The following is a 122,915-nucleotide window of genomic DNA, read 5'->3' on the forward strand; positions in this document are numbered from 1 at the left end:
TGAGGATTTCTAAGCAGATTTATGGAGTCATCATCTCCTCCCTACATGCTGCTGATTGTCAGGTGAAGTCTCGTAGTCCACCAAACATTTCTGGAGCTTCACAGTAAAACAGAGTTGCAGCATTCTGCTAAACAGCTGAAGCAGCTGGAGACTTGATTTAAAACAGAAAAACAACCAAAAAAACATCAAATGTCACCAAAGAGAGAGAGGCAGGGAGGAGATAATGACTGGATTTTCATTTTTTGGGTGAACTAATCCTTCAAACACTGGCAGCAATTCAGTTCAAGTTAAAAACCTAATTAACAGTAATTTTTCATTTTAAGAAATGGTCGTAAAAGCAGAAACAACATGTAAGAGGGACGAGATCAGTGTGTGAGACGAGGACAGAAAAGGAAACGTTGAACTTGCATACATTATCTTAATTTTCTCATGACTGCAGCAGTGAACCAAAAATATTCCAAAATATTCCAAAATATTCCAAAATATGTCTTAAACATCACCAGAGTCTGATTTATTTTAAAGCACTTAATGCAAAAATGTCTGAAGAAGATCTACGAGGCCTAGAAGGTAAAACTGATCCTTATCATTCACACACGCTCCCCTATACGCATAATTTGCATGTGATTTTGTTGCGATATATCTGACTCACTAAACTGAAGCAAATATCGAGTGCATGAAATCGTAATTTTAGGGAATTGCTTGCAAAAATGTGTTCACAAACTACTGATTTTAGGCTGTGAGAATGTATTCAGTGCGTTAAATAAGCAATTTCCAAACCTGAAATCAGCCACAGCCTTCCTCCCAATTCTTATCTAAGCAGCATGAAAACCTCTAATAACCATCTGAACAGATCTGTCTGTAGCTGTTTGTAGAGTCTGGCTCCATCTTAATGCATGAAAGCACACGTTCTGCATTTCAAACAGCCGATACATGACAGTTTGAGCGGGAACGAGGCGATGCGTCGGCTTTTCAGCACCACAAAGGGTTAAACCGAGCACTGAAGCTGAGTGTTTGTGTGTGAATGCGACGGGTGAGGAGTCCATGTTGAAAGCAGGAAGGTGTGAAGAGGAGGGCTATTATCACAGCGTGAAGAGGGAAACGTTGATTGGCCACTCGGCCTCCTCCCCATTGACCCCCCCATTAAATCTGCATTAACTGTGTGGGATCAGATCGTCATCACAAAGTGTAAAAACAAGGCCCCTCGCATAATGACTCAAGTTGTCTGCTTCAGAAGCTGCTCGAAAGCGTCTAATGTGTGACGACAGGTGACTGACACGATGTTATTGGCTGTTTGATGTAGTGGAATATTAGATTGTGGAGGGAAGATTGGTCGTGCATGATTCAAGGGTTCAGATGTGCTCGTGAACTAGATGGTAACTCATTTATCAAGCTGCAGAGTCGCTGTCTGGTCTCTGCACATGCAAACCGACGACAGCAGCAGAAGAAGTCAGTTGTGATGTCGCCACCTACAGGCAAAGATTAATACTGCTGTGATTTTAACTCTGTCGCCACCTACAGGCGATAGAGTGCTGCAGGAATAACGCATAAAACACAGAAATAAGTCAGCATTTTTAAAACATAGGTGTACATTTAGATGCCTGAGATGAGATCTGTGCTCACAGCAAGCTTAAGATATTCTCACGTTTTGTTTTACGATATAAAATACGTCAGAATTTGAATTGAGAATGATTTACGTGTCATTAAAACGAGACTACAGAGGTTGTCGGGGACATTAAACGTCATCACGGCGAACATGGATTGGTTTGTCACAGATTATTTTCTGCAATAATCCAAAAATTTTATGGAAAAATTCAAAAGTTCATCATCCCGACAACGCTCCATTTCTTACCTGCGGGTTTTCTTTGTGTGTTTTTTAAGGTTTTGCATTCACGACGTGTTGCCACCTGCAGGCTAAGATAAAGTAAATTGTTCCTGGAAATGATGTTTACATGCTGCTAAATGGTTTTTGTGCAAATGCAGTTTTTTCCAGAACATGAGGTGTTACATTCTGGTCACGTACAGGAGTCGTACAGGAACGTGATCAGGGTGATTAGTTGATATTGTGTTGGATAAACGTCGTATTTGCTGCTGCTGTTGTTAGTTGATCATTTCCTGGAGACAGAGCTGAATATTGCGTGTTGTAGCTGTGATGGTGACGTTACACACAAACACAAAGAGGCAGACTCGTCCTCTCTCGCTCTGTATCTTCATGCATCGACTACGGTATTTACATATGAAGCTCTGATTGGTCAGCTGTCACCTGCTGTGCTTCTGCTCTGTGGGACTGAACGACTTCACGTTCACCTGAGGTGAACCCAGTGAGCTGCAGGTCATTAGCATGAAGTGAGCTTTTCTCACCTCCCGGTCGTCGCAGTGCTCGTTGAAGATTTGCATCTGACTCCATCCTGCTGCTCCTCGCCTGCATGTGTGAACACGGGGGTCAAACGTCACATCTTTTATTTTCATCATGTTAGCAGCTATGTAAAATATTTTCAGTATCTCTAAGATCAAATCTAAGTTTTTGATAATACATCTAAAAGAGTTTCCTATCAGAAGAGACTGGATAATTTGTTTTGCACTAAATATCTGTTTTAGACACAAACAAATGAAACGCTGCACTGACTCTGGTTCAGCAGCCGCCCCGACGTGGGCCGACACTGAGCGTCTGTGAGCCGAGTTTTTGCGGCCGAGACACAATCCGGCTTCGTTGCAGCCAGTTCCAGTGTGGGTTTGGTCTGTCTGAGTTTGTAGATCGTATATCCAGGAACAAAGACAGGAGTTAGTATCCAGCTGGTGTTTGAACAAATAAAATCTCCCAGAGGACACACGATGACTCATTCTCTATACTTTATTCAACGGCAAGTATTCTCCAGTTAACAAGCCTGATACTTTACAGGTTTAACTGGTAAAATATTGAAGGTGTCATTGACGGAGGAATATCTGCTGAGGACGCTGCAGCACCTCTGAAACCAGACAATATAATAAAGGCTGTATTTGTGTCGGGATTAGCAGCAGGTCAGAGCTTTTCTATCGTGTGAAGAGAAGTTTTTCAAGAAACCTGTCGAGCTGCAGATGAATTCAGTGTTGCTGCTTTGTCATTCAGGTGTTACTACAACTATAAGATCTAAATTATTCTGCCCTTTCAAATTGCAGCAAAAATGTCGCCCAGCATTTAGTATGACATCATTATACAGACTGAGTTTCTATCAGCACCCCCGACTGCCCTAAAACTGCAGCAGCTGTTACTTCCCCGCCTGTAGGTGCAGCAGGTTGGACCAACTGCAGGACTGCAGATCGATTATTTTTTCGACTGAACATGGTTTCAACCATCAATGACGCCGTGTGTCCTTGGCTTTCTTTTTTAAAATTTGACTTTAAAATGAGGTTATTGGAGTGTGTTCTCCGTGTTACGATGATTTTTAAAAAGAAATGGGAGAGAGAGTCAGAGGGAGTCAGACGGAGGAGGAAGGTGAATGAGAGAAAAATGCAAAACAGAAGACAACGTGAAAAATACGAAGAGAAACAAGAAGATGAGAGAGACGGATGGAGATAATGAAAAGGGAGACAGAAAACGAGACAGAGACAGATATGGAAGGAGAGAGAGGACGGTGAAGGGGAGAATAAAAGTGACAAAAGAGACAGAAAGATTAAAGAGAGGCAGAGACAAACAGGTGGAAAGGAAATAGAGACACGGAGGAATAAACAGAAAGTTAAAGGAGGGGGAGAGACAGAAGAGCGAGGCAAAATGAGCCGGAGGACGACAAGACTAAAAACAGAAGGAGACAGAAAACAGACGTGAAGAGAAGAGACAGAAAAAACCAGACAGTGACACAGATAGAAAGACAGACGGACGGAGGTGAAGACTGAAAAGCAGACGAATCGGAGCAGAGACGATTCGCAATCAGCCCATGTCTGCACCACTCCTGCTCCTCTTCCTCCCATCCTGCACCCCCTCCTCCTCCTCTTCCTCCTCCTCCTCTTCCTCCCTCCCTCCCTCCATTTTGTCGTCCTCCTCTGTCTGATGCTGTTCCAACACCTCGGGGCTTCAGCCTCACATCCACCATCCAACACACTAATGCTCCTCTGCTGCTGCAGCGTAATCACCCGCCAAGGAAAAAGAAAAGAAAAAAAGAAACCCAAAATAAAGAGAAACTGAAACAAAGACGGCCGCGGCGGAGCTGCGTCTCGTGTGGCTGAACGTGCCTCTCAAACAGCTGGGTGGGATCCAGCAGAAACTCACATTTATTAATACTATAACGCCGGTTTAAAGAGGCGATGTTGAGGATTTTTTATTCCTCAGTGTGCTGCTGTTTGAGTAAATCCTTAAAGGAGCATTTCACAGCTGGAAACACGATCTTCTCATAAAACTGTTTGTGCAGCAGAGAGACGCAAATACTTTTGAAAATGGTGTGAGTGAGCAGAGAAAACAGGAAAATGGCTGCGGTGTTCCCGTTCTGCTCAAATCTACAACAACCACAATGCACTGGGCCACATCGGACCGACACACTGAGATTCCTGGTCACAAAATGTCTCGTCAGTCAGTGTTGTTAGTTACTTCCAAAATGTAATCTATTACATCTTACTTGCTACTTTCATTCAAAAGTAATAAGCTACTTGTGCGTGTACAGTAATGTGTCACTGATTACACTACTTTTGTGTCACCTTCGATGAAATGACCGCAGAAGTACGACCCGGCGTTATAAAATCACAGAGGGTGATACTGTTTCGCTGCCATCGCCTCGGCTTAACCTCGTCGCTATGGCAACGCTAGCTTACTTTGTGATTGGTTTCGACGCAAACGATGGTGACGAGCTTTTTGGGAGCTGGCTGACGATGTACTCTGCCGCGAGCCCCCGGACTTCTCGGGGTTCGAGCGTCTTCACGGCAGAACCAGAGCGTGAACCCTCTCCAGGTTTTACTTTGCGATACTTGAGCTACTCTTAACAAACACACTTTGTTGGTAACAAGCTATTTGACACAGTTACTATAATAATATAACAGAAATCCTTTTAGAAACGAGTTGCTTTTGACAGTGAGACAGTCTGTGAGCTGGACGTGATGTTTGCCGTCAAATGAGCAGCGACCTCTGTGTGCAGGCAACATGGAGGGAAGTTGAAGGTGCAGTGTGTATGATTTAGGAGGATCTACTGGCAGAAATGGGATATAATATTCATAGTTGTGTCTTCATTATTGTTTAATCCCCTGAAACAAAGACTCGTGTTTGTTACCTCAGAAGGAGCCTTTTATATCAGAGGCAGCGGCTCTCTTCCATGTTGCACCGTCATGTTTCTACACTCGCCCCAAAATGGACGAAACTGAACACTGACTGTACTCACTGGACCTTTAAGCATTGTTCATTTGCATATACTATATTAAATATTATTCAAGGTCCTGCAGACACTCTGAATAAGAAAGGAAGTGCTGGAGAAGGTCAAAGAAGAGAGGAATAAAACAGAGCAGAGCAGAAATGTAGCGCAGAGGAGGTTTTTACTGTTGCATGCAAAGTGTTTGGATGAATTCAGCTATCAAAGGCTGAATTATTGATTAGCAGAACATTGGACCAAGAGCTTCATAATCTCTGTACAAATTCAGCTGCTAATGTGCAAACGTGTTGTGTTGTAACTGCAAACACAAGCAGAAGAGCCAAAATGTCCGGCGTCAAGCGGCTCTAATGATGCACACTGGGAGAAATCACTCACTGATGGAGTCCAATGAACTCTGAGAGTTAAATTATTCAGCCCCATGAAAAAAAGAGACAAACTGGCATTTGTAGGTAACCAAATGTGTGAGGGCGTGCACGGTGATGCTGCGTCAGTGTCACTGAGACTAATTTGTGAAGGTTTTTTTTGCACCTGCTGAATAATACTGCCTGATAGTACGAGGATGTTTTTGTGTGCGAGGTGGAGGTGTCCATTTCTGTCCTCAGGCTACCGGCAGGCAGAATAAATGAGCTGTGCGTCAGAGCTAACGGGCTAGCAGCAATTTGAAGCTCAGAATAGTAAACAAGAGACGGAGCAGTGCTGAGGCTGGAGGGCGGAGGACGCTCGTGAACAGGATAGTTGGGAGCTCATCAGGTCCTGTTTTCTCGCAGGTGTTTCTGTTGCATAGGTTGATTTTTAAAGTGCCTGAATTATGCAAATGTGCATTTAAACATGGCATTTAAAGTCATCACATGTTCCAAACTATTTCCATGCCATATTAACCAATGTGTCGGCAAAAACCTCGGTTCCCGTGGTGAGTCTGACCTTGCAGCAGCTTGACAAACAATCAGCCAGAGAGCGGTGAAGTCAATAATCCAGATAGTTCATCAGATTGAGAGTTTTACCAGGCGTCTAGACCATAAACAAGTCAGGAGTCGTGCACTGGTGTGGATGAGTTGTTGCAGGTACCAGTGAGCTCGATGTCAAGATCATCAGGTCGTTGATTTTCTGTCCTGATAACTTACATTTACATTTCAAACTCTTCTTTAAAAAGATCGGGTTTATTTTACAACAGCGGGACTTTATCCTGGGGAAGTTTTTGCAGGTTATACTTAGACAAAACCAAAGAGTTCAACAACAACAGGATAGAAAATTGTTTTGTAACAAAGTTCTGTTTCTCAAATCTGTCCTGAGTAAACCCTCTTCACAAACAAAACAATAAAGGATCTCTGAAAGAAGAATATAAGCCCAAACATCTCCAGTCCCAGTTAGCTGATTGTCTCCCTGCACAGGATAAGCGTCAGCAGCTGCAGGCTAACGCTAAGCTAGCTGTGTCGTCTTTGAAGTGTTTTTCTTTTGTCTTGGGACGTGCAGAAGTAGGCGTGGGTGGAGAGCAAACAGACTGAATCACCGATCTGGAGTTTGAAGTCTCATTTTGATAGATTTTGTACTTCTCGTGTGCAACTCTGGAGAAGCATCAGAGCGATGATCAGTCAGAAGAAATGCACCGTTGACGCGACCAGGAGAGAGTGATGGTGTGTATATCATGTTTCCCTGCGTCAACACACCTGATTCAGATGAAGGGGTCGTTATCAGGTGTCAGCAGAGCTCGATGATGAAAAACACTGGTGTATGTTGGCCAGTGCACCTTGCAGGATGACATTTACAAGTTGGGCCATGTGCAACTTTTTTGAAGGACTTTTGAGACACTTTTACACACGAGGCTGTTGTCTGTCTAAACATGATTAAACAATCACTGAGTGAACTAACCAGCCTGCCAGTCAGTCGGTCTGTCGGTGTATCAATCAGTCAATCAGCTGTCAGGGGGTAATGGCAGCAAGCCATCCAACCAGTCAGTAATTCAGTCAGCCATCCCATCTCCCTGCAGGCGGTGAGGCAGCCAGTACAGCCAGCGAGCCAATATGGCAGCCAGTCAACCAGTGAGCCATCCAGTTGGTCAGTCAGTCAGTCAGTTGTGGCAACAACATAGTGAGATTATCTGGAGCATGTGATGTATGAGTTTACACCTCGCTCTCTCTCCGTCTGTCCGACTGTGTTTTCCTCCCTCGCTCGCCCCTCGGTCTCCCCTGTGTGATTGTTTCTCCACCTGAGTGCCTCTCAGCCTCTCAGCCTCCGTCAGCCTCCGTCAGCCTCCATCAGCCTGACTCACTCCTTCTCCTCTGAGAGTGTGTGACTGTGTTCACCAAACGTCTGGACTCTTCCACACTTTCTCGCAGTTACTCCACATCAGCGTGTGACTCACAGACTCATTGATCTGCAGATTCATTCACTGAATTTCTCCAAAAGGTGTTACAACCGAGCAGAGGAAGTGTGGCGGCGTTTCATATTTTCTCTTATTGTGAACCTGTTGCACTGGTTGACATGTTCCTTCATCACCATGAACACACACTGTAGTTTATTTTTGACTCAGTCCCACACACACCGTCACAAAACAAAACAGTCCCTTCCTTTCTGCAGCAGTGTGAGCACTCACACACTCACACTGACTTTTAGGCGTTTAGTGTAGAAAATACCTGAACTATACATTTTTCCACAAACACAGACATTTGATAAAGTATTTGAGGAGCAACTCCAAGTTTACTTGTCACAAATAGCACCACTCAGCCTTTAATCACTAAATTATTACTCTACTGTGTTTATATTTTTTGTTTTGAAGAAATTTCTGGCACAAGAATTTCCTCCAGATAGAATAACTTCTGTCTTATTTCAACCCAGAAAAATGTTCGCTAAGGACGTTTCTGCAAAACCACATTAACTTTAAACTGAACATTTCTTGATGTTGCAACAGAGTCTTTGTGCTACCTCACCTGACTTCCTCCTTTGCGTCCGTCATTATCACTATGGCCTTCAGAGGTCGCCGCCTGATAAGAAACATAAATATGGGTCGTAATAAGTTGCTTGCACAGTCGACCTATATGGTTGTTTTTCTGATGAGAGGGCCGTCAAAAACTCTGGAGTGCAAAATAGAAAAATATGTTTGAGGAAAATCCAATTATAATGTAGATATCTGCCGTTGCAGAGTATGATCCATAGGGAGTAAAAGTCAGGATTATCTCAAGTTTGCCTGTTCTGTTTTTAATTTGTGTCTCGTAAGACGTGCAAAAACTAAATCCCTGGATTACATTTTAAATTCTGTTGATAGTTCTTAATTTAAATTTCTGGCATTTGAAACATTTGGTATGCATCACCACGTCGCTTAAATACCACGTCTAAGCTGGGTGGGACCGTCAAACAGAAAAACTATTTTAAATATTTGGACAACTACCAGCTGAGAGCTGTTGGAAGGAAATCGTATGCCTTTTTTTTGAAACACCAGCTGATGAAAGTCAAGCAGCGAACTCTCGACAGAACAAACATGCAGCGTTTTAGGAGCCAAGGCCTTTTTTATTGCTGCAAGTAATGCATCACAGCCTTTTTCATTGAAAAATAAATAGTAGGAGTGTGTGTCCCTCATCGAATCACGCAGGGTGTGAATTTTGCAAGTGTGACTGATGAGGAAACATCATAATTGCATTGCATTTCCCGCTGAGATTCTCTATTTTGTTACACTTCATTCCCCATTCAATGCACAGTCTAGACCAGACTAATTGAGTGTCTATGGTGTTGATTCAGACTATTAACCATCTGTGCCTCCTCCTCTCTCTCCCTCTCTCTGCCCTTCACTTCATCCCTCTTTCCTCACCCTCTCCTTCCTGTCTCTCTTTCCTCTGCAGGAGTTTGGAGGACTAGTAGGATGCTGAGTATCTTTCCTCCTCGCAACTGTTCTCCACCCTGCTCTCCATGACCTGAGAGCACCAACACAGCGGGAGGAAAGTAACACCAGAGAGAGAGAGGAAGAGGAGGGCAGAAGGCCAGGGAAGGAAGGAAGGAGCACACTTTTTTTTGTTGTTGTTGTTTGTTTTCCCCTTTCCGAAATGGCGGCGACGGAGGCCAACGCGGCGCCGGTGGTCCAGGAAGATGGGAAAACCCCCGAGAGCAAGCCAACAGAGGCAGAGCAACCGGCTAAAAATGCCAACGCAAACTCAGAGACTGTCAACAACGAGATTGTCGATAAAGATGGCACCGCTGTCAACAATGAGGTTGTCGATAACAAAGAGACTGTGAATAACGACACAGCGGCGGCAGCAGGAGCTGAGGAGGGAGAAGCAGCAGCGAGCGGGGAGGCGGCAGCTCCTCAGAGCTCGGAAAACGCATCCACTGCTGAGCCCAAGACCTCGTTCCTGGACTCCTTCCTCAACAAGAGTGGCCTGGGGAAGGTGATGGGAGGAAGGAAGAAGAAGGAGCAGAGCACAGCTGCCGGAGAGGAGAACGCAGCCGAAGGAGGCGAGAAAGAGGGAGAGAAAGGTGAGGAGGCGGCTGCAGGTGAGGGAGGAGCAGAGGGAGGTGCAGAAGGAGAAGCAGCGATAGAGAAAGCTCCAGAAAACGGAGAGAAGGAGGAGGAGAAGAAGGGCAAACCTGCGGAGTCCAAATCCACAGTTCGAGATCTGATCAGGAAGCCGGTGGCGAGGATCTTCTCCCATCGCAGCACCGAGAAGAAAGATGGCACCGCCGCAGAACCCCAGAAACAAGTAAAGGTCCGGTCCAAGTCCTTGGACCGGCTGGAAGATCCTGAAGCACTTAACACCACCGCAGACTCCACCGTAGAGGAGGGAGGAGCAGCAGCAGGAGGAGCAGAGGGAGGCGCAGAGGGAGGCGCAGAGGAAGAACAGAAAGCCGCATCCTCCTCGGCAGCCACCAAGCACATGAAGCGTTGGCACTCCTTCAAGAAGCTCATGGCTCAGAAGGCGCACAAAAAGAGCGGAGGAGGAGGAGGAGGAGAGGACAGCAAGGAGGAGGATGGAGAAGGAGGCGGCAGAGACTCCTCCACGCTGGACTCCAAGGACTCGGGGCAGAAGAGGTGGAAGCTGAAACGCTCCTGGACCTTCCAGGGCCTGAAGAGGGACCCGTCCATCGTCGGCATCAGCGGCAAGGCCAAGGGCTCCGACAAAGACTCTGCTGACAAGCCAGAGGAGGCAGCAGGAGCTGAGGGAGGAGAGGAGGCGAAGGCGGAGGGAGGAGCTGAGGAGGCCAAGACGGAGGGAGGGGAGGAGAAGGAGAAAGCTGAGGAAGGAGAGGAGGAGAAGGCAGCAGCAGCGGCGGGAGGTGGAACCGTGACGCAACACGCCAACGAGATCTGGACTTCCTTCAAGAAGCGTGTCATCCCCAAGTCCAAACGCGCCAACACAGAGTGCGCCCCCAGCGCGGAGGATGATGCAACTGCAGCTGCCGCCTCAGGTGAGAGGACACACGTATACTGACAAATAAACCGCAGAGCCGAAGCTTCTGCAGGTTTGTCCCAGATATATAAGGCTGATACTGACAAGGTACAAATCCTGTCATTTGTAGTTGTGAGGTAAAGCCAACTGTTCGAGGCCCAAAGATGTTAAATCATATTTCGTTGCAAAATGAAAACAACACTGAGCAGCAGAATCTTCTTCTCTACACCATCAAACATCTCATCAACCCTCCAGATTGATCTCATTTTATAAGAAGTAGTCTTAAACTCGTGCAGAAGAAAAACCTTACATGTATAATCAAGAGTTTTAAAATAGCAAGCTTTCTGTTCACAGTTCAACGTGGTCACCATTAAAACACTCAGACTCAGCAGCTGACATCGTGTTCACACTCATTTTTGCGTTGGTCCCTGTCCGGGGGAGTACAGACAGGAGTTAGTGGCTTGCTAACTCTGAGGGAGGTAATGTAATTGAACATTCTCCCAAATAAAATATTCAACATCTGATGTGAAATTCAAATCACACTGTAGCTCCAGTCAACAGTGAGGACTAAATTTAGCTTGCGTTCTGCTCCTGGCTGCATGAAGAATGTGGTACAAAAACACAGAAGCCCCCGGCTCATTGTATTTGGGTTTTTTAACTGATTTTCCAGCGAGGATATCCTAATCGTTTTAAACAGAGGAGATTGGTTTAAACTCACTCTGTTTCCACCTAAATTCCTCTTTAACACAGCTCCTCCTCAGATAGAAGAAAGTGAAGTGAAAAACACAAATGATACATCAGAGTCACTTAAAAGTAAATAAAAATAGAGTTGTTGCATTGCAAATGTTTTTTTTAAATAGAAAGCAATTTCTTTAAACCATCTTTAAATCTGTTTGTTACTGTCTGATTTCAAAGCAAACAAAGACATACCATTTTTGATTACCACGTGGTAATGTGTGCAGATCATAGTTTTATGGAAACAAGACAATCCACGGATTGGGCGGTCGAGGTCATAAAAGTTTACATTCAGATTAATAGCAGATGGGTAACTGGTGCGTGAAATAACATAATTAATAAGAAAAATGCTACATTACCTGCAGTGATCTCCCAGCAGTAGAATAAGGCACAGCAGCTTCACTTCAATGATTATTTAAATCTCCAGACATGTTAACAGGATCAATGAGGATCTAATGTTAATAAATGCTCTGTGTTCCTTTACAGGTCCAAAAGGTCAAACACACAGTTCAGGTTTATACAGTAAAATAATGTAGTTTGGAGTAAAGCAGCTGTCCTCCTGATGAATCCTGAGCTCCATCAGAGCTGTTTAAAAATAGTTACTTCACAAGATAAAAGTTGAATTTTGTTCCCTCTGTCATAGTCACATATTAGTTTACCCTTGATTATTATAAACCAAGGCATTGCAATAAATTATTAGTTGTGTGTTACCAGCCACTGGGGGGTTCAGTGAGCCGGCTGAACCAAACCCAGCTGTGCCTGTTCCCCAGTGGAGCTAATCATAGAGTAAATACTGGACTTACTGGTCACAAACTACTCCAGTGGGATGATCAGCTGTTAAATCTTCCATATAATGCCAATTAAAGAAGTCAGTGATACAGAAAATGAATTGAGGCAGTCTGACATGTAGTAATCTTCATCGTTGTGCTTGTTAAATTTATAAAAACACCTATAAGTTAATTTATATTAATCCTTTGTACTCAATCATTCTGCAGGACGAAGTGTCATTTCTCTTAAATGGCAGATTTTTTCTGAGGCAGTCAATGAGAAATGTCATCATTCATAAAAAAAGCTTCAACTCTGACCTCTCTTCTTCCCTCCAGGTGAGGAGGGAGCAGCAGAGGAGGGCAAGTCAGCCAAGGCCAAGCGCTCACATTTTGGCCGTGCAGTTTCCCTGAAGAACTTCATCATGCGAAAGGGCAAGTCCACCAGTGTGGACATGGGTGAGGGCGCCAAGGAAGAGGAGGAGGCAGCAGAGGGAGCAGAGGCAGCAGAGGAAGCAGGCGCCGATGGTGAAGCTGCCACAGCGACCGAGGAGACCAATGACAAAGATGCAGCCACGGGCGAGAAGACGGAGGCGGTGGCGGAGAGCGGAGGGGAGGTGGCGAAGGAGGCGGAGAAGGAGGCGGTGAAGGAGGCGGAGAAGACGCCGGCCGACGCTCCGGTGACCAACGGGGAGAACAACGGCTGCTCCAACGGCACGGCGGAGGAGCACGACACACACAATCACCAGGAGGAGGAGAAGACGACGGGGGGCAGCCCCGTGAAGAAGACCAAGGAGGCAGGAGCGAAAGAGGAGGCCAACGCCAAGATCATCAACGCCACGGCAGCTGTGAACAGCGGTGAGTTAGAGCGCGCCGAGCGGGACTCTGATGAGCCTCAAAACAGCAGCAGCAGCAACAAAGAAGGAGATACTAACAACAGACAACAACAACAAGCACCAGCATTAACAAACGATAGCAGTAAACAAACTAAAACCAGCTGTCAACATCCTCAGATAGTTATAGTGGTTAGTGGGGTGGAGGAGGAGGAGGAGGGGGAGGAGGGAGGGGAGGCAGAGTCTCCACAAAATGGAGGTGGTCATGATGCTGCAGAGTCATGTGACCAGGGAGAGAGGGAGAAGGAGGAGGAGGAGGATGAGGAGGAGGAGATGAGGAAGAGGGATCTTCGAGATGCGGCGGTGGCCATCGTTCAGAACGTGATGTCAGCCGCGACTGACCAATTAGAGAGAGAGCTGTGCGTCGACAACGGTCTAAATGGTTGTTACGATGGCGACATTTAGTACCAAGGACACACACACACGTTCGCACATACAAGACAAACACACACTTATGCACAGGTGAACACTGATACACTCAATGTGCCAAATGTAAAGTTACACATATTAGCACAGGCTAGCACACAGATAGCATGCAAACATATGTGTTAAAGGAGTCGTTCAACAGTTTGGGAAATATTTGGCTTTCTTTCGATATCAGTCTCATTTCTGTGTTCAATATGGAGCTGGACTCAGGACGTGGTTAGTGTAGCTTAGCATAAAGACTTAAAACAGTTATCTTTGCTCTGCCTAAAGTTAAAAAACACATTTCAGCACCTCCAGAACTCACTTATTGACATGTAAGTACAGTGAACTGCTTCATTATTCCTTGATGAACAATAGGTAGGCACAGTGTGACTCCCACTGAGTCATTTAAAATGAAAATTAACCAGCGACAAAGTTATTTTATGGAGGCTAAACCAAAACAGCAAAAACTTTGAACTCCTTAAAACTGTGACATTTTTTTGCCATATTTTAAAGACCAGACAATCACTTGGTTCATTCAGCGAGCTTTAGAGGTGCCGATAGCTCTTTGATCTTTGGACATAGCCAAGCTAGCTGATTCCCCCTGCCTTCAGGCTAACCACATACTGACTCCACCTCCGTACTTAAAGGAACAGCTCACCCAGGGAATCAAAAATTCAGTGTGATGGAAAGTCAGGTGCAGTCTCGTAGTCCACAGAACATTTCTGGAGCTTCACAGTAAAACAGAGTTGCAGCATTCTGCTAAACACCTGAAGCAGCTGGAGACTTGTGTCCGGTGTAATCCAAGTGTCCAGAAGCCCAGAAAAGACGTTATTTACACCCTCAACGCTCCGTCGGGCTTGCGCGCCCCACTTCAAATGGGTTTGTGTGCTAACGCTTTTAGCTTAGAAGCTACAGTGAAGATTTCTGAGGGTGTAAATGACGTCTTTTCCGATCAGTTGTGGACACTTGGATTACAACGGCCGAGTCTCCAGCTCCTTCAGTTGTTTAGCAGAACGCTGCAACTCCGTTTTACTGTGAAGCTCCAGAAATGTTCTGTGGACTACGAGACTTCACCTGACTTTCCATCAGCATGCAGTTGAGCGGATAATGACTGGATTATCATTCTTGAGTGAACCGTTCCTCCTCTCCGAAACTAGAAAACTCCTTTTTCCCCAAAATGTTGAACTATATATTTTTAAGGTGCACACACACACACACACACACACACAAGTGACGCCCCTGTATATGCAGAAGCACATATACATAGGCATGCCAACATTCCTGGGTGATTGCATGATAAACAGCAGCAGTTATTCCCGAATCCCTTTAAACAAATTGTAGTGTAGTTGTTTAATAAGTGTTTTTGTGAAAAACCAGCGAGTAGAGAGAAAGAGAGGTGGAGAGAGAGAGAAGCATCTCTTTCGTTTTAATTTCATTATAATGTCGAGTTCATGCACAGCCAGACAAAAACCATTCAACAGTAACAGGGACTCAGGTGGCGAGCGTGGGCTCCCAGGGCAGCTACGGTCTACAGCTGACTGTTTATGAACTTGAGTACAAATATAATTTTCAGATGAACTGCTTCATGACACACCTGCCACAGTGCAAAATAACGACCCTGCAGTCCTTTAAAAAGTAGAGCAGCAACATGTTTGATTTTAGTTTGTTAAACATGAATGGAAAGAGCAGCGATGAGAGGAAATACAATGATGGAGATTAAATTTGACATCTCTGGACGTTTTTTTTATCGTCCAGGGTCACGTTTACTTTTCGGAGCTTCGCCTTTCGTTCGTACCGTTTCACACCGTCCCACCTGGGAGCCGCTTGCTGGACACTCAGCATCAGGAGGTGAACCAGAAGGTGCTCTGTTCCCTCCTCCATTATTTATCAGTCCCAGCCTCCTCTCTCCATGTGAGTGCAGCGTGAGGCTCGGTGTCCAGCAACCGACTCGCTTTGATCTGGTACAGCCCAGCAGATGTTTGCAGAGAGCAGCGCGGCTGCTGCGGCCGCCGTGCGGTTTACTGCGAGCCTCTTTGAAGCTCAAACTGTTTTGCTAAACCTGAACTCTGTTTAACACCTCGTGTTCGGCTCACCGAGGCCTGAAACTGTGCCAGGCTCTCCGCATTGTCACAGCTGCTTTTTACTGAATTTAATACAAACTGAAAAGCACAACAGATACATCACATGTCTAAAGACAAATGACATGACAAGGCCACACTTAATTTTTAGTTTCAGACATGTACTTTTTTGTTTACAGAGTCGTAAAACTGGGTCACAACCATGGCTGCAGTGTTCAGCTCATATTGGATGTTAGCTCTGAGGAGATCTTCCAATTTCAGCACGTTCTCACTTCCAACTCGTCAAATACAGCAGCCGGGTCAACTGTGACACGCTACACACCCCTCTAGTGTAGTGCAGCGTCCGCAGGAAAGTTAGCAATAACTAATGTGCAACGTCCGGTTAGACTTTCAAGATAAAGCACATATTTCACATATACGTAACTTAGAAACAAGTCAGCCTTGATACTTGGTCAAATGCGGGATGCTGTTTCTTCGGGGAAAGTCCTGTCCTGTGCGCGACCCATCCAAACACCAAACTCTTGTCATCCTTTTTTTTATTATTATTATTTTTCGGTCTTTTCATGGCTTTATTCTTGCAGGACAGCTTAGAGAGATGGCATGAGATGGGGTGACATGCAGCAAAGGGCCACGGGTCGGGTTCGAAACCTGTCGCCTCCAGAAATGACGCTAGAGGAGTTGCTGCAGCCGCTGACCCCACGCTGCCATATTTTACATATTGGGAGTGAGAACGAGCCATCATTTGAAAATTCAAGACAACTGTAGTCACATGATGGTTGAAAATACTGAGCGATTACGTGGTTAATACGTTTATGTCAAACATTTTTCAACGTTGTACCTGCCAGCACATACGCAGAGCACAAAAGCTGTAAAACTGGTGCCCTCCTCTGCTTTTTTAGCATGTTGACAGACTGAAAATGCAGTTTTCACCGTCGCTACACCTGCAAGACTTCAAACTTAAAGATGCTCGTTCAATGAGAGCTGATACACTGCTGGTGTAATTTGCTCTGTTGATTAAAATAGAAGAGACACAAACTGCAGCCTCATCACGGGTGTTGTCTATCAAATTTGACAACATTATCTGATGTTGTCCCCTCACATCTTTTACTTTTTGCACATCTGATTCTCTTCCCTACATCGGCAAGTCTTCCAGTACAACACTCTTTGAGTTACAATAAGGGAGGTCCCGTCTTATTCGGACCGGGAAAGCCTCCTTTCTTTCTCGTCATCTTCCATGCCTGCGCTGCATGAGCCGAGCTGCAGTGACACCAAAATGATAATTAACTCAGGAAAATTTTGTAAGATGAACTTGTTATCGCGGACGAGTTCACTACAAATGTTCAAATCGAGCGCGTTCGCACATTCACGCCCTTAAACGAGTTCGACACAAGACACCTTCTTCTGTAAACGTTTTTTTTTCCATTTCGATGCGAAGAGGAATATTTTAACAGCTGATATCAGTTAAAACACACTGACCCGAGAAACATTAACCGTAAGCGCACTAATACGAGACGGATTAAAACCACCAAAGCTTGCGGACCCTCGACCTTCCCCTCCTCGAACCCTCGGGCCGCCGGCGCTGCGCAGACAGCTGGCCGCTAGCTCTAACTAGCTGTAGCTTTGGATAGTTAGCTCTCTGTTTGCTGTGGAAGAGAAAAGCGGGTTTAGCAGACATCAATAGAGTTGAGTCCATCAACGGATTAGCAGCCAAAATCAAAGTGTCACGGAGCCTCTTCAACAAGCCAGATTAACCAGCCTTCTCTCTCTCTCTGCTGCTGGGAAGCAAACAGACAGTCAGAAACACTGTAGGCCCGCAGCCGACCGTCAGGTGGTTTCACTTCGGGGGGGGAAATTAAAAATCTTCTTTAAGGTCTGTGAGCACAAACACAGGTAGAGGACATGAAGGGAAGTGATGAGAGACAGACAGGCAGAGAGACAGACAGACTTCCTGTTGGTTGTCACGGTGATGACGACCCTCCCAACACTTATTTTCCCTCATGAAACTGTTGTGTTGTTGTTGTTTGCTTTTTGTACGTCCTTAACACAATAATAACTTTTAAACTAACCCAAGAGAGCGACATCTGTACTAAACCACTAAACACACATACGACATATAACCCTTTTTTTATATGACTGTTTATTATTATTATTATTATTATTATTATTATTATTTTGTAATACATTTTTTCAATCTCTTCTGTTCTGATCATTTACCAGACAAAAAGGCGGGAAACGTGTGAGGCCACACAAAGAGGATTAGAACTGCCCGGGATTCGCTGAGCAAGGAGCTCTGAGCCCCTCCTCACCCCCTAACTCCTCCTCCTTCCTCCCCTTCCTCCTCCTCCTCTATCCCTCCATCCCTCCTCCTCCTCCTCCTTCCTCCCGAATAAACAGAGTAATCACGTGTTAACAGATCACCATGGTGAGAAAGAGAGAGAGCGAGAGAGCGAGAGAGAGATTGAGAGAATGAGAAAGATGCAATTCATGTAGATGAGAAGTGAAAAATAATAATCACTCAGAAAGCAATAATTCAAGCCCTTCTTTTCCATCCATCATCCCTTCATCCGTCCATCGTCCATCCATCCATCATCCCTTCATCCCCTCCGTCCGATTACATGCATACATACAAAAAACATCCAGTGTTTTTATTTTTTCTTTGCTTGTCTGTGAGATTTTATATTGTCTACGAGAGAAAAGAAAAATGCAGAAATGTTAAAAAAAAAAAAAGAAAATCGAGACATTTTCCACCTCCCCCCTTTATTTCCTCCCTCCCCCGTCACCCCCGCCCGCCTCTCGCCGCCGCCGTCCTATTTTCCTCCTCGTCGAGCTACTTAACTCTGCTCTCTGTCTCTGCCGACTCCTGATTGGTGGATTTAAAGAACAAAAAAAAGAAAAAAAAAAAAAAGACTGTTAGTTTTATATCGACGGCCATTTTGGTTTGTAGTCTTCCCCCCTCGACCCCCCTTTCAGCCCCCCCTCCCCATCCGTCCCCAGTAGATATTTGACAGTACAGCAGGACCATGTTGCTACAGTATATAAACTGCCCTGAGGACTGCCACTTCCCAACCAACACTGTAATGTCTTCAGCTCTGTGTGTTAATGTTTTTAGACTGTTATATTGTGTACATGAATTAAAAAAAAAAACAAGAAAAAACCACCATCGAAATATTAAAGTCAAAATGTTTTTTGTTTTTTTTTCTTCTTCTTCCTGTTTGGTTTGGATTCTCTTTTTGTCTTTCTTTGTTTTTATTTTCTAAAAACACATCTTCTCACTGTTACCGCAGTCTGACGATATGCTGTAATTAAAAAAAAAATAAAAATAATAATGATGATGTTTTGTTGGTCCAAGTTTTCACATGTCCGCTAGCAAATTGTCAAGAAAAAAAAATAGTACAATAAAGACTAAAATCTAACAACTAAACTGCAAGTCATTGTGGGGTTTTCTATTTTTATCTGGATGACTGAAGTGTGTGTGCGGGCGGGTGGAGGCTGCAGGGTGGAGGGTGGAGGGTGCAGTGTGCAGGGTGGAGGGTGAGGGTGGAGGCTGAGGGTGGAGGGTGCAGGGTGGCGGGTGGAGGCTGCAGGGTGGAGGGTGCAGGGTGGAGGCTGCAGGGTGGAGGGTGCAGGGTGGAGGGTGGAGGCTGCAGGGTGGAGGCTGCAGGGTGGAGGCTGCAGGGTGCAGGCTGCAGTGTGGAGGGTGAGGATGGAGGGTGAGGGTGAGGGTGGAGGCTGCAGGGTGGAGGCTGCAGTGTGGAGGGTGAGGGTGGAGGCAGCAGGGTGAGGCAGCAGGGTGAGGGTGGCGGGGCGGAGGATGTCGGGGCGGGGCTTCATGCTGGAACACCATTGGATGCTCATTAATCTGCGTATCGATAATCTCATCCTTTTACGTAATGGACAGAATAATACGAGATTTCTTTGTATTAGAGCAGATCTGTATGTATTATCTGGCAGCAGGCTGCGGCTGTTTCGTGTAGACAGGTGGAGACGTCCATATGCCAGCCGCTGTCCCTTCACACCACCGCTGTCACAGGAGATTTACGTTTCACACGTTCAGATAAAACTCTGAAAGGACAGCGTGACCTTTGTATTAGAAAGAAAAAACACCATTCATGTTATAAGTTGTTGTCATGGATATTTAATATTTAATCCAAATTTAGAAGGAATGGGACGGAAAACGTGAGACAGCTGAGAGGAAGACAATGAACAGTGTGGTCAAAAGTATGTGGACACCCTTGCCTTTAGTGTCATGGCTTGGTAAAGGTCAGTGATGGAATGTAACTAAGTAAATTTACTCGAGTACTGTTTGAGTTTGATTTTTGTCGTCCAATAATGACGCTCTGGGATTGAAGGACGGGTCGGGTTCTTGTACTTCAATTTTCTGCTACATTATATTTCCACTTCACGAGAATTTGGAGGAAAATATTGTACTTATCAGTTGACCCATATTGTACAGTATCTATAAGGGAAATTATAATATTAAATCATACAGTTTTATTTCTGAACATTGATTTCCAGCCTGGGATGTACTGACTGTGATCAGGAGGTCCACACAAAGACAGACATCGTAAAGAAAAGCTATTAAATTAAAGAAGTAAAGAAGAAGCAGAAGTAAAGCTAAATGAACGTGAACACCACCAAACTAAAGAGCACAGGAGACAGACGGGAGACATCCAGGTGTCACAATCAGGAGAAGTTAACTCAGGTGTGGCTCGTTCTCCTGACTCTCCTGCAGCTCTGCCTCAGAACAGGAGCAGCTAAAAACACAAGTCACCACAAACAGAGTGAAAAAAAACAAACTAGGACAACTTCCTCAGGACAAAACCACAAATAATCAAAACCACCAAACCAGGTTTCCCTCTCTGTGCCAGACAAGAGAAAGTGGCAGTGGTGGAAGAAAGTACTCAGACTAAAAGTTTTCTTAACCCACTTCAGTCTGTTTAAATTTGGAAATGTGGCTTTGTATTTAAATATGCGTTAATATCCAGAAGAGAAATCTGAACTACAATAAACACCTGAACACCCGTCTGACAGAAGACATGTCTGAAGTACTGCAGTAAATTATATTTAGTTACTTTCCTACACTTGAATCTGTGAATCCTAAAGTTTAATATCATCAAAGATAAAAGTTTAATCAGCACCGAGGTGGAGAAAAGGTGAGCCAGTGTGTCAGAGCAGAAACAAACAGCTGAAACAGACAGAAAAATGTTGATTTCCAGAACATGCTACCGTCCTTCTGTCTCCAGTTCCTCTTCACACTTCTTCACAATAATTCTCCATTTCTAATTAAAAGGACAGTTTTTTTTTCCTTCATCATCTCAGCTTCTTAGTTGTATCTTTTTCTGGGAGGCTTGATGTCCTCGGAGCTGCTGCGTGGGCTTCTTCTCTCCTCTGGAAGGTGTTGATGAGAATCATTCGTAGCAGAGTCGGTACGGCGCTTTTAATGAACTGCTTTATTTTCTGTATCTTCAGCAGCATCTTTTAAAAAGGTAAATATTCCCCAGTTCTTCAAAAGGAAGTGGAAGATTTCTGCTGAGGAGGTCTGGTATTTACGGCTGCTTCTGCAGTTTGTGAACAAGAACGTTCTGCTCAGACTAACAGATCCTGGGCAGCCCAGGAGCCCGAAGCATCATTATTGAGATCATGTCGAGAGCTCGGTGGGGGAGCGTCCTGTCAGAGTTGTCCTTGAACTACACACTGCACCTGCTCGGCCGGTGTAAGCACATCCTGAATGTGAGCTGCTGACACACCTTTAAAGTGAACAAAGGAAACTGCAAGACATGTCAGGGAAACGTTAGATGTTCAAACACAATGTGAGCACGTCAGGAGGACGGAGAGAGACCAGACAGAGGTCAAACGTCAGGATCATTTCTTTTTACATACAATCTGTGAGGGTAGAAGACGCAGAGGACCTTCAGCTGTCACAACGTGAAGGTTTCTGATGATTCAGACCATCCCAGTGAATTTGCAGACAATCTGATCTCATCAGTCATGAGATGAAGATCTGCAGACCACAGATACGTTAAAACTTGAACGTGTTATTAACATAGAGACAACTGTACAATACGCGTATGACCCGACGTTCATAGCGGGAGGTGAAGGAGGGGATGGTGGTGCAGTTACAGCGAGAGAGGAGCAACGGCTTGAGGCTGCGTTTCAACATTTGTAAGTGTGAAACCACTGAATATTTTGGAGGTGTGACGATGGCATTTCAACATTTGTAAGCATGACGGAACTGGAAAACACTTTTTTAAGTCAAAACATGATCTTTTCTTCACCCTAACCAAGTGGTTTTTGTGCCTAAACCTAACGAGACCATAAGCACAGCGAAGTTCAACATATCTGTGGTTTGTAGAAACGTACATTTCCAACATTTTACCTGACTTTCCATCAGCATGGAGGGAGGAGATGATGACTCCATAAATCTGCTTTAATCTCCTTACATGTGCAGAACCTGCCTTAGAAACATCATGTTTTTAAGTTTTCTTCAGTATCTCAGTGATCCAGTGATAGTTGTCTGTACATCCACAGGTTCACTGCAAACAGGAAGTGCTAACAGCTGATTCGGCAAAGTTTTAATGGTGTTTGGGGTTTTGTTTTTCTGTTTTAAAACAAGTCCCCAACTACTTCAGGTGTTTAGGAGAATGCTGCAACGCTATTTTGCCGTGATGCTCCAGGAATGTTTTGTGGACAACGAAACTTCACCTGACTTGATGATGATGATGGTTGAATTTTCATTTTTGGGTGAACTGTTCCTTTAACAGCACAGTGAATGCGGCAAGCAACAGGTCTTTGTTGTCCAACCAATTTAAGAAACAAGTGGCACCCATTAAACAAACATAAACTAATATAATTCATATATTTTGAAGAGTTTCTATGAACCTGATGAACTTTAAGATAACTGTCTCCGTCCACGTCAATCTAAACTTCACTCTTCCTCAAACTGCTGCTGTCAGCGTCCCTCCGAGGGTCGGCGGGCCACATGTTGAGCCTCGCAGCAGGAGTATAACACATGTCTAGCCGTCTGTAAAGTGCGTGGTGACGATAATTCCCTACTGTCAGTTGAAATCGGCAGCATACTGTCTTGCTGTCAGGCCAAATCTCTGGGATTATGTTATTACAGCCGTAATGCCAGAGTACAGTAGCTGCACACACACACACACACACACACACACACACACTGAAACAACCTCAGGAGAGCTGATGCTTTGTGGTTTAAAGACGTTTTAATGGACAAAGTGTGGTAATAATCAAGTCAGTCTTGATGATGTGTTCGGGAGTAAATGCACAGCGATGAGATCTGAGCCTCCTCCTCCTGCTCCTCCTCACCGCCGTGGAAACAGCTTCGAACAGCAGATGGAGAATATGTCGGGATAATGATCATGTCTGAGTTGTTACGGTCGTCTTCAGATTTGTCTTTAATTGGGTTACACTTAAGGTCAAAGACATGGAAAGAGGCAGAACAGATGGATTACATGTCAGGATTATAACACCAGCTGCTAAATATAGACCATACTCCTACATGTATGGGCTGACATACCGCGCTGCTGTCTTTACGCTTAGATCACATTAGCAGATTTGAATACATGAGGAGTTCAGTAAAGGAGCGACAGCAGCAGCTAAGTGACTCCGGCTGACATTGAGGCTACAGCTGCTATCATTAGATCAAATTAGCTGCAGATGGAGGCTTTGGGGTCAAGTTTAAAGACATTTTAAGGACACCGAGGATGTTAGGATTGTGAGAGAGAAAGAGAATTAACACTAGCTGCTTCATCCTGCATGTGTCAGTGCATCCAAAACCCCTGCTAGTGTCCCCTAGAGGCCGTGACATTCATTACACTGCACAACATACTGATGACTGGATGTAGCTACTCTTTTTTTTTTATCCAAGGCAAATTACAAACAAGGTATAAACAAAAACACAAGGAAAAAAATAAGTGCATCTGGCGGTGAGGTCTTGAGGTGTTTGAGGCCTTGAAGCCAGTTTCCCTAGTGGCCAAACTGTGTAATTACATCGTCGCGTGATGCACTGGAAAAAGGCTTTTTCCTAGAAGCTAATATTGTGAAAGAAGCATCTCAATGGGAATGGGACTCCGCCTCCAACGCTGTGTCCAGATTTAATATAACGTCCCTGAAGAGGACCCACAGATATAAATGTTCATTCTAAGGTGACACAAGTTTCAGGCGATTATGCACCAATGACAACATAATATGACTGAAGACCATCTCGCAGTGCAGACTATAAAAACACTTGATGGTCCGTAGAAACCAGGAGCCTCCATGGAGTTAAACATAATGCAGATCACATGTTTGTTGTTGTGCTTCACTGCAGTCTGTGTTCAGTTAATCTGCAAAATAACAATGTTTTCACTAAAAAGAATAAACACCAGCAGAACAAAGCTTTTACTTTACTTTCCAAGTTTTTATTAATAACCTTTGATTTCTTTACAAACCCAACAGCACAGTACTTCACATCAGCAGTCTTTTTTTGGACGACAACAAACAGATGCTGCTATATGACGTTGAAGCGCAGAGAGACAAAACAACATCCAACTGAAGAGTTTCTCTCCACCGATGATACAAAATCCACTCTTAGTGTTTCGAATTGATTAACAGCAACAATACAAAAGGCTTTTAAAGAAAGTGTAATCACTTTAAACGACTCGTTTCAGACTAGAAACTGAACAATTCAGAAGGAACAGATGTTTAATTCGTTTTCATCTAAATGTAACAGCCCCATAAACAAAAACACTGTTCGGTGCTCTCTCCTGGTGCAATGAGTAGAAAAACTCAAACACTTGCATTACTTGGATCGGCTGTATTGGCTCTGTGCTCCTGAATAACATGAATTTGCTTTACCGTCGCATGAAGGTCTATATTATGTAAGAAAACATAAACACTGACTCGTACCTGCAGATATTCACTCAGATTAGGATCAAGGGAGAAAAACTTTATCACAACATCCATAATTTCAGTGTCAAACTCTGCAGAAACAGAAAACAGCTTAAAAAAACCCCACATTTAATGTGATGTTCCTGATAAGAGCGAGCAGAGAGCGAGCTGCTGCAGGCTGATGGGAGCAGACAGCAGAGAGCCAGGCAGGACTTTTTCCCTGCGGCTCATCTGGATGATGTATGGAGTGTTTAGTCCGTTCAGACAAGTCATTGTCGACGCTTAAAAGGCTCCAACACACACACACACACACACACACACACACACACACACACACACGCAGAGTAGTCTATATGTTCACACACACACAGGCTGGCTGCTGGCTGCACAGACACATGAGGCTGAGACAGAGGTAATATCAGTGAGTCAGTGTGTGTGAGATGATACTGTAAGAGGTGGTGATCAAGGAAAATAAAATTCAGTGGACATGTTTTGTGTCTGTGTATGTGGACGACAGATGCTTGTGCATTGATGTGCTTGTTCTGTGGTTTTGTTCGGCAACGTTCCTATTTTAAGTTTCAAGCAAGACTCCAGACTAACTTCTTCACCACCTTCCCCACCAGAACCGTCCTAAAAAACAATACCAAGCATCCCAAAGTGAACATAAACCGACCCAGAATCAAAAAAATAGTTTCTTCACTTATTGTTAATAATGTAATGTTATTATTACCTCAAAGCTGTACTCAGCTGAAGTACTACAGATGTATTTCTTTTTAATGCTTCATCTTCTTCTGAACAGAAACTCTCAGTCCTTCTGTGTCATAGTAAAATGCAGACAGGAATGTATTTACCAATTTCCATGACAATCCATCCAACAGCTGCTGACCCATTTCACTCAAAACCACAAATGCCAATGATTGTGCTCGAGGAAAAGTCAGAGGATGTCCAGAGTCACAAGGGTTCATCCACTGCTTATCAGTCTCAATCAGCAGCAGACGATCAATACCAGCGTCACGGCGTCCAGTGGCTCGGTGTGTCAGGGTCTTAAGCTTGTTTTATTACACTACAGTGACACCTGCGATATGCACGACAGGGATAGTGTGTGTGTTTACTGCTAAAACTGTGAGGAGACCACACACGTCATCATCAGAGAGGATGTAAATGATTGTACCGGCCCGTCACCCATCACCACACACTTCAAGTACTCTGACACTGCAATAATAACTCTGTTCCAGCAATCAGAAGTTATCGCTTCACACAATGGTGCACTGATAACTACCTTCAGCTGTGCACAGGCAATATGGCTGCAGACTAATGATTAGTGTCACGATTAATCCTTCAGTCTAAAAACTGTTTCCCAAGAGCCCAAACGGACTCTTCAAAAGGCTTCTTTCGACCACGAGTCCAAAAACCCAAAGACTCCTCATTTACTGTCATAAATGACAAAGAAAAGCAGCAAATCTTCACATTGAAGAAGCCGGAACGAGCTGATGTTTGATTGAAACATGACTGAAACCATTAATTGATTAATAAAACAGGTTGGCAGCTAATTCTCTGTCGATCGACTGATCCATTAATCAAACTAATCGCTGCAGCTTGGACAAAACAAGAGAACAGGTGATTAGCAAGTCAAACAATCCATCCATGTCCAGAGACATATCATTTTCATCCATAAACAATCCCAGCAGAGACTCCATGATACCCATAAACTCAGAGCGCCGTCTGCTGCAGGATCAACCCATCCTGTCCATCTCTAAAATCATCCGTCATCCACACTCAAACTCTCAGACATGAACGACAGAGCGAGTGACACAGATCCTTCCCCTCATTCATCACTTCACATGGGACCTTAAAATGGAGGAGAGCTTTGTCCTCTCTGCCTCTGCAGCATCGAGCAAACTGCCTCACTGATACTGTGTGCGGGGATGTACGAGTTACGGAGAGAGCATTGTCTTTATCTGCATGCTGCTGTGTTTATCTGTGTGTTTCTGTGTTTATCTGTGTTTCTGTGCTGAACTGGCTGTGGAAACTAAAGATGTCTGAATCTAAAGTGACGTGAAAGACAAAGAATAAAACCAGGATAGTATTTCACCAACGATGCTCTAAATCATAACTGACTTTAATTTTTCAGATGAAGCAAAACTGTAGTTTCTCTTGCAATGATTTCTTTACAGACACAAACAAAAAGTAAAACAAAGAAGTTAAATTAAAACACACACAGTCTGCGTAAAATCATCTGCGTGTGAACAGCTTTAATGATCCAAAGCTGGAAACGAGACGGATCCAAAACCAAAAACTACCTTCAACAACAAACCTCACAGCTCCAAAAAGTAATAAAGTACATTTTTTATCCACATCCATGATTTTATCTTTCAGATTCACAACTTTGGTCTTTACAGGTTGAAAGGATCCAAATAAAAACCCGCTCAGTCAGCAGGTTCGTGGTTAATCAGCCGATGTAGAAAAAAAACAAAACAGCGACAGGAAGAGCTGAAACAGTGAAAACACAAACTGTCTGAGGAGGCTGGAAATCACACCTCACATGTAAACGGTGAAAAGGCAAAACGAGCAGCTCTGTAGCAGAGAAACCTCATCAACATCAAATTTGTCAAAATATACTGTAAATATATAGAATATAAATACAAACAGGCAATAAAAATAAAAAGGCTCCGTGTGCCGCTGTGATCGATATTACTCCCAGTGTATATACAATCAAGGCTTACGAAGCTCATAAATCCAGGGATTGAATCACAAGCCGACACCACCACCTCGTAAAGCAAACACTCGCTCCGCTCTGCGTTCCCTCTTTCATCCATCAGTCCGTCTTTCCCTCCTCACATGTGCATTTAAATCAGTCCTCCTTCTCTTTTACTCCACCTTTTTTAAACTGATATTAATCTGTATTATTCATCCGTACGAGTCCTCAACCTCCTCCACGCCGCCTCCACTCATCCGTCCTTCCTTCCTCTTCAGCTTTACTCCATCTTGGACATCTCAAACTTAGTCGTCATCGTTTCCTGCAACAAGAAAACAAACAATCATACTGAGTCACTTTCTGTCTTAACTGATCATTTCATCATTTTGATTTTGGTTGTTTGTAAGAAACGTGACAGAAATAATCTCAGAAATGAAGAAAGAGGCTCCTTTCTCGTCTCCACACAGCCGACCAATCAGTGAGACATGATCTTTGTAAACACGATCATGATAAATAATCTAAACTGTGATCTTTATTCTCAGTTCTGTAGACTTTAGCCAGACTTGAAATTGCAAATGGATTTCTCATTTTCCACCTTTTAAACACAATATTTTCTCACCCACCATGTTGCTAGCTACGACTCAAGTTGCATTGTTTACAATATATATGATAGAATATAATTTTCCTGTCAGCATAGCCATGTAGTTGTAGTTGGCTATGCCGCTCTATCGGTTTGTTCACGTAGCTCAGATCTGCTGGTCGATGAGGTTATGTGAGGTTTGAAAACAGAAGAGGACATTAAAAACTGCGACCTCTGTGTGAGTAAACTGGCCCCTTAATGTCAGGAGAGTTCAGGAGTTAAGATGTTTATAGGGAGGATACAACTATCAGTGAATTATCTGTAATCTGTTTTGCCAGGGGAATCTGTTTAGAGCGCCTTCACGTCAATAAGATTATCAATATTTGGCACCAGTGCATTGAAAATCCTTTTGCAAGAGGAAGCTACACTATATATTGCTGTGTGGAGATCTGGCCTCATAGTCACGGCCCGTCTGCCCCTCAGATTTTAAACCGGACCAACACTGCAGCCTGTTTGGATTCACACTGTAATGTCATAGAAATTGTTCACTGAAATGTATTTCGTGAGGAGAGGAGGACTGTTCACTGTCCTCAGACGGTTTCATGCATCGTCTCAGTATTTTTTCTGACTTTCTTCATCTCCTCCCCTCCATCTCCTCCTCTCAGTGAGGAGGCCAGCATTGTTAGGATGATTCCTTTTGTTGCAGACATGACGGATGAAAATCACAAACGGACGAGTGCCAGAAGAGATCACAGCTGACATGAAGAGGCCAATTTGTCCAGTTTTAACAAGAAGCCTGGTCAATAGGAAAAGCTACAGAAGAAAGCTGAACCATTTTTAAAATGTCGAGGAGCGCTTTCTTTTCTTTCCTCATGTGCGTCATTTCTGGTTATTTAATTACATGAAAGTCCGGCTAACAAAGTGCAGGACGAGGGGACGGTACACGGAGGAAAAGCACTGAGTGGCGCAGGGAGGAGGTTTTTTTCGGGCCAAACTGGAAGTTGGCTTTGTCGTGGTTGACTCGACAAAAAGCCAACCGCCTTTTTAGAAATGTGAACGCTGTCAGATTTTATGTCACAGAAGAAAACACTAGAAAATCTCTTAGTTTGCGTTCACCACAGACCTCATTTCATGCACCAGAAAACTCATTGACTTTGAGACGTGGGAACTGGAAGTGTTTGGATCGTACCTCCTTAAAAACTAACTTGACACTAATTCCTTTTTTAAATCATGAATGTTTAATATCAGCTGGTTCTGGTCCTGGTCCATCATGTTTATTGTAACCACAGTTCTTTGAATTTCACGGAGAAAATTAAATTAGTTTTTTTTTTTATTCCTCTTGGCCAAAAAATATCTGTGAAAAATTGGTGGTCTTGTCTCGTAGTCCAAGTACAAACCAACATGTTTTTCAGTCCATACTCCCCCACAGATGCACTATTTCCTCCCGCTTGAGCAACAGTTGCTAAAAAACTGAGCCAGAATAAATGTTAGCCAAGTATATTTCTGCAAAAACCACAGATAAGTTCACACTGAACATTTCTTTATGTCGCTACTTTACGTTTATTTAGTTTGAATTTTCTATTTCTCACAACGCTGTGCTCCTGCTCTGCTTCGGTTTAGACACAAAATCACTTGTTTAGAGAGAAAACGATCATAGTTTGGCCGATATAATGGCAGGTTTTGGCTGGAAATGTCTCCAAGTGTCCTTAAAAATATCTAGTGGTGTGACTCCAACTCCGGTCGTCCGTTTGGCAAACTTCTTGACTTGTAATAACCTCCACCATCACCTGCACCTCCTGATGTGAAAGGTAGCTAATAATCATACAATGTGAACGTGATATGCCACCAAGTCAACCTCGGACGTATCTGTGGTTTGCAGAAACGTTCTGTTAAGGAGACCGGGCTGTAAAAACTACAGTGTCCAGCTGTTTTGGTCGAAATAACTGAGCTTTTCAAAAACCACCCGATGTGCAGAGTGACTGAGAGAAGGGCAGGGAAAGTCAGAAAGTACTGAGAGATGGTCTGTCTTGGTCTTTTCTATTCCCTGACTGCACAGAGCCGGCGCAGAGAGGCCATGTGTGAGAGTGGAGGGCATCTAAAGTTCAATGAATCAAAAAAAAAGTACTTTCAGCCTGCAATACAACGCATAAAGTACATGCGAGGGGATTTAACAAACCCTCCTTGATCATTAGGAATTACATAATTTGTCATAATCAGGATAATTGGCAGGTTAACATTTCTGCACGATTTGCCTCCTAAATAACAAGAGGCCATTACATAATCTGCCGTGAGGACGTGAACAGTGAGGAGTTAAAGCTATTAATTCCCCTTAATTTCCTCCTCTAATAAGGCAGATTCATTACATTGTTAGTATTCGCTGCAAACAGCCTGCAGTTTAAAACATGAAACCATCGATGTGACAGACAAATTAAATGTGCTGCAGCCTTTAATTACTACGAGTTCACCTGAAGGAAGCAGCATTTTAATCTCAGCCAATCAAAACATTTATCTATTCCTTCCTTCCTTCCTCACCAGAGAGACTATAAAGGACACTCCAGGGTGCAAGTACTTAATATTTTCTATGTATTTTAATATCTCTCAGTGTGCATACAGCAGCTTACATAAGACATTGATTTTTACATAAGAGGCACTTTGTTGATTGCTGGGTCACTTTAAGAGGTTCAGGCTGGAGATCAAACAGTAAATAATCTGGAAAATGTTGGTGACCGTCACAAAAACTGGTCCAGAAAAACAACAATAATATGATAAATGACACGATTATGATGAATAATAAACACATAATGTCTGATGAAACAGCTCTTTATGCTTCACGTCAGATAAATGATCAACGTTTTACTGTTTTTGTTTATTTTTGTGTTTATTAATGATCGTCATTAGTGGCTGTAACACACACACACACACACACACACACACACACACACACACACACACACACCACCTCACACACGTCACTGTCACATTGTTCTGCTCGCCATGACAACGGAGAAGAGGATAAACAACGGTGTGATGTAACCCTGGCAACAGCTGCTCTCAGCAGATTATCTGCTGCCCTCTGCTGATCAGAGTCAGAACAACAAATATGATGAACAAGTGTGTGTGTGTGTGTGTGTTTGTGTGTGTGTGTGTGTGTGTCTCCTGCAGACATATAGAAATCCTGTGTGAAGAGATTGTGTTTGTCTTAGTAGAACAAAAAAATGATTAAAAATTCTCTTTTTAGCTTTTAAAGTGCCGAATATTTAGGTTAACCACAAGTTCTTATGTGTTGAGGGTTCGTACAGCTTGTTACGTTTACAGGTGGATCTCCTGTCTGCAGGTTGTGCACTACACCTTCAGCTCTCCGAAGCCATTTTTTAACTGACTGTAATTAAAATCACCACCCGTCATGTTGCTATAAGGATAACATCCACCTGTTCCCTCGTAGCTAACGAGCAGGTACAACACTTAGCTCTCTACCTTCAGTATGCATGCACACACTATGTCACAGCTCAGAGAGCACTCAGTGGGATAAAGTGGAAAAAACGCTCTCTTTTCATCTCGGCACCTGTGTAAGTCGATCCAGCTCTGGTGAGATGTCAGGAGCCGAAAACCAAATATGATGACAGGACCGTTTTATTTAAAATCTTCGAAAATTGGTTTTAATGATCAAATTAAATTCAAATTCAAGCATCTTGCTAACCTTGAAAATAAAATGGTTAAAATAACTGTACGAGAACTCTGAACGAACTTTGCTTTTATTTAAGTCTGCTAGTTTTCTTTTAGTTTAAAGGAGATTATTTTAGTCAAAACACAAAAAAGTCTCGTAAGAATCAGAAACTTTGTTCTTCTGCACATCTGAACTGCTTTTACTTGTCTTCAGCTGCTATTATTTTCAGGATAGATAATTAAGGAGATATTTTTAGATATAATATGTGATGTAATGTATGAATCCGTCGACAGTTGAGGCCATGTTGTCCTGCACGACTGATACGTTCAAAACTAATTGACATTAATCTTTTTCCTCGGGTGCTGTAAATCTACTCGACCCTGAAATAATCTAAATTCTGAACGAGGATCTGTGAAGTTTAATCTCGTCTTACTGTCTGAATCAATTACATCATAGTTTAGTGATGAAGTGAGGAAACCGATGACTCACCTCATCAGAGTCCAGCAGGGGGGGCAGGGCGCTGCGAGGAGGAGAAGAAGACTTTCAGCATCAGATTTTAAATAATATTAATTTATGATCAGCTCTGATACGTGACATCATCAGTCAACGTGACGACTTCATGCCGATGATGACTTACACGTCTGCCATCGATGACGGGATGTTCTCTTCGACCCATTTCAGATCTTCATCCTGGAAAATCAACACAGCTGAGTTTAGATGATATTATGTATTTATTCTTTCGTATTTCCACAAGTTTAAAGACATTATTGAACCATTTAAATGACATGAAAGGTCATTTTGTTGCGTTCAGTGTGGATAAAACCGACTGCTGGATATCTGAACTCTACCTGTTGATGCTGACAGAGAAAACTGTGAACACAGTTGAGATCTGTCGTCACAATTAAGTTTAAGTTTTTTGAGCCAAAATCACTGACAAGTCCAAGTCCAAGTCCAATCGAGTCGTCCTGACTGACTGTTTCGATAACTTGCAACATGACTTGACAGAAAAGACAACATGATGACTCAAATGTCTTGTCTGTGTTTATTTTATAAAATAAAATAAACACTTTTTCTTCTTTAAAAAAAAAAAATAGAAAACAAAAAAAACATGAGCTTTAATAAATGTGTTTGTTTTTGTTTGACTATATTGAAATATCATTAACTATAATACAAATTCAATTAATTGTCATACTTTTTGAACAGGCTCAATACATTTGCTGATATTATAATTATTAGACAGATACTAATACTTTTCTCTTTCTCTGTATAAAGACTGGATAGTGAAACTAAGACTGCAGGATCTCGGGGGGTAAAAGTGACTCGACTCGGGACTTAATTTGACTTATCTTCTCTTGTAAACTTGAAGTATGGAAATCTGGAGCTTCGTTCTCTGGAACAATCTTCAGACTGATCTTAACCTCCAGAAGATTGTACCACTGAAAGATTTAAAAGCTACGGTGAAATCTATCGAGTCCATGACGTCTGTGTGCAAATATTTCATCTGATTATTTTTTTAAAATGTCTTTTTCTGTACTTTCCCATCTTCTGAATCTTATTAGCATAACATTAGCTGTCAGGCTAGTAGCTGAGCCAAAGGGTTCAACGAACTGAGAGACGACTTTATCTCCAGTCGTATCTGAAGTTTGTCTTATTTACAGAGCAGTTTCCATCACATAGAAATCTAATGGTATCTAATGATTAAAGCAATAACAGGAAACAGAGTTTGTGAAAAACCTCAAATACATTAAAATATAAATTAATGGTCTTAATGTTTTTTTTTCTTTGTTTCCTTTTCATTTTTCCATGCGAGGTGTCTACAATCAGAAATGAATGGACTCTAGTGGAACGACCGCTGACAGATAACATGTCATCAAAGTTGTTTTCTAAGAACACGTGAAAAACATTTTGGTTTTTATTTGTCTGACAGCTGAAGTGAGAACATTTCACCATCACTCACCACTTTGTTGGCTTTTGCTGAACCGTTGGTCTCGTTCTTCATGCCCCTCATCTTCATCCCCTCTGCAGACACACGAGATGAAAAACATACGGAGGTGAGGACGTCATAAACACAACTCGACGCGTGTTTCACTGAAAGCTGATCATTTAGGTCGACCACGCACATCGCTTCAACACGCTATGCTCCATTCTCCTGTTGGCTATAACATGGTTTAACATCTTCTAGTCTAAATTTATCAGAATAAAGTACAAACACATGCAGAAGTAACTAAATAATGTATGTTGCAGGTAAGAATCCATCTTACACTAAGTGGCATTTTTAACAGATGAAGGAAGCAAAGTTTTTATGTTTAATTTATAATCCCCTCAATATTTTAACAACTGGCTGAGAGGCAGCTGTTAGAAATAAGCCAGTGATGGTGAGGAGGGTGTCTCTAACTAACTAACTAACTAACTAACCAACTCACTGAGAAGTTAAATAAAGACATAAATAAATAGGAGGCACTGAGGACGATAGAGAGATGAGACAGGAAGGGAACGAAGAAGGCAACAAGTAGAAAGAGAAGAGCGAGGAAGGGAAGGAGGGAGTGAAGGTTTCTGACCGAAAGCCTCGTTCATCATCGGCTCCTTCTCCTCCTCCTCACTTTCTTCATCCAACAGAGGACTGAAGGCGTATCTGACAAACACACAGAGATAAACTGCATTCATGTTACAGTTACAAAGAGACAAACTGTCAAAGACAAACAGCCCTGACATCCCCCCCTCCCCTTACCTCTGGTTATTGGCTGACGGTCGCCATAGGAACATGATGACCAATAGGATGGTGGAGAACAAGAAGCGCCAGAACGCGTCATCTATCCACAGCTCCCTCCAGTCCTACAGAGAGAGAGACATTTTTAATGAAAACACTTCAAAAGCACTCAAACGTCTTCATTTACTGGAAGAAAAAAAAAAAAGACAGAAGATGAAAAAACGCTCTATCTTCTCCTCCGCTGGACTGAAAATCCTCCTGACAGGATTTAGAGAATAAACCAGAACACTCAGTTAAAAATGTAGAAGTAGATGGGAGTCATTGAAATACCCCGACCAAAGGTGATAGAGTATTATGAGCAGATCATAAATATAACACTTCACTTTATCCTCGAGTCCAAGTGGACGTTTGTGGCAAGTTTGAAGAAATTTCCTCAAAGTCTTCCTGAGATATCGAGTGTGACACGAGACACGAATCAATAAAACTAAAACAAATAAAACTATTAAATGCAGGAGGAGTTGGGACATGAGGTGAGATGAGTTCTGCTCGCAGTTTAAACTAAACCATCTGAAACCTGCAGCACTCACCGACTGACATTTGGACATCTTGAAGGTCTTGGTGGTCCAAATGATGAAGATGACCGACGCTGAAACACAAACATGTACGAAGCTTTAATGACTTGAAATGTGCTTCGAGCAAAACGTTAAACACAAGCAGGACTTTTTCTTCGTACCTATGACGGCGAAGATGAGCGTGTTGGTGAAGTGTCTGTAGAGAGAGAGCTTCACCACGTTCCTCCTCAGCCTCAGCAGCTTCATCGTCTGAGCCAGACTCACGAAGATGTGACGGCACGGTCAAGGAAACGTCAACAAAAGCAAACAGTCTGTCCAGTTTAAGATCAATGTATCAGATCCTGACTGATTTATGTACAAGGCCACATATTTACTGTCCCACACAAGTTTGTGTTTGCACAACAGGTGTGACGGATCCAAGACGGATCATTTCAAATGTTCTCGGTCTGGTTGTTGATGATTTGAGGTGAACGAGCTCCATCAGTCTGAATGTTCAGTGGCAGATCTATTTTAAATTAGGGATGTCCCGACGAGCCTCAGAGGATCACGGCGAGAAATATTTTAGGTTTTTAGGTTTTGTACGTCGTAATGCTTTTTTCCCTTTCGTTCCCTCTGAGACGCGTTATCATGGATCCAACCCAAGTTTCCACAAGAGCCCGGTTGTGTTCTTCATGCGAGACTCACACTGTGAAGTCACACAGCAGCTCTGGTCCGTCCTCTCAGAGGGTTTTGAGTTTTTTCATTGATTTAACAAGAGCAGCATCTTCACTCTCAAACTGTAGGTGGCAGCAGACACCTCTAAAGTCAGGTTGCGATCTGACTTTACACAAGATGAGGAGGAAGAAGAAGAAGAGGAAGAAGAAGGAGAAGGAGGAGGAGGAGAAGAAGGAGAAGGAGGAAAAGAAGAAGAAGAAGAAGAAGAAGGAGGAGAAGGAGGAGGAGATGCAGAAGGAGGAGGAGAAGGAGGAGGAGAAGAAGAAGAAGAAGAAGAAGAAGAAGAAGAAGGAGGAGGAGAAGGAGGGGAAGAAGAAGGAGGAGGAGGAGAAGGAGAAGGAGAGGAGAAGAAGAAGAAGAAGGAGGAGGAGAAGGAGAAGAAGAAGAAGAAGAAGAAGGAGGAGGAGAAGAAGAATTAGAAGACAAAGAAGAAGAAGAAGAAGAAGAAGAAGAAGAAGAAGAAGGAGGAGGAGAAGAAGAAGAAGAAGGAGGAGGAGAAGAAGAAGAAGAATTAGAAGAAGAAGAAGAAGAATTAGAAGAAGAAGAAGAAGAAGAAGAAGAAGAAGAAGAAGAAGAAGGAGGAGGAAGAACCGATTCTTTGGTACTTCAAGTGTTTCTGTTTTATACGAAATTATACGATATCTGCGTTCGATAGTTCTGACGGCACGAAGCTGTTAAAAAAAGAGTTTTTTTACTTTTTGATGTGTTCAGTGACTTTTTCTGTACCAACGATGTGATTCTCAACCTTTTTCCTCCACGTTATTGTAAAAGTTATTGGTACATCTTTGCTCATTACGTCGTACCTTTCTAACCCTCAGGTTATTAAACATGCGTCCCTAATTACACTGTTTATAGATAAACTGAATCACATACACTGAGTGCACGGGGTTTCTGTCGGACGCTGACTACACGTGTGGACGAACAAAGCAGAAAAAGAGAAAAAGTGAGAGAGAAAACACATTTTCTGCAGTACTAAAAAGGGGGGGAGATGCAGTAGCGGATATCCACCAGCAGAGGGTAGAGTCGAGCACAGCCAGAGGAATAGCAGCCAGGAGAACTACATCATCTTCAGCCTAGAGACAAAGAAAAGGATAACAGAAGAAGAAAGGGTGAAAGATAAACAGGAGGACGTGGGAGGGAAGAGGGTGAAGGAAACGATAGAGAGGACGAAGAGGAGGAAGAAGAAGAAGAAGAAGAAGAAGTGTGGGGAGCAACCAGAGGGAGGAAGAGAAGGAGAGGAGAACAGAAATGCTGACACAGCGTAACCACTCAGGTCAGTCAGCAGCTGCAGGTAACACTAGCAAGTTTGTTTTACACAGCTGGGTGCACCAGGTGGGCGGGGTTTACCCGTCTGTCAAACAGGGTTAGTTAGTCTGATGTGGTGAAACCCTCAGAACCAACAAACACAGACAGACACAACACAACCAGAACCAGAACCAGAACCAGACAGACAGACAGACAGACAGACAGACAGACAGACCCTATTTGGCTTAGCTCAGCACTAACAGCCGGCTCTGTCAGCTGGTGTGTGTGTGTGTGTGTGTGTGTGTGTGTGTGTGTGTGTGTGTACATGTTAAAGGATATCCACCAGACAACACAGGAGTCAGTGAAGGCCAGAACTATGTCACACAAAAGTCTACTGCTGGTGTTGTCGCCTCGATCCTGGAGAGAGAGACACGTTAGACAGACACACACACACACACACACACACACGCAGATGCAGACGCACACTCAAAGATACACTGTGTGTGTGTGAGTGTGACTCACAGTGTTGACTCGTAGGATCCCCTCGACGATGGAGAAGATCAAGTAAAGCAGACCGACACCAACGACTCTGTGGAGCAGCGCACCGAGTCTGGGCCTGACGGACGGACGGACACGACATCACGTCGACTGAATTACTGCCATCGACACAGTTTGTGTAAAACTGAGAAGTAGAGGAGGACTTACTTGACGATGCCGTATCCCAGACTGGCGATGATCACCAGCACCCGGGCCAGAGTCCTCTTCACGGCAGAGAGCACCTCAGCGAACACCACCGCCCCCTGGACTGCAGGAGGACACATGACAACGTATCATCACCTGACCTTCATCTCGGTCACAGCAGGAGAATCACCTGTGCGTCTTCAGCTACCTGACAGGCCTTCGTATCTGATGCTCTGGAACTCGGCGTAGTAAACAGCTTTCTCCAACATGCCCAGGAAGATGACGCCTCCGATCCAGAACTGGATCCTGAGCAGATCCCTCCAGTAACACGCGGACAGAACCAACCACAGCACCGCCAGCAGCACGTACACGATGCACATCACCATGTAGAACTGGAGACAGACAGGAAGTCGGACGGATCAACATGTTGTTGTTTGTTCTTTTCTTTACATTTGTTGACAACGACAGAAATATAAAGTTACACCAGAGGTCAGAAACTGTGTGTGTGTGTGTGTGTGTGTGTGTGTGTGTGTGTGTTCTTACCACCATCAGAGGCCATTCAGAGGCTGAGATGAAGTCGTGCGGACCGTTCATGCTGATCTGCACTGGAAACACAAACAGACGCCGTCAGGTCGACTGCAACACGAACGTAGCTGCTGAGGCCACATCATTATGAGTTTGTCTTCAGGAGGTCCAGAGCCGATTCTTAGGATCAGGACCGGGCTGATCCAGACACCGTTTACCAGTTCTAGAAGTACATTTTTGTGTGTTTGCTCCAGGTTCTGCATGTCACTTTTTAAAACCGCCCTGCTGTGACCCAACACATATTTTTAGGGTCTGAAATGTCTGGAAACATATTTTCATACAAAGGTTTTTCCAGGAACTCCTAAATGATCTGACCGCTGTATCTTTTGTTCTGTGTCGTTTAAACTTTAACCGTTATTTAATGGTTTTAATCATTTCACTCTCACACTCTCCACGCACTCATCAGTCTAACACATTAAAACGTACCGACTGAGTTTAATAAAGGCTTATTGTGCACTGAGCGGCTGTATCTTGTCGTAAAAGTTGGATAATAATCATTTTAAAAAAACAAGCTGGGGTGAACCAACAAGGATTAACTGTGTGTGTGTGTGTGTGTGTGTGTGTGTGTGTGTGTGACTGTGTGGTGGTTAATGTGTGAGTGTGACTGACGCTGTAGACTCCAGGGTTGAGGAGGGGTCGCCGGGTCGCTGGCTCGGCCCTTGTCTTTGATTTCTCTGATGTTCAGGATGAACATGTACGGTCCGTCCTCCCAGCTCTCCGCCACGGCGTCGAAGTACGGATGAGCCGCCTTCTGAGAGAACAAGGAGAAGAGTGCGGACATCGTTAGTCACATTCAGGGTTTATTGTGGTTTTGAAACGTTGCTGACGAGGAGGAAATGGAGTGAAGTTCTGCTGCTTCAGGTTGAACGGGGCCAGACACGAGGACGAGCAGAGAAGTGAAAATGTCCCCTGACATGAAATTGCCGGCTCGGCGTATATCTATAATCCCAGACCTGTCTGTATCCTGGGATTCAAACCTCCCGGTCACGAGCTCATCTCGCCTCTCAGCCTGCTGTCATAAGCACGTTTAACTAATCCAAACAGACGGACCGACTGGACCCGACCCGACTGACCTCTTTAGCTGCAGCGTCTCTTGTTTCTGCTGAAGCTCCGTCCTTCGGTGGCGCAGCAGCCTGAAACACAAGAGGAGAAAATCATGTTCAGATATCTAATAATGTAACATCCAACTCCACCTCATTGATCCAATGACTTCAGCTACTGCTTCGTGTTCTGCTTCGTGTTCTGCTTCGTGTTCTGCTTCGTGTTCTGCTTCATGCTGTGTGAGTGGGTCGATGTTCACACCTTTGGTTTGGGAGGCGCCACCTCTCTCCTCCTCCTCGTCCCGTGGTCTGACGTCTTCACTGTAGTCGGCTGAAAAACAAACGGTTGATTTTAAGACATTTATAAGAGATAAAGAATAAAAACATTTTAACTGTAAACAAACGTCTTCATTAAACTAATAAACACGGCGGTTCTTTCACTGAATCCTGCTGCTGTGATGAGAACAGATAGAAAAATTCTTCAGAGTTCAAGAACCGTTTTCATCCGAGCTGCAGAATCCGGTCGAACCCGACGAGCCAGAATGTGAGAGAACAAAAGACCGGAGCCTCAGTGAGATCACAGAACGGGCCTGAGGGCCTGAAAGAATACCTGTGGTCTGGAGGTTTAACACCTGCTGGATTTATTACAGTTCACCTGTGAGACACTTCAGGTGGAGCTGCAGCAGTCACAAGTGTTTCTTCAAAAACATGGCGACTTGTCGGTGCTACGTGGGGAGCAACATGAGCTGTGATTGGTCAGTCTGGGCTGGACAACAGGAAGTTGTTTCTCACCTGCAGCTGCGGCAGTTCTGTCAGTCGTGTCTTCAAGACGTCCAGTCCGAACTGTGTCGTAAAACAAACGCACCCACTTTAGACATACAGTCAGCAACATACACTCACTTCATTACTCATGTGTTTGCACTGTGTGTTAATGTATACACTGTGTGTGTGTGTGTGTGTGTGTGTGTGTGAGTCACCATGTCCGGCTTCATCTGTGGCGTGCAGACGAAGTCAGGATACTGATGGAAGACGTAGTGTCCACTCCCTCCTCCTGGTCTGACCTTCATGGAGTTGAAGTAACTGGCAGCCCTCGACGCCTGAAGACGAACAGACAGATAATAAAACAACGTGAGAATCCAGAACCCAAAGGTACCGACCGACCCAGAGAGCGCTTGGGTCGAGGATCTGAACGGTTACAGAACTGAGGCGAGAGGAAAAGGAGTTTGTCTCACGTCGAGGCCGAAGACTTCATCGTAGCAGTGCGAGTTCCTCAGATACCAGGACACGCTGAGCTGGACAGGTGACGAGGCGTTACAGGTGTCTGAAGCCCCTGAGACACACACACACACACACACACACACACACACACACACACACACACACACACACACACACACACACACACACACACACACACACACACAGATCAGATTAACGACCCTGCAGCAGGACTGTCGGGTGTGACGTGGCAGCAGAAGGGCGTCGCTGACTGACCTTTGAGGTGGATGGAGCTGCCGTTGAACAAAGTTTTGGCGAAGTAGAAAAAGTTCTGCTTCTTCAGAATCTCCTGAAACAAACAGAAACAAAAACAGCTGATCAAACTGAAAAGAAAACAACTTTTAGATGCTCGAAATGCATCATGACACCTGAGAGACGGAGCTGTTTGTGTTCTGAACCTGCTGGTTTACTGATTATTACATGAAATAAGAAGGAAATCAGTTTGTTTTAACCTTCATGCTTCATTTTCACAGATTTCTTGTATTTTCTTTTGTCCGTATTCTGAACTACATCAGAATTAATGAAGGAGCTTCATGGTTTTGTGCAGGAAGCTGAACACTAATAAAGTAATTAATCTTCTACGCATGTTACGATGACGAGATGTTTAAAATGTCCGGTCCAGTTCAGTCAGAGCGGCGCCTCCTTGGTGAAATCTCTGCTTTGTGTGGCTTAATGGAGATTGTTGATGTATTGTTGACACACGAGCAACGAGTCAGAGAACCAACAGAGCCGAGCTTCCTCTTCAACTGCAAACCCACAAACCCCGAACTGTTTCTGAGAAGAACGATGGTCCGAGTGTTTCAGCGGACGGAGTCCTGTCTGCTGGTTTATTGATTCATTTGTTATCCGAACAGAAATAATTAGTTTCAGGTCCTGATGAAGATCCAGCCGCCTGAAATTAAAGTTAAGTACAAGAAGATAAATATGTAGTCTGGAAAATGTTATATTTTCTCATTTCTAAATTGGAGGACGGGGAAATAAATCTGCACGTCGTCTCTAGATTAAATAAAAATGGGCTCCGAGGCCGCCGCTCTCTCTCTGTGGGCCTGTTGAGATCAATCAGTTTCTCCAGCAGGCGAGAACACGTCACACACAGACCTTTTCACTTTCACCCTCCACGACTGCAAACTACTGACAAAAACCTAAAACCTGACAGACAATTATATCTCATGACATGTTTGAATATCTCTCTTTGTTTTGGCGGATAAGTAACAAGAAACATCAGTGCAAAGTCCCAAAAGAGTCTCAGTATATAAAGGATGACATTAAAAGTGAGATATGAAAAAAAAGAAATGATTTCCTGTTGATGATTCAGTTTCGCCCACGTCACAACCACCACATACAACTTCTGTTAGTGTCTATCACAATTCAGACTTCAGCCCAAAAGCTTATTTTTGTAATAATTGATAAAAATGTCTGTTATAGTCCATATGAAGCATTTTAAAGTCCTTTAGTTTAATTAGATTTTCACTGTTGTGACCGAGGAGAAGATAATGATCAAAATAACTGCTGATTGATATTCTGTCAATCAAGTTATCGATTAAAGGTTCAATATGGAAGAATTTTAGTTGAAAACGATTAAAAAGAAATGACATAAATTATCCACAGAAACATGGAGAAATAACAGTTGTGAGTTTATGATGTTCATGTTTTATACCACAGGGATATTTACTGAAGTTAGCATGCTAACCAGCTAGCAGTGGAGCTTTGGCTCGCCAACACTTCCCCGGTGTTTTAAGCTAACTAGCTAACATCGGCTAGTTAGCAGTAACTATGTTGACCCTGGTGATACGCTGCCCCCTGTTGGTTCTGGTGGCCACTTCTTACATATTGCACCTTTAACGGACAGATCTTTTCATGCGATGATGACAAACATTCAGAATTAATCTGTTATGAATATAAAAATGAAACATAAAGACAACTGTGCTACTTCTAGATCAAAAACTAGTGTTTAGCCACAGAGCAGAACAGAACAGAGCAGAACAGAACAGGTGTTCCCAGGTTAGTTTTCCATTCAGCAGCATGAGTGGTTCAGTGTGATGAACAGCTCATCACTGGACTCGTTCCTGCGGGATCTCATTTGTTTTTCGGTCCGCTGATTTCACTGAGCTGTGTGTCACTTGTGTGATTAGCTAGCTAACGTTGTTTACATGTTTCTGACGCAGCTCAGTGAGCGACCAGCCGCAGTGTGTCAGAGCCGCAGTCAGTTCAGCACGTAAACCTCATCAAACCCACACAAGACCTCCTGCAGCTTCCAGTCTGACCCGTTTAGCAAGTGAAACTATCAGCTAACCCACAAACACGACATCCAATCTGTCAGCTCGCTGCTACAATCAGGAAACTCACACTGTCCACGTTCAGGATCCATTTTCCCGGTTCTGATACGGCACTGACCGGCCCACTCAGCCCCATCAGTACCAGCAGGAGCAGCGCCGAGGACCAGAGTCCCTTCCCGGTCCGACCCAGACCCGCGGTGCTCGCCATTAGAGCCAGGAGGAAAAAGAAACCTGCAACTGCAAAGCATCCGCGACAACTCACAACAAGCTGGACACTTCCTGCTTCCGGGTGACGTTACAGGGCAGCGGTGATGCCTTCAGGGAGCGTCGGAAGTTTAACAATTAATTGTGAATGTGTTGCTTTTTCATTAAAAAAACAAAACAAAACACAACACATATGTGTTATTATTAACACTGAAGAATATGGAGTTGTAGTTTCTAACTATGACCACGAGAGATCAGCTGTTAGGTCATCGGTTATTGCTTCAGTTTGGTCACTTTGATTTATTTTGAAAGCATTGACAGGAAGTGGTACTATTCTACCACGTCTAGCTTGACGTAGATGAATGTAGTTCCGCATTGTGGCCACTAGAGGGCAGTGAACAACCTGTCAGCTCGCGGTCTGTAGCTACTTTATCTTTTTACTTTGCCTCGTGTTTCTGTTTATGATCCACTTTATATCGCGTGCTAAGCTTTGAATTGTCTTATTACAAGGTACCATACAAATACAGTCGCCCTGCATTTCCCCCAGAAACTAAAGAAGAAGAAACAGCTGTTTAAGGTGAGAGAGTTCGCACATTAGTTGCGTGTTTATGTCTTTTGAATGAAGTTTGTGCGGCAGGTGTTTGCTGATGACTTTGACTTGTGTTTGTTCTGCAGTGTTGGACCTGGTGACAGATGATTGAGGACACTGGAGGCTTTGTGTGGAAAATGCATCTAATTTTAAGCTTTTGAAAACACCTGTTGTATTTTGGTTGTAAACAGCTAGCGAGCTATACAAGCTAACGTTACGTTTTCATGCTAACGGTTCCTAACAGATGCTACCTCCCTGTTGGTTAAGGAATAGACAGTTAATATCTTAATTTCTCGCTCGTTAAAGTTCCCTGTAGAGGCAACTTTTTGGCTAGCTGCTAGCTAAGTTAGGATTTCACCCTATGATTACCTAGCTATATTGTCATGTTAGCTAGCTAGCGCGGGATGTCTAGTAGTGTGTGGTTTGCAGTAATAACGCTTTAGAAAATGGAGTATTGCTGAATATAAGTTTGTCTCCATGAAGTTATTTATTTTCCAGCAAGTACCTTTACTTCATTATTTCTGACTTATTTTGAAAGTATTGACCGGAAGTTTTACGATGCTATCATGTCTGACTTGACACGTCCTGTCCTGGTGTAGTTCTGGTGTGTGACCACTAGAGGGCAGTAAACGACCCAGTTCATGTGGCTTCGATGGTGCCAAACTATCCAGAAAGCATCAGAAAACATAAACAAACAGAATAAATATAACAATAATATAAATAAACAAAATGAATATTAAAAAGTAAACACTCTCTATATGGAAGACAGACATGATGTACAGATAAGAAAACTGTTGATATATAAACTCTTAATAATTCACATTTTACTAAAACAACAACATGTTTAACTCGGTTACACTTTCAAAAACTTTCAAAACGAAACTTTAGATTTAAGATTAAGACATTTTTCTGCTCTGTGGGTTAAAAACTTCACTTGTTATTTTTCTCCTTTATATTTGATATCTTGTGTTTTTGATCATATAGAAATAATACTTATATTACTTATGTAAAGTCATATTTTATATCATGTTTGTTTTAATTAAAGTTCTTAAAACAGGCTGTTCAGGTGTCTACGTTTAGCTTTTTAAAGGCGTTTTTGGCTAAATTAAAAAATAAGAAAGAAAGAAAACCCTTGAAGTGTGTCAACAAGTTGATTTCTGTTTGTTTGTTGGCTTCTGGCACAAAGGGGGATCAGATGATATTTTATTGGGAAAAGCAATGATTAATTTATAACTAATAAAAAAGATAAACTCTGATTTACTTTCCACACGGATGTTGGAGCTTTTGCAGCTGGAGGCTGGTGGAGGATCTGTGTCAGTCGCTCTCTACGACACGCCCGACATAACAACAAAGGTCAGGTGCATATTTTGAATATTTCTGTGTTTTGTAATCTGCAGGTGGAGTGATTGAACTCTATTCCAACAATAAAGCTTAAACAGTTGGTCGATAAACAGACGAGTCGATCAAGAGAAAACAAAGCAGAAACACTTATTGTAAGAAATTAATTGTTTTCGTCATCAAACGATCACATGACACAGTCCATCATGAGGATTATATGATATTAAACATAACGTTTAGTTGCAGCTGTTGGAGTCTCTCTTTAAAAAAATGTTGCTTCTTTCTTTTAATCGTATTTGATCTGGCTGTTTTTCTTTTTATAAAATGATTATTTTCTGTGTCGAGGTTGGAATTTCCAACTAAAACAGACTTAAACATCTGAACGTTCCTGCCGACCCCTGAACGCACCATCAACTCTGTTTGTTGTTCTCTCCACCTCAGGTACCTGGTGGACTTTAGGACCTGGATCCCTCCCGGTCTGCCCTGGGGGTGTGTGTGTGTGTGTGTGTGTGTGTGTGTGTGTGTGTGTGTGTGTGTGTGTGTGGGGCGGGTCTGATGATGCATTGAGAAAGAACTTGGTTTCTTTGGCTCAGCTGGTTTTGTTGGACTCTGGCTGTGGGAGCGCCCTCCTGTCTGAGTCTCTCTCTCTCTCTCTCTCTGTGTGTCACTGTGTCTTCAGCTCTCTCGCCCGCTCCCTGTCGCTCTCTCCTCTCAGTCCTCTGCAGCAGAAGTCACAGTAAGTCGCACAAAACCTGCTGTTAAACCTGTTTTGTTAAGTTTTTACAGTTTCATTCAGGTCCGAGCTGAGTTCAGTGAGCTGGTAGACGTGTGTGAGTTGTGTGTTTGTGTGTGTCTGTGTGAAACCTGACACTGGATGGATTGTGTAAAGTTTTGCATCTTGTTCAGTCGCGTCTGCTGGAAAAGTACAGAAAGTGATCCGGTCCTCCAGAAAAGTTTGACTTAAAGCAAACAGGGAGCGGCTGTTTCCAGGTGCTGCAGTCAGTCAGTCTGATTATTAATGAATGTGTAGGAAGCAGCTGAAGACCGACGGCGTCATTAAACCGGAGGAAGTAATGAGATCCTGTAATTAAGTCAAAGTATTTAACACCGAAGTAAAAACACTGCAGAAATACTTCAATACACGGAAAAGTCCTGTAATTCAGTGAAGTAGTGAAGTTTTCAAAATAAAAGCATTTATTAGTCCATGCAAAGACTTTTAATTTGATCACCGGATCAATATTAGTGAAGAATGAACAGCATGTGATGTTAATTTTATTATTATTATTATTATTATTATTGTTGTTGTTATTGTTGTTTAAGTTTTTAAAAGTACCCAAAAGTCGTACTGGAGTAAAAGTAAAGAGATCATGTTAAAATATTACTTTGCTAAGAGTAAAAGTCTTTAAGTATCTGATATTAAATGTACTTAAGTATCAAAAGTACAAGTAAAAGTAACTGATAAATATATTTACATGTATGTTTATACTGTCGACTGATTATCAGATCTGATATTCAGTGTTTTTCTGATTATTTGATAATAAATACATTAAAAAATGAGTTACTTTGGCTCTGATGCATCATGTCATCTGCAAAGTAACTGGATTACAAAAGTAAAAAAGTACAATATTTGTCTCCAGAACCTTAAAAATTGTACTTAAGTCGAGTACTCGAGTACATTTACTGTTCATGTAAATGACGTCTGATTGATTGATATCAGGCTGACCCACAACACAACGTAGCCACCTAGTGGACAGTTTGTGTCCAACACACACCACACATTGACATGGCTCTTACAGTGGCCAAGCATTGAAAGTTCAGACTGTCATGCCCACCAGGAATAACGTAGGCGAAAGCTTTTTACAACTTTTCATCGTCAAGGTATGAGGATGAGTCTTAGTGACTGTGAAGTCTGTGGCGTTAAATCTGTAGGGCAAGTTAATTAAAGTTCGAGCCGTGGAAATGGGTGGAAATGGTGGCAACATCTCAACTTTGAACCAAAATGGCCAACTTCCCGTTGGACTGAGGTTGTGGGTCCAAGAGGCTTTTTTGTGCGTTTGGTCACGATACTTATGCGTGCCGAAATTCGTTAGTGTATGTGCATGTAGGAGGCGGGGCTTCAAGTTTGACAAAATGGCCGCTGTGAACCAAAGTGGCCGACTTCCTGTTGGACTGAGGGTTTCGGTGCTGAGGGGTATTTTGTGCGTCTGGTCATGATACATATGTATATCGCAGGCAAAAGCTTTTGACAAGGTGTCATCATCAAGGTCTGAAGATGATATTTAGTGAGTGTGAAGTCTGTGGCGTTAAATCTGGAGGACTAGTGAAATAAAGTACGAGGCGTAGAAATGAAAAAAACTTAATGGGAAAAGCCATAAGGGGGCGTTAGGGGGCGCTACTGAGCTATCGTGCTGCACATGAGGGCAGTTGTGGTATCGAATTAACGTCCTCATGTGTAACGAGCTACGGGCCAAATCTGGTGACCCATGACTCATGCAGCCAGTGTAGTTACATGATCCCAACATGATTTTGAGTTAATTGATCACATGACCTGGAAGCTATTGAGCTAACATGCTAATATTTACATACAAAAATTAAGTTTTAAGATGTTATAGTCACGTTATAGTAAATTTATAATAAAAGTTCTTATTATATTTTAATAAGTTTAATATTTTATGACACAACAAACATTTGATACCATCAGTTTGTGTTCTGTGAGATTCTGACGGACTATAAACAGATTTCAGAACTATAAACACGACTTGTTGTGCGTCTGTGATGAATTTAGGTTTTTGTTGTTATTTTTTATTATTAATTGTAATTATGATCGTTCCTCTCTCATGTTTTCACTGTGTTTCTGTTTCAGACAGACGCCAAGATGTTTATGGCAAAGGCGTTCATCAAAGGCCTCATCAATGTCGTGAGGTGAGCACACACAACATGGAATAAGCTAGGCTAACAGTTTCCCTCCGCTTCCAGTCTTTGTGCTAAGCTAGGCTAACTGTCTTCTGTTTTGTTTCTCCTCCGACAGCGACATCGACCCGTCACAGTTTTGTCCTTCAGACCCAGTAAGTAAACCGTCAGGAGAAAACACCTCGTCTTCACGTTTTCTCTGCATTATTTATTCAGGCATATTTACTGTAACGTCCCAAATGTCATATATTTAATTTACTGTTTGTTCTTAACGAGGACTCAACGTCCACTAGCGGCGGGTTAAACCACCGTTAACTTTATTTATTTATTGCATTTGACTGAGTTGTATTTAATTTCCCTTCTCATTTTCTTTTTATGTCCATTTTTTGAGCCAACTTCCTTTAATTTCATCCCTGTTTGTACATGTATATGTCATGTAAACACTTTTTTATGAACCCTTTTTGTTTTATTATTTAGTTTTGTTGACAGTGTCGTAGACGCAGGATAAAACCTCGTCTCTCTCTTTTTTTAATCTTTTCTCTCTTAAATGTTTAACTTTCACGTCGCTATTAGTAGAAATGAGTACGTGTCTTCCTGATGCTGATGTGGATGAAGTATTTCACGATAACTTCACTCCTGAACTGTGAAACTTCATGAAATCTAACTTCATCACTGTGATTGAAGCTCAGAGATTTCTCAGTGGAAGATTTCATAAGCAAACAAACACTGAATGTGGAAATCGAGTTAGACTGAGGAATCTGTTTAGGAGTGTGTCCTAACAGTGGCTCTTTGTGTGTGTGTGTGTGTGTGTGTGTGTGTGTGTGTGTGTGTGTGTGTGTGTGTGTGTGTGTGTGTGTGTGTGTGCGCAGCCTCCTCCTCGCAGACCTCTGAACTTCGCCGAGTCTCATGAAAGCGACGAGGAGAAACAGTTTCGGAGGGTTTTCCAGCAGCTGGCCGGAGATGTGAGTCCATAATATTCATCTTTAAACCCAGTTTGATCCTCCAGGTTCTGTACGCTCACTGTTTCTGTACTTCGTTAATAATATATCTATAAATATATAAAGTTTAATCATCAAGATGTTGTTGTTGTCCTGAATAACTCTGGACTTTTTAAATTACAAACATTTCTTTCAGTATATTTAAGTGAACTCGTCCTTTAACAGCGTCACACATCTGCAGCTGGTTTACAGTCGGACGCTCACATGACTTCAGGCCTCACAACAAACCACAGAGACTTAAATCTCGTCTGTAATTACAGCAGATGAGTTGTTTACATCAGTTTTATCTTCATGGAGGAAGTCAACAGGAACCAAGAGGAGAGAGAGGTTGGAGCAGGAACACTTCCTGTAATATAGTGACAGTCTGTCTCCTCTTTAATCTGTCACCACATTTACAACTAGATTAGGACGTATATATATATGTATATACGCAGGTTTTTTAGACGCAGCTAAACCAGCTAATAATCTGCTATTAACTCGTATTTTCCTTTCTGTTTTGTTTCCTTCCGTCCTCGCCAGAAAACCAGTGAACGGTAGAAAACAGCAGGTCATAAACCTCGTCAGACGACATCCAGAAGACGTTTTAAAAAGTCTTAATCCATAATATTCTGATTTCGATTTACCCGAGTTGATAACGGACATTTGTCTTCTCTCTCATCTCTGTTGAGAGTTGCACACGCTCGGTACCGATCCAGCAGCTGACGGCTCAGATCTCAGGGAAGCCACCGACAACAGATACTTTTTAAATATCTTTAACTTCGGTCTCTCTTTTAAACTCGGCGCCGACTGAACGATGTTCAAGCTGCTTTACGGAGACGGATGGAAAGATATTAACAAGCCAGCGGCCTGAACGTCACAGCGTCTCGCCTGAGAGGGAGAGTAAATTAGCTGGTGGCCGATGTGAAAGGAGTGTCGGTGTTATTTACACTTCGCTCCACCCTGTTAGAGGAAAACAGGAAGTGTTCAGTGTCCATATGGAGGCTGATTCCTGTTTTATTACTCTGATTACTCACCTGAAACATCCCAAACATCTCCTCACAGATTTGATTCATGTTTTTAAAGATGCGTCTCTGTCAGTCGGTCTTCCTCTCTGCTTTTTTTTTTTCTACCTGACTCGTCTCCCTCTCGCCACACCTGTCTGTCTGCTGTCGGCTGCATTCCTGACTCCACCCTCCACTGTCCCATCGTCTCTGTTTGTCTGGTTCACCGTCAGGATTCAGGTTCTGTGGCTTCAAACGGTCTTTAACTACAGCTGTTGTCAAATATCCACGAGATGAATCAGAAGCAGAGGAAGAGAAATGTTTCATTTAACACAAAATCTACATCATCCTGCAGGAATTTAATCTTTTGACAGTCCTCCAGTCTTCTTTATATCAACACAGTGAAACTGAACGTAGCTTCTCTTTTAACCTGATTGTAGTGTGATTGAACTGGAGTGTTTCCTCCTCGTCATGTCAGCAGGTTACAGCTCTGCGCTGCTGTTTCATTGCAGCTGAGTGTGATATCCAGCTGTTTTCCTTCTCTCTCTGCCGTCAGCATGAAATAGACAAATACTTTCCAGCCACATCAAACAGGTCCTTCCTGTGTGAGTGTCAACTCCTGTATTACGTGATTGGCTGCTGCACCTCCACTGAGCGTGTCCTCTCCAGATGGTTCAGTGTAACAAACCATCCGGCATATCGAGTTTTTGAAACGTGAAAATGGAGAAGAAAGTGTGTGTTTTCCTGTCGGAGACGACTGTTTGTTTACTCGTTGTTTCCTGACGTTCTGATGACTCAGATGCTGGTTTCTGGTTTCTTCTTCCTTTTCAGTGCAAAACAATCCTGATCCCACGTGTGTCATCGTGAACAATCTCTTATTGTATGTTAAAATCAATAAGCAGTGTTTTTTTCTTGTTCGTTTACAGCTCGATCTTTACTGTTTCCCAGTGTAACAGTGCAGCCAGACTCTAGAAGGCAGATACAGACAGGTGACAGGTGACTGTGGAGGATAAAACGCGTGCGTAGACTTATCTCTATGCATCAGCTGGACTTTAAAGACGTTGTGCCGTCGTCTCTCCTGCAGAGATAAACAGCGAATCCATTTATTGTGCAGCAGAGTCGACTTCAGGGTGTGTTAGACCGAGAGAACAGAGAATCTCTCTCTGCATTCCTGCCATTGTCTAACAGGGAGGCACTCATGACTGCAGGGCGTTGTGTATTTATATGTGTGTATATAAGTGTGGTTTTCTCTGACTCATCAGAGGGGTGTGTGCACCAGTTGGACTGGCTGTCAGTGGGTGGATTTTCTAAGTCAACAGCAAGTAATGACAAGGAGGATGATGATGATGAAGGTGTTTGTAGTAGAGTATCCTCCACCCACCTGGCTGTGCTCCAGGTGGGTGGAGGTCAGGCGGCCGGTAAAGTCTGGATGCTGGTTGTTCCTGTTGCTTTTTTAAAGGTCCAAACCCGCGGTTCTGTCACAAGAGCGCCGTCACATCGAGGACGAGCGGCGTGTTTAGAGGGGAAGCAGGATAAATATCAGCCTGATGTCGGGAAGTTTATATTATGCGCCTGTAATTATGGAGAAGTGCAGCACGCTGTTGTTGTGGGTTTGAGCCACACGGTGTCGAATATGTTGTTGCTGGTTTGGATGTTTTTTGTGGTTTCAGACGAGGACAACATGATGGTGATTTACAACACAAGTCATCGAGCTTTAACGACCGGTTATAAACTTTTTATTAAACTATAAACCTGTAAAATAATTGATTATCTTATTGGTGTCAGCTGAAAAAAATCTATTATCATCAATAACATCCATCTAGAACCGTGTTTCTCAAGCGTGTCCCACCCAAAACATCAGGCTCTCCAAGTACATGAGGACCAACGTTAACACACATTAAAGGTTCATGCTTTTAATTTGAACTTACTTTTTGCTCCTTTTGCTGCTAATGTCAGCCGGAGAGAAACGTCTTCACTGAAGAGTTTGAATTTCTTCTCTAAAGCAACGTAATGCCCCTTTAAGTAGCTTTAAGCACCTGAGCTCAGTTCGCTGTCATCAGCTTCAGTTTCAGCAGCGCTGCTTTAAAAATATTCTCCTCCTACTTCCTGTTTTGAGTCACAGTCGTACTTTCAGTTTACCTCCGCTCCGTTTGAGTTTAGCTCGTAACTCGTCCTGGATGACAAAGACAAAACGGATTTTTGATTGAACCTCTGCAGTTTGTTGATAAAATGAAATGTATGTTTTCAAAAGACATCTGGGATTCCTCCACAGTCCACTAGAGGGAGCTTGAGTACCACCAGTGAAGTCGTACCAGAGAAGAATAAAACATCCAGAAATAATAAGCAACGATTTGACATTGACTTTAAAACACAAGCTCAGAGTGGACGTGTGTGTGTGTGTGTGTGAACCTGAACAACTTTCTCCTGATCATGTGAAACAAATTACCACACTCGTGTTTTATCAGATTCCCTTCTGGCCTTTAGATGTCGGCTGTATTCATCTTTGTTCACACAGTCACACCACGAAAATGTCTCTAGAACTGAGTTAAGAAACTGAAACCAGTCCAGGAATAAGATCTGGTGGTGATGAAACAGCTCGGCTCATGTGTCGTTGTTTTACTGTGTTTTGGCAACAGGGAGGAAATGTGAGAGTTGTTATGAATCTGGCTGATCTTTTTTCTTCAGCAGTGAGTCAGAATCTGGACAGAAATCAATGTGAATAAAAGGAAACAGCTTCGGTTTGAGTCACACTGAGATCAGCCGGGACTCACTTTGTTTGTGGGGCTTCCTCTGTGGAAAAACACAATCACAACGTGTGTGTGTGTGTGTGTGTGTGTGTGTGTGTGTGTGTGTGTGTGTGTGTGTGTGTGTGTGTGTGTGTGTGTGTGTTTTCAGGACATGGAGGTGAGTCCGAAAGAGCTGATGAACATCCTCAACAAAATCGTTTCCAAACGTGAGCGTGCTGCATGTTTTTTTCCAACACATCAAGTTATTTCTGTACATTTTCTGTTGAATCAAGATGCAAAATAACTGAACTGAACGTTTCTGATCTCTTTTCAGATGGAAGTCTGACGACTGACGGCTTCAGCATCGAGTCCTGTCGGAGCATGGTGGCTGTCATGGATGTATCCTTTCACACTGTAGTGATTCTCAGCTGCTGGATGTCTTTGTTAGCGGTAGCTTCAGCAACAGCTGTACTTCCCCCGGCTCTGGCTGCATGTCGATGTGTCACTGGGCAAGATGCTGAACCCTCATTTCCACACACACACACTATTCTCACTGACTTTACAACTTGTACATTGATCAGTTTATAGAAAACCTGCATAGTAATTGTGCAGTAAGACGCTCAGTGGTGGTGACGTTTAAGTCATGTGACCGTGATGTCGTCGGTTTGTAGCCTAACATTAGCTTTTAGCATTTTTCTCTGGTTTCTGAGTTTGACCTTTGACCCGACTCCCTTCAGAGCGACAGCACAGGGAAACTGGGCTTCCACGAGTTCAAGTACCTCTGGAACAACATCAAGAGATGGCAGGTGAGTCTCTGTGAAGAGAGAGTCGTTGATTGTTGATGGTTCAAGGCGTAAACGCTGTAAAAAAATACCTTTGTGTCGTTTGTCCGCGTCGTCTCTCTGATGCATTTTTGTGTTGTTTATTTGTTTGTTGTTTATTGTCTCCAGGGTATTTATATGTCCCATGATGCCGATCATTCAGGTGTGATCTGCGATAGAGAGCTGCCCAGAGCCTTCAAGGCTGCAGGTTAGAAACACTGTGTGTGTGTGTGTGTGTGTGTGTGTGTGTGTGTGTGTGTGTGTGTGTGTGTGTGTGTGTGTGCTTAAATGACCAACGACATCATTAGGAGTGTGAACAGTGTTTAAAACTAACTGTGTGTGTGTGTGTGCAGGTTTCCCTCTGAACGACCAGCTCTTCAAGCTGATTATCCGTCGCTATAGCGATGAGCACGGCAACATGGACTTTGACAACTTCATTGGCTGCCTGGTGCGACTGGACGCCATGTGCAGTGAGTCTCTCCTTCCTGACAGAATATCAGCGACACAATAATCAGTATTGACTTGTTTAAATATTAATACGACTGTACTGAGTCGTGATGTGTGTGTGTAATGTGTGTGTGTGTGTGTGTGTGTGTGTGTGCTCTGCAGGAGCCTTTAAGACCCTGGACAAGGACAACAGTGGCACCGTAGACCTGGACATCAAGGAGGTAAAACACAGTGTAGTTCAGTGTTTTACCGACTGACAGGCGTGTGTTCAGAATGATCCTACTCTCTGTAATAGTGGTTGTAATAACAAACAAAAAGATGTATTGTAATGCAGCTTATAAACAGTGTTTCCTTCATAAATACCTGATACTTCAGTTCCATGCCAAAGTAAAGTCAGGTGAAGTTTAGTCGTCCATAAAACATTTCTGGAGCTCCATTAAAACTTTGCAGAATCCGCTGTTAGCACTTCCTGTTTGCAGTGAACCTGTTGATGTACAGACGACTATCACTGGATCACTGTGATACTGTAGAAAACTTAAAAACATGATGTTTCACAGGCAGGTTCTGCACATGTGATGAAAGACTTTATTTAAGGATTTCTAGGAACTCTTCTGAAATAAGTTATCTGGTGTTTCTGTGTCTCTTTCTGTCTCAGTGGCTTCAGCTGACGATGTATTCATGAAGCGACGAAGGGAAACATCCTCTCTCCTTCATCTCATCCCTCGCTCCCTCTCATTCTACTTCTGTGTGCTAACGAATGTGCAATACTGTTTAATAAACCCACCGTCTCCACGTTAACGGGACCAAAATGCCAGCGGAGCAGAGCTGAAGTCAGAAAACTCTTCACCGGGACCAAAAGTTGAGCTGAAGCTGCTGCTGTAGCGTCCTGCTGCTGCCAGGCGGCGGCGCTACAACATCCTAATGTTACAGATTTATATGTTTTATGTTTTTTAGGGCACATTTGAAGACTTCTTGATTTTTATTGGCTGAAAATGTTAAAGACAATAAAGTGACCCAACTGACATTTTAAGGTTGTTGAGTAACTGTGTGTTTCTTTTTTCCCCCAAATTAATTAAATAATTATGATTAAAACTGCTCAAACTGATCTGTGAACTGCTGATGTTTTACTTTCAGTGTGGCAGAAAATTAGACGAGAATAAAAGACAGAAATATAGTTTTAAACTGACGTCGCCATGACAACGTGTACAAGACTTTGTATTGGATAAATCCACAGATTAAACATTTTTAATGAGGATATTAAATCAATAAAACATGTTTAGCTGCGACTCATAAGATTGAGACCTGATGTTGAATTTATCGTGATACTTAACGTCGTTGTTGTCGCAGACTTTACCTCTAAAACACGTCCTGACTGCAGTTTGTTGTTTTATTATATTTTATTTAAAGATAAACATTAATAACTGGAGCGCTCGGGTCCATCGTGTGAATGTATCAGATTCAACCATACAGACTCTTTTTCATCTGCAACGCTGGTAATGTAAAGAAAACCAGAGTTTGGTAGTAATTAGTTACATTTACTCTGTTACATGTACTTAAGCACAAAGTACAATTTACTAAAAAAAGTTACTTAGGTACTATGTTGAGGTACTTGTACTTTACTTGAGTATCTGCATTTTCTGCTACTTTATTCTTCCACTCCACCACATTTAGGAGGCAAATATTGTACTTTTTACTCCACTACATTTATTCTATAACTAGTTATTAGTTACTTGGATCCACCACAGTATACAGTAAATACATACATGTAAATATATGTATAAATTACTTTTACGTGTACTTTTGATACTTGAGTATATTTATTGCCATGACATTACTTTCAGGGTTCGGAGAGTAACTTTAAAAATGTATTCTAATACAGTTACTAATTACCTGCTAATCCAAGTATCACAGTATTAGAGTAATGTAACTGGATTACTTCCTGTTACTTCTAGATTACTTCATTTCCAAACGTGCAAATAAAAACATGAGAAGAGAAACATCAGTGTGATGATTTTTACTTAATCTGAGTGTGTAATCTGTAAAAATACTTTTATTTTGAAATTGTAATCCTGTCGATATTTCCTGTATCTGTAATCTAATTACATATTTTTTCTGCAACTGTAACCGAATACAGTTACCTTTGTGTATCCTAACCTAGTTACATCTAGTCTGTTACTCCCCAAGACAGATTACTTTTGATACTTAAGTACTTTTACTCGAGTACTTTTTGTATGAGTGACTTACACTTTCACTAAAGTACTTTTTTAACACGATATCTTTACTTTTTAATCCATATTATTACTTTAATACTTTCTACAGGAGCTTGTGTTGACAGTGTGGTGTGTTTGTTGATGGGCGGGGCGGGCCGGTGTGCAGCAGAGAGGGGCGGTGCAGAGGAGAGAGGAGAGTCAGAGATGCTGAGGAGGAACCGCAGGTTGTTCCGCACACTGCGGGGGATTTAACGCGTTAAATCTGGACAGTAACTGACAGAGAGTCTGAGGAGGAGCTGATGAAAAGGTAGGACAGCTGATTCTTTATGTTGTTAAACTAATATCATATTAAACAGAAACAGATGGAGATTTCTTTAAAGTAGCTCAACTATCCGCCTGCAAAGACTGAAAACTAAAAGTAGTTTAATGATTTATACGAGATGAAAACATTTAACAATAATAATTTATTTAATTTACTTTGTGAAGCGTTTTTCTGTTGAACCAAAACGCTTTAAGGCGCACATGAGATAATTATAGGTCTGTATAAACCCTGCAGCTGTCATGTAAAGTAAAAGCAAACTGAATATTAGCATACATTTATTATAAACTGTCCTGATGTACAAGCTGCTAATTAGAGTATTTTTGGATCATTATCAACTTTCACAAATCATCTTTCATTTACATTCAGTATCTGCAAATATATATATATTTATTTTTAACAAAGAAGAATATTTGCAGAATGTAAGTTAATATACAAAGTGTAAAATAAACAGTAAAACACCTTTGACACCTTGTATTTGACTTCTACAGACTGCAGGCTCAGAGCCCTGCAGAGACACAGGTAGGTCGTGAACAGGTGACGTCACAGTGTGCAGCAGGTGGCAGGAAGGACTCATTGTTTACTACAGATGTCCTGACATGCTGCAGTCTCACTGTGATTTCTATGTACAGGTTTGGGATCTCTGACACTCAGCTGGACTGAGAGTCTAATAAGTCGATGAAATAAACTCACAAAATGTCGAGAGAGGAAATATTTTTTACACCTTTCATCCTGAACTAAACTGAAAATACAACCGTGCACGTGCTCGGAGGTCGTAGTCCAGACAGACTCCCCCCAGCTAATTCGGGCCACTTAGCTCCACTGCTAACTGAGCTACTTCAGCTAGTTGCTAAAGCAAAAAAACTGAGTATAGTTAGCAGCAGTTAGCGGTCATGGTGCCCTCTGTAGTTTTGGAGCTATCTTTGAAGTCTGGCCATTTCTTTAAAGTAACACCTGTAAGTCCAGATGTTTCTGGATGCATCACACTCAGTCCTGCTGTTTGTTTGTGACTTAGTTTCTCCACATTTGCCCTCATCTGAACAATGTGTAAGAAAGATAATTAAATCAAATTAAACTGGATTATTACACCTGCAACTGTGTAACTTAATGAAATTGCCGTCTTTACACACAAGAACCACAGCGCTGCAGTTCTGTGTCTGTTTCTGTGGCTGAGGTAAAGCATGTAAACGTCTTCATGAGCGCTTAAACAATTTAATTACATGATTAGTTCTGCAGGTTTCTGTCTCCTATAACTGATTAACTGATTAACTGTTAACGCCAGTCAGCCAGAAAAAATCCCAAACACTTGCTGGTTACAGTTTATGTCAGACATAATCAATTCATCAATTAGTTCAGCACCTTCTCGGTTCTGTGTGATTCCACTTTGCACCAAACAACAAAGAGTCTTTCTTCTTTTCTTTCCCTCTCTGCTGCACCTCCTTCCTCTCTTTTATTCCAGCAGGTGCTGATTAGTGGTTACGGCCTAATTATGATGCTCCAGCATGATAACATCATGTGTGAAAAGAAAAGCGTGTGTGTGTAAATCTGGAAATAATGCAGCATTTCAGGCATCAAATGTGCCCACATGTCCAGGAAAATATTGCATGTCCTTCAAGAGTTATGAATTAGATACAGTGAGGTGATGTTGTGAACATTTGGTTTAGTTACTCTAAATCTTGTTATCCAAATCCAACAGATCTACGTAACGAGTGACACTATCCTGCTGATCCTGGTCAGTGTTACACGTTTCAAGAGTTCAGGAACTTCAAAATAAACAGAAACAGTTAAATAAGTGGAACCAGGTATGGAAACGTTTCGATGCTCAGATGAGACTAAAGAGGACAGTTGTAATAATTAGCAGCTAACTGGCGTGCCTGGTCTCAACTGGCTGGTTGTCAGGAGAACAGCTCTACAGTTTACTGGTTTCTTCTTCTGCAGCTACAGCAAACACTCAGGATATTGTTATATTGAGCTAAGCGTCTGTCAGTCTGTCAGCTCGTCTCTGTGGCCGATTCTATTGTCAGTCATTATAAATAATGATGGTGCCACTCTGCTCTCCAGGTGTCAAAACCACCTGATGCTGCAGCCTAATCCGGTCACCTGGGACTGAGCACACACACACACACACGCAGACACACACACACACACATACACATACACACACACACACAAGGACAGCAAACATGGCGTCAGACCCGCCCATCTTGACGGAGCAGGAGGAGCTGCAGAGGAGAGCCAATCAGGTCACAGATGAGGTAAGAACTTAACTCTACTGTAACCTTTTAGCATTTCTGATCTTTTTGATCATCACCTCACTAGCGAGGTTAGCCTAGCTTAGCTGGCTGCTAACATGAAGAAAATCACTGTTTAGTCTATAAGCCACGAGGTTGGAGCTTTGCTGTGCACGTCAGTCAGACGTTGTTATGGATCCCACTGGTTTTCTTGCAGTGTGTCTTTTTTGTACGTGTTTTTCTCGGAGCTGATGCAGCGGATTGTGAGCTGTAGTTCCCCCGGTAAACACGCCAACCTCTTTGGCTGTCTTATCTGCAGTGTGCTGGACCAGCGGCAGGGCGGCCTGTCCCGTGTCCGTGTGGTGGGTTTGCCGCCGGGCTGCCCTTGCTGCTGGTCCTTCACCCGGCCTGTTTGCTCTTTCTAAACCAGCCCAGAAACACTCTTGCAGCAAAAAGTGGTTTTGGAGGATGAGTGACACCGAGAGGAGCTGCAGCTGGGAGAACGGCCGAAGAGGTCGTGTGTTTACCGGGCTAACGGTTATCTTAGACGCTGTCATGATATTACTTTCACTCAGCCCAATTCATAAAGATTCAAAATTATACGGGTGACAAGACGAACAACACACACAGGAGAAGAGATCAGAGTTTCTGATGTGAGCTACAGAGGAGGGGAGGCGGCCCTTTAAGGACACCTGGCTCACCTGGTTACCATAGAGACAACTGGTCTCCTGGTGCAACAATCTGTAGGGAAACATCAGGCATGGATGAGCTCATACACTCAGTGTGTGGGGGCGGTGCTTAACACACACACACACACACACACACACACACTCACGCACACACAGACACGCACACACAGACACACACACACACACACAGACTCTGTGGGGTTTAAAGGCTACTGCAGGTCAAAGCCATTTGTAACCTCATCAACCCCTCTGTGGGGAAGTCCCAGAGGATTGACATGATATTTACACAACACACACACACACACACACACACACACACACACACACACACACACACACACCACACAGCGAGGGGTGAACAGACTGGAGGAGAGTATCCATGTGTGACTGTCAGTACAGTGTAAACGCAGATCGTTACGTCTGCTGTGTGTTGACTTTTATAAAGGTTCAGGGCAAAACAGCAGTTAAAGGTCCAATCTAAAAACTGACTCCAAGACGAGGAAACCCAGAAATGCTAACTCATTTCTGGGTTTCCTCGTCTTGGACGAAAAAACTGAGAATAAATTATGAGGCATTTAAAATACAATTTAGGCTGAGGAAATTATATTATTTTTTACGAAATTTGGGGCAAGTTGTGGAAATTTGAAGCAATTTCACTGCAGCAAACATGATAAAACCTCAAGAAACAATTATTAATGTAACTTGTTGAATGTTTTATCACTATGAATCTGACTGTAGTTTGTTGTGTTTCAGTCCCTGGAGAGCACGAGAAGGATGATGCAGCTGGTGGAGGAGGTACGCACACACACACACACACACACACACACACAAACTTATATATGTGTGTATATAGCCAGAGAACGAGTGAGAGAGAGAGAGTTCATCCTCATTATCACGTCAGCGTCATCGTCTTTAAACAAGCTCTCTGTGTTTCCACTGTTGTTTCCACCAGAGGAAATGACCAAACATGTCTCAACCAAATTACACTTTAAACAAGATGGATGCTGATTAACTCTGAGTTACTGGAAAACGATTGTGGGCTTTGACATATTGAAAACAACAGTGGACGAGAGCAGAGACAACACAGCAGCGCACAGAGAGGAAAGGACAGTATCTGAATCAGTGAAGCCGAATATTACAAATGGATTATTTTTACATTCACCATTTTCAAAACACAAGATGAGTGTTTATACTGTCTGTCATCCAGGCAGCCTTTGGTTTCAGTTTATTTCTATAAAAACTAATGTACATGCGGCAGATAGACGATCTCTATCATTGTGTTCGAGGACACTTGACCATCATAGAGTTGATCTGAAACAGACGGCTGCCTGGAAGAAGTAAAATCAGCTTACTTGCAGATGGCTAACAGTAATGAATCGTGCATCTGTGTGGTTTATGTGCTCCTTTCTCCAGAGTAAAGATGCTGGCATCAGAGCTTTGGTCATGCTGGATGAGCAAGGAGGTAAACAGCTCTAGTTGATCTTTCCTCAAATACAACTTTTTTAGCCTTTTTCAATTACTTTAAAATAGAAAAGTCTGTTTCCAAGGAGGAAGGTAGGGAGCTCCAGGATATCTGCCCGTCGTTCTGCAGGACAAAGAACAAACATGCGGGTCACACAGGCCCAGTTAAACACAAAGACAGGATACAGGACAAGCTGCTTTCAAAGCTGTCCGGTTTGAAAGCAGCTTTTAGTGGTTTAACATGGCTGTTCCTGTTCTGCAGTGTTATACTTCAAAGAAGAAAATGTGTCTGCTTAAAGGTGTCATTTGTAAAATATGACCAGAATTTATCGGTAGCTCCAAAAACATAGGGAGCAGCATGTCACCTGAGTAACTGACAACTGCTGCTCTTTGCTAGTTATGCTTAGCTGTAACTAGCCACCGTTAGCAAATTGGCTCATGGCTCAGTTAGCCGTGGATTGGCCCAGGAGTTGGCGTGGACCAGGAGTGGTACATTTTCAGATTCATTACCGGCAGCTGGTAAAGTTAGCTTCTCAATGCTTTTACCGTCAGTCCACTGAGAGATGTATAAGCTTCAGTTAATCCACACTGAGAGGTAGCTGTATCAACACAATGTCTAAAAGGTGTTTGAGACCTATATGAGCTTTGATTTATGGATTTATTATTGATTGTCAGCACTGTCTGAACATGTTGGTCTGAACATGCACTCGACCAATCAGATCAGTGGGTTTGTTGCACGCTGTCCGTCTCTGCTGTTTGTTACAACACCATAAAACCCAGCACCATAAAACTCCTGTTCCTAACAGAGCAGTTGGAGCGTATTGAGGAAGGCATGGACTCCATCAACAGGGACATGAGGGAGGCAGAGAAGAACCTGACAGACATGGCTCAGTGCTGTGGTCTGTGTATCTGGCCAATCAGGAAGTAGGTCTGGTTTCCATCCAGGATCCGTGCCTTCACACAACCTCAGAAACCCAGTTCCATTAAATAAATATGGTGTTTATTGGGGTTTGGTTCCACAATAAGACCACTATTTAGGGCATTTACACCATCCGTCCATGCACCTGTTCATCATTGTCCAATAAGACGGATGGTTCATGACGCTTCAGTGTCTCCAACTGCTGTTCATTTGATCAGCACATTAGATAAGTTACGTGCCGAAGTGTTGTTTGCAAACATGTTGTGCTCTCAGTCATTTCTGCACGACTTTACGACACTTTCCTTTATTCCACAACGGCCCCTCGAGCAGGTGTTTGGACGTAGTTACACAAAATCTAAGGACAGCGGTAGATGTTGCCCAATAATTAAAATAAAACTCTGGACAAATATAAATAAAATAAAGATGTGAGAGAAGTAAATAAACACATAACACATTCCAGGAGATACTTATGATGATATGTAACTGTACTTAAGTACAATTTTGAGATATTTGTACTTTTTTTTGTCTAAAAAACATGTTTGAAAACTTTAGTTACTTCTTACTCTGCAGATAACGTGCTGCATCAGAGTCACATTTTTAAATAATTTATTTTATCAGCAACCATATTTAAAACAAACACTGATTCTGATAATCAGAAAAATGATTTAAGATCCAATAATTAAAGCCTAAAGCCTAAAGTATACACATGTAAATATATGTATAATGTACTTTTACTTGTTTTCTTGATACTTGAGTACATTTATTGCCAGAAAAATTATGTTTGATACTTACAGTAGGCAACTTTTAATATCAGATACTTTCAGACTTTTACAACAGTTTTTCACAGACTTTCACTTTTTTAACAAAATAATATTTTAGCACGATATCTTTACTTTTCCTCAAGTATGACTTCCAGGTACTTTTTACAGCACTGAGGCTTAAAAGCAACTTAAATTTAACATAACAAAACATAATGGAACTGGGCACTGAGGCCAGAGTTGCAGAGAGCTGGCCCAGCTCGGCATGGCACGGCCCTGTTAGCACAGCTATAGTTAGCGCTGAGTGATGTTATTTATGATTTGAGAGGGAGTTTTTTATTTCAGTTGCTGGTGGCTGGTTTTTCAGTTCAGCTGTGAGGCTTTTAGGAATAATTTGGTGATTTTTTTTTCTGTGTTTGGATTTTGTTTCGCTCTCCTCCTCTGCTCCTCTCCAACACCCTCTCCCTTCATTCTTTCCATGCTCACTCTTCTTCTCTTCACCGCCCTCCATCCATCATCCTCCTACCTCTGTCATCCATACTGCCACATCATCTCCCCCTTATACTTCACCCCCTCTGTCATCCTTCTTCTCCATGTCCTCCTTTCTTCTTCCTCTCCTCCTGCCTGCACCTCCATCCTCCTTCTCCTCTCATAGAGCAGTTGGAGCGAATAGAGGAGGGTTTGGATCAGATCAACTCTGATATGAAGGAGGCCGAGAAAAACCTGACTGACCTGGGCAAGTGCTGTGGCCTCTGCTCCTGTGATAAGTAGGTGGAGGGGTGTGTGTGTGTGTGTGTGTGTGTGTGTGTGTGTGTGCATGACTGGTACATTATTCTGAGGTAAGTATGTGATGATCAGCCTCTCTATCATGCAACGCTATCAAACAGTAATGTTAGCGAGGAAGTGCTTTAATGCCAATGTCAGTTCCAATCATCGGTTATCAAATATGTAGTTTTACCTTGAAATAGGGACCGAAATTCTTCTGGATTTCACTGTTCAATGTGTCTTCAGTTGATCAATCAGGAAGCGGTGAATTAATAACGACATTCGAAGAGGTTGGTGTGTTTACCGGGGAAACTACAGCTCACAATCCGCTGCTGTCCATTTGTTTTACAAACCAACCGCAAGAAAAACACAGACACAACCCGTTAACATCAGACAACCAGCTCCATGAAAATCTCTGTCAGTTTTAAGACGCCTATCAGTTGAACTCTGGAAAACTTGTTGGATGTATTTAGCACAGAGTACCAGGGCCAGGAAACAAAGAACAATCGACGCAAGCCAATCAGAGGCGGTGTAGCACAACAAAGTCGGAAATATTAACCATAAACACACATAACGACATGACTCAACTACAGTAGCAGCACAAAAACCAAGGAGAAACGTTGTTATAAACACAAAACAGCGGACATGCTTATGTGGAATCAAGGGGTTAGCATGGCTCCAGAGGAAAATGGCCGCCATGTGGATCTAGTCCATGCACATGAATAAAATACTTTGAGAAATACTTTCATGATTATGTCAGATTTGGCCAGAAACAATTGTTTCGTTCCATTAGTTGCTTCAGCTTGTCTTTTGTTGCCTGCTCGCTTTGCTGCTGTAAAGATTTACGCCTGCTCAGATCATCTTACAAAATGTTTTTGTCATCTCTAAGATATAAATACACCACTGCTGCATCCACACTGAACTGTACCTAACAGACACCAACAGACGTGCAGATTAGAGAAAGAAGTACAAAGCATATATTCCAATAAAAAGCACGTACTGTAGTGTGGCTGTCAGACCAGTATGGGTACAATGTGGGTCTGCATCACATTTCAGTCATGAGGTCATCCTCTCTCTTTGTCTTTCAGACTGAAGGCCTTTGAGGAGAGCGGTGCGTACAAAGCAGTCTGGGGAGGAGCCTCGGGTCAGGACGGCGTTGTTTCCAATCAGCCGCCGTCATCTCATGTGGTCGACGAGAGGGAGATAATGATCATGAGCGGAGGACACATACGGAGGTAGAGAGTAATAGAGTATAATGATGTGTGTTGTTGCTGGTTGGTGTGTCAAGTGAGGCAGCTGTGGTGTGTTGTGAGTGTGTGTTTGCTCTCCTTTAGTACAGACTGACATGTAATACCACCAGTCATCAGTCATACAGGCAGCTGGCCAAACACTTTCACAAAGACAGTTTACTCTGCTCTGTCTCAGAGTGACTAACGATGCCCGAGAGGATGAGATGGAGGAGAACCTGTCTCATGTCGGCAGCATCATCGGAAATCTGAAGAGTATGGCCCTGGACATGGGGAACGAGATCGATACGCAGAACGTGCAGATCGAAAGCATAGGGGGAAAGGTACTGCTGTCACATCACAACACGTTACAGCACCGTGTGTCCTCATGACGTCTCACAGTTTTATGTCACCGAGTATCACCGAATACGCGAACAAACACCACGCAGCTTTGGACAACAGCAAATATGACCAGAATCCTTGTAAGTCCTGACTGATGCAGGAGGGAACATTTGTCTGCAGCCCGGCGTTAAATATCTGACACAATCAGATAAGAAACACTTCCTATCACAGTGTGATGATCAGACAAGAGGTATCACCTTAAATAATTAAGAAAATGCAAAAACAAACATGAGAATGGCACTCAGTAGAGTGCATACCTCAGACAGGAGGCTCAGAGAGGTGCAGAGCTCATGGCGGGCTGCTACATTTACTCCCTTTCTCCCAGTAGACCTGGGAGTCTCTGAGTCACTCAGATGGAGTAACTCTGGGAATTATTGTGCAACTCCTGGCAGCAAAGGGGTTTGTAGATAAGGGACAGTGGGTCACGTTTTCTTTTCTTCTTTCTTCAAGACATTTAGGGTTGTTTTTGGATATGTAAGGGTCGAGGATATCCGCGTAATTCAGCTCTGAATGCAGAGTTTGGAGCTTTTCTCTGCACCCGGAGGAAACAAACAGGAGATGTTTGTGCCATTTTGTCCAGTATTGTTTATTGGGGCTCAATAATGGATTTAAATATTTTGAGCCTGGTTCTAGTTGGTAGCTCCGTGTTGATTGAATCTATATCTTGTCTTATATCCATATATCTATATCTTATCTATGCACAGGACTAAGACATACAGAACAAATGAAGGATTTCAACTGGTGCTCTGAAGCTCTGAGACTGAACAGTCTGTTTAATCTTCTTCAAACTGTGTGAGCGAGTCTCTTGCACAACCAACTTTAGGAAAAACTGTATTTGATTAGCTACTGCAATAAAGCCTGAATCTGGAAGACAGCTCCAGTGGTTCTTATTAACATGTCTGCTTTCTGTCTTTTTCTCTTTCTGCAGGCCATCCTCAACATGTCCCGCATCGACGCCGCCAACCAGAAAGCCAACAACCTCATGAAACGATAGACGCGGCGCTCGTCCTTCTCACTCTTATTCTACTTCATCCTACTTGCAGTCGCTGTGTTTTTGCGTGCCGTCGAAACTCTCTGCTTTACATAGGTCACTTTTCAATCTAATATGCTAATTATATACTTGCTCTGGTCTTCTACGAGGTGTTCAGTATCTCTTTTCGCATGTTATAGTATTCCTATTTATTCTCATTATACTCTGATAGGGGAGTGATGTGATCCTAATATGACATAACCCCTTTGAAATGAGTCACAGAATTATTATAAGTCTATTTCTGTGGGGGGGTTTCACAGCGAGCGCTCTGTCACTGTGCATTTCACACTGCGTATTTCCCCCCCAGGTGGCCTCTGCCGTCACTCAGCAGCCAGTTAGAGGGTAGAGGGCTTTAATGATCCCTGCGGGGAAACTGGGTCACCGTCACCACCGCCAGCAGTAGCGGCAGAGAGCAGAACCACACTAATATATGAATCAAGAAATTATCTCAGAAAAGGTGAACATGTGGAGACAAACACAGCGAAGAGCCAAAATGTGGCCTTTTATCTCCATAACCGGACAACAGGGAAAAGACAGAATGACCCTGTATGTGCAGATAATATGAGAAAAATTAATAAAGAGAGAAAAATATATACATACACAACTATAAACAGGCAATGTAAACACACCTCTGTGTAACACACACCCATCCCCCCCTCCTCCAGTCTGAAACGCTCCACAGAAGGTGAAACACGTGCATGAAGCGCCCCCTGCAGGCGCCCCCGGGTATTGCCCAGAAGAAGGAAACACGTATATTGTCCCCAGAGGAAGATCTCTGGCGACACCAAGCGGACAAACGTGGAATCTGCTGCTCCTGGCCTCTCCATCTTCTCTCTTCTCCATGTTCATATAAAATGGTGGTGAAAATGACGATGGATCTGGTTGTTTGTCTGTCTGATGTCGTCCCCTCATCTGAAGGGGGGGATTCTGGTCTCATGAAGGTTTTTATTGCTGACACTGTCACGACTCAACATGAAATGCAGTTATCCTGTGCTTTTTGTGACGTTTTTTTTTTCAATAATAGCCAGTTACATAATGTTTTGGTTCATGGCTGCTGTGGACGTGTTGGTTCTCCAGGTGTCATTACTGAGCTGCATGGCGGTGCGCAGTACGGGAGGTCGGTTCCTGTGGCTGGTTCTGAATGGTGTGGGGGGATTAGTGGAACAATGCAGCTCATGACCTTTGCTGAACTAAAGGCCTCCATGCTCGTCACACAGCAGGTTTGCCAGAGAGCACGGTTATTGGTGTTTTTGTCATGAAATATGAACGTTATGAATAAAAACAGTGCCCACAGTAAATATTGCGTACACGGTTTTGGCCTAATTAATGACGTGTAAGGCGGGGGGCGTGGTCGTGTGAGGGACTTGAGCCTCGTGAGGAGCTTTACTCTCCAGTTTCCTCGTGAACAAACTCAAATATGAGCGCATTGTGCAGAATTTAGTGAGTTTTGTGTGTTTTGCTGCGTTTGGGCTGGTTGGTGCACGCAGCCGTGCGGGGCAGCTGGGGGGCGCGCGGCAGGATGAAAATGTTGCGCGTTCAAGGGAGGGAAAAAAAAAATCTCTCGCGCTGCGGAGTCTGCGCAGTGGCGTTCTTCTCGTCACTCCGAACTTTCGGGAGAATCACACGGAGGAAGGAGGGGAGGGAGAGGACAACGCCATTTTCCTGGTAATCACTCTCTACATACATTGAAACACTTTCCTAACGTGTACTTTTAACGCTGCAAACCGCGATTTATTCTCGCTAACGGGACCGCACGCGGGGCGGTTTAACGTTAAAAAGCTGCTTTAGCTACAATGCGAAAAAAACAAAAAACAGCGTAGCGACGAAGCTAGCAGGCATCTCGTCCTCTGTCTGGGCCACCGTTAGCTCCAGCTTAGCGCAGAAATACAACTCTGATTCGCGAAACGCGCGTTTTAAATCCACGATAACTCCTCGCCTCGCCGCTGAAGCTCGCACTCGGCCGTGTTTCGCCATTTTATTTTTTAACGCAGCGGCGTCTCGGCGTTACGAATCGGGCAGCGATGGCGGAACCAGTGGGCAGCTCCGTGTGTGAGCCGCCAGGCACGAGCAGCAGGGAAGAGGCAGGCACGAGCTCAACAAAGACACGAGGAGAGCGCAGCTGATTGGCTCAGACGGGCCACGTGGTCAGAACCAACGCAATGTTCGTTTGAATCATTTCATATGCAGAAGTGGTTCTGGACGGTTCGTATGAAACACGTGTTTTAACTCTGTACAGGCGTGTTGTGCTGAAATCACTGTTTTACTATTATTAAAGACAATTACGGGGAAACTGTGGACTCAGACCACTTTTATTAATCCTCTTGGGAGGTTCCCTCAGGGAAATTGAAGTTTGTTTTTTTCAGACTGTAGTTTTGGAGAAAAGATTCAAACTGAGAATTTTAATATTTACATTATTAATGAGATAACAATACAAACTCGGATTTATCTATTTTTTTCCATAAGTGAATAAACAAGCTGTTCTCAGAGGGAAATAAGGTCCCAGAACACTGCATGATGCTAGAAAGGTGGCAGGGTCCGCCACATATAAACAATGTAACACAGTATAAAACCGTGTTGTCCTTTAAGGTCAGTTTGTATATTCAGTCATGAAAACAACGAGAGTTTATGTATTGAGTTTGTTTAGGCAGAAAGAAATCAGTCGGTGAAGATATTTATCTTCTCATTATCATTTCTTCCCCAAAACTACAGAATGCTCCTTTAAAACAAACTGAAAAGAGAAGGGAAAATACACAAGTTTAATAATGTGGGACTCTTTTTGTTATAAATATTTAGATTTTTTGAGTATGTGTCACATTATCTTAATAAAGGGCTCTTGTGTAAACCTTTTAGGATATAGTTTTAACTCTATAAAGTGGGATAATGACACGGATTTTGGTTATTAAGTCAAAATGGACTCCCAGTCGCAGCACAACAACACCTCTCATCATTGGGTGCAAAGCATATTTCCTTTATCTTACAATCCAACCAGAAGGGGGCGGTGTAGCAACACAGGCTGAAGAAAAAACAAGATGTTCTCGGTCAATGCCCGTGAAAACACCTACAGCCCAACCCTGCAAGGTTCAGTCATGTGCTTACTTACTGTACTTCCTGTTATTTTCAATTATCAGTATTTGTGTTGTTTTTTGTAGATGTTCTGCTACAGTGATGGCGTTCTCTCTCCTTTCTTGTGATTACAGTTTCTTTCCAGTGGAAACTACTTTGTTTTTAAAGTCAGCTGTCTCAAACGAGCAGCTGTAATGTTAGTTACATGTTAAGACTCACAGGACACAAGTGCTAAAATTGTTGTGCTGCTTCATATAGAGGATGAGTGGTGATATGTGACAGCTGAAAAGATATCAAATCTGCAAATCTGTACCTGTAATCACACCTGTATATTGAATTGTTACCTGAAGTCGACAGTGGCACACGATATGTGTGAAATGAGCACAGCAGTCATCGTGGGCCGATGTAGTAATGTTTGTGTTAATGTGTTGGACCAAGTCCGGAGAGGAGTTTTTGAGACCATCACTTTGTGACATCATTAAAACGCGAGTTGCAGGCAAAGTCAACGTGCGGTTGTAAAAGTGCAGCTGCTGCCTGTGTAGTTGAGCAATAATCTTGGGAAGAAGAAAAATGTCTGTCACACAATTTTGTACTTGGGTTCTGTTGTATACTGCCACCAAGTGTCGGACAGGATGACCTACATGACAGAAACCACCATTTTATTCAGCGTTGCCAAGTCATGAAAATTAGTAACATCTTTGAAAGTTTTTGAAAAGTCATGGAAGTGTCTTGGGTGAAACGATATTAACTGATTCTAGGCAGGGTTCCCACGTGTCCTGGAAAATCTTGTGTTGTCCTGGAACATTATTTAAACTCGTAGTGTAAAAAATGTGGATTTTTCTCAAAAGGAAACCAGTGAGTTGTTCGTTTTAAGACACTTGTCCAGCAACCCTTGGTTATCGGTGTTCAGGCAGCCATGGGTAATGCACTGTAATTCACAGGAGAAAAAGGAAATAGGGTTATAAATGAATTGATCAAGGAACATATTACTGTATGCGTGCACTCCCTGTTTGTCGTACCAGCTAGATCATCGCTGAAAATGTCCTGGAAAATGATCTGTAGAAGAGAGTGGGAACCCTGCCAGGGCTGCAACTGAAGATTATTTTCACTGTCAGTTAATCTTCTTGGTTAATCGATCTGTTGTTTGGTCGATAAAATGGTGAAAAATGTTGGATCAGTGTTTCCCAAAGCCCAGGATGACATTGTCAAATTTCTTCATTTGTCCACGACCCAAAGATATTCAGTTTACTGTCATAGAGGAGGAAAGAAATCTGAAGATATTCACATTAAGAAACTGGAATCCGAGAATTCAAGGCAGATTTGAGAAAAAGTGAAGTGCCAAGGGGCTTTTACATGTCTGACCTGTAAAGCTCTGAATTTAAAACCAGTGCACATACTTTTTTTCTCTGCTTTGTTTATGAGCTTTCACAATAGAAAAATAAACTATAAAATGAACTTTATATACACAAGAAGAAGGAAAAAACGGTGCACCTTTTAAATCTTAGAGGTGGTCATTTGATTTTCATGAACTCCCTTACAGCCGCGGTTAAACCTTTTTAACAAAGAGCATTTTTGTGCTCACCAACAGACATAACTAATGAAAGGACTTGTTTGAAATGTCCATAAAAATGTCATTAAATGTAATGTGTTTAGGTGGAGCTGTTAATGCCACTAGTAATCAGAAAAACAGCGCAAAGAATGAATAACTCAGTAAATCAGACATTGACATTTATTTACACGTAGCCTATTCATTGTGACACTTTTGTCCGAAGCAACATATCGACTAATATGTCAAGAAACACCCTAAACCCGTCCCTACTTTCAAACAAACTGTTTCTGTGTGAAGTAGATTTGCAAATCTACTAGAACGTGTCACATAAAAACCTTGTTAATTATAACATTTTCCAAGTGGACTATTCTTCTGAGGAAAATGAGACTTTTATTTTTCTGTTTAAATAAATGCTATGATATCAGTTTATTCTCATAAAACTCTTGCTGGGTAAAAAGCAAACAATACTCGTGCAACTCTCATGATGCTGGTTCATTTTTATACGCTTGTCTGTAGGTAATTTAATATTTAATATATTGTGCATTTCATAAACAGAGCTCTGATTTCTGTTGATTTAAAGTTAATTAATCTTTTTATGCATTCTCTCCCCCCTGTTCTGTCTCTTTCCTGCCTCTCTCCATAATCTTTATCTACTCCCTTTCCTCTGTCCTTTCTTGCAGGCCCTCTGCAGGTGTCTTTGGTCCAGACTGGCAGGTGGATCAGGGCGAGACGGTCCTGGAGGGAGGTGAAATTGGCCTCAGTTTCACACTGAGTTGTATTGGGCCGTCAGTAGAAGAGGTGGAGGAGGCGGAGGTGCAGCCATGTCGGCCCCGTGGCGTGATGACGATGACGAGTTAAGGACGGGAGGAGTGAAAGGAGGGTTGAAGGCCAAACCGAGGTTCTCCTTCACTGAGGTCAAAATGCTGCTGGAGGCCGTGAAGAGGAACAGATACATCATCCTCAGTGAGTATGAAAGACTGTGTGTGTTTGTTGGCTTTGTTCAGTTCGATCTTTGGCAGCCGCTCATCCAAACCTCGTAGAGAGCAGTGTGATTTATTTTATACACTAAGCTTATGGTCTTCCGTCTTGCGGGATAAGAGGAGTGAACTTTTGTTATTGTTTATTTCTTTACTTGGATCAGATCCAGCTAAGAACACGTGACACAGATTTGGTTCTGATATCAGACTTGTGAAGTGAAAAGAGTCGCTGGTTCTGGGAATGCTTTTTGTTGCTCTTTCTTTTGTTTGTTGTGTTTTATATCCTCAATGTTGCTGAACACAGAAACATGGGAGTCTCCTGGATAGTGTAATGATCCTAAACGTTTGTTATGAACACCACTGTAAGGTTTTAACTTTTGTTCCTTAGTAATTATGGTTGATCTGTTGCTGAATTCATCCATGATTGGATGGTTTTCAGAGAGACGCTGCTCTGGAGTCAAAGTTGATTTTAATGTCCTCAGCCTTGTTGTTGCTTTAATGTCTTATCAGAGAAACAGATATTTTATAACTCGAGCTGCATAATTTATTGAAATATTATCGAACTCGCAAGTACATGATCGAAATTGTAAAAAACAGATGTTTGATAATTTGAAAGGTGTGACAAAACAGCATTATAATGAGGTACTGCAGAGATGCCCCGGCCTACAAATCTTGTTTTCCATACAGTATGTACGACCATGTTAGTGTGGTACTGACTCGAACGGGGCTGCGTGATATTGATATAAACTGACTTGGTGATATTTTGGTTTTCTGCGACTATGAAATAAAAAAAAAAACTGGTGTTCACAAGATTAATTTGGAAAGCTCTGTGGGAATAACTGTTCTAGAGTGATCAGGGTTATTTTGTAGGGAAGTGCTTTTTATTAAACAACCAAAACATGCCCTGCTTTGTTTCATAAACTGGTCAAGAATGATTGTGACTGGTGGTTTGCTGAGGATGAAGAGCCCGCATGTCAACAAATCTTCTCAAGACCCCTTAAATCAGACTAAATTGTGTTTTATCAGACAGACTTCTGTAGTAGATTAATCATGGACAATGAGAAGTGTTTGTATCAAGCTGCAAAAATTTTGTCTGTGGTTGCTGCTTTTGGTGAGCTGAGACTGAAGTTTTGTTTATCTGGTTGCAGTTCAGATGTCAGATGTTGGCAGTTTGGGTTTTTTGGGTCTAACACATCTTCTGTCCCTTGTAGGGAAGTTTAACCAGGGAGTGTCGGCTGAAACCAAGAAACAGACGTGGGCTGAGATCACGAATCAGATCAACGGTCTGGGAGAGAATCACAGAGAGGTTTGTTGTTGTCTTACTGATACAATATGTGAGAACTGACAGCCTTGTTCACTGTATAAATGTGAGGTATACAGTTTGTATTTAAATTTGTCTTAACATGCAATCCTTTAAACAAGGATGTGTCTTTGTGGAACATTTGTCAGCAGGTTGTGACGAAATTTTATTTGAATAATTTCTGAAGGCCTTTCAAGGAAAAATTGTGCATTGACACAGAAGAGAAAATAAAATACAGTTTATTAAAGTAATATTTTATTTTTATTTTCTATGCTGAAGGATTAGTACTTCAGTTCATAATTTTCACCGAGTAAAAAATGTTTTTCGTCCAACCAACCATTTAAAACCACAAAGATGTTTGTGTGTTTGTTGTGAGTCCTCGATAAATGACTAATTTATCAGCGAAATTACTGGCAATCATTTTTCTGTTCATAGACTAATGCACTCATAGTAGTAGTGGCAGTAGTAGGAGCAGGGTCTTATATGTAAAGGATGTCAGTCATCACAGCAGTATACTTTAAAGGAGGTTTTATTTTCTCAGGTGCGTCAGATCATGAAGAAGTGGGCGGACCTCAAATGTGATGGAAAGCGACGCATCGTGGCCCTCAGGGGGCCCAATGGCAGCAACCTGAGGAAGAAGAACTTAGGCCCTGTGGAGAGGATGGTCCATAAGATACTGATGATGAGTCCTCGAGGAGGTGAGGAGAAGACAGTCGCACACTGTCAGATCTAGTGTTAACAGGCGAACGTGACTTCATGGCAGGGCTTTTGTTGTGAAAGCGTCATATCGTACAGGGTTTCAGCGGATCCTTAAAAACTGAATGCCTTGAAATATCTTAAAAGTGGTTGGATTAATGAGTTAACATTACCTGTATAACCTTTAATTATCAGTCTCATTTTTAAATGTGTTTTTAGGGAAAGAAATGTGTCCTTATCATGCTGTTACCAGATGAAACTGGACTGCAGCCCAGTCAGAATTCACTGGAGCACATCTGGCTACTCTGTTGTGATGTAGTTTATTGGCTCTCACCAAAAAAATATCTGCTTGTAGAAGTGAGTCAAAAAATGTATGTTTATTTTCTTTTATTTAAGATCCTGGTTAAAGTCTGTTGAAAATAAAAAAAAATGCCTCAATGAAATCTGTGTTAAACAAAAAACATAAAGGTCCGACTAGAAAAGAGACTGTATGAACAAATAATGTTCATTTAGTTGAATCAAAGTGTCATAACTTCTCCTCCATCAACCAGTTTTGATTTGTTGGTTCTCAGATGGCGGCAGTGATCCTGAGTTTGGTGAAGAAGAGGATTTTTCAAAGCTTTACAGTAAAGGGCCAAACTCTAACCCTAGCTACTCCTACCTCAACCTGACAGACTCCTCCTACTCCTTACCTGGTGGATCCTCCTTCGACATTTCTCCTCTGTCCTCACCAGAGAAAGAACTTGGTAAGTGGAGCTGAATACTAAGAAAAGTGTGTGCACCAGTGACATGGCAGGAAATTGACTTGTGTGTATTACACTAATGTGAAAACTGAGCGGTTAGTTGGCCCAATATACTCAATATCTCTACATAGACTGCTCATATACGTCATCAAGCTAAAACTAGAGTAAGATCAGAATTGCTGTGAAAAAAGATTTGTAATGCAGAAGTTTCAGAAAAACGTTTAAACAAAAGAAAGTTGCAGAAGCTCTGAGAGGCAAGTGAGAAGTTTTTCTTTCTGGTGATCCATTTTCTACATCGTTTTCTCTCCTGTGTTTATGACTTGGGAACTGGTGGAAAACAAAACGTTTTGACAGGATAATCTTCCTCAATTTATTTTTCCATCTGTGAAAATGCGTTGGGGGGGAAAAAAAATCAGGAGAAATTATTTTTTTCTTGTGTGAAACCAGGTGAAAACATTTTTCAGGAGAAACCAATTTTTCCCCCCCGACAGAAATTGAGGAAAAATTTAAATTGGGAAAATGTTTTTCTGTGTGAAATTGAGTGGGAAAAAAATCAGGAGGAAAAAATGTGTGAAACAAAGTGAAAAAAGTTATTTTGGGAGAAATAGTTTTTTTTTGTTCCGTACGTGAAACTGAGTGAGTGAAACATTTTGTTGGAAGTTTTAGTTTTGTCTGTTTTCAGGAGTGAAATAAAGTGAAAAAAATGAGGTTTTAGATTTTTCTTTTTCCTGAAATTTGGGAAAAAATTTGGATTTTTTTCCTTTTTTTTTTTTTTGCGTTTGTGTAATTGAGTGAAAAAAAAATGAAACCAAGTGAAAACAAAATCTTCCAAAAATATTTTCTCATGAAAATGTTTTTTTTTCACTTGGTTTCATTTTTTTCCACTCAAATTCAGAAACAAAAAAAAAAAAAAATCCCCAATTTTTTCTTTTTTAGGGGAAAAACAAGTTTTACAGACGGGAAAAAGGAACTTCGAAACATTATCCTCACAAAACTTTTTTTTCCCACCAGTTCTCAAATCATAAACACAGGAGAGAGAACAATTAGATCAGACTTTATTGAAAATGGATCACTAGAAAATACAAATCTTCACTTGCTCTTCAGGGCTTCTGTGATAAGCACATTTAACATCAGATACTTTAAGACCTTCACTCAAATACAATCAGTATGAGTGTCTTTCACTTTTACATGATATCTTTACTTTTACAACACTGTTTAATTGTTGTATGTGGAGTCATTGCTTGGATGAAGATCCACAAGAAACACTTTTCAATTAGGCAGTCAAAAAAACTTTATATATTTTTGATGATGTTGAAATTAAAGTACTTTGTTAAATATCTTAATTGGTAAACAACCATTAATAGATGAAAGAAAACTAAGATCAGGTTAGTTTAACATCTGAACAAGAACCCCGACTGAGAACACAAAGGAGAAGATGTTAACACAAGACTAAGTGCAATATGAACCATTTGTGACTCTTTGAAGGGATTTCACTCCAGGCCATCAGAACACTCTTCAAAGTTTGTTTACCTTCAATTTAAGTATAATTCAAGAACGTGACCCACATTTGATCAAATACTGATGGTCTGTCCTCGAGCCATGCTGAGAGATTCATCAGAAGTCTACTGAAGTAAAACGCTCCTTCTTAAGCCAAAGAACAGACAAACATCCACAACACATAATACATAGTATGAACTGATTGTAAGTTCATTTTAATGAAGAGTAGAACAAATAGAAGTGTTCAGACATTTTGTGAGTTTTGAGTTTTATTCCGCTCTGAAAAAACCATGAAAACGATAACCGAGACACAGACTGCAGATCTCAGTTTATTTACAGAGTGAAAACCTCAGTAAAGCAGAGAGAGTCAACAGTTTGATTTGATGCATGTTTGAAGTATTCCTTCACACATCGACTGTTGCTGAGCGCTCCATGGTGATGTGACGTTGTCGTGTTTTGCAGGAGATCCGTTCCATTCCTCCTCTGACTTTGACTTAGACCTGGCTGAGGACGGAGGTAAGAACGTAGTTTTATTCAGCTCGTATTTTCCCACTGTTTGGTTCTGGATCATCTTCAATGAACATGTAAATCCAGATGAACGAAGCATATGAGATGGATTTGTTGGTGCTATGAGATATTAGAGTGATGATTTTATAAGTCAACTCAATTTTACAGAATCTTAAATATTGGTGAATGGACCTTCATAGTTGAAAATTACTTTAATTTTCTTATACATTAAAGAATTATCCAATCAGATCATCAACAAAGACAAAATAATCGTCTAAATGATGTGAAATTGCAAGTAAAGTTCATGAAAACATGAAATTCAGAATTGGTAACGAAAGACGAACTGGATCTGTTGAGATTTGGAGCTTTTCTGAGGCTTCTTATAAAACTAGTGAGAAAAAACCCAAACGGAAATAAATTATCACATCTAGCATGTTTTTCCCCTGCGGCTTCGTGCAGTGACTAATAGGTTTGAGGTAAAGCTGATGAAGAAAACCTCACATTGATTTTAGTTTAAACAACAACTAACAACTTTTTTAAACCAAAGAAATGATTCCTGTACGGAGGCCATGAGCGGCAGGTTAAAGGATAACTACCGTTTTTTACAACCTGGACCTTATTTCTAGCAAAATATATGATCATTTACTCACCCAGATAACTTAGGTGTCATTTGGCGTCGTTCGGATGAAATTAGATCCAGTGGAGCGCCGCGTATATCCATATAATGCGAGTGATCCGGGCACCGAAGCGCAGCCTCTATGAGCATTATCTGCCACGAACTAGTTCATTTCACCAATATTTTGTTACGATACGCTCGTGCTATTCCCCTCTGAGTCCGGGCTCGTCTGTTGTCAACATCCGGGGTCAAACTAACAAACGGGGTCTGTAGGTTGACCTACTACCTCTGACCTGGAGGATGTCGTCTCTGAGCTGCGCGCGCACCTGCGACAGCCCGGCTTGTTTAACTGCAGCTGCTACTGCTAGTTTGACCCCGGATGTTGATAACAGACGAGCCCGGACTCAGAGGGGAATAGCACGAGCGTATCATGACAAAATATTGATGAAATGAACTAGTTTCGTGGCAGATAATGCGTTATATAGAGGCTGTGTGTCGCTGCCCCGTCTCTCCCATTATATGGATATATCGGCGCTACACCGGATCTAATTTCGTCCGAACGACTTCAAATGACACCAAAGTTATCTGGGTGAGTAAATGATCATATATTTTGCTAGAAATAAGGTCCAGGTTGTAAAAAACGGTAGTTATCCTTTAAGTTTTTTTTGGTGATCCATTTTCTAAGTCTGATCTAAATGGTTTCCCCTCCTGTAATTACAACTTGAGAACCAGTAGAAAAAGAGTGAATTTGTTTCTAAGTTCCTGAAAAAAATGTTTCTTTGGACAATTTCTTTCCTCGTTCCATCTGCAAAACGAGAAAAAAAAGAAATTACTGGAGGAATTTTTTTTCCCCCCTATGAAGTTTTTTTCCACACACGGGGGAAGAAAAAATAAAATTGTCCTCAATTTTTTTTCTAAAGAAATTCTATTTCAAAACATTTTTTGAAAAAAAATTTCAATAAATCTAACTCGTGGATTTTTGAGAAATTCTAACTTTTTTTCTGAAAATGTTTTCTTGAATTCATAGGTGGAAAAAAATTAGGAACTTAGATTGTGCTGTATCATGGGGAGCTGGACTTGTTTGAGTTTCTTGAAGACGTTTCACACCTCGTCCAAGAGGCTTCTTCAGGTCTAACTAACTGGAGGGGAGCTGCAGGCTTTTAAACTCTGTGTGGGAGTGTCCTTACAGGGTCGTTGGTCAAACCGGCCTTCAGCCTTCATGTGGGTTTCTAAAGCTAGCTGAAGCCCACATGAAGGCCGGTTTGAGTCCAGTTACCTACGATACAGCACCTACCATGACCTGGATGACTGAGAACCTTCATCAACATGTTAGATTGTGCTCGCAAAACCTTTTCCAGGCTTAAACAGTTTAGATCAGATTTAGAAATCGGATCACCAGAAATGAAAACATGTCTTGTTCCATGTTCCTGTGACGATGACTGCTCACCGGACACTGTTCTCTCTCTGATCCACCAGATCGTACGATGGATTTTGATGAAAATGACGACCCCATGTTCTCCTACTCTTCTAATCTCGCCCCGCCCGCCGCCGCCGCCTCCCTGGACCCCCTGCCTGACGATGTCACGCCGAGGGTTAAGCCGGTCCACACCTACTCCCGAAACAACAACAACAACCAGAACCACACCACGCCCTCCAGACCTCCACCTGGACCCTCTTCCTCTGTGGCCTCCACCTCCTCTGTGTTCCCCTCTGATGCCGACACCGCCTCGTCCTCTGCTGCGCCTCCCCCGTCACACTCCCCCTCAAGCTCCACCCTTACTGCCTCCTCTGTCCCTGCGTCCTCCTCCTCTTCTTCCTCCTCACTTCCTACCCCGCCTGCCTCTAAATCTGATGCAGCCAATGACTCTCGCCCTGCGCCCTCCACTTCCTCACTCCCACCACCACCTCCTGCTGCTCCTCCCGTGTCATCCTCTGCTGCTCCCACCTCCAACTCTCATCAACCTCCACCCTCCAGCGCAGGCTCAAACCCATGTGACCCTCTCCCAGCCGGAGCGTCCTCTCGCAGGGCCCAGGACCACGTGGCCCAGATGGCCTCTCAGAGCCTCCAGCAGCAGCGGGCCAGCAGGATGCTCCTGACCTCGGTGTCTCAGTCTCTGGAGATGTTGGCTCAGTCGGTCCAGCTGCTGGTGGAGAGCCAGCAGGAGTTTGTGCAGGAGTCTCTGCTGCTGCAGAGGGAGACGGTGGACATCCTGAGGGACTTCTCCAACACCGCGCTCACTATGCTGAGAGACAAAGCCAACGCTGGACAGCTGGCGACACATCATCATCATCATCACCCGGCGTCACGCTTCTGAAAACGGAGAGAAACAACCTGCTAGTTTGGAGTTCAACATGAGCAGGATGTGAAGAAAGTCGATCAGCCACCACGTGGAGTCCCTCTGATTTAATCACCCGTCATGTCAGAAAAAAAAACAATAAAGAGACGGCTGATATTTGACTTGTGTAGCCGGTGTGGCTGCTGGACAGAAAAGTTGCTTTCCATCCACGAAAGTGGGACAAAACTTTGGCACAAACACATTCAGGCAGGGGGTCATAAAAACTTAAAATTTAGTGTATAAACTAGTGTTTTCCTTTTTTTTTTTTACTCAAATAATGGTTATAAGTTTACTACAAAAGTTTGTGGCTTTGTTTTGTTATTTTTCTGTTTATTTTCATGTTAGTTCATTATTAGATTCCTTATACTTAGAGGAAGTTTTTCATGCATCTCACTGAATCCAGATAACAGGAGAGAGTTCAGTCCAGTCAGCTAAAGAGCACATAACGGGGGTTTGGCCGTGTACCATCATAACATCGTCATTTAAAAAAATGAGAAAATTAAGAAAACGGTTCGTCTTGTTTTTTTTGTTTTCTTATTAATCCTGTCCAGTTTGGAGAACCAAAGACGCTCGGTTACATCACAGTTTCTTTTCTTATGTGCGTTTGATTCGCTTCATCAGTACAGCTGGTGTCTGAGCTGAACACAGCTTAGTTACAGACATGCAGTGCAAAGATGAAGACCTTTTAAAAACCCGGCCAGAATATTAATTTAACGTTTAAACATACTGTACTGTACGGGGTCTCTAACAGACGGTGGCAGCTGAGTTGAATGAACGGGTCCAGCGTGAGTTGAAAACACATCGTTATCTACAGAACGTCTCCTGTATGAGATGGCTGCATCATCACTACGCTGATAATCGGCTCATGGGTCGGATCTCTTGCCCTCTGAGTCGAGTCTTGACTGATCGCTGAATGTTTTCTTTTATGATTATCTTGGTGAAGGTCTCCCAGCAGAAACACTGAGCTGTAGGTCACGATATCTTCGGCTATATATTAATGTGCCTAAATCTTTTTGTTCCTCTGTATTTCCTGTTTGTTATTAAATTGTGTTTCAAGCACGTATATATAAACTTCTACACAACCACAGACCGACTGACTGGATTGTGCTGATGTGTGGAGATGAAAACACATTTACTTCCTGAGTGCACGGGGCCTGTTGGTTTAACTGGCTCACTGAATTAAAGAAAATTAACTAACGTGGAGAAATCAATTAGAAAAATAATTAACTTCCTCCAAACGGATTAATAAAATAATCCTCATTGTTGTACCAGGTATTTAACCACTTTTGGTACAAAAATGAAGAAGTGAAGGTCTGCTGGTGTTGTGTTTAAGTATTTAATTCTTATAACGTGCAGATAAATCAACTTATTTGTGTGTCGCCTGGAGGAAGTCTGCACTTTGACTTTACATCCGTGCAAAACATCTTCTGTGGTTAGATCGTCTGCAGGCTGAAACTAATGATCTAATAAAGAAACAGGAACAACTGAAGCTGAACGGTGTTTGAACATTAGAAAATCTACAGTAAATACAATAAAATGAATAAAAGGAGATGGATCGAGATAAAACTTGCTTTGGAGAACGAAGAAGAGATTGATTTTTTAATCGACTAACGACTTTGTGTCACGCTCACTGTTACTTCTACAACCTGGATTTTGTTGAAAGCTCTTCTCAAACTTTCTCTTTGGTTTTGGATGTTTTTTAATATTTGATTAATCTTCTGTAGATGAGCAGAAAACAAGTAAAACCTTTGTGACATGATTTGCCGTTTGGAAGCTATTAAATACGAAGCTGTGATGGAACAAGGTGAATTTTCTAACGTAGATTTAATGTAGAATAAAACTCGAGCTAACTTTGTCAGCCTCCTTTAACCGGTCACGCATCAACTTTTACTTTACGAGTGATTGTGGAAATATGTGTTTAAGTGGTTTCAAATATATACAGAATAGCAGTTTATGAAAAATACTGGTGTATGTACGCACACCTATGCAGATCTCGCGCTCTGGAACAGACCAACGGAGGAACGAACACGACTGTCTGAGCCGAGAAACAGTTCAGTTCATGTAAATGTTAATTATTTCAGATGTTCGCTGTCTGACTGACTGACTGACCAAACGACTCGTATCTTGTCTGCTGTGACTCCAGACTGTGTGATGTTTCCTACAACCAAATCCTGAGAATAAAGATTTTATTATGAAAAGAGGACACGTGTGAGGAGAGTCGTCTTTGTGTTATTGGGCAGAGTTTTTTAAAATGCTGTTTTTTTTCTTATTATTTTATCAAACCATCATCCTGTCATCTGCTTTCCTGAGAAGTTAACCTTCAGTATTATCACCATCTTTGTGCAGGAGCAGCGTCACAGGCAGCCCTAATTATTGCTCAACACAGATAAACATCATCAGCAGCTCGTTCGAGTAGACTGAAAGCTTTAAAATGGGGTCTTACTGTAACGTTGAGTTTTCTCTCTACTAGGATGAGATTTCCACTCTCGTCCGGATGGCCAGTTCCAGTAACTAACCGCAGGTGCAGTGCCTGGAAATGAAATGAAATGTTGGACAGGTTTGTGTAAAAAGCACATAAAAACCAGTTTTACATCAGCACGTCCAGCAGGAAACGTGGGACTGATGATCAAAACCACATAAAACTGATGAGATGATTAAAAGGTGGAGAGGAAACTGCTCATCTTACCAGACGACCTTGTGTCTGTTGACAAGTTCGGCTGTCAGGATGTTAACGTCACAACTTGAGCACCGCTGACTCGTACTGAACACTGAAAAGTCCAACTGAAACGCCAAGTTCTGTTTGAAGGGAAAGTTCGAATGACAATTATAACTCATCATCTCCTCCCTCCATGCCGATATAAAGTCAGGTGATGTGTCGTAGTCCACAAAACGTTTCTGGAGCTTCACAGTAAAACCGAGTTGCAGCATTCTGCTAAACAACTGAAGCAGCTGGAGAAAAACCAATCTGAGTCTCTGGAAGCCCTGAGATCCCAAACTGTGCCATTAAAACACCTTCAGCAGGCTTATATATCAGAATAAGATCATTAAATATTACTTTTACTATTAATATAACCTGAACTCTGCCCTTTTTTCTTCTGAGGACAATACATTTTCATGAAAACCATCTCCTGATTTTTTTGTCTTCATTTGGTTTAAAACAAAAACAATTTTCTCCTAAAAAACTTTTGTTAAAAAATAAAAAATTATCACGCGCTTTCACATGAGAACAAAAAACATGTTTTTTCTCCTGAAGACAAAAATCATTTGGTTTTGAAAAAAAAAAGTATTTTTCTGCTTAATTCTTTTAAAACTCTGTTGAACATGTTGGAACAATCCTGGAATAACAAAACAAAACAAAAAAATGAAAAAAAAACCTTTTTTCCTCTCCTGAAACATTTTGATGAAAAAAAAAAAAAAATTATATTGAAAATGTTTGTTCTCCTGAAAACATTTCCCCTCAGTTTCACACAAGGAAAAAAAAGTTCACTTGTTTTCACAAATGAACAAAAACCTTTTTTTTTTTTTTTTTTTTACAAATTTTTTAAAAAATCACTGTTTCACAGATAAACAAAAACTCTCCTGAAGACAATACATTTACCTGAAAAAAATTCTCCTGAATTCTTTTTTCTTTAACTGATAAACACATGGAAAAAAATATCTCCTGAAATCGTCTACAAATTTTTAAAAAAATCATGCGGTTTCACACATGTACAAAAAATGTTCATATGTTCTTACGGGTTAATTTAAAAAAAAAAAAAACGTGGTTTCTTCATTCTTCATTTGTGTTTCACACATGGAAAAAAAAATCTCTTGGAAAAAATACCTACAATTTTTTTTTAAATCCCGCGGTTTCACACATGAACAAAAAACTTTTTTTTCACCTGAAGACAAAACATTTTGATGAAAAAAAAATAAATAAAAATCTCCTGGAAAGAGTTTTCCATCATTTGGTTTTCGAAATTTTTTTTTATTTTCCTGGAAATATTTTGTCTCCAGATTTTCCATGTGTTTTCACACATGAACACATTTTTCATGAAAAAACAATTCTCCTAAATGTTTTACTGTATTCTCCAGAAATATTGAAAAAAACATTCCTAATTTTTTTTTTTTTTATACAAATTTTAAAAAATCACTTGGTTTCAAACATGAACAAAAACCTTTTTTTCACGAAAAAACAACTCCCTTAATTTTTTTTCATTTGGTTTCGAACCCCAGGCTGGTTTTCCTGTAATAAATCAAGTCTCCAGCTGCTTCAGTTGTTAAGCAGAACGCTGCAACTCTGTTTTTCTGTGAAGCTCCAGTTCTGTGATCTAACGAACTTCACCTGACTTTCCATCGGAGTGGCGCTGAAAACAAAGACTGACTTTACATTATTTGGGTGAACTGTTCCTTTAAGAGCGCAGTTTTTGCTAAATGATGTCAATATTACAGACTTTGGCCTCAGGTTAGACACAGGCTGTGAGCAGGTGAATCAAAGACTGCTTCCTTCTTCTAAAACTGGTTCAGGACTTTCAGAGGGAAGAAGGCAAAAAATGACGATGCCATGTCTCGTTGGATATTGACGACGCTGTATCTGAATTGACATATTTTGCTACATAGATGCCCTGAGATATTACAGCTCTATGATGGCCTGAAGTAGAAGAGAACAGGAAGTAGATAAAAAATAAAAGCAGAGGCATCCTGGGGGCTGAACCTGACCGCTGTCCTGATAAAAACCAGAGACAGCTGCACACTGACAGGCAGATTGAGACGACACTGACTGGACATGGATCACACAGTGCTGGTTGTGTTTCTGTCACTCTGGAGCTCAGGTAGGACTCTGGTTCTGGTTTTACTTTGTTACAGGCAGAGACATAAAATGAAATGGGCCCAAGTGTGTTCAAGAAATACACTACAGAAATATACAGTGTGTGTGAGCTCACTTCATTTCATAGGAAAATATCAAACTCCTGCTTGTGTTGAAAACTCTCCTGAGCGTCAGCAGAAGTTGTTGAACACAGTGATGTAGATCGGGAATGATGAGGGAATGACAGCGAGTTAGAAAAGTGCTGCTGTCTACTTTCCTCCAGACATTTGGGCTCACATTTCACACGGGAACATCAACTTCATGGAAATATTCACATTATTTCTTGTTTCTTATTATTTTTTGGGGTGAAAAGGACGAGAACAACATCACGGTGAAATGCAAGTTGTGCCTGGAGGAGAAGTGCTTGTTGTATTGTTGTCACTGAGCAGCTGTCTAACACTGTATCTGCTGTCCAGTCAGCTGTCAGATTGTATAACAGATTGATAACGCAGTAACGTAACAAGTTACTTTTTAATGGCAGTAATCTTGTAGTGTCATGAGTTACTTTTAGAAGTAGCACTACCCAACACTGGTGTCATTCAACCAGTACAGGAAAACATTTCGGCATCCACTTTAGGTCAGTGGGTCGCTTTACCTGGAGGCTATTGACAATAAAATACAATTTTTAATTAAAAATATTAATTAAAAAATATATTAAAAATATTGAAAAAACACTTAAATCCAATAAAAAGGAGGCGTGTCTCATTCAACCAGTACAGGAAGACATTTTGGCTTTGATTTTGAGTCAATGGGTCAAATGACCTGGAAACTATTGAATAAATGACATTTATGTATTCAAATATTATCGATTTATTATTTTTATTTTCATTAAAAATATTGATGACATTTTTTTTCAACCTATTGTATCTTTAAAACAGGGATGTTGAAGCAGCAGGAGGGTGATGCCAGACTTAAACCTTTTGTAATATCCAGTTAAATTATTCTTATATTATTATAATTATTATATTTAATTGATTTCTCTCTTCAGGACTTCAGGCTGAAGACACGAACAGTTCAACGAGTCATTAAAAACAGAATTATAAGTGAAGAAACTAATTTGCATGATTCATTTTTTAATTAATGAAACTTCCTGTGACGACGATGTTTGTGTCTGTGCTCAGTGGTGCCTGATGATGTCAGGCTGGTGGGAGGAGCCAGCCGCTGTGCTGGGAACCTGGAGGAGAACCAGCAGGGAGTCTGGAAACCAGTGACGGACGAGTACTATGAGTGGAACCTGACGTCAGCAGCTGTGGTGTGCAGACAGCTCGACTGTGGTTCTGTGGTGTCGTTACGGAGAACCCAGCGATCCTCTAGTATACTGAAGTTATCAGAGTTTAGAGAGATTTTTAGGTATAGCTCAGATAGATCGGCCTCTTCCTGTCTGGAGATCAACTGTTCAGGTCAGTGTCATTAACTTTTTAAGATTTCTACAACACTTCAGTTTCCCTCTTTGTCGACCACAGTGGAGGAGGAAGGATCTGTCTTTGTACTCGGGAAGCACTGAACTCAAAACAGACGCGAGTTCGAGTATCAGGATGTTGTTTATTTAAGCCTGAAATCGATGTGTTGATCAGAAGTTGCTTAATTTATTATTTTGTTGAAGCATCAGAATTTAGCTTCAGATCAATGTTTTGGATAAATTTGATTGTATAAACTTCCATCAGCTACTAGACGAGGATTTTTTTTCAGATAGACACATTTTATTTGGATGAAACTCGTATTTTTTCTGAAAATGACATTATCTGAACCAGACTGAAACATTTTAAAGTTTTCTGAAATGACAGAAAAACAATGTTAACTGAGAGAAAGAGGTGTGACATGTAAGAAACGTACCGGGTAAGAATCAAACCAGCAACGCTGCAGTTATGTTTCTGTCTGAACCTTTGGGCGATCAGGACGCCTGCAGATGGTCCATTTCTGGGTCTGATAACAATCCCGACATTAGGGAGCAAAATATTCCAGTATCAATAAATCGGCCAATATACAGTGATATATTTTACAATGATCCCTCAAACTTCACTTTGATACTCTTGCGACACGAAAACGTAACAGAGACAGGATGTTGTAATGTTTAACAAACTAATGTTTAAAATTATCATTTGGAGTTTAATACTTATAAATGACTTTATAATAAAGTTTCATATCGGTGCATCTTGGAACTTATACACATAGGCCAATATCGGCCAACCAATAAGGCTAAACTATATTCTTTATGAGAAATATGGAAATATGGTAAATTATGGCGCGTATAACTGGAGACAGGGCATCAGCAGCAGCTGCGTACAGCTGTTTTCCTCTCGTTTTAGGTCGATATTGTCTCAGGTTTGCACACGTTTGTTTTGTTACAGTATGTGTCAGATTTCAGACTTGAATCGAAGGCATAAATCATTCACTCTCTCTCTCTTCAGACTCTGTCAGGCTGGTGAACGGGACCGACCTGTGTTCAGGCAGACTGGAGGTGAAGTCTAACCAGAGTTGGTCCTCAGTGTGTGAAGATGACTTTGACCAGCAGGATGCAGAGGTGGTCTGTAGGGAGCTCGGCTGTGGGGCTCCTTCAGTCCTCCAGGGGGCGCTCTATGGAGAAGTGGAGGCTCCAACGTGGACCAAAGAGTTCCAGTGTGGAGGCCGCGAGTCTGCTCTCCTGGACTGTAGAAGCTCGGGCTCAGACAGAAACACCTGCTCACCTGGAAAAGCTGTTGGACTCACCTGCTCAGGTAGAAGAAAACATTCCCATCAGTTTGCATTATTATTTTTTAAGCTAACTGTCCCTAGTTGTGAATGTGAGTGTGGTTGTCCGTCTCTATAGCCGCGTTCCCACCACAGGAACGTTTCCCAGAGAGGGAACAGGGCACACTATGTTCACCCTCAGAAAGTCCCTGCTCGGGGACATTTTTTAACATTTTTTATTGGTTGAGTATTGCAGCGTTTTATTTCAGTCACCATTTTTAACAATCTGAAGCCAAAAACCAATGGTTTATTTGTTCGTAGTGCCACGACACATCACAGTTACAGAAGAAAGAGTACAACCAATGGCCTTTTTTTGTTTTTTTGTAAACTCCTCCTTTACAGTCATTTTTCATCATTTGTCATACTTCAGCAGACTAATTTACCCAATTCTCTTCCATCTTCAGACTGCAGTGGAAACACAGAAAAATTGGGCAAAGGGATTATTTCAGTTCCTTGAAAAAAAAAAAGCCCTGAGGCTAAAAGTTCCTGGTAGTTTTTGTGGAAACGTGGCTAAAGAAGCAGCCTTTTGATTGACTGGCAACCTGTCCAGGTGAACCCCACCTACAGTCCTGCCAGTGACCTCATAGTGCTCATTTGTTTCTTCTTGTTTCTACCCAGCACCCGGTGATGTTAGGCTGGTTGGAGGAGCCTCCCAGTGTGGTGGCACACTGGAGATTAACCAACTGGACGAATGGAAACCAGTGGATGACAAGTACTGGAACCTGAGGTTAGCAGGTGTAGCGTGTGGACAGCTGGACTGTGGCTCTGCTGTTTCAATCAGAAGAAGACAGACGCCCTCGAGCAGATTTATTTGGGGACTCAAGTCCTACTGTGAAGGATCTTCACTGATGAAATGTTTAAGACTTATATCTTCATCTGCTGTCCTCGAAATAACCTGCTCAGGTAACAACATTAATATTTACTAGTGATCTTTACTCACACATCTGTTAGCTGACTCACTTTGACTTAAAAAAAAGTTATCCAGGACAATGACAGCATAAAAGTCAGAGTAGGTGGTTCATAGAAAGACATCTGGCCCAACTTCAAATCCCAATATATAGTCGTAAAATTCAGCTCAGTTTCTGTTCATGACCATTTTGTCATCTTTAAAGCTGATGAAAGATGAAGTGGGTTGATGACAGTGACAAACCCACTGAGAATAATCACTCGACAAAAGGTTACACTTAGAGCTAGCACTGGATTTAAAATTACCAGGTGGCCGGAAATATGACTCCAAGTTGATGCTAATGTTCCTCCGTCTTTGCTGTAGGTGTAAATAAGTACCTGCTGTTTAAGTTTAAGGTCATATGTTACATTGTCCCACCTCGTCAGGCAACCATTTTGGATATACTTCTTTAGGACAAAGATTGGGCAAGAGGATGGTCATGATCATGAGGTCTAAAAGGAGCGAGTCTGTCTATCAGAGCTGTTTACAAGTTTCATCCATGGTTAACATGGAGCACTTAAAGATGATCTGTGGGGTTTCTGGCCTCCAGTGTTGCTAACATGATTTTTGTATGTTTGCGAGACAACTCCACAGGGCACCTTTAACCGTCGAAGAAGTAAATCAAAATCAGTACTGAAACATGGCGACACATTGCTTACTTTTTTTTTTTTTAATAAGCAGGCAGGTCTAGTCCACAGACTTGGTCTAGTTTCAGAAACGGTGCCTTCAGACGGACCACTGGGACTTCCGAAAAGTTGTGATGTCACACCCCAAGCACAGCAATGGCTGCAAAAACACTGCTCAGGCCTGTGAGAGTTGACCAATCAGAGCAGACTGGGCTTTTTCAGGCAAACCAGAGCGTTCAGATAGAGGGCGAGACTACAGGTGCTGCAACACTAGACAGCCAAGGAAAATTAAAGTGTTTTTTGAACATTAAAGTATATAAACAGTATAAAAGTATGAACCCGGAAATGAGCATAATATTGGATCTTCAAGCTTTTCTTATGGGCACAAATGCCTCTAAGCAAATGTCAACTAAGCAGCCAAAATAGTATCATCCTTTAGTGTTATCACCTGCTGTGTTTGGTCCAGGTTTCTATGTACTCACCTCTTGTTGCCTCCACTGCAGAGGTAGAAACACTGAGAAGAATTTGCAGCACCATATCATAAAAATGCTCTGTTGCTCTCAGACTCTGTCAGGCTGGTGAACGGGACCAGCCTGTGTTCAGGCAGACTGGAGGTGAAGTCTAACCAGAGGTGGTCCTCAGTGTGTGAAGATGACTTTGACCAGCAGGATGCAGAGGGGGTTTGTAGGGGGCTCGGCTGTGGGGCTCCTTCAGTCTTCAAGGGGGGACTCCATGGAGACTGTGATGGCCACGAGTCTGCTCTCCTGGACTGTAGCAGCTCAGTTGAAAACACCTGCTCACCTGGCAAAGCTGTCGGACTCACCTGCTCAGGTAGGAGAGGAGCCACAACTTTGATTTGATTCTCTTTGATTTCAAGTCACTTCCCTTCGCTCGCTAATCATTCACTTGTCTTTGTTCAGACCCTGTTGATGTGAGGTTGGTGGGAGGAACCAGCCATTGCACTGGTAGACTAGAGGTGAAACACCATAAGATCTGGAAAGCTGTGACTACTCAAGACTTTGACTGGGACCTGAAGGCAACATCTGTAATATGCCGAAGGCTGGACTGTGGCTCCTCTGTTTCTACAGGGAGGAAAATGGGTTCCTCTGAAGAATCTGTGTGGTGGATCAACTCTTCCTGCGTTCGATCCAATTCTACACTGAAGGAGTGTATGGCAACAACAGATGAGCCCAGCACTTACAGTCTGGAAGTCACCTGTTCAGGTAACACCATTAAAGATGCTGTACGTGATATATTTTTATTTAATTAAGTGTTAAATAGCTCTATATTGTTGAGTGCTTGGTTACCAACCAAGTTAGCTCAAACGGCATCAGCACTTACAGCTGCTTTAATGAAACGTGTCCTCGCCTACCACGTCTTTGCCTCCCTAGAGTTTTGTGCTGCGTTCCAGAAAACCCACAAGCTTGAAAGTTTCTTAGGGCCTACTAGAAAAAATACCATTGCCTGCCACCTAAAGTTGGAATTACTACTTGCAAACTCTGGGCACATCCATCTACCCTGATTTCATGAGGGAGCAGCTGTCTAACCTCACACAACGACCCGTGGCCGTTCAATGATGCGTACCCTTTCCAAAGAGAAATCATTTTGATATGGTCAGCTCAGTTTCTTGTTAACTTTTGGTGTTTGAAAGGCGGAAGTTGGAAATCTCAGCCAGGAAATTCTGACATCCGACGTTGACTGGAATAGTCCTGGTCAGAGCTGCTGTAAATCGCCTCCATACTGTATCTCCCCCATCGCCAAACTGATCCCCTCAGTCTTAGAGGCTGTGTCCAGTCCCAGTCCGGTGACTGGGAGGCGGCTGAGGCCCGTTGCCTGTGGCGACTTCCCAAACGATCTGAGGTTGTGGTCCAGGCAGACTTCAGGTAGCTAATAGGCAACGGATAAGTTCTTTCGTGGTGAGGTTACAATCATGAATATTTCCATTGCTCGTCAGTACAAGTGCAAGTAAGAAAGTATCCTAATAACTGACGCACAGGCAGCACTTTCAACACGTTTTAAGTTTTAGCTGTATTGACTCAATAAAGTGCCAACCTAGATCTTACCGTACCATAACAGTCGCTCTATAAAATAAATTTGGATGATAGTTCAACAAAAATACCAAATCTTCTCACTGATGGTGAAGATTGCTTACGTAGGTCATATAGAGACATCTTAAGACTGTTTCATAGCCAGTTAAAAGGGTCCTTGTGGGAGTATTTCTATACTGTAGTATTGCTTCCTGTACCTAAGTGAAAGATCTGAGTACTTCTTCCACCACTGTCGTATCCACAGACTCCATCAGGCTGGTGAATGGTGCGAGTCGGTGTTCAGGCGTACTGGAGGTGAGGTCTGACCAGAGGTGGTCCTCAGTGTGTAAAGATGGCTTTGACCAGCAGGATGCAGAGGTGGTCTGTAGGGAGCTCGGCTGTGTGGCTCCTTCAGTCCTCCGGGGGGCGCTCTATGGATATGTGGAGGCCCCGATGTGGACCAAAGAGTTCCAGTGTGGAGGCCGTGAGTCTGCTCTCCTGGACTGTAGGAGCTCAGGCTCAGATAGAAACAACTGCTCATCTGGTGAAGCTGTTGTACTCACCTGCTCAGGTAGGAGAGATGCAGCTTTGATGTGGCTCACTAGCTTTATTCCTCTACTAATTACTTTCCTGTCTCTGCTCAGATTCAGATAATATCAGGTTGGTGGGAAAGAACAGTCGCTGCGCTGGTATACTGGAGATGAAGAAGAACCAGGGAGAGTGGAGACCAGTGGCTGACTGGGATTCTCAATGGGACGAGAAGTCTGCAGCCGCCGTTTGTCGACGGCTGGATTGTGGTTCTGTTATTTCAACAGAGGTGACAAATGATGCTCCAGATCGACTGGTGTGGTGGATCTCATCGCCCTGTGTCCAGTCAGCATCTGCTCTGACGGAGTGTATAAAACTGACTGATGATACTGAAAGCTATTTCAGCCTTGAAGTGGTGTGCTCAGGTACGACTGAACAGTCACATCTGAAGTTGCTTTCTTCATGTCTCTTGATGTTCTTTGTGATTGCTCATAATCTCGTCACTGATGATCACAAAACAGGAGGGATGAGATCAAGTAACCTGATGCGCCAGATGGTTTGGAAAAGGTCTGACACTTTAAAAACAAACAAAAAATGTCAGATCAAAGAACCATATGACTGGCAGAAGACCGGTACCACCAGCAGAGCCCGATGGTATATCAAACTCTCATCCAAGCCAGTCGGCAGAAGAGCGACAACATCTTTCGATTGAGTAAAGCCTTCAGTGACGTTCTTTTCTCTTCTTTCAATGAAATATGCTCAGGCCCCACAGTCCCCTTTGTTGAATACAATAAATTGTATTCAGTTGTAGATATCAGTCACCTGAATGTGCCTGATGTTTTCCATTATCCTACAAATATATACACGAAAATATAAAAGAAAACAAAAAAAACACCCTCGCAATGTTGAAGAAAGTGAGAACAAATTCCTGGATCCTTCCCTTTATCAGGACAACTTAATGAGGTCTACTCTTGATCAAGACCCATCCTCTATCTGAGTTTTGTGAAAATCCGTCAATTAGTTTTTTGTGTAATCCTGATGACAAACCAGCCGACGGAAAGGGCGAAAACATGTCTCTTTCTATAATGAATTTCTGATTCATAGGTTTTAAAATTGGAAAACTTTCCTTCGCGCCCAGAAAAGCGATTAAAAAAATCTGTGACGTCATCACAATGTAAAGTCGTGCAGAACTTGTGGGGCCCGCTGGAGAAACCCGACTGCACATATTCAGTGGGACGCATAACAAGGAAGTTAACTCGGAAGATAGAAAACCTTTTGGTCGTATGTGCGATAAATTCTTATTGGACTGAATCAGTGCAACTATCTAGGCCCATTTAAAACTGTTGAACTTGCCCTTTATCCCTCTGTTGACACGTCTGCTCTCTTTCTGTTAACAGATTTGCTCGTTCAGCCAAAGATCTCGCCCACTCCCTCCACTGATGGGGTCTCCAAGGCAAAGCAGCAGGGGCTTCAGGTGCTCCTGGGCTCCAACTTCCCCATCACATGCTCTATCGAACCACAGTACCAAGGAGGTTCCTTCCAGCTCATCTGGACCTCCTCCAGCACAGTGCAGAACTACACCCAGCCAGCTGTCAATCACTCTGCCCACTTCCTGTTCTCCGCTGCAGACCACACCCACCAAGGGGACTACAGCTGTGTTTATCACGTCCATGTTTTCTCCCATAACTTCTCCTCCGAGAGCCGGCATCTCTATCTCACCATCGCAGGTATCGCAAGATAATCAGGGGAACGTAAAGCCGACTATCTTACCATGCAGACTTTTAGTGTTGGAATGTAACAAAGTAATTCACTAAGTCCACAAAACATTTCTGGAGCTTCACGGTAAAACAGAGCTGCAGTAGTTGGGGACTTGTGTTAAAACATAAAAAAACCCAACTGAATTGGCAGCATTCAGCTCGTCTGGCATAATCCAAGTCTCCAGAAGCCCTGAGATCCCAAATTGATCTGAAAAGACGATTTTTACAACCTTTTTTAAGCTGAAATCTTCACTGCAGCTGCCAAGATAAAAGCGTCCGATTTGAAGGGTGAGCACAAGCTCAACAGCACATCGAGGGTGTTAATAACGTCTTTTCAAACGACTTTGGGATCTCAGGGCTTCTTGGAGACTTGGATTACACCAGACAAGCTGAATTTTGTTTATTTTACTTTTTACAACAGGTCCAGAGAATGCTGCACCGCTATTTTGCTGTGAAGCTCCAGAAATGTTTTGTGGACTATGAATCTTCACTCAGTAGTAGATAATGACTGAATTTTCATTTTTGGTCTCTTCCTTTAAGGCACCTTAGCTTTTAATAATAATGATGTGATGTTTTTAAATCTGTTTCAGCCCCTCTGACAGAGCTCTTCATCAGACTTGTTGTCCTCCTGCTGGGTATAATGTCACTAATCGCTGCCCTCTGCTGCCACTCGAAGGTACGGTACACATGAGGTTACGCTGAGTATTCAGCATGATGTATTTATTTAGCAGACAGCAGTTATTTTTACACTAACACGACAGTTTTCCATCATGTATGTGCAGGCCTGTAGAGTCCAGAAGCCAGGATGAGAGAAGAACACAGATTAATGATTATGTTCTCGGTGGCTGGAGATGCTGGAGCTCAGAGGAAAGATGATTATATCTGCTGAACAAGTGAACACAGTGGATGACTCAAGACAGCTGGTTCCTCCAAAACCCCCTGGAAATCTTGTTCATACTGACTTTCGGTGGTTTAGCTTCTCACCTGCTGCAGTGTTGGCTTTGGTTACAGGTGCGACAAAGCACAATAAAACTTAATGAAAAATAAGTTATCTAATAATATATGAGCACCTAAAACAGTTTCTATTTGTTTTATTTTTATTGGTTTGCTCTCGTCTTTTTCATTGCTCTTTTGTTCCCGATTGTCTCATTTTTACTTCATCTGTTAAAACACTTTGTAGGATCTATTTTTAAAAGGTGCTATACAAACAAAGAAGCTTATGTTGGGTGTAATAAACTTTTATACAAAAGTTATTACTCTGTGTTATTGATTGACTGATCAGTATGATGTTATCCTTGTTGCAGCCCTTCTGCAGTGGAGGAAATCTTTGTGTTTACAGAACCGTCCTTCGATTCTTACTGGACTCATGCAGTCCAACAGCAGAGAACTGTTTTTACTGTTCGGTGTGGTCGACTGAAAGCTAAATCCATGAACTTTGCACAAAAACACGGCTGTCAGTTCTCCTTTTTTATTACATCAACCTGCTGACTGCTGCCAGATTTTTATTGAGCTCAGCTGCTGAAATATTTAACTTAACAGCACCATCTGCTGGCTACAGAGACATGTTAGCTGTGAATACACTAATGTATAATAACTGAGTAACTTTCTGATTTGTTGATATCATGGAGCTGTAACAGTTTTTTTTTTTTAGAGTTTATAACTTCACTTGTACATGAGGATTGTTTTGGGAGTTGTGCGTGCACCCATGTTTTAGAGAAGATGAAGAGTTTGAACTTGCAGACGGACGGAAGTGAAGATGCTGTAGGAGCAGTCTGAGTTTCTATTTAATTGATCATTTCTTTGCTCCAGCTGCCATGCACCATGAGTGAAAACATACAGTAGCTTTGAGGTCTACTGGAGGTGAGTGTTTGATATTCAAAAGATAAAGACTTTGGGTGGAGTTTCACCTCATTTATAAAACTCAGAATACCTCAGAATCTAAGCAAGAACATGTTCAGGTCAATAAAAGCGTGTGGCACACACCTGTACACAGTCCTCTCATTATAAACACTCACCCGGGGTGTATTGTGTATGTGTGTCCTCCTCCCAGTGTCACCTATGCTCGAATTTTAAAGAGTCTCCGTTTGATTATCAATGAGGGGGGAAAAAAAAAAGGAAAAGGCAAAATTGTGGACTGCGAGGTCAAAGTACAACTGTGCCTCAAAACACACAAGTCTTGGGTTGAAAACGGACCTAAGGAAACCATACAGAGGTCACTTCAATAAGGCGGACAGCCGGCATAATGGCGCTTAGTGATGGCTGTGATATTCCAGACCAAACAGTCCCAGTAGTCAGAACTCCAGAGTGGTCATTATCTGGACCCGTTCCTAAACTGGGCCCAATCCAGCACAGATTTCCAAGAGAATGGCCCTTGGTAATCAGAAAAAAACATCATCACAGGAACAGGAAGTCCTCTTCGCCCCCGGACATGTGCTCAGGTCTCAAATCTTCTGTTTGCCAAGTCTTCAAGTCATGCCAAAGCAGCCATAAGCTGGGCAGGCGGGAAGAGGTGCTGCTCAGCTGCTTAGATCTGGTTAGAGAGTCTGGATTAGAGCCAGACCCTCTGGAGAATAAACACCTGGAGTCACTCTGATCTGATCCGGACCGTGTGCCAAGGGGAGGAGAGCTCAGAGATGACTTTTTTAACTTTTGGGATTAAAAAGTGGATTTATCTTCACTCCTGTTTATCAGCCTGACTCCAGCAGCGATCCATAGAGCTGACCTCCGTTTTCAGGTGTTTATGATGCGAAAGTCACAGTGACTTATTTTAACTACCGTTGGGAAGTTATGCCAGATACATAATGTATCTTAAGTTACCTATGCAACATACGGTAGGTACTTGGGTATGAGGATGTGTTGGGTTTTTAGAAAGTCTAAAGTCTAGAATTTGATTAGATTGTTAAATAATGTGCCGAGGCGACCTGTGAAACCTTGTAAGTAAAATGTATGATTTTAAAATGTAATCTAAAACAAACTAGTAGCAACCACTTAAAACAAAGTAAATGTTGGGCGATGTAAAAATTAATCAGGTAATCAGTAGATCTGCACTGGCCTCATGCCGATAGGTTTACAGCAAAGATGAATTTATGCAGCAAGAGAAAATGTCTGGTCACAGATGTGAAACAGCTTCACACGTTTACTGAAACATATTCTAGTTCCAGTAAATGATACTGCGGTACCTGAAATTGAAGAGTACAGGATGTCAGCTTACGATTATATCAGGTAGCTTCCTGTTTGCCCACCGTAGAGATCAAAAGTTAAAGAGGAAACTGCACATTTGATGAGAGCTGATAAAGACAGAGAGTAAGTGAGAAAGAGTGACAGACTGTTTGGACAACACGCCAACTGGACATGGATCCCGTAGACCGACTGCTGGTGTTCATGTTGCTCTGGAGCTCAGGTACGACCTCGGCCACTTAAACCTCACTGACTGCCTCCTACATATCATGAGTTTGGATTGTGTGATCCACCGGAGAATAAGCGAAATTCAGTCAAGCCGATATTTTTAACTTTTGGAAAATACAATAAATTTGTGAAAGTGGGTATAAAATGATGAAGAAATCTCATCTAGACTAGTTAGGCTGCTGACAACTGACTGCTATAAATCACAAATCGATCTTATTAGGATGATATCATATTTTTAAGGATATTGTGGTAGTTTTTTGGGGAGGTGCATCCCCCTCTGTTTTACTTTTACATTTTTTTTGTTTAATTGCTGTTAAATGTTCTTTGTAATGTGTTGATTTATAACCCTGACGGCCTAAACACTGAGACTTCCTGAGTATATATTTCTAAATTGTGTAACAAATGTTGTATTTTAGTGATTTTTATCACATTGACAGAGTTACGGTTGATTAAAGTTGACTTTCAGCCACAACATTATTCATGAAACCTTGGTTATAATGGGGATATTGCCTTTGAAATTTAGATATTCTCAGCGTGGATGAAAATCTTACTTTTTGTTAAATTGTAATAGTAATAGAAGTAGGTTCATTTTCAAGGGATTCATATTCTGCACCTTTCAAATGAGACCTAAATATGAATAAAAGCCTTATTCCTGATTCATTTTGGGTATTTTTATTCTAGGAGTTTTTTTCCTGAGGCTATGAAGAGGTTTAAACCTTCTGAGCGCACATAAATGTCACATCCTTTGAATTTTTCTGGAAAAACCCTCCACACTGGTATCAACATGTTGCCTCTCTTCATCTTTCCAGGAAGCGGTTTTTGTTTTTGCATTTATGATGATTCGGGGGCATTTTGTCACTTATTGCATGATATATACAAGCCAGTTGCCAGAATAAATGTTAGCCAAGTAAACTTCTGCAAAACCACAGATTAATTAAAACTAAATGATTCTTTAAGTTGCAACTTAAAGTGTTACTCTTGCCAAAATGCAACCTAGGCTTTTTTTGTGAATGTACCCGAGTCAAACCTTCGTGTAAAAGCATAATTACAGCGAAAAAGCCACTTTTAAGATTTACCGTGTTTTGGTTTTCAGGTCAAAATCATTTTCAATGGCGTGTTAGGGGCAACTTTACGGTAGCATAAAAATCGCTATTTTTACAACACTAAGAAGACTCGACACAACATGAAACTTTGCTCGTAGCATCACCAGGGTCTCTACACAAGAACACAAGCATTGAGAACACTGTTTGTGTACACAGTTTACTAAAAAGGGTTTTGAACAACTCACGCCAGCAGTAGCTTGTTCCGCTCGCCGCCGTCCTGCCAGTCGAGAAGCATCGATCCCCGAGTGCGACGTAACATGGAGGAGAGTAAAGGTGGAAAGCTCCTAAAGCTTAGTTCCTCAGGGATCGACAAATTATGCTTTTACATGAAGGTTTAACTCGGGTACATTTCCAAAAAAAGTCCAGGTTGCATTTTGCCGAGAGTTACACTTTAAGGTTTAGGTTTTTGCACAAAAACCACTTGGTTATGTTCAGGAAAACATCATGGTTTGGCTTGAAATACCTGTCTTAGTCGCCACGATCACGGATTGGAGATGGTCCGACTTCCTGTGAAAAATATCTGGTTTTGTTCCCACAAAAATGGCTGGCAATATCCCCAGGTGTCTTTAAAAATACCCAGTGGTGTGACTCGAACTGTTGGAGCCTTGTTGGCTTGTAATAATGCCAACACCATTACCCTACACACCTGTGGATGTGACAGGTGGCTAATAAGCTTATAATGTGAATGCAATATGCCACGTTTGGTACACATGTCAACCTTGGATGTTATCTGTGGCTTGCAGCAACGTTAATATGTTTTATATGCAACCATCATCAAACATAGACATCAGAGGCCCATTTTAGTTTCCCAGATTCCTACATTTCCTCATTGTGCAGTCAACCCATGGTGCTAAGAAAGACCTCAGAAAATCAGACCCTATCCTTTAACAGAGTAATGTTTGGAGGTAATCCCTTCCTCGAGTTCCTGCAATGGAAGAGACATAAGACAATATCCACAGTCCTGTCATGCAACCACCACACCCGATCTTATTGTGACCTTCATTTGAAATGATTGTTTCTGTTTTTAGGATTCTCCCCAGGTCTCCTGACAGAGGAAACTGATACTTCTGAAGGTAAACTGATATATTAAATAGAGTCCTAATGGAAGAATAACACAAAATATTATTACACTAACAACTCTTACCTGTGCTCAGAGATTGATGATATCCAGCTGGTTGGAGGATCCAGCCGCTGTTCTGGTGAACTACAGGTGAAGAGCCAGGGAGATTGGAGAGAAGTGGATGACAGTGACTGGGACCTGAAGTTAGCAGATGCAGTTTGTAGACATCTGGACTGTGGTTCTGTGGTTCAGGTTCTCTCAAGAAATCCCACATTTTCATCTTCATGGAGAATGACGCCTTTCTGTCTGAATTCTGGAACTGGACTGAGGAACTGTTCAATAAAAAGGTCCATAACTCCTGGTAACAGTCTGTGGATCACCTGTTCAGGTAATGCCATCAGAAGCCATAACGCAAAAACACTAATCACAAACAAGCTCAGAGCCTAAGAGGACTCAATTTTGAGTCTTTATCTAATCATCCCCATGATGATGGAAAGTCAGGTGAAGTTTCCTGGTCCACAAAACATTTCTGAAGCTTCACAACAAAACAGTGCAGCAGCATTCTCCTCAACAACTGAAGTAGCTGGAGACTTGTTTTAAAAACACAACATCTAATTCGTTCTCTCTCTTTTCCCCGATAGACTCTGTCAGGCTGGTGAACGGGAGCAGTCTGTGTTCAGGCAGACTGGAGGTGAAGTCTAACCAGAGTTGGTCCTCAGTGTGTGAAGATGACTTTGACCAGCAGGATGCAGAGGTGGTCTGTAGGGAGCTCGGCTGTGGGGCTCCTTCAGTCCTCCAGGGGGCGCTCTATGGAGACATGAAGGCTTCAACGTGGAGCAAAGAGTTCCAGTGTGGAGGCCGTGAGTCTGCTCTCCTGGACTGTGGAAGCTCAGGCTCAGATAGAAACACCTGCTCATCTGGAAAAGCTGTTGGACTCACCTGCTCAGGTAGGAGAGGAGCTTCAGATTGAATTTGATTTGAGTTTCTATTAAATGTGACTTGTCTTTTTTTTTCATCTTTTACTCTCGTCTGCTCAGAGCCTGATATTGTCCGGTTGGTGGGAGGATCCGGTCGCTGTGCTGGTGAACTGGAGGTGAAACGACGAGGCCTGTGGAGAAAAGTGGATGAAGAAATGGGTCAGTGGAATCTAAAGACGGCAGATGCAGTGTGCAGACAACTGGACTGTGGCTCTGCTGTTTCAACAGGGTGGATACAGAGTTTCACAGCCGTACCTGTCTGGTGGATTAGATCAGCTTGTCTTCAGTCCGGGTCTGCAGTTAGAGAGTGTATATCTACAAGAATTCATTCTATTGAATACCATCTGGAGGTCAAGTGTTCAGGTAACACCAGCAAACACATCAGCTATGATGGTTGTCTTGTTGTTTACATTTACATTTCTTCATTCAGCAGATCCAAGCCACAGTAGATCAAGAAGTCATCAAGGATAAGTGCTCAGTTTTATATTCCTCCTGACAGACTGTTGCAGGTATATGAGGGAAGACATAAGTACATAGTAAACTAGAATGGCAACTCAAGAGCGCATACCTCCGCCATAATATACACCAAAAGAAACAATTCTTTGTATTTTGGTATCAAAATTTAGTCATGTCTTGTTCCTGTAAAACAAACTGTCATATATTTTATATCATGCCATCCACCCATCAGTCAGTCATTAACTTTGAGCAGTGAGCGAGTGGCACAGAGCTAAGATTTCATGTCAGATGGATGCCGCTGTACCGGGCTCCAACTGGACGCGGCCGGTGTTTGGGAGCGAACGGTTCAACGACAGCACAGAGGTTGTTTACGAAGTTTAGCTACTGCTTGCTTGTTTAGTCACTCAGCTAATGTAAGTGGTCCTATTTGCTTACTGCAGTAGGACCCCGGTTACCAGGAGCTAAACCCGGCAAGACAACTACGTTGGTACTGTGTTCCCTGTGGTCCAATTGGCTGCAGTCATCTTCAGATGCTGTGTTATAGATAAATTAGAACTTTATTAACCCAGAAGGAAATTCTTGTGCCTGAGATTGCTACAAAAAATTACAGCACAATAGAAAAGCCAGTAACAAAGGGAAGGTCTCGTTTGGGCCGTGTTTATCGAGCCCTCTCATCACTTAATCGGCCGCGTTCACTGGGAGCTCCCGGTCCAGCAGAGTTGGCTACATTGACATGTTGCTGCATGGCAGGGGGCGCAATTCACATTCAGTGCTAATGCTATTAGCTACAGTAAAGGGCAATCAATATCCTCGACAACTCCCTCCCTACCTGACAGTTTTCAGTGGAAACATGTAAATATGAGGAAGACAATAACACGCATAGGGACTTACTGTAAAAATCCCTTGATCCGTCCTTTAATCTGCATCATAGGTTAAAGGGGTCTATTCTGGGCCAAGACCCATCCTCCATTCAAGTTTTGAGAAATCTGTTGACTAGTTTTGGTGTAATCCTGCTGACAAACCAATCGACCAACAAATGGGCACAGGTGAAAACCTAACCTCCTTGGCACAGGTAATAAAAAGGCAGTATTGAATTAGATACGTTATTCAGCCATCAAGGGAGAAAAACGCAGAAAAGTTTGGACTACGATTTCCAGCCATGCTGCGCCAGTGGGACGAGCCGTTTCTCACCTGCTGATTGTAGAGAAAGAGAAGGCTCATGAACCTGAACGCAGGAGTTAAAATCTTTCTGTCTGTTGCCGTCTTTCTCCAGACTCTGCCAGGCTGGTGAACGGGAACAGTCTGTGTTCAGGCAGACTGGAGGTGAAGTCTAACCAGAGTTGGTCCTCAGTATGTGAAGATGACTTTGACCAGCAGGATGCAGAGGTGGTCTGTAGGGATCTCGGCTGTGGGGCTCCTTCAGTCCTCCAGGGGGCGCTCTATGGAGACATGAAGGCTTCAACGTGGAGCAAAGAGTTCCAGTGTGGAGGCCGTGAGTCTGCTCTCCTGGACTGTAGAAGCTCAGACTCCGATAGAAACACCTGCTCATCTGGAAAAGCTGTTGGACTCACCTGCTCAGGTGGGAGAGGAGCTTCAGCTTGAATTTGATTTGAGTTTCTATTAAATGTGACTTGTCTTTTTTTTTTTTATCTTTTCATCTTTTACTCTCGTCTGCTCAGAGCCTGATATTGTCCGGCTGGTGGGAGGATCCAGTCGCTGTGCTGGTGAACTGGAGGTGAAACGACGAGGCCTGTGGAGAAAAGTGGATGAAGAAATGGGTCAGTGGAATCTAAAGACGGCAGATGCAGCGTGCAGACAACTGGACTGTGGCTCTGCTGTTTCAACAGGGCGGATACAGAGTTTAACAGCCGTACCTGTCTGGTGGATTAGATCAACTTGTCTTCAGTCCGGGTCTGCAGTTAGTGATTGTGTATTTACAACAACCCTTTCTGCCAATTTCAACCTGGAGGTCAAGTGTTCAGGTAACACCAGCAAACACATCAGCTATGATGGTTGTCTTGTTGTTTACATTTCTTCATTTAGCAGATCCAAGCCGCAGTAGATCAAGGCAAGGCAAGTTTATTTGTGTAGCACAATTCAGACACAAGGCAACTCAAAGTGCTTCACAGGGGAATAAAATTACATTAAAAGAAATTAAAAATTGCATTTAAAAAATATTTAAACAAAACATTAACACAAATTGAGAAACAGGAAAGTAGGCTAAAATATAATAGGTTTAAAGAGACAAGAATAGAAAATAAAAGTCACAGTGCAGTTCAAAGCCTTAAAAGTGCTTCAGTAACAGTCTGTGGCAAACAGAAAGGTCTTCAGCCTCGATTTCAAAGAGGTGAGAGTTGGAGCAGACCTGCAGTTTTCTGGGAGTTTGTTCCAGATATGTGGTTCATAATAACTGAACGCTGCTTCTCCATGTTTAGTTTTCACTCTAGGGACTGAAAGCAGTTCAAGGAGAAGTGCTCAGTTTTATTTTCCAGCTCACATAAGTGTCACATTGTTGCTGTTATATGCAGGAAGGCATACATTCATAGGGAAGGAAACGGCAGTATTTAATTATAGGAGTTATTCAGCCATCAAGGGAGAAAACAGCAGAAAGGTTTCATACAATCACCTGCTGATTGTCGAGAAAGAGAAGGTTCCTGAACCTGAATACAGGAGTAGAAATAGGGCTGGGTATCAATCAAAAACTTTCGATACCGGTACCAATACCGATACCTTCACTTCGATCCCGGTTCCTGAACGATACTTTTTTCGATACCAATTTTATAATATTAATTCTAACACAAAGAATATTACATAACACATTTTTCAGCTGTTTTTCAACAGATTTACAGTGTTTGACTTGATTTTTTTCATCGCAGGCACACAAAACATTTTTTTTCAGCTTCTGGCCCCTGCAGTATTTGCAAAACAATGATTTTGGTGTTCACTGTCTGATAACTGAACAGGTCCATCACTCAACAAAATATAGAGAAATGTCCCACAAAGCAACGTCACATGACCATACAACTGTAAGGTAGTGACTGGTCGTGTCTTTGGCAACTTATATGAGGAGAAGCCTCTGTCCTCCTGTCTGTCCGACCGACTCTTCGTCACATTTCTGGCCGAAAAACAGTGTCTGTCCCCGTCAAAAAACTTAAACTCACCAACTGTTTGTCAACCCTCCCGACCGAGGCGCCGGCTTTCTGTGTGAATTACACTCTGGTTCGTCTTTTACTCCGGAGCTGCTCGGCTCTGTGTGAACAACCAACGGCGGAGAACTGGCGAACCGCCGCTGTGGCGATAATGCGGCGTCTGTGTGAAAAGGGCTGGTAACTTGTGGTTGTGATGGTAACCGGTGACCTTTGCTCGCACACTGTAGTAACATTTTTCAAGGGGCAAATGCGAGTGAAATACTAAAGTATAGAGCCCTGCACAGGCGGACTTAAGTGCTGAGAGGAGGTCGGTCCGCTCGTCTTGCAGTCAAACACTTCCTGCATGCCGCAATCACGTGTAACGTTACAGCAAATCATCGGCAGCATTATCAGATCTTGATCCCGTGATTAACCTCTGGGAACCGAAAGACGAGGCATATTTTGATACTCGGTACTACAGAAGCATTTCGGTCGGTGCCATAAAAGAACCGAAGTTCGGTACCGAGCCTTAAGTACAAATCTTTCTGTCTGTTGCCGTCTTTCTCCAGACTCTGTCAGGCTGGTGACTGGGAGCAGTCTGTGTTCAGGCAGACTGGAGGTGAAGTCTAACCAGAGTTGGTCCTCAGTGTGTGAAGATGACTTTGACCAGCAGGATGCAGAGGTGGTCTGTAGGGAGCTCGGCTGTGGGGCTCCTTCAGTCCTCCAGGGGGCGCTCTATGGAGAAGTGGAGGCTCCAACGTGGAGCAAAGAGTTCCAGTGTGGAGGCCGTGAGTCTGCTCTCCTGGACTGTGGAAGCTCAGGCTCAGATAGAAACACCTGCTCACCTGGTAAAGCTGTTGGACTCACCTGCTCAGGTAGGAGAGGAGCTTCAGCTTTGATTCTAAAACAAGTTACGTCATTTTATTTTACCATTTACTCTTTTGTAACTGTGCAGAGCCCAATGACATCCGGTTGGATGGAGGATCCAACTCCTGTGTGGGCACACTTGTGATGAAACACAAGGGAAACTGGAAACCAGTGGCTCCCTTCATCATTCCTACATGGGATCTGATGTCTGCAGCTGTTGTATGCAGACAGCTGGACTGTGGCTCTGCTCTTTCAATCAAAACAGCACATGTGGACAACCCAGATGCATGGACAATCGCAACTTCCTGTGGTCAGTCTGAGTCTGCAATCAGGGAATGTTCATCAATATGGAATTTTCCTTTCCAAAATACTCTGGAGATCACCTGCTCAGGTAAAAACAAACAAAGGCAACAACTTCAACAGTAACCCTTAAAAAAAAGCAGTAGTCGCCTGGGGAACATATTTTGGCACCTTATATTTATGTCCGTCACCGTATATTAAGTTACATTAAACACTGTTAGAATGAACAACAGTGTTTTAAATTAGTTCCTTTTTTTAACTGATGCAATAAGAACTGACACTGGACTCACCAAAATGACTAAATCACTGTCATCTTGCTCACTTACATTGTCCACTCGCCATCTTTTTGGTTAGTTTTAAAACTTAAAAAAAACATCTTATTCATTCTCGCTCTCTTTTCCCCGATAGACTCTGTCAGGCTGGTGAACGGGAACAGTCTGTGTTCAGGCAGACTGGAGGTGAAGTCTAACCAGAGTTGGTCCTCAGTGTGTGAAGATGACTTTGACCAGCAGGATGCAGAGGTGGTCTGTAGGCAGCTCGGCTGTGGGGCTCCTTCAGTCCTCCAGGGGGCGCTCTATGGAGACATGAAGGCTTCAACGTGGAGCAAAGAGTTCCAGTGTGGAGGCCGTGAGTCTGCTCTCCTGGACTGTAGAAGCTCAGGCTCAGATAGAAACAACTGCTCTAGTGGAAAAGCTGTTGGACTCACCTGCTCAGGTAGGAGCGGAGCTGCAGCTTTGGTTTTACTTGAACTTATCAAAATGTCTTTTATTAATTAGTCTCCTGTCTCTGTTCAGAGCCTGATAATGTCAGGCTGTTGGGGGGAACCAGTCACTGTGATGGCACGTTAGAGATGAAACAACACGGAGAGTGGAGACCAGCGGCTAACATGGTCTTTGGATGGGACCAGAAGTCAGCACCTGTTGTGTGTAGACAACTCGACTGTGGTTCTGCTGTTTCAACAAAACTAAGGAACACTCCAGATAAACCTGCGTGGTGGATCAGCCACTCCTGTGTTCAGTCTGAATCTATCCTCCTGCTGCGGGAGTGTTTAATAATGTCTGATGTTTTCCAACAGTCCATCAGCCTGGAGGTGATCTGCTCAGGTAACCTTGAACAGTACGGTGAATGACTGGATTCTCATTAGATATAGATGAGGATGGAGGAATTTTATATTCTCAATAGAGACTCACTCAATTTCCAATTGCCTTCACAGATATTCTGGCTCAGCCAAACATCTCCTTCTCCCCCCACACTGACGGGTTGTCCCAGGACAAGCACCGGGGGCTTCAGGTGCTCCTGGGCTCCAGTTTCACCATCAGCTGCTGCATCCTGCCCCAGCATCCAGGAGGCTCCTTCCAGCTTGTTTTGACCAACTCAGTGACATCACAGAGCTACACCCAGCCAGCTGTCAATCACTCTGCCCACTTCCTGTTCTCTGCTGCAGACCACACCCACCAAGGGGACTACAGCTGTGTTTATCACGTCTATGTTTTCTCCCATAACTTCTCCTCTGAGGGCCAGCGTCTCTATGTCGCTGTCGCAGGTAACTTTATAGAGAATCTGAGTCATTTTACGTTTCTGCAAACCACAAATACTTTCATCCATATATCAGATATTATGTATACGTTTCTACAACATGAGTCCTATCACATTCACATCGCGTGTATGTGAGCTGACTTTCATGTCATGAGAAGGAGGGATGATGTGACGGCTAGGCATGACAGCTAAAGTGGCAGCAAAACTGGATATTTTGGACAAGATGTTGGGGCATTTTCTAGCCGTGTTCGTGAAACCGGATAATTTTGAATAGAGTTGGAACAGTTTCCAGCCATGTTAGTGGCAACAAAGCTGGATATTTTTTTGATGAGATGTTGGGACATTTCCAGCCATGAAAATGGCAACAAAACCAGATATTTTTGACAAGACTTGGGGACAGTTTCCAGCTGTGTTTGTGGCGACAGAGCTATATAAGTCAAAACATGATTTTCATAGTCTTACACAGCCAGTTGTTCTCGTAGAGATGGTCATTTTGAAAACACAAACGCAGGTGCAGAAGTGAGGAGAATACTGCCTGAAGTAGTCGCCCAATCTTTATACAGACAAATCTTTTTCCAACCATAACCATAAGTGTTTTTTGTGCCCAAACCTAACCAGACCATGATCACAGCGCTGTCACGACATAAAACAGCCTAAAGAAATGCAAAGTTGCAACCTGAGGAAAAGTGCAACATATCTGTGGTTTGCAGAAACGTACGCTGCCAACATCTGAAAAAACTAAGCCTAGAGTTTAAAAAATACAAGGTTTGAAAGCTAAAAATAACGAATTTGATTTAAAATATTTAATGAAGCAAAGAAATCGGCATGTTCCTCTTTGAACTGATGTAATGATTGTGAATCTGTTTCAGCCCCTTCAACAGATCAGATCATCAGGCTCGTACTCCTCGTGCTGATGGTGGCGTCCAGTGCTGCCATGTTTTTCTACTGCAAGGTACACATCAGTGGAAGTGACTGTCGTGGTGTAATGTGTAAAACTCAGTGTTCACATTGGGATCACAGTTCGGTGTGTTTGGTACAGCAGAGAAAACAGAAGCAAAACATTTTGAGTAAGTACATTATGTACCAAACACTCCCTGTACTGAAGAAGCATGTTGCCCCAGATGTTTCTGGGACCACTGGCAGAATTAGGGGTTTGACTGGAATACTTGTTTGTATAATAGTATACGGATTTAGGGAAGAGCAGGTATTTTGTGACTTATATACATTTTTTGCCATGTCTCTGTAGGCCAGCAGAAGGCAGAAGCCGAGACGAGAGGACAACACTGAGCTCGATTACCTTGGTGGTGCTCAAGACGGACAGGGTCAAGCCGAAGAGGCAGGAGCCGAGGGACCAGAGTAGTGCACATCCAGGTTTTCCAGGGGAGGACTCAGTACTGGGGTCAGAAGACGTATATGTTAATTCAACAAAAAAAAGCTAGTTTGACACGTTTAAACTTTTGTAAATGACAATGTGCTTTTCTTGCATTATTCTTATATTTCAAAGACACTTCATATTAAAAGTCGGGACATACACTTTCAGTATATCCTTTTAATACAGATTATGTACATAATGCCCCTGTCATACACCTGTCCTGACATAAACATCAGCAAAACTGCAAAGGTGCTTGGGAATATGGATGTCCTCGAGATAAAGAATAAAAGTCCCTATTGTAACCGATTAAAGAGACGATGCAGTGAGTGAAATGTGAAAGTGTTGTATCATATTGTCTGCTGAGCTAACATTTGTAGCATCATGTAATCTGCAGAGCCAGGCTTAAAGGGTAACTCCACCAAATTTACATGTACATTATTAAAGTGTGTTTACATGTCTTGGAGCGTAAGAAGTAGTATGAAGCCTTTTGTGGCTCCAGAGGAAGCCGCATGTAATCTGATGTATCGCCTCCAGTGATATCAGTCTGTGGCTCAGATGCATTGTGGGTAATGTAGGCACCAGGTTTTGAAAAGCAGTCCATGGGTTGAGCATTGCACTCCTATAACACGTGGACAGTTTAAAAACACATGCTCAAAATCAATTCCCACATTCTTCCTTTTCAAAACCAGGCGCCTACATTACCCACAATGCAGCTTAACCACTGAGTGACATCACTGGAGGCAATTTATGAGCTTACATGCAGCTTCCTCTGGCGCCACAAAAGGGTTCATACTATATTTTTCCACATATGCAGTGGTAATCCCCAAGACCTGCAAATGATGCTAAGCTAATGATAAGATAATCTTTGTAAGTGTTTTGAAGATGAGGCTTCTACTTTCTGTGTTCAGCATCTGGTGACATTTGCTTAAAATGTACTATATACTTAATCTGTAAATAAGTAGAAATTGATGAAATGAAATTTGTTTCAGAATAAATTAAACCTGCCTCGACTGGAATGTGTGGATGGTTTCTTGTTATTATAATGTGTTTTTAAGCTGCAGCAAGTTATTTAGTGAGCAGGAACTCTGGCTACAAGTGTTTTTAACTGAATTGATTCTCTTCTCTTCGACCACCTCTGCGTTACCGGGAAAAAGTCAGCACTTTTTTGACAAAGAAAAACAGACATCGTTGACGGGACGTTACCGACTGGAAGAGCAGTAAACGAGAACGAAAGCAAACTGTCTAGGTGACAATCACACAAGCTTCAGACTCAAACAGACGAGCGCGGTGACAACAGGACCAGAGCTGAAATCGTGCCATGTGTTTTTATGAAAGCAGCCGTAAATGATTTCTTGGCCCCTTTGAGGCAAAACCTGACATATTATTAACCTAGAAACTTTTTATGGTAAATGTGTTTTGCAAACAATTGCCTATTTACACATCCAGCAGAAACAAAACAACATTATCTTTCATTTAGAGTCATGAATGAAGATGAAAATATGGTGGGTTATTCTTTCAGGTAGGAAATGAATGGAGGTCTCAGGTCTCAAAGGATCCGCGACCTGCTGAGAGACACTGTGAGAGTCCTGTGTCAGCCTCGACAGTTCAGAGCCAAGTCCGATCCACTGGGGGACTTCCATTGGTAAGACTCGATCCGGCACGTCCCAGAGTGCTCGATCCGATGGGAATCTGGGGAATTTGGAGTGCAGGTTGATGCCTTCAACCAGACCTAGGTCCGGGGGCCAAATGTGGCCCTTTAACAACCTCACTCTGGCTCTTTAATAACGCTGTTAGTAGACTAATTAGCTCATTCATTAGTTAAATCTGTTGCTAAGCAAAAAAAACCCTTATTTCATTAAAAAAGTTTTAACCCAGAGGAAATATATACCAAAATCAAGCTGACGTCCCAAGTCTAAAATTTAAAAGGTGCATTTTTGCTCTTTGTCACATTTGTCAGGTTATTTCTGAGCACTTTTTGTGGTGAGGGAGTGCGACTGTTATGAGGGTTGTCTTTGGTCTGCAGTCTGGGCGGGTGGTGCATGTCAAGTGTTATCCACATGAGTGCCAGGACCCAAAGTTTCCCAACTGAGCATTCAATTGTAACAAGATGGTCAATGATATTCATTTTACCTGTTAGTTAATATTTTTGATGATGGGTGTACAGTCATTAGACCCATTGTTGAAATAAAGACATTTAGATTTCCTGAATTTAAAGTCTGCTTAACTCTGACATGCTCTTCAAATAGTCACCTCTACACACCATAATGCATTTTACGTGTCACTTCACCGCTTGCCAAACTGAGATCCTGATGGAAGTGTCTTCAGGGTTTCTGCCACCTTGTATCTCAACAGCTGATGGCAGGTAAAAGTGCCAGCTTAACTATTTAAAGCCTTACTTGAAGCTGAAGGCACAAGAAGTTCAATATTACCCAGGGACTGAGCCAAAAATGTCGGAAAAGTCTTTGTAAAACATCAAAACTGCATTTGTCAAAGAGGAAAATAAGCTTTTCTTTTTCTTTTTACGGGCTGACATTTTGGAGATGCGTGTGAAGGGTGATGATGATATGCAGCGCTGCCTGTCATCATTAAAAGTTCTCTACTGGGTAATGGAAGCAGCAATTCAGGCGATCTGACAACATTCATCACTGTGGAAGCATGACAAGGCAATTCAGCTGCTGTATTTAAAACTGACAATCACAATCAGTCTTTTGTTGAAAGCACGACACAGAAAACTGTTGTCAACGCGCCGAAACATGCCGGTGCAAATTAACTGTCAACAAGACATCACAATACAAATTGGGTTTTAGATCCGTACATGACAAAAAAAATCTTTGGATTCAGACACGACCTCGACGTGGTCAATGAACACCAGTGATTTCTGATTTTAGACCTTCAGTGGTCCATGTCTGATTTTCACAAGGTCATCCGAACAGAAAAGTGCTTTAAAGGAATAGTTCAACATTTGGGTAAATAAGCTTTTTTTGCTCTAGGTAACGGTCCCTCAAACCACAGATACGTCCAGGTGATTGGTGGCAAAAATCACGTTCAAAATATATGCTTATCAGCTGAGTTACATGAGGAGGAGGAAGAGACGGAGGTGGAGTTATTACAGCCAACATGGCTGCCTAATGGCCGACTGTGGTTCAAGTCACACCACTGGATATTTTTAAGGACATCTGGGGATATTTCCATCTGTTTTTCTCACGTCGAAAGTGTTTTCTGTTGTGACCAAAAGCGGCTATTTTTTCAGGAGGTCGGACCATCTCCATCCGTGTCCACAGTTACAAACACAATTGAAAATTTACAACCAACGTCTTGAGCGTTTGCAGCATAAAGAAAACATTTATTCCTGTGGAGTGAAACATTTTTCGTCAAGCAGACTTTCCTTCTGTTGAAATTGAAACAACATACAAACCTTTTTCCAAGAAAAATACCTTTTTATTTCATTATAAATCCACATAATTGTATCTATGAAAGCATAAAATCCCCATTTCCGCATGTTGTTGTGTTTTTTTCTCCTTATAGTGGTCATTTGTTTTGTAATATTCAAAGTAAATCATGGGTATCAAACCATCGAAGACTGTAAGGTGTATGTCACATACAAACACAGACACTGTCAAACGGCAAAGGGGGAGCAAGAGGGGGAAGGAGGGGACGGGACGGGACAGCGCAAGTTCTGCTGGCCATCTTTTACAACCGCTTAATACATTTAACAATCTCGAGTGCCAGCCTTTAGTAATAGGAACACTTATGGTCAAGTTCACCATTGTTTCGTACAGGTACAGTTGCTTTTCCGGTGTCAAACAGAACATCAGAATTCACCATTTTCACCATTAAATGCAGAGCCGGACGTCTGTGCTTTGAGTTTGGCTTTGAAAAAAATCCTCGCTGGTGTTCCTCAAGGCTTCGTTCTCGGGACACCAAGGTGTTTTTTTTTAATTTTATACTCCGACACAGAGAAAATCAATCCACCATGGACGCAAACACACTGATTATTTCAACATCATCTAAGTCATTCAGAGCCAGAAGAGTTAGATTGGTAATACTGGAGAGTATACTATTCAGTTGTTCAATGGAAATGAAGAGAAAGAGAGAGAGAGAGAGCGAGAGAGTGGGAAGGAGGGGAGCGATGAGATGAAAACATACGATTAAAGTGCCAGAGAAGTTCACCGTTTAGTTTGACAGTTTGTTATTATTGATGCTTCGAGACAAGACTTCGACAATGTGCTCGTATTTTTCAATCCAAGGCCCAAAAACGTACTTTCTCTTCGCCTGCTAAGAGATAATAGAGAGGTGTGCTTTCGTAAGTCTGCATTTTCTCCCAACGATGTAATACTGCTGTCATAATACTGTAGTAATCCTTTGGCATATGACTGTATGTTGGGCGAAAGAGAAGGAGCGGTGCCACCGACCATTGACAAACGACAATCAAGAACATCCTGGAAAAATGTCATAAAATGGGTTTTTTTTCCCAAATCCATAGTAATCCGTTCGGTATATTCCCAAAGCAGGATTTAGTGTCCGCATGGATTCCAACTGTCAAATGCAGAGACTAAATCCACCCGACACCCTTTGAAGCCCGGTCAGATCATTGGATACTTCCTTCAGAAAAGAAGAAGAGATTCCAGACCGTGTTCGCTCTGATTCCTCTGATCCAAGGTTTCAAGACCCAGTTAAGCACCAAAATGTGAGCCGGGTTCAAAGCCCAGAGCCTGACCTGTATCCAACACGTCCAATCCCAGCGTTGGTGAGACTTTGCATGTCAACAGGTAAGCTGTGAATCCTCCTCTGGCTGCCCACATCACATCCCATCTGGTTCTGGTATGGGCTGCCGTCAGATCGTAGGATGTGTCTCTGGGTTGAATACCTGATCGTCAGGGCTCGCTAGAAGGACAGGACCATGCAACACATGGGGGCACCTGAAGGAGACATGAGAGGGAGACAGGTACATATTGATTAAATGATCCCTCGATGAAAACTACGAAATTGTATCCAGTGGGACTCAGACATGTTCACAGACGAGTTAATGTTCTTAGTTTTATTCACGTTAGGTTTAGTCTCGTCCACGAACTTCCTTCCTCACTCACTGACACTCTCCTGGACGTTTTATCGACAGGCGAACGAATGAAATGCACCATTACCCTTGAGCAACCTTATGGATTTCTCTGGTTGTTGGAAACATTTGGGATAATGCAAGTATACAACTCAACACAGAGATGTTACACAGTATTTCTTTGAGTATTTAACGGTTTTACGTTTTTAAGCCGACACTCTTGAGACATTACATCTTTCGGATGAAACAAAAGAGTGCCGATATTTTCTCCCACCTTCTCCAAATTCACAAAACACCCCACAGTATCCACCTGCTGGGGTCTATGAGGCTGTTTTTCCAGCACTGATGACTCAGTTGAGATGTCAGCATTTAAATCCCACTTCCTGCCCATACTTTGCTTTGGAAACTACCTCCTTCACACCCACTCGCTCTTTTGTACTTCTACTTGAAACACAGACCGTGGGCAAACAAATGGCATCAACACTTTTCTTTGTCTAGTAAATAAAGCAGATGGTGAAGTTGCACTGTGGTGCATCAGGAGATGCTTCTAGTAAAGGTGCAAGACAGTGAAGTAGTTCAACTCTAATTTTTCCCAGCAGGGGGCCTTCAAAGTGCAGTAAATCCTAATGACAGTAAACTATGGTCAGGAGGAGATTTACACAACATCAAGTTATATTCAAGTTGCTCTTGGGGGAAGAGAAGTGGTTTAAAATGATCTCTCCATGTCAACGATCACATAATGACTTGGCTAATAGCTGTTTGGGTCCCACTGTGATACAGAAGTGTGTAAATAACTGTGCATAATGGAGCTCTGAGTGTGCCAGCAGAATAATTAAAGGCGTTTGAAGTATTTCATTGTAATCAATTCATTAATTGACACATTTAAAAAAGCTCTGAATGGTCAGCTGCTATGTGTTGTCAGCAGTCTGGCCAATCAGAGCTCATGCTGCTGCCATGGAAACTTTTTAAATTAAAGCAAATAACAAAACATGAAGTGAACGTTTAAGCAGAAAACAAATTAATCGTGAGGTGGAAAATAACAGGCAGCCACATAACGGTAAGTAAATTGAGTCATTAATCATCTAAAGACAGAATAAAGGAAAACATGATTATTAATTGGCAAATGTAACATTTTTTTTAATTAACATTACTTTAAGCTCATGCAAACCAAACCACTCAATTTAAGATCACTATTTTAAATAATGTATCAATTATTCAGTTAGACACAAATGCTGGAAAGATCGAAAATCAATCACGGCGCATTCCTCAGTCCACTGAGCTGAAGCTAAAAAGTCTCAGGGCAGTAATCGTCCGTCATCTGTCCTCTTAGTTTCACAGGTTATCAGTATATACTTCGTTTGATTTGTATGTTAACTCAATGATTTGTTTACATGCAAGTTACGTTGATCTTGGATTTATAAACGGACCGGAGCTTCTGATTGAGTTTAGAAACTGACTTAAGTCGGGAAGTTAGATTAACTGTGATAAATGTGAAATTTTCTCACAATCACGTTTGTTGTTGAAAGTTTTTCTAAGTTTCTAATCACCATAACGTTCGCCTGTGATGCTTTAAAGCTAATCATTAAATCATAGCACAAATGATATTAAGAGGATGGTGGTTCGTTGATCAAACCGTAGTACTTCCTGAAAGAACGTATTCCAGAACCAGAACAATACTGGGTTAGAAGTTGTTACTTTAACCACCAAACATCCATCATTTTAAAGTCCAATACCAAGTATTGTTCAAACTCATGGGAACATATAAAGTTCTACATAAAAGCTCGAGGTTCTGATTATTAAGAAAACCCATCTGATGTACCGCGGCAGATAAAAGAAAACCTGAACCCAGCATCATACTGATGTTGGGAATTTAGGAAAGGTTGATAAAAATCATGAATAACAGTTTTTTACAGATTGGTTAAAGTCTTCAACATTAATATAAAGTAACGCTCTGCAGTCACGCTGTGATTTGTTCTGGTTCTGTTGTTGTGTTTTGTCTCCTCCAGAATCAGATTTGATCTTGTTCAGTGGTTTGTTTCACTCGTCTGCTCTGAAGTGAAGAAATGAGTTTGTCCTGTCGAGCTGCTGGAATTAAACCGTCTGAGATCAGACAAATGTGGAAACACTTAAAGGAGAGGATGAAATGGGAGGATAGGACGGAAGTCAGGGTTAGCTGGAGACAGAAGAAAGACAGGAGACGAAAGGAGAGATACTGAGGAGAAGGAGAAAGGAGATGAGAAGAGGAGAGATAAAAAGGGAAAAAGAGGACAGGAGGAGAAAGCCAAGAAAGAAGAAAGGAGAGAGAAAAAAGGAGATGAAGTGAGAGAAGTAAAATAGATGACAATTAGTTAATGATAAGTGCAGCAAGGGAGAAGGAAAAGACTTCAGAGGGAGGAAGGAAGGAAGGAAGGAAGAAAAAGCAAAACAAAGACTGAAAAATGGAGAATCAAAGTGTTAAAAAGATAAGAAGAGAGTGATGAGGACATGATGGAGAATTAAAGAGAGCCGGGAGAAAGACAGAAGAAAAGAAAACAGAAGAAAATGAAATGAAAGAAGAAAGAGAGGAGAGCGGAGGTGTAGAGAGGAGGAGAGGTAATGTAATTTAAGGATAAGTGAAGGGGAGGGAGGAAGAAGAGAGAGACCAGGAGGACAAGGGTAGGATGGAGGGAGAGGGGGAGATGCAAAACAGAAGCGAGAGAAAAGGAAGAGGAGAGTGAAAAAGGACGGATGACGAGGATGTGATGGAGAAAATAAAGAGCGGGAGGAGAAGAAAGGAGGAGGAGGAGTGGAGGAGACTGCTTACATAATGGAAGAGAAAGCTTACATAATGGAGCGACACCAATCTGCATACTGTGGGGGATCAGGCCATTATATAATGGCCCAATAAAGAGGAATAATGTTGTTTACTAAGGCAGGGCGATATTTACAGAGCACTTAGAGGCAGACGTACTCCAGGCCTGCTAATGGCTGCTGACTGCTGCTGCTCTCTTTCCATCTCTCCCTCATTCACTCTCTCATCCTCCTCTTTCCGCTCCCTGTTAACGTATGCCTGGCATGTTTCCACCTCTCTCCCCTCAAGATGTTGTGTTGGAGCGTCTCTGCTGGAACAATGAGTGGTTACCCTCTCACCTGTGTGTGTGTGTGTGTGTGTGTGTGTGTGTGTGTGTGTGTGTGTGTGTGTGTGTGTGTGTGTGTGTTTGATCTCTCACCTCTCCCGCCTCTTCTCCCTCCAGCGTTGTGAAGCTGAATGTAAGTAAATCTGAAAAACACACAGCAGCGACGACAAAAAATAAATAATAATAAAATAACACAAAGAAAGATGGAATTAGAGCTCAGACGGAGAGGTAGATGGATAGACAGAAAACAGGGGAGGCGATAAAGTCTGGCTGTGTTCACAGGTAGGAAAGAGATGCACCTGTACTGTCACCTGTACAGCTCACTGATAACATGCTGCAGCTTGTTTGATTCATAGGACGTGTTGTGGTTTCTCACCGTCTCTGTGAGGCTGTCAGACAACCAACAGAGGCTCTGAGAAGTGACTGCACTCGGCCAAGAAACAGCTTTTAGACTTTTATTTTTATTGTACAGTGACCTACATATTTTACACACTTTGTCTCTCTGTAAGTCAACGTCCAGGGAGTTTATGTGGAAACGTTTTCAACAATGAAGGGAGTCTACTTGGGACTCTCTTAAGCCAGTTTGCCTGTGCACACCATGTATAGATTTTATTGAATTTACTTACTAATGTATTTATTTGTCTACATGTTACTGTGTGTCTATGTTTTTTTTAATGTTTGCAGATAATGAGCACCGTCCTTTACTGCCTTATCTTTAGAAAAATATTTCAGTTCAAGCCAAAATGCAGATCGATTTGTCAAACATTCAAAGGAGACTGCAGGGTTTTCCTTCAGCCCAGGTCTTCATGTCATGCTAATATGCTGCCCCAGCAACCTCCATAATGAGAGAGTGGTGCAGCTGATGGTTTTTGGTTAGTTGCCTTAAATAAACACTTCGCTACGTTTCACAAGCTCTCTTAGCCTTTTAAGTCTATTAAATACATAAATAAAAACAATTCTGTCAAATGTCACAATCATGTAAACACAAACACCTCGCTGTCAAGCTAGTACGTTACTTCTTCTGCAGCTAGCTCGCTAATAGCTTTAGCAATACGTCCGCTCAGCCTTGAGTAAAATAATAAGTTACCAACACCAGCTTTAAGTTTGTAAAGTGCAAAACAATGAATTCAAATGTCTAAGTTTTGTTCAATCAACAGCACAAAAGACATTTAATTCAAACTGATATAAAACAGAAGAGCAGCAAATTCTCACATATAAATAAGAAAAACAATAAAGAAAAGATGAATAACGGATAAATCAATGATAATAGTCATTCTCTGGATGGATAGCTGCAGTCGGTATCCACTCTGTCTTTCCTCAGTGAGCTGTAAATTCTGGGCTGCAGCTTTCTATTTACAGACTTCTCCTCTTCCTCCTCATGTCCAATCTCCCAATCCCTCCCTCCTCCTCCTCCTCCTCCTCCTGCCTGAGTTTTCATTTTCTCTCTCTTTATCCCTCCATCTTTTCTTGTCAATAACTGTGTCTCGGGGCTCCGTGACTCATCTCTACTCTGTCTGTTTGGTTGGCTGTTTCACTGTCATTTTTTTCTTTCCCAGTCTCACTAACTAAATATAAGTCCATAATCCTCACGTCTGTGTCTCTCTCTCTTTGTCTTTCTGTGGATCTCCTCCTTCACCAACTGTAAACCCACGGTCTGTCCGTCTGTCGCCTCTTTATCTGTCTTTCCACTTCCTTTCCACGTACACCCAGCTCTTTTTTTCAGATGGAGATTGAAGCGACTTTGACTTTGTTGCATTTCTGTTAAAGGGTTTTATGAAGCCACGGGCAATGTTATGCTGCAAATTATATTCAAAGGCCTCGCTGTAAAAATAGATATCAGGAAACAGCAGAGCCCGAGTTGGGATTTCACTACTTCCTCTTAATATGCGTTCAACAAGATGTACTGCGGGTTGGCAGCTTTGTAGAAAAGAGTTGAAATAAACTAGTTTCAAGACAAGTTATTTTGTTTTCTTTTCACCATCATGCCGTCGCCGATGTTGGAGTTCTAACGTCTGACCCGTCACACTTGCTGTAGTTTTGCAAGCAGTCCTGCAGTCAAGTAGATGATGGTGTCACCGTAAAACAAACAGCTGAATAAAAGATTAATCTTTTCTGATAATCGATTAATCAACGAGTGTCGTCCAGCTTGTTAAATGTGATTCAAGGACGTCATCTTGGGCTTTGGAAAAACACTTATCGACATTTTTCACCATTATCTGATGTTTTATAGATAAAAACAACCAATCAGTTAATCAAGAAGATAATCAACGGATTCATTGACGATAAAAAACACTGTTTAATGCAGCCCTAATAAAATGGTGAAATTGGGGACTTATTTTACACTTCTTGAATTGAGCTTGCAGTGGACATGATGTATCCATGTACGTCTGCTGTTTTGCTTCGCTTGTGAGAAAAATACGATTGAAATCTTAAAAAGACGATATATATATATATTTTTTAAATACGATGACGAAGGCGTTTGAGGGAAAACAAAAGCTCCACACTGTCTGATTCTGTGTAAATACTTCCTGACGCTGTAGCACAACAGACTACTACACTGTGTGGGAGAACGACTGGTTTGTCGTAAAGCGTTTGAAGGTAGTTAAACAAGTCGCCGTCGTAAGAGTCAAATGTTGTAACAACCCTCCAGGGAGGGAGAACAGCAAACCAGTTTATGTTAAAGTAGCAATGCAATAATTAGGTTTTATTTCAAGCAAAAATGTCAGTGCTGCAAGCTGGAAATAAATGGTGGCCAGGTCACAAACTTCTCAAATTACAGCTCAACAATGCAGGAACAGCATCTTGATCAGTATCTGATCAGCACTGCCTAGTTTGACCGTTTGATCCGAGTCTGAAACGGACCAGACCGGACGCAAACCAGACCTACAGCCAAGCAGAATGGCAAACTGTGTAATTCTTTTTGAAGTTGCAGGGAAATCTGTCTGAATGTGAGGGTGGCTGCATTTATCTGCCAGAGCAAAGAAAAACATGAGCTCCAGGTTCGTCTGGTTCTCAGGCTGGGAAAAGATAACACACATATTTTCTAGTTGTTAGGAGACCAAAGGAACAGACTGAACTCCCTGTAAACCTTCAGAAATCCTGTTGGATGCACAGTGTCTGAACAAGCTGGATTTTTTTCTCACAACACTTCAGCTCTGCGAGTGAATGTGTGAATGCAGAATGTGAATAACTGCATCCTTCTACTTTCCCTGGATACATGAGGATAAAAATAAAAAGCACATGAACCCCGTGCCACCGTCAGCGTGACCACCAGGTGTCACTGTGACTCTGTGCAGTGCCGCTGCCTGCCGGCCTGAGTGGAGGCTCTGTGGCAGTCGCTGACAGTTTATTCACTGTGCCGTCCTGCTGCTCGGTGCCAGCCTCGGATAATAAAAGCACACTGAATGAGGCCCGGATGCCTCGTGGCTCTACACAGTGATGCGATCTGCCTGTGTCTGCCCATGTCTCTCCACCCTCTCTCTACATTTCTATGGTAATCGCCAAGGTGGGATTGTGGGATTGTGGGATTTTAGTTGAGGGAGCCGGCACGTGTTGAATTAATGTGTTTATTTCTGTGTTGTGTGTAGCTTGTGTTCATGTGTCTGTTGGGGAGTGGACGATGATGTCAGGTGAAAACTTTAAAGGGACAGTTCACCCCAAAATCAAAAACACATCTTCTGCCTCCTACCTGTGGTGCTGTTTACCCACTTTGATTGTTTCGGCGTGAGTTGCCAAGTTTTGGAGATGTCGGCCTTCTCAGCAATGTTTCTTTCCAGAGATCATATCAAGATAATCCACAGACCTTGGAACTAGGAACTGTTTTCTTTTCGTATAACCACACAAAAGGAAGTGGACGATTGGAGGCATCCTCCTCTGCTGAGCTGGAACATTAGCTAGCTTAGTTAGCAAGCCTGTTTTCCATCAGTAGATGCACGCTTCCTTCTGGGCGGCGATACGGTTTGTGGATGTAGGAAGCTGTCATACACTCCTTCATTAGGAACTGCTTAGATTACTGTAACTTGCTGTAGTTACTTTTTACCTCAGCTCGCTCAATATGCTGCAGCAAGCCTACGTACAAAATCCAATACAAGAGTCCGAATAATGCCTATTTCAGAATCTCCAGATCGGTTACCTGTACGTGTTAGCACTAATTTTAAAATGTTACTGATTACTCTTAAAGCATGTTTGGGGTTGATTATATTACTCACTCACTCACCCATTACGAGCCTGAATGAAGCCTGAGATCCTCCAGCAGAGGAGTGTCAGTGATTCAGAGGTAAAGGCTAAACACCAGGAGGAGATCAGGCAGACTAGCTCAGTTTCTTCTTTTAAATCGCTCTTAAAAACACATAGATTCTTAAATTGTATTGTTTATAATGTATCTCTTAATCATCCTGTTTGTGATGAAGTGCTCAATATTATTATTATTATTATTAATAAACAACAAGGTCGGTGGATTAACCGGGTCGTGATTTCTGGAAAGAGACATTAATGTTGAGTTTTTAAAATGTATATTTGTACGGATGCATATCTCTCTGCAACTCACATCAAAACAATCCAGATGCATAAATAGCATTACGTGTACAAATATGAGTTTGATTTTGGGTACACTGTCCCTTTAAAATGATCTAGACATGCCTCTTCTCAAAGCCTTCATACTCTGAAGTCTATAAATGAGCTGTATTTACCACAGTGCTGTAGTTTATTAATTAACTGCCTGTACCGTCATTGTGTTCTGTATAATAAGGCCGCTGGCTCTCATACTGAGCTATTCTTGGGATCTTACCTTCATATTTATGCAATCTTATTACAGTAAACAAGGCTGAGAGCTGCTGTTTACATGTATATCTGACGTCTGCGCTGAACAAGGAGAAAGAGCCTTCATGTTTGCTGCTCCCTCTGAGATTAGACTTCAGGAAACTACGTCTATGACTGGGAGATGAATCTGGAAAAACAATATATGCATATATATATATAAACGGGTGTAAATCGTTTCATCACAATACAATATTATATCCATTCTTCAGACAATGATAGGATATTTACTGGTTTTACTGTTTTTTTCGGTTCGATACAGTGGCCTGCGATCGATATGAGATGACATCATCTGCCCATTTAACACAATCAGTTACATTTATATCAACTCACAAAAAGCAACTCAAATATAATGTGAACATTTTATAACTGAACTCTTCAGTGCAAATATTATTTAATCAATGGTTCCAGGCATTTCAAAATAAAGGCGTATCTTAACAATTAATCTACATGAACCATCCAGCACATGTTGGAATATTTCAGTAGATAAGTAAAAAGTCAGGAGCTTCATCCTCTGTACAAGACTACTGGATAGACTGGATCGCTACTTATCATATTGTTCCTTACAAAATGGATTTGCTGATGGACAGTAGTTAGTCGTCTATAAACATTATTTTTAGGAGCAGCGCTGCGCAGACATACGGTGATCATGAGGGTTATTTCGGCCTGATACAACTGTAGGAAACGTTTCATCCTCGGTGCGGCTCGGTCCGTGTTAACATGAGTTATTCTTAAAAAGTTAAAATAAAGGGTTTATTTCATCCCAACATTTTTCAAGGTTGGAAAATGTAATCATTAAAGTGAAAGCAGAAAAATGGTTTGCAAACAGTGTAAATGTACAAACGATGCATTTTGTGTTCCTGCAGATTAATGTGTCTGTGTTTCTGTGTTTCTGTGTGTGTGTGTGTGTGTGTGTGTGTGTGTGTGTGTGTGTGTGTGTGTGCCTAGTGGGAGAGGGTACTGATGGCATTCAGGGAGTGGTGAGTCAGGCTGACCAACAAACACCAGCTCAGTTCATATGGATTGGAGAGCGAGCCGAAGTGTTGAGATTGCCTCTGTGAGTATGTGTGTGTTTCATACTGTGTGTGTGTGTGTGTGTGTGTGTGTGTGTGTGTGTGTGTGTGTGTGTGGTAGATATTAAACCCACAACAAATGGCCTAAGGGCCAGCGGGGCTGTTGAGATTGCTTCTATGAGAAAAAAAAAAGTGCTTCTGCACATGTGAGTGAGCGTGTATGCAAGACAAACCGTGTGTTTTTAGGTGGGAGGTGAATTATTATAGGAAGGAAAGAGGGGACAATACGATGAGTAGATAAAAAGAGGCTGAACAAAGGAGGAGATGGAGGACAAGTTAAAGTAGGGAGGAAGGAATGGACATGAGAGAGAAGGAGGCAGACAGAGGAGGAGTAAACTCTTAAATCTAATATTTTATGAGAAATCATGGACGGCTGATAAAAAAGAACAGGAGGCGAGAACACCTGAAGACTGAAATAAGAAAGAGAGGTGAGGAGGAGAGAAGTAAAGTAGAAGTGAAGAAGTACTCAGACCTTTAACCTAAAAGTAAACTACAAAAGTGCTGCATTTTAAAAAGGTGCAATATGTAAGAATGAGTTTAAGACATTCAAAATTACAACCAGAATGTGAAGACAAGAGTTTTTTGACATCATTTCAAAGATAGAGATACCTATTGAAGTAGCATGCTAACCAGCTAGCCCTCTCTTAGCCCCGAAGACCTCTTTCTCCCAGCTCCTTTGCTAGCAGTGTAAAAAAACCAACACTTCTCCCACTAGTCCGGCTAGCTACACAGTTAATTAAGCTAACAAGCTAACATTAGCTACATTCATGAAACAGAGTGCAGTTAGTGGTTACTCTGGTAACATGTTGTCCCTTTTTTGTGGTGGTATGAATTCAACAGGTAGCAAAATCTTTAATATTGCATCTTTAAGTTGGACTTAATTTCAATTTATTTCAATGTATTGTATATGTTTTACTATATATACTGCTGCTTACACCTGGCTGAGATCCAGATTGCATATTAATAACAAGTCTCAATCCAAGTACCGACACTTGAGCCGGGTCGAAACGGATTCTCACGATACAGAAGAGTGCTTCTGTCGTGTTGCTTGTAGAACTTTTTCAGCGAATAAAGAGAAACAGAAATAAAAAAGGTCAAGCAGAGTCTGTATTCGTCACACATGACATGTGAACCACAGGCACAAACAACTTGTTCTGCCTGTTTAGTTAAACACTGAAAACAGGGCTCACCCTCTCAGCGTTTTTGTCACGCTCCGTCCGTGGAACGACACAGAACCAATATTCAATTTACACAGAGATAAAAAAGAAAAGAAACAGCTCATAAATTGTGTGAGGAGGAGAAAATCCTCCCGAGGCTTTGATAGATACCACACGATAGGGTATACATCTCAATTTGAGAGTGAAATTGGTAGCAGGAATATCACAAGATAAAGAGAAAAGCTATGGCGGACGGATAGCAGACAAACAAAACGACCTTGAACTCATAAATGAAAGTAGTGGAGAAGAGAAGAGAAGGAAGGCATCAAAACAAAACAACTCATTAAAATCAAACAGATGACTATGGGGATGGAGAGGGAGTGAGAGGGAAACAAAACTTGTTTGTATCGGGTGGAAGAGGCAACAGGAAGTAGTAGAGGTGAATGTTTTCGGGGGGAGAAGGTGAGACAGGGAGCGAGTAATAAAACGTAGAAAGGCTTCATTTTCCTTTTCTTTGTGAATTAAACTCAGAACAGAGTCTGTACAGAAGAATCCTGTCAAACAATCAGAGGCTACAGTCTGATCTAGAATAACCTCACAAACATGAATATCGTGAAAGGATTATCTGATAGATGACGACAACTCCGCTCATAACTTCTCCTCATTTTAACTTATTAAATCAGTGAAATTTGAATATTAGCTCTGGCTGAGCTGTGAATTTACTCGCACTGACAGTAACTAGCTGGGAGAAAAGTTATTCAGGGACTTTATCCTGAACTTCACTGTTACCTTCGGTTTGTTTCTCTGTCGTGTCATGATGTCGTGTTTTATCACATCGTAAGACTGAAGAAGTAAACGACTCGACCTTCGTTCTATATGTTGTTGAGTTGTGTACTTGCATTAGCCTTAATGTTTCCAACAACATGTCTGCAGCTTATGTATCTAAATGCATGTTTGATGCTGCATTACCTTCTAAATAAAAAGACTTTCACTAACTGGAGACCTAATTCAGCTGTTGGGCCGTGGCTAAAGACAATGACAGCTTGAGTTTACCCAGAACTAGCAGTTTATCCGAGATGCTCCGATGTGTAAATATCAAAGATGCTAACCAAGCAACACAGAACATAAAGGGGTTCAAAGAGGTCAGACCGACATGTTAAACTATTTATCTTTCAATGTTACAGTTGCAGCTGAAAATGACCACACCATTAAACAATTTTGCAGATTTCACAT

At 42.3% G+C, this 122,915-nt stretch overlaps 7 protein-coding genes and 1 long non-coding RNA gene across 17 annotated transcripts in view; 6 read left to right on the top strand and 2 right to left on the bottom strand.

The window, feature by feature from the left end:
* Positions 1 to 18,995, top strand: part of LOC311256095 (uncharacterized protein) — a 38,145-nt gene extending 19,150 nt beyond the window's left edge. Inside the window, exons 2-4 of the mRNA XM_084350899.1 lie at positions 9,155 to 10,715; positions 12,535 to 13,053; positions 17,792 to 18,995. Of these exons, the coding sequence (XP_084207025.1) occupies positions 9,356 to 10,715; positions 12,535 to 13,053; positions 17,792 to 17,814 (1,902 nt within the window). The 5' untranslated portion in view covers positions 9,155 to 9,355 and the 3' untranslated portion in view covers positions 17,815 to 18,995. The remainder of the gene's footprint in view (positions 1 to 9,154; positions 10,716 to 12,534; positions 13,054 to 17,791) is intronic.
* A 7,549-nt stretch (positions 18,996 to 26,544) lies between these two features.
* On the bottom strand, positions 26,545 to 42,785 carry LOC311256106 (transmembrane protein 87A). 2 transcript variants are annotated; one of them, XM_084350931.1, is made up of 21 exons: positions 42,571 to 42,785; positions 40,441 to 40,513; positions 40,179 to 40,276; positions 39,924 to 40,043; positions 39,739 to 39,789; positions 39,209 to 39,277; positions 38,980 to 39,039; positions 38,516 to 38,657; positions 37,865 to 37,926; positions 37,530 to 37,713; positions 37,346 to 37,445; positions 37,163 to 37,256; positions 36,398 to 36,468; positions 34,843 to 34,949; positions 34,697 to 34,755; positions 34,131 to 34,234; positions 33,961 to 34,034; positions 33,360 to 33,421; positions 32,040 to 32,092; positions 31,892 to 31,922; positions 26,545 to 27,480 (listed from the first exon to the last, which is right to left on the bottom strand). In XM_084350931.1, exons 1-21 carry the CDS (start codon positions 42,706 to 42,708, stop codon positions 27,439 to 27,441), a joined length of 1,794 nt encoding a protein of 597 aa, XP_084207057.1. In that variant the 5' UTR covers positions 42,709 to 42,785; the 3' UTR covers positions 26,545 to 27,438. The 2 variants fall into 2 exon arrangements, with proteins under 2 accessions (XP_084207057.1, XP_084207056.1); XM_084350930.1 differs by lacking the exon at positions 36,398 to 36,468 and adding an exon at positions 36,978 to 37,057.
* Positions 42,786 to 44,608: 1,823 nt separating this feature from the next.
* Positions 44,609 to 54,543, top strand: capns1b (calpain, small subunit 1 b). The gene is made up of 12 exons (XM_084351931.1): positions 44,609 to 44,646; positions 45,300 to 45,367; positions 47,495 to 47,553; positions 47,660 to 47,696; positions 48,411 to 48,503; positions 52,415 to 52,472; positions 52,580 to 52,644; positions 52,983 to 53,051; positions 53,196 to 53,274; positions 53,420 to 53,536; positions 53,676 to 53,734; positions 54,169 to 54,543. Exons 3-12 carry the CDS (start codon positions 47,507 to 47,509, stop codon positions 54,193 to 54,195), a joined length of 651 nt encoding a protein of 216 aa, XP_084208057.1. The 5' UTR covers positions 44,609 to 44,646; positions 45,300 to 45,367; positions 47,495 to 47,506; the 3' UTR covers positions 54,196 to 54,543.
* A 1,399-nt stretch (positions 54,544 to 55,942) lies between these two features.
* Positions 55,943 to 65,629, top strand: LOC311256247 (synaptosomal-associated protein 25). The gene is made up of 8 exons (XM_084351111.1): positions 55,943 to 56,030; positions 58,104 to 58,297; positions 59,716 to 59,757; positions 60,376 to 60,424; positions 62,756 to 62,867; positions 63,954 to 64,100; positions 64,291 to 64,435; positions 65,422 to 65,629. The coding sequence occupies exons 2-8, from the start codon at positions 58,226 to 58,228 to the stop codon at positions 65,485 to 65,487; spliced, it is 633 nt and encodes a 210-aa protein (XP_084207237.1). The 5' UTR covers positions 55,943 to 56,030; positions 58,104 to 58,225; the 3' UTR covers positions 65,488 to 65,629.
* Positions 65,630 to 66,912: 1,283 nt separating this feature from the next.
* LOC311256245 (uncharacterized protein) lies at positions 66,913 to 81,008 on the top strand. Its single transcript, XM_084351109.1, has 7 exons — positions 66,913 to 67,188; positions 70,816 to 71,098; positions 72,324 to 72,418; positions 72,954 to 73,110; positions 73,681 to 73,854; positions 75,811 to 75,864; positions 77,948 to 81,008. Exons 2-7 carry the CDS (start codon positions 70,957 to 70,959, stop codon positions 78,784 to 78,786), a joined length of 1,461 nt encoding a protein of 486 aa, XP_084207235.1. The 5' UTR covers positions 66,913 to 67,188; positions 70,816 to 70,956; the 3' UTR covers positions 78,787 to 81,008.
* On the bottom strand, positions 78,695 to 114,781 carry LOC311256249. Of its 9 annotated transcripts, XR_014622471.1 has the most exons (15): positions 114,731 to 114,781; positions 111,186 to 111,387; positions 106,394 to 106,490; positions 100,837 to 101,015; positions 100,457 to 100,704; positions 100,157 to 100,327; positions 99,065 to 99,309; positions 98,772 to 98,940; positions 97,917 to 98,639; positions 86,942 to 87,148; positions 86,091 to 86,359; positions 85,487 to 85,576; positions 81,494 to 81,603; positions 81,251 to 81,337; positions 78,695 to 78,782 (listed from the first exon to the last, which is right to left on the bottom strand). It is a non-coding gene; the product is annotated as an uncharacterized lncRNA (long non-coding RNA). The 9 variants fall into 9 exon arrangements; XR_014622464.1 differs by lacking the exon at positions 86,942 to 87,148 and having other exon boundaries at positions 100,157 to 100,275; positions 100,491 to 100,704; XR_014622466.1 differs by lacking the exon at positions 86,942 to 87,148 and having other exon boundaries at positions 100,157 to 100,275.
* LOC311256248 (CD5 antigen-like) lies at positions 86,097 to 89,222 on the top strand (the record flags this gene model as incomplete). The annotated part of the gene is made up of 4 exons (XM_084351112.1): positions 86,097 to 86,367; positions 86,999 to 87,283; positions 88,517 to 88,783; positions 88,873 to 89,222. Exons 2-4 carry the CDS (start codon positions 87,229 to 87,231, stop codon positions 89,220 to 89,222), a joined length of 672 nt encoding a protein of 223 aa, XP_084207238.1. The 5' UTR covers positions 86,097 to 86,367; positions 86,999 to 87,228.
* LOC311256246 (CD5 antigen-like) lies at positions 90,433 to 92,300 on the top strand (the record flags this gene model as incomplete). The annotated part of the gene is made up of 3 exons (XM_084351110.1): positions 90,433 to 90,550; positions 90,624 to 90,932; positions 91,905 to 92,300. The coding sequence occupies 3 exons, from the start codon at positions 90,433 to 90,435 to the stop codon at positions 92,246 to 92,248; spliced, it is 771 nt and encodes a 256-aa protein (XP_084207236.1). The 3' UTR covers positions 92,249 to 92,300.
* Positions 114,782 to 122,915: the final 8,134 nt, after the last annotated feature.

This window comes from Pagrus pagrus (genome assembly GCF_965226575.1).
Source record: "Pagrus pagrus genome assembly, chromosome: 4".
Taxonomy (NCBI): Eukaryota; Metazoa; Chordata; class Actinopteri; order Spariformes; family Sparidae; genus Pagrus; species Pagrus pagrus.

What these genes read in the sequence shown, in the direction of transcription:
- LOC311256106 (XM_084350930.1), bottom strand. Translation starts at nt 42,708, where the DNA reads ATGGCGAGCACCGCGGGTCTGGGTCGGACCGGGAAGGGACTCTGGTCC. An exon ending in TGGCGCCTCCCAAACCAAAG is followed by an intron (nt 39,040 to 39,208) that starts GTGTGAACATCG and finishes CTTGTGTTTCAG; the next exon opens with GCTGCTGCGCCACCGAAGGA. An exon ending in TCCTGTGTTGTCTGGTGGAT is followed by an intron (nt 34,950 to 36,977) that starts ATCCTTTAACAT and finishes GTGCCGTCACAT; the next exon opens with CTTCGTGAGTCTGGCTCAGA.
- LOC311256245 (XM_084351109.1), top strand. Translation starts at nt 70,957, where the DNA reads ATGTCGGCCCCGTGGCGTGATGACGATGACGAGTTAAGGACGGGAGGA. An exon ending in GATGATGAGTCCTCGAGGAG is followed by an intron (nt 73,111 to 73,680) that starts GTGAGGAGAAGA and finishes GTTGGTTCTCAG; the next exon opens with ATGGCGGCAGTGATCCTGAG. An exon ending in CTCACCAGAGAAAGAACTTG is followed by an intron (nt 73,855 to 75,810) that starts GTAAGTGGAGCT and finishes CGTGTTTTGCAG; the next exon opens with GAGATCCGTTCCATTCCTCC.
- LOC311256247 (XM_084351111.1), top strand. Translation starts at nt 58,226, where the DNA reads ATGGCGTCAGACCCGCCCATCTTGACGGAGCAGGAGGAGCTGCAGAGG. An exon ending in CCAATCAGGTCACAGATGAG is followed by an intron (nt 58,298 to 59,715) that starts GTAAGAACTTAA and finishes GTTGTGTTTCAG; the next exon opens with TCCCTGGAGAGCACGAGAAG. An exon ending in CATGCTGGATGAGCAAGGAG is followed by an intron (nt 60,425 to 62,755) that starts GTAAACAGCTCT and finishes CTCCTCTCATAG; the next exon opens with AGCAGTTGGAGCGAATAGAG.
- capns1b (XM_084351931.1), top strand. Translation starts at nt 47,507, where the DNA reads ATGTTTATGGCAAAGGCGTTCATCAAAGGCCTCATCAATGTCGTGAG. An exon ending in TCCAGCAGCTGGCCGGAGAT is followed by an intron (nt 48,504 to 52,414) that starts GTGAGTCCATAA and finishes GTGTGTTTTCAG; the next exon opens with GACATGGAGGTGAGTCCGAA. An exon ending in GCATGGTGGCTGTCATGGAT is followed by an intron (nt 52,645 to 52,982) that starts GTATCCTTTCAC and finishes GACTCCCTTCAG; the next exon opens with AGCGACAGCACAGGGAAACT.